Source organism: Odocoileus virginianus, chromosome 23 (assembly GCF_023699985.2).
Source record: "Odocoileus virginianus isolate 20LAN1187 ecotype Illinois chromosome 23, Ovbor_1.2, whole genome shotgun sequence".
In the NCBI taxonomy this organism is placed as follows: Eukaryota; Metazoa; Chordata; class Mammalia; order Artiodactyla; family Cervidae; genus Odocoileus; species Odocoileus virginianus.
The window spans coordinates 21,723,389-21,867,567 of NC_069696.1; the positions used below are offsets into that span (position 1 = coordinate 21,723,389).

Consider the following 144,179-nt stretch of genomic DNA (forward strand, 5'->3'; position numbering starts at 1 on the left):
CTCTAGTTGCTGCGAGGGGTGCTGCTCTTTGCTGTGGTACACAGCCTTCTCATTGCAGTGGCTTCTCTTGTTGCAGAGCATGAGCTCTAGGGTTCATGGACTTCAGTAGTTGTAGCAAGTGGGCTCAGTAGGTGTGGCATATGGGCTTAGTTGCTCCTTGGCGTGTGGAATCTTCCCAGACCAGGGACTGACCCTGTGTTCCCTGTGTGGGCAGGTGGATTCTTATCCACTGTACCACGAGGGAAGTCCTTTAAGCAAGACTTTAACTCAGTGGATCTATGGTAGGACCCAAGAATCTGCCATTTTAATAAGTACTACTGGTGATTCATCCTCGGACGGTTCTTTGGTCAAACTTTGAGAACCAATAGTAAGTGATACCTGAATCATCTGAATTCATAGGAAATTAGTCAGGATGCTATGAGGAAGCAAAGCTTTACTCTCTTCTTAGGGGGAGAGAAGTGATAAGAGGCAGAGAAACTGAAGGGGAAGTGAGGGACAAGGGAGAAATGAAGTTGACCAGGTGTTATAAGTGTTGATTGCTATGGCAATACATACTAGGAAAATGTATGAAGATCTTGTCTCACCATTATATAACTGCTTCCCATTGTCCACTTAGGACTGTGGACCACACATTGTTTGGAGGGCAGGGAGGCCAAAAACATGGACTCTGGGACTGGCCTACAATTAACTTTTGCTTCTGCCACTTATTAGCTGAGTGACTTTGGGAAAGCTACTTAAACTCTAAGTTTCCTTATCTGTAAAATGGAAATAATCATATGCCATGGAGTTGTTGTGAGGATGACATGAGCAAATATAAGTAAAAGTACTCTGAACATGCCTGGCCTTAATAAGTTAATGATAGCGATCGTGTTAGTCACTTAGTTGTGCCTGACCCTCTGCAACCTGATGGACTGTAGCCTGCTAGGCTCCTCTGTCCGCAGAATTCTCCAGGCAAAAATACTGGAGTTGGTAACCATTCCCTCCTGCAGTGGATCTTCCTGACCCAGGTATTGAACCTCGGTCTCCTGCATTGCAGGCAAATTCTTTACTGTCTGGGCCACCAGGAAGCCCCTAAGGTCTTTAGTAACTTATAGGTAAAAGTGAAAATCGATCAGGCATGTCTGACTCTTTGTGACTCCATGGACTGAGGCTGGCCGGACTCCTCTGCCCATTGGGTTTTCCAGGCAAGAATACTGGAGTGGGTAGCCATTCCCTCCTCCAAGGGATCTTCCTGAGCCAGGGATTGAACCTGTCTCCTGCACTGCAGGCAAATTCTTTACCATCTGAACCACCAAGGATGGTGGTTATAGGTGAAAGTCAGCTATTTCTACTCTTCTAAGTCCATGCTTGTCTGGGAAAGAAGGGGAGAGCTGGAAAAAAAGCAATGAGATGGGGCCACTCAGAATAGAAGGAAAAATGTAGAGCTTGTGAGTCCTTAAATTGTTTCAAGCCTTTTGTAAGGAGACTTTAATTATTTCAAGATATCTCTATCTTGTAAAACTTGTCAGTCTTTGAACGTCTACATTTTTAGTACTTTTCTTTTTGCTTGGCTTCTTGGGAAAGTCTTGTATGAAAAACTCCAGTGTAGATGTAAAGAAAAGGGTACCCTAGAGCATTAATTTTTTGGCTGGAGGGAGTTTTTGAAGTAAAATTTGACCATATGTACTTAAGTGTATTTGTGGATATGAGATGAAAGAGTTCCTTACTGGTTTCTGTGAGAGTACTGAGATGCCAAAAAGGTTAACAATCACCTTCTGAGAGCCAGCTTACCTGTGGCCTCTTCCTGACCCATTTCTATGACACTAGATAAGTAGTTTTCAACTCAGAGTAGTTTTACCCCCTTCTCCTCTGGGGGCATATGGCAATGTCTTGAGATATATTTTCTGTTGATGGGCGGGGCTGTGTTCACTCCCTGTTGTTTGACCTAAAACCAAACTATGGCGCAGGTAATGAAGATAATGGTGACCTCCTTCAAAAGGTCCCATGCATGCACTGCCACACTCAGCGCCCCCGTCCCTGCAACAAGCCACTGCCAACCCACGTCTCTGCTGGAGACTTCTGGACACTCACAGGCAAGTCTGGGTCAGTCTCTTGAGGGGTCACTGCTCCTTCCTCCTGGGTTCTGGTGAGCACAAGGTTTTGTTTGTGTCCTCCAAGAGTCTGTTTCCCCAGTCCTGGGGATCATAAGTAAGTTCTGGTGGATCATTTGTTGGGTTAATGGCGACCTCCTCCAAGAGGGCTTATGCCACACCCAGGTCTGCAGCAACCAGAGGCCCTGCCCCTGCGGCAGGCCACTGCTGACCCGTACCTCTGCAGGAGACACTCAAACACTCAAGGGCAGGTCTGGCTCAGCCTCTGTGGGGTCTCCTGGTGTGCACAAGGTTTTGTTTGAGCCCTCTGGGCATCTCTGGTGAGTATGGGATTTGATTCTAAACATGACTTCGCCCCTCCTACCATGGAAGAGCTGGAGAACATGGAACAACAGAATGGTTCCAAATCAGGAAAGGAGTATATCAAGGCTGTATATTGCCACTCTGCTTATTTAACTTTTATGCAGAGTACATCATGTGAAATGGTGGACTGGAGGAAGCACAAGCTGAAATCAAGATTTCTGGGAGAAATATCGATAACTTCAGATATGCAGATGACACCACCCTTATGGCAGAAAGTGAAGAGGAACTAAAGAGCCTCTTGATGAAAGTGAAAGAGGAGAGTAAAAAAGCTGGCTTAAAACTCAACGTTCAGAAAACTAAGATCATGGCATCTGGTCCCATCACTTCATGGCAAATAGATGGGGAAACAATGGAAACAGTGAGAGACTTTATTTTGGGAGCTCCAAAATCACTGCAGATGGTGACTGCAGCCATGAAATTAAAGGATGCTTACTCCTTAGAAGAAAAGCTATGATCAACCTGGACAGTGTATTAAAAAGCAGAGACATTACTCTGCCAACAAAGGTCTATCTAGTCAAAGCTATGGTTTTTCCAGTAGTCATGTATGGATGTGAGAGTTGGACTATAAAGAAAGCTGAGCACCGAAGAATTGATGTTTTGAACTGTGGTGTTGGAGAAGACTCTTGAGAGTTTCTTGGACTACAAGATCAAACCAGGCCATCGTAAAGCAAATCAGTCCTGAATATTCATTGGAAGGACTGATGCTGAAGCTGAAACTCCAATACTCTGGCCACCTAATGCGAAGAGCTGACTCATTTGAAAAGACCCTGGTGCTAGGAGGGATTGAAGGCAGGAGGAGAAGGGGATGACAGAGGATGAGATGGTTGGATGGTGTCACAGACTCGATGGATATGAGTTTGAGCAAGCTGCAGGAGCTGGTGATAGACAGGGAAGCCTGACGTGCTGCAGTCCATGGGGTCTCAAAGTGTCGGACATGACTGAGTGAATGAACTGAACTGAACTGAACTGAGATATATTTGGTATATAATCTCAGCTAGTGGGTTCTACTGGCGTCCAGTAAGGAGAGGCCAGGGATGCAGCAAAAGATCTTCCAATGCTCGGGGCAGCCACTTAGACCATTGTTGTTCAGTCACTAAGTCTCATCCTACTCTACGACCTCATGAACTGCAGCACACTAGGCTTCCCTGTCCATGGGATTCTCCTAGACAGTAATACTGGAGTGGGTTGCCATTTCCTTCTCCAGGGGATTTTCCCAACCCAGGGATCAAACCAACATCTCTTGCGTCTCCTGCACTGCAGGCAGATTCTTTACCACTAGCACCACTGGCAAGCCCCCAGGTGGGTATTAGGCACACTTGGAATTTGGAGCTTGATTGGAAGCAGGCAAATTTGAATTTCTTTTTCTGTAGTGTTGACTTTATCAAGGGAGACATTTCTTCACTTGGGTAATGCAGTCCCTATAATAATTAGCATTAATTGAAATCCAGGTAGGCAGCTTTACTGGAAAGGCTGACAACTAAATCACTCATGGTGGTGATGACCTAGGGGACTAGTCCAGTAGGTCCTTGTTTACTTGCCCGAATGAAAAAGAGGGAGGCAGGACTGAGTGAGGTTATTAATTTTTTCATGAAGTGTATTCATTATAAATAATCAGCAAATGATTTGGGCTAAATGCCGTGAACCAAACACACACACACACATACACACACACTTCTCTCAAGGTATATCTGATCTCTAATTGTGGACAGGGATCAGAGTCAGCAAGATTATTCTTTGAATAATATATAGATCCTGTCTAGTAACCTGGGGACAAGATCACATGTGTCCCAGTCGTGTCTCTAGAGTGTCTTTGTGTGACTCGGAACTTTTATTTTTCCATCGTTAAAGTGACCCAAGCCTTTACTGTTTTCTATTCTGTGAAAACTGTTTCTTACCTCTGGAGAACTAGATTTGGAGCTGAGGCCAACTTCAAAGACAGCAATGATATTTTAAAGAGATCTGAGTTCCTTAGCTTTCTAGAATTGTATCCTCATTTTAGGGGGAAATAGAGTGGGTGGGTGAGAGGCAAAATCATGTAGATGACAACATTCCTTTTAGATTGGTCACTGGTGAGAAAAAAATCATGGAAAAACTGGAAGAGTCAGGGTACCTGCCATGGAACACAAAATGGAAAATAAGATGTAAGACTCTGGCTTTGTCATATAGACCTTGGAAATAGATGCCAATTAAAGTTCACCAGACAGTTTCTCTCTAAGTTTGACAGTTTCTCTCTATTCTTTTTCATGAAAGTACAGAATAAGAAGTGGTCTGAATTATATGAGAGTATATTCTCTATGGAAAGAAAGAAAGAAAGTGAAGTCGCTCAATCATGTCTGACTCTTTGCAACCCCATGGACTGTAGCCTACCAGGCTCCTCTGTCCATGGGATTTTCCAGGCAAGGGTACTGGAGTGGGTTGCCATTTTCTTCTCCAGGGCATCTTCCCAACCCAGGGATTGAACCCGGTCTCCTACATTGCCGTCAGACGCCTTACCATCTGAGGCACCAGGGAAGCCCACATATTCTCCATAATCCAGGACAAACGTGGCAGATGCCAAAGCTTTAAGAGTGTCAGAAATCCTTCCCCTGTTGTCCCTGTGATTTTTCTGTGAGGGAAGAAAATAAAGAAATATCTGGATTCTAGTTCCAGCTTTGTCACTCACTAGTGAAAAAAAGAAGTTTCCTCAAATGCCAAAAAGAAGGAATTATACTAAATGATATCAAAATTCCCCCTCAGAGCTAAATTCCTATAAAATCTGTCTCTACGATGGGTCAAGAACACTACATTCAATTTCAAGCAACACTCTATCACAGAAGTTTCTATGAGAAACAGAGTAACATTTCTGTAAGCTGTACCCCCCAGAACTCCCCAGTTATGGACAAGTTGTCAGGCTCAGACTTTATCCTGACCAAAGTCATCATCAGACTGAATTTACTGCTTGTGAGTTCCACACTTGAGTTTAAGCTGCTGTCACTTCAGACAGCTGGGCACATTTACTCCTTTGGACAAAACCAAGACAGTGAGGTTACCCACCAGAAACCTGTTTACCCAAGAGACTTGTCAACTGTCTGTCAACTCTACTTGTCAACTCTGTCCAGGAAAGAAATTCTTAGAGAAGAGAGCTCCAGGCACCCAAGCTTGCTCTAACAACTACTAGTCTTGTAGCTGAAAGGGTTTAGAATATACAATGGTGTCTATTTCTTGCATCTGGCTGTTGCCACTAAGATGTTCACAAGACCTAAAGGTGCCTGGCTGCTCTGCTTTGCTATTTGTGTGAAAGAGTGGAGCTTTGAAGGGGAAAACCCTTTGGTAGGGGAAGTAAATGTGGCTTCATTAAATTGAGGGCTTCAACATATAGAGTCTAAGAGACTGTAGGAGAGCTACAGTGTCAGGAGCTGTTGAGATACCTATAAGCTCTGACAAGGATATATGGCAGTGGTGGTACCTGGGGGTCTCGGGCGTCCTGGAATGCAGAACCTTTGTGATTGGTAGCCTCATCATAGGGACACACTACAGCTGGGCCACTGCTATCCTTCTGAGTGACTTTTTAGGGAGTCTGTATGTGAGGGGAGGTGTGACAGCCGTGGCTACTTAACCACACGGGGTGGAGAAGGCTCTTCCAGGAGACCTTGTGAGCCCCTTGGGGTGAGATTTTGAGTATGGCAGAAGCTCCAACAATCTCAGGTCCATCTAAATGATCTCATTTAATTTTACTTACAACTTCAAAGACACTTTCCAAATACAGTCACATTCAAAGATACTAGGGGTTAGGGATTCAGCCTATACATTTGAGGTTATCCAAGTCAGTCTAAATTCAGCTAGTAACTAGATTTTCAATGGCATTAAGCCCATAAATTCCTGTTTTCTTTGAGTAATCTGGGCTTCCCTGGTGGCACAGCTGGTAAAGAATCTACCTGCAGTTGGAGACCTGTGTTTGGACCCTGCATTGAGAAGATCCCCTGGAGAAGGCAATGGCTACCCACTCCAGCATTCTGGCCTGGAGAATTCCATGGACGATTCCATGGGGTGGCAAAAAGTCAGACACAGCTAAGCGACTTTCACTTTCTTTTGTGTAATTGAGTCACTTAGAACTTAAAAATTTAAACAAGATGGCTTCCCGATGCAACGTCTCAGCCCCTACTCCTCAATAGTCTTCCTCTCCACTGACAAAATATTTTTAGTGCTCTAAGAAACTTAGAAATTTTTGAGACAAATAAAGTTGCCACGAAGTGCAATCAGATGCTTATGAAAATATACCTTCACACCTTGTCCATGAAGCCTGAGAATATTAGTGATATTGAAGATCAGGTGTCAGACCCTTCATGTTCACACATAAAAGGAGCTTGGGGAAGTCCAGTTAAACCCACATAGTTTGGGAGCAAATACATAGGCCTATCCTCTCTGCCTAGATCAGAGTTCTTTCTATCCTCCTCTTTAGTGTTTACTCCAGGTGTCCATAGTTCAGAGACAAAAAGCCTAAGTTTGATCCCTGAACTGACTCAACTGTGTGGTAAAAAGATTCACCTCCTACGTGATCTGTGACTGCAAACATTTTAAAACAAACTATTATTTCTATGAAATATGTACCACTACACCAAGGTCCCTGACTAAATTCAAACTGGCAAAATATATGTGATAGAAGACCATTTTCTCACTTGTAAATGAATTCTTTTATAGAAATAATGCAAATGAATGTACTTCTCATTCAGGAAAGATTCACAGGTGCTATAATCTAAACTGAGATCTTTGTAGATGTGACTTCAATTCCAGTATGTGAGAGGTAATCAATAATTATAGAAGGAAACTTCTCTAAGGCAATATTGGGCTTCAGAACCAGGACTGAGATTTGAAATTTAGAACACCCTCTACCTATCCCTGGAGTCAATTCCACATTCAGGGCGTAGGCTTTGGCCTCAGGAATGAACAGGGAGCAGAAAAACGCTAATTTATTGATACTTGCACAATTTTCTAAAGAGGAATCACGTTCAGGGTGGATGGATATTTTTTATTTATTGAATGTTCTCAGCATTTCTCATTGGTGTCTCTAAGCAGCAGAACTAAGATCAATAGGAAGGCATAAAGTTGCAAGATGGGAATGAAAAATGAGATGAGTAATGCTTGTAAAAATGCAAAGATACCTGTGTGAGAGACAGCAGAGGAAGCCTGACTCAGATTTGCACGAGCTTCCCCCTCTTCTTGTGTGGCAGCATTGATGCTGTGGCCCCTTTGAGAAAGCTCTTTCTAAAATGTTGAGAAATTTGAGCCTTGTGAGCTTGAGGCAGTGACAGAGAGTGTGGTATTTCAAGGGGAAAGACCATTCAGTCAAAGTTGAGTTTTTCATCACTGCTGTAAATACCCGGGACTATAATGAAGCATAGCTGTTTTCTGGGGGTTGGATCTTGTCTTCCACAAATATACTAATACATTCAAATGAATGTTTTCAGTGGAAAGAGTCACCTTGATAGAACATGTATTACAGCACAGTAACCATTGCTCAAAGCATTTTTGCCATTGCTTGGATTCAGAGCTAATAAACATGTATCTGTTGAAGTTTGAAAACTGACAGAAGACTGCAAGTGCCAAGATTGGGAAATAAAACCTTGATTTAACTGGATCTTTTTTTCTCTTTCTTTCTTTTACAATTGGTAATCAAACATGGAAAGTCAATATGAAGTAATGGAATTGATTTTCTTGTATGGTTTATAAAATGATGCTGAAGGCTTAAGAAAGGGTTGAACAATGACAATATCATAAATAGAACCTCCCAAGGTGGCTATTCTGAAGGGTCCAATGTTCAAGTGCATTTGGTTTGTGTGTAAACACACATGTACACACACACACACACACACACAGAGCTTGCATACAGGTTGCCATATTTTCAAGTGTCTTGGTTGTGTAAAAAATAAAACTTTATATAATTCAGCCAAATACACATTCAAAGACACTATTACTCTCTGGCTATAAACAATGTACTCTAAGTCAGTTCTGAGTTTTCCCTGTTTCTGGTTTAAATTCCATCAAGTCATGAAAGATGAAAATGAAAGTGTTAGTCACTTGGTCATGTCCAGCTCTTTGCAATCCCATGGCCTATAACCTGTCAGGCTTCTCTGTCCATGAAATTCTCCAAGCAAGAATACTGGAGTGGATTGCCATTTCCTCCTCCATGGGATCTTCCTGACCCAGGGACTGAACTTGGGTCTTCAGTGTTGCAGGCAGATTTTTTACTGTCTGAGTCACTAGAGAAGGCCTTAAGTCACAGTTTCTGCTTTTTCTGGATGCTAATACGAGCTCATAGCACAGTCTCATAACAATACTAATGAGACAGCACCTACTCCCTGGTCTTCACTTGTCCTGCACTGGTTTATCCTGAGATAGATAATTGTCCCATTTGGTCTGCCACTCTCTCCTCTCTTTCAGAGCTATAACTGCTGTATCCTGCCTGATGAGGGCAAGTGGGAATGCAGGAGACTTGGACATTCCTTGGGCTCTCTGCCCCAGGCATCCCATGAAGCCATTTCAGCTCTACCACTGCCTTGCTTTAGTGATATAAGCAACAACAAAAGCCCTATAAAGATATGCCTGGCACAGAACAAGGATACTATGAATGTTTGTTGATTGACTGACTGGAGTGAACACGGATGCTGTCTTCCTGACTTCCAGAAGAACTCGGAGTTCTTTTGGATTCCCCAAATCGTCCCAGGATTCTATTGCCTTCTCCACTTTCCTTGAAACTAATCCTAGAATGAGAGTGGAGAGAAGAACATGAGGCCCCTTCTAAGAGACTTTGTAAAAATAATTCTAGATCTCCAAGGACTTATTGTATGAACACAGTCACTTGAGGGCTGCCAAGTGTCCCCCTTGTTTGATTAAGTTATATTCATCTTTCAGCTTCCCTGATAGCTCAGTTGGTAAAGAATCCACCTGCAATGCTGGAGATGCTGGTTCAATTCCTGGGTCAGGAAGATCTGCTGGAGAAGGGATAGGCTACCCCATTCCAGTATTCTTGGGCTTCCCTTGTGGCTCAGCTGGTAAAGAATCCTGCAGTGTGGGAGACCTGGTTTTAATCCCTGGGTTGGGAAGATCCCCTGGAGGAGGAAAAGGCTACCCACTTCAGTATTCTGGCCTGGAGAATTCCATGGACTGTATAGTCCATGGGGTTGCAAACAGTCAGACACGACTGAGTGACTTTCATTTTACTACATGTCTTTCAGCATTTAGATGAAATCTACCTCTTGATTCTTCCCTAGACTGTTTGCCCTGTGAGGAATCTTCTCTGTCTTCCTCACCTTTGTATTACTAGGTACTATACAGGCAGAGCAGCAGTCAATACATATCTTTGAAATAATTAATGTGAGCATGAACAGTCGAACAATTTGAACCAGGCTATTTTGACATTTCAGAGGGTTGCTGGTGTTTTCTAGATTTTGCTAGTTGTTATCTCAGAAGAATTGAAGTATTCTTTTAGCCCTGGCTGCACTTTTGCAAATCTGGATATAGTGGGTTAAGAGGGAAATGTTACTGTTCTCAAGTAAGCATCCCTTACACAGCCCCAAATTTAAGGAAATAGTTGGCTTTTAAAATGTTATTTATCTAATTTTTCAGATAGTCAGTTAAACAAAAATTTTTTTAGCACATTCTTTAAGGTCTTATTAGAGTGCTTTGGGATAACGAGATCTGACAAAGTCAGTAATCACATGTAAATTTTGGTTATAAGACGAACAGTCCATTTCTTACCATTCAGACTCCTCAGTGACCATAAATGACTTTGAAAGGAAGAGTAATTCTCACCAACTAGTAGAGGGAAATCTCCCAAGGACACTTTGCATAGCGAAGATTAGGAATGGCTGGTAAATCTTTAATGGACAATTGGCTCCACTTTTCATGGGTTTATGAGAACAGCTGCACCAAACTTACTAAATTGAAATGTTCTGCACTCTGTGGAGAAGGGTCAACTTCTCTCTTCCTTCCTTCCTTCCTTCCTCCCTCTCCCTCCCCTTCCCCTTTCTCCTTATTTCATTTCATCCTTTCTTCCCTACCCCACCTCTTTCTACCTTCCTTATTTTCATTTTCCCCATTACATTTATAAGTACCATGTCTTTAGTTAACTAGTTCTGTGCAGAAGTAACTTATGATCGGCACATGCGAGTGAGAAGAGTGCGCCTTTCCACTTGTTTTTTTCTCATTCGTATCCAATTCAGCTGTACATAGGAGCTAAATTGTTTTTCGTGATGAATAATAAAGTCCAAGGAAGATACTAGCTGTCTGGGATTTTCTTTGGACATATGCCTTCTTATGTCAGATACCAAAGACAGAGAGTTATTATATACCCTCAAAGTCAAGACAAAAATTTAGCATGTCTGTGATATCTGATCTTTATTAACTTGGGTTCATCACAAGGAGTGGCACAGCCAATGGGAAGGTGGGAGTTAGAAGATGTTAGTCCTTTTCTTAAATTTAGGGCAAACTGTTTAACCATAGCTTTGAAATTTGAAATTTTAGATAGATTGCCTTTTCATTTTGTTATTCATTCCTTTGGTGTGCAGACACTTTTTAGTTTTATGTAGTCTTACTTGTATATTTGTGTGTTTGTTGCTTGTGCTTTTGACACTGTATCCATACAATTATTGCCAAGAGCAACGTCATGAAGCATTTTTTTTTTGTTTTATGCTAGGAATTTTACAGATTCAGGTCTTATGTTTAAAATGTTTAATCCATTTTGAGTTGATATTTGTGTATAGGGTAAGACAAGGGTCCAGCTTCATTCTTGTCTATGTGGAGATCTAGTTTTTCCAGCACTGTTTTCTGAACAGACTATCTTTTATCCATTGTGTGTTCTTGGCATCTTTATTGAGGATCAGTTAACCCAATATGTGTGAGTTTATTTCTGGGCCCTCTACTTCACTTCATTGGTCTCTTTGTCTTTATGTCAAAACCATACTATTTTGGATACTATAGCTTTGTAGTATATTTTGAAATCAGGAGATTTGATTCTGTCAGCTTTGCTCTTTCTCAAGATTGATTTGGCTATTCATGGTCTTTTGTGGTTTCAATGAATTTCAGGTTTTTAAAAATTTCTGTGAAAATTGCTGTTGGGATTTTGATGTGGATGACATTGAATCTGCAGATCACTTTGAGCAGGCAGTATGGATATTTAAAAAATATTAAATCTTTCTATTCATGAGCATGGGATGTCTTTTATTTGATTTTTTTCTAGTAAATGTTTTTGTCTATTTAGAAAAATTTCTTCCATCAATAATTTGTAGTTTTAAGTATGCAAATTTTTCACCTGTTTGGTTATTCCTAAGTATTTTATTATTTTCCATGAAAGACAGTAAATGGATTTTCCTAATTTTGGATAGTCCATTCTTTTTGTATAGAAATGCAGCTCATTTTTATATGCTGATTGTATATCCTGAAATTTAATGAATTTACTTATTAGTTCTAACATTAGAAAAAATGGAGTCATTGGGGTTTCCCATATACAAGATCATGCCATTTGCAAAGAAGGACAGTTTTACTTCTTTCTGATTGGGATGTCTTTTATTTTTTCTTATCATTTTGTTCTGGTGAGGATGTCCAATACCATGTTGAATAGAAGGGGTAAGACTGGACATCCTTGCTTTGTTCTGATCTTAGAGGAAAAGCTTTCAGTTTTTCACCATTGAGTTGATGTTATCTGTGGGCTTTTCATATATAGTCTAGGGCTTCACTGATAGCTCAGTTGGTAAAGAATCTGCCTGCAATGCAGGAGACCCTGGTTCAATTCCTGGGTCGGGAAGATCTGCTGCAGAATGATAAGCCACCCACTCCAGTATTCTTGGGTTTCCCTTATGGCTCAGCTGGTATAGAATCAGTATGCAATGCGGGAGACCTGGGTTTGATCCCTGGGTTAGGGAGATCCCTTGGAGGAGGGAAGGGCTACGTACTCCAGTATGCTGGCTTGGAGAATTCCATGGACTGTATAGTCCATGAACTTTTCAAATATAGTCTTAATTATATTAAAAAAGACTCTTCATATATAGTCTTAATTGTGTTGGGATGATTTCTTTCTATTCCTGCTTTGTTGAGAACTTTTATCATGATATAGTGTTGAATTCTGTCAAATACTTTTCCTGCATCTACTGAGACAATCACATGATTTTTTCATCATTTATTCCATAATGTGCTGTATCAAATTAACTCGTTTTCATTGTTGAATAATCCTTACATCCTAGGAGTAAATTTCATTTGGTTATGGTAATCCTTTTAATGTGCTGTTGGGTTTCAGTACATGTGTCAAACCTACAGTGAGTGTCTTATAGACAGCATATAGTTCGATTGTTTTGTTTTTAGTCCATTCAGCCACTCTATGTGTTCTGATTTGGGAATTCAAACCATTTACACTAAAAAAAATTACTGATTGGGAAGGATTTATTATTGCCACTTTTTTTTACCTGTTAGTATTATAGTTGCTTGGTCCCTCCTTTCTTTTCTTGCTGTCTTCTTTTGTATTCTGTTGGTTGGTATTTTTTTTTATTGATACCTGTCCTTTTCACAGTTCAAGTAGGAGACTTAAATGGGGTTTGGTGGAAATCACCAGACCTGCATCTTTCAAGCCCTTGATGGTGGTACTAACTTCTGTAATCTCTCGAGAAATATAGTATTGCTTTTCGTTTACTGTTTTCCTATGTAGAGGCTATTCTAATGTGTTCCAGTGACCTTTCCAACCATAATACAGTAAGTTCCCTACATATGAACAAGTTCCATTCTGAGAGTGCATTCATAAATCCAACAATGTTAACCTAGCTACTCAACACCATGGGCTATATAGTACAGTACCAGTTATATCACCACTGCTTTTATGCTTGCTTCCAGACATCCTGGGCTGGAATAAAGATACTCTACTACTGTACTCATTCAGTACCATAGAGTACTGTGAAGTACACGAAAGCTCAACCGCTTGTAGCGGATGCAAACATGTGACAATGTATGTCACATAGCTGAACCAACTTATGTGATTGGACATGTGAACATGCAGTCACATCTTTGAAAGTTCACAACTTGAAGGTTCATATGTAGGGGTCTTACTGTTACCCCTCAATCTACAAGGAGAGGGAGTCAGTGTGGAAATTGTGCCAGCTGCTAAGTATGTCTATTCCAATTACACATTCTGGAACTAGAGAAATAACCACAAGCTGGGTTTGGGAACATACTGGGCCCACTGTGAATTAGACTTAAGCTAAAATTCCACTGGTCATCTGGTCTTTATAAGCCCCTACTCTAACCTGTGTACCATAGTGATGTTCTGGGTCTCATGGAATCAGTGTCAGTTCAGAGCCTGAATCCAGTAATTCCCAAATGGTATGATCATTTCCTTATGCACAGTGTATAGGTACTCTAGTAAAAGGCAGGAGGTCCCTTTTGGGGAGGCCTGGGAGAAAAAATTGACAGTATATTTTTGCAGTTTATTGAGGTCTTTTCTCAAGGGGACCTGGTTCACTTTCATCCAGATTGTTCTGGGAAGAGGCTAAAAATTGATTAAGCAGCTGCAACTCTCTGTTTTTATGATCAGTTAAACTTGCCTTCATTTGTTCTAGAACTTTTTCTGCCAGTACAGATTAAATAAGAATTTAGCATCTTACTTCTGGGAACACCATGGTCAACTCGTCAGTGCTATAGGTCTGCATGAGTCAGGCTATTCTGCTTTGATTCTGCTGTCCAGTATAGTAAGAAGGCTCACTTTGCCTTTGGTGGTTGAGTGCTGCCATTGGCCTCTGCCACTCCGGGGTCCAATCACTCCCATTGCATTTAGGTTTCCCAATTCAGTGACTGCCATTCCCACTGTAAGGTCTGGCCTACAGAGAACCTACCAGCATCTCTGATGTATAGCAAAGAATACCAGCACTGAGAAGTATTCTCTGAGCAAAGGATTGAGTGGTCACATGAATTTAGAAAACACTGAATAGCAAATCCATTTCTTAGAAATTCCCAGTATATATAATAAAACTTCTGAGAAGTCCTGAAGACATCAAACTAAATTGCTTGTTAAATCCAGCATTTGATGATGGACACTTCTTCCCTAATAATTCTTTTGAGAATTTATATTCTACTGAGCCAGACTGAGTGTCAGAACTCTTGGAAGCTTTCACAATGAAATAGGGGTTTCTATATGAGCAAATTGCATCACCTCTCTGAGCCTAGATTTCTTCATTTATAAAATAAAAAACTTGATTATATGTTCCTTAAGGTCCTTTTTAAGTATAACTGCTTGATGATTCAGATTCACTTCTATGTGAACAAAATCCATTATGCCTTGTATAGATCACCAACAGGGTTTTAGAAATCTCCACTCAATTCCTTACAGTCAGTCAGTTCAGTCGCTCAGTTGTGTCCAACTCTTTGCCACCCCATAGACTACAGCACATCAGCCTTCTCTGTCCATCACCAATTCCTGGAGCTTGCTCAAACTCATGTCCACCCAATTGGTGATGCCATCCAAGCATCTCATCCTCTGTTGCCCCCTTCTCCTCCTGCCTTCAGTCTTGCCCAGTATCAGGGTCTTTTCCAGTGAGTCAGTTCTTTGCATCAGGTGGTCAAAGTACTGTAGCGTCAGCTTCAGCATCACTCCTTCCGATGAATATTCAGGATTGATTTCCTTTAGGACTGACTGGTTTGATCTCCTTGCATTCCAAGGGAATCTCAAGAGTCTTCTCCAACACCACAGTTCAAAAGCATCAATTCTTTGGCAGTCAGCCTTCTTTATGGTCCAACTCCCACATCTATTGACTAGACATTGACATTGACATGCATTGACTAGATGGACCTTTGTTGGCAAAGTAACCTCTCTGCTTTTTAATATGCTGTCTAGGTTGGTCAATTCCCTACAGATACCTCAAACTCATTTTGTACAAACATGTTTGCATCCTTTTCACTATCTTGGTCCCCCATCCTCCTGTATTTCTTTCTTTAGACGAGTGGCATTAACACTTTGTTGTTTGAATCAGAAACCTGGTGATGATCTTGAACTCTTTTTCCTTTGTCCCCACCACATCCGATTAGTATAGCTTAGTGATTAAATGTATGGGATTCCATGTTGGACTCTATGAATCCAAGTCCTAATTGTGCGGAAAATGGGCAAGCAGCCTGGCTTCTCTGTTTCAATTTCCTTATGTACAAAATAAAGACAAGAATAATTCCTAGATCATAGTGAGGTTGTGAGAGTTGCATAAGATTATTCAGTCCCAGTGGAAATCCAATAGTTTCTTCCTATTATTCTGCCTTTGAATCTCTGATATTCTTCCCGTCTCCCATCCACATCTTGCTACCCTAACCTCAGGTCTCTTTATCTTTTATAAAAAATTAACTTATTTATTTTTGACTGCTCTGAGTCTTCATTTCTGGGCATGAGTTTTCTCTAGTTGCAGTGAGCAGCGGTTGCATTTTGTTGCAGTTCCCTGGTTTCTCATTGCAGTGGCTTTTCTTGTTGTGGCTCCCAGACTCGAGGCTTGTGGACTCAGTAGTTGTGGCAGACAGGTTTCATTTGTCTGCAGCATGCTGGACCTTCCTGGACCAGGGATCGAACCTGTGTCCCCTGCATTGGCAGGTGGAGTCTTAACCACTGGACCACCAGGGAAGTCTGGATCTCATTATCTCTTACCAATATTCACTTACACATAATGACTATCCTGAGTTAACTTTTGTCTAGCCCCTACCAATTGATCCTCTACATTTTTGGACTGAGTGTTCTTTTTGAAGCACAAATCTGTCATGTTATTCTGCCCTCGAATCTTGTGCTCCAAACAACTGCTCTTGTCAAAAGTCCAAATGACTTGCAGTTTTCAGAATAAGCTGTGCTGTTTTGTACTTTTCCATGTTGCTTATGCTACTTCCCAACGTTACCTGAAATGCTCCTGCTTCTGCCCTTTGTCTAACAGATATCTGTTCCTCTGTAGACAAAAAAATGTCCATATTGACATTTGGGGTCCCATGTGCATTTCTAGAATCTTGCTACTTCTTATGAAGAGTTGGATCCAGTTTCCCCTCTTCACATCTAGACAGGGTTCTCTGATTACTTCAACAAACAGAAAGCAGTAAAAGTGAGGCTGTGTAGCCCCTGGCTAGGTCACAAAAGATGATACTATTTCTGCCTGGCTTTATTTCTTTCTGGGGATACTTGCTATAGGGCACCAGCCATCAGCTTTCAAAGAAGCCCAAAGGAGCCCCATGTAGAAAAACATGGAGAAGCCAACATGGAGAGGCATAGTAGCATCAGCTACCAACTGGAATGCTTCTTCTGTACATGGATGTAACTATATGTATTTCCATATAATTGCTCAGTTGTGTCCTACTCTTTGCAACTCCATAAACTATAGCCTGCCAGGCTCCTCTGTCCATGGGATTTCCCAGGCAAGAATACTGGGGTGGGTTGTCATTTCCTACTCCAGAGGATCTTCCCAACCTAGGGACTAAGCCCGCCTCTCCTGCTTAGCAGGCAGATTCTTTACCACTGAGCCACATGGGAAGCAAGTATATGTATATGTATGTGTATGTGTATATGTATATGTATGTGTGTAAGTATATGTATATGTATGTGTATGTGTATATGTATGTATGTGTATATGTGTGTATGTGTATATGTATGTGTATATGTGTGTATATGTATAAGTATATGTGTGTATATGTATAAGTATATATGTGTGTATATGTATAAGTATGTGTGTATGTGTGTGTATATGTATATGTGTGTGTATGTGTGTGTATGTGTATATGTGTGTATGTATGTGTATATGTATATGTGTGTATATGTATATGTGTGTATGTATGTGTATATGTGTATATGTGTGTGTATAAGTATATGTGTGTGTATAAGTATATGTGTGTGTGTATATGTGTGTGTATGTATATGTATATGTATAAGTATATGTGTGTGCATATGTATAAGTATATGTGTGTGTATAAGTATATGTGTGTGCATATGTATAAGTATATGTGTGTATATGTATATGTATAAGCATATGCATGTGTGCTCAGTCTCTTCACTGTGTCTGACTCTTTGTGACCCTATGGACCACAGCCCAGCGGGCTCCTCTGTCCCTGGGACTCTCCAGGCATGGATACTGGAGTGGGCTGCCATGCCCTCCTCTAGGGGATCTTCCTGACTCAAGGACTGAACCTGCGTCTCCTGTGGCTCCTGCACTGCAGGCAGATTCTTTATCACTGAGCCACCGGGGAAGCCCATATGAATATGTATATGTACATGTATAGGTGGAGATGCAGTTCTCCACAAACATTTCTGTTTCCATGGACCACATATTCTCTATAACCTTATGGCCACATGTAGAAAATAAAGATCTTGTAATAAAATAGGTATCTTCAATGAGGCAAATACCCTTTTAGCTAGACTAACTCATTAATGTGAAAAATCATTTATGATGTAGCATGGATTAGCAGAGAAAGCTGGAAGGAGAGAAGCCCTTGGATTTTTTGCACCTGCTCATCTAGCCAGTGAACTTCATGGACAGTTACGCACGTAAGCTCCTTGGTAATTTAAGCCTTCTCTTGTGTGCTGCATACGGTGATCTGGGCCGGCCGTCTGGGATGTGACTCCTGCTTTGAGAGTAATGATAACGTTTCTAGCACTCACTGTTGTTGTGGGAGGCAGACTGTCGTGGAAGTGTTATTATTAATGAGCATTACTACTGGACAGCTTGAATGAGGGGATAATTTATTCTCCGTGAACTTCTAATTGCAGTAAAACGGTTCATTCACTGCCACACTTGTCCATCTTGTTTGTTCCCGTCTTTCAGGCATGGTTGGCTGCAAAGACAGTAGGCAAAACTGTATAAGCTGCACGGAGACAGAAGCCTGCATTTCTGGAGAGACCGTAGAAACCAGTCAGGAAGGTTTAACCCATGTGAGTGAGGCGTGGGAACGCATTAAGAAGCATTCTGTTATGTTCAAGGGGGCCCTCATCAATTCAGGGAAATTGAGGCACTTACCCTGTGCAATGCATCTCACCCCAGAATGAAAGTTCAAGTTTTCCAGTAGTAATGCTCATTAATAATAACACTTCCATGACAGTCTGCCTCCCACAACAACAGTGAGTGCTAGAAACGTTATCATTACTCTCAAAGCAGGAGTCACATCCCAACGGCCAGCCCAGATTACCGTATGGAGCACACAGGAGAAGACTTAAATTACCAAGACGCTTACGTGCGTAACTGTCCATGAAGTTCACAGGCTAGATGAGCAGGTGCAAAAAATCCAAGGGCTTCTCTCCTTCCAGCTTTCTCTGCTAATCCATGCTACATCATAAATGATTTTTCACATTAATGAGTTAGTCTAGCTAAAAGGGTATTTGCCTCATTGAAGATACCTATTTTATTACACAGGGAAATCAGTGTTTTCAGATGATGTCTTACTGCTCTGGCTTCTAAAGCTCACCCTTTCTCTCCAGCATTTCTGACAGAGAGCTCTTTCTCTTCCTTAAAAATCCAGTATGGTCTCTTGACTCTCATTTTGTTTCCAGAGATGGCTTTGGGAAGATGAAAACTGTCCATGATGATGGCGCGTGTGCTTTCCTGATAGTTTCTTCGGTGTTCTGGTGACTTCCCCCTGCTTCTTGCCAAATTTCTGCCTCCCACTGATTCCATTTTTTTTTTTTTTGCCTTCTTTTATCCCTGTTAGCAGTGTTGTCTCGCTCTCGGCATCAGTGTCTTGAAATGTGCTTCCGACTTGCTGCTCCCATGGTAATAGACACTTGCCATCAGCTATTGACTTGTTACTCTGTTTAGACAAGGTTTGGTCACTTGTAGTTTAGCAGGCTTAAGTATTATAACAATGTGATTCCCAGCCAGTATGTGGATTCAAACCTGTCTAAGGCGGATGATAGATTAAAGTTTGGGTGCTGTTATGTTATTTAATAATTAGTAAGGTCTCTGAGTAGACTTGTGACAATGTATCACTTGGGGAGAAGATCTTGGCTGTCAAATAGCATCCATTCAACCATAGACAATGGATGCTAGACCACAGACCATAGTCCATCTCAGTTGAACACACAGCCAGAGACAGGGAGCAAGATAGATACAGAGAGAGAGAATGAGTGAGTGTGTGTGTGTGTGTGTGTGTGTGTGTGTGTGTGTGTGTGTGTATGAGAGAGAGATAGGCAGAGTGAGACAGAGACTGGGTCTTGTCATCACAGTGCTGGATTATCTTTGACACTTTTACTAAATTCACTGGAGGAATCCCGGGAATGCCCGTGTAGAGGCTAAGGAAGTGGAGATTAGTTGGCCTAAGGTTCCATCTTGATCTAACAATGACTGTCAATTGAGGAACCGACAGCTTATGTTATAAATCAAGGAACACCACAAAAGGACCCCTACAGCGATTGCCACAGAGCTCGAAATTCTGGCCTTAGAGTCAAACCTTTGGGTTTAAGTGGAAGAACAATAATTATTCACAAAAGAGAGGGAGGGGCAGTCCCTGGGGTTACTAAGAGTTGATATTGTTTGCATCCAACAATTACTGATGGAAGAAGTCCTGTTCTTTTGTGCTGGGACAGAGGATACTGATGTGCCTTGAGCCAAGGCACTGTCTTCCCTGGAATTGACCTTAGAATATATAAAAATCTACTGTAGGCAACAGCTCTACTGAGGGGCAGTTTCACATAAAGGGCTTGCCCCTGGAATTTGTAATCAGACTCTGTAGGTCCAGATTTCTACTCTGTCCATGCTGCTTGTCCAACCTCTGTAAAGTTATTAACTCCTCTGGTTCATGTTTTGTTTCTGTAAAATGGGATTTACTGTTGTACTTACAGAGGTAATTGTACTTATAGAGTATTTATTGTGATGACCAAATGCTTGTGCACATCCTCAGTTACTTCAGTCCTGTCTGATTCTTTGTGATCCTTTGGATGGAAGCCTTCCAGGCTTCTCTGTCCACAAGATTCTCCAGGCAGGAATAATGGAATGGGTTGCCATGCCCTCCTCCAGGGGATCTTCCCAACCTAGGGATCAAACCCACCTCTCTTATTTCTCCTGCATTGGCAGGTAGGTTCTTTACCACTAATCCTACCTGGGAAGCTGATGATTAAATGAGCTAATATTTTTAAAAAACACAACAGAGCCTTGTATTTAGCAGTACTACAGGAGTCTTCACCATTATTAATAATATTTTGGAGGGTAAATTTGCTTTCCTTAACCTGTTCTTTCCAAAGGCAGTTTGGAATTTACTATAGCACATCTGAGGGCATTTGGCTGCAAGGGGAAGGAAAGGATGCTTTTGAGCCCAAGACCCTCTTTCCCAACCCCAGGGTGGCCAGTCTGGGGGCGTCTTTTCAGTGCAGTGCTCCTGAAAGCCTAAGATCCGCACAAGGACAGTGGCTGGCTCCATAGAGGGAGCTGAAGGCTGGGGAAGAGATATTAGAACAATTCTGTTCTGGGTAACCATTCTGTCAGGGCCTCTAACCCCAGTGGGGATTTCCAGGTGGCTCCATGGTAAAGAATCTGTCTGCCCATACAGGAGACATGAGTTCAATCCCTGGGTCAGGGAGATCCCCTGGAGAAGGAAATGGCAACACAATCCAGTATTCCTGCCTGGAAAATGCCATAGATGGAGGAGTCTGGCGGGCTACAGTCTACGGGGTCACAAAAGAGTTGGACACGACTTAGCGACTAAACAACAGCAAACCCCCAGGTGGTCTTTCCTTTCATTCTTGTTCCCTTTGGGATGATGTGGAGAGTGTTTCACCCAAGTGGCTGGGAATCATCTGGTGTTGGTGACTATTTATGAGTGTCTTTTGTAGAAAGGGCTGGCACTTTAAAAACAGACAGACCAAATGAACGTCTTGAGACATCCACTATCTCTGGGACTCTCGATTATTCACTCTGTCTCAGAGATGCAATGTCTCCTGTACGAAATGGGCTTGCCAAAATGTGTCTACTTCCCAGGGTGGTGCCAACCAAATGTGATGATACATGTGACAGCAGCTTGTAAACTATCAAGGGTGACACAGATATGAGTTGTTGTTATGAGTGGTTCCTCTAATTTCCCTGCTCTCTACAAGCAGACCTGAATGTTAGCAGCACCTGCGTGCTGTCATCACTCAGCTGTGGATTTCATTTAAGGACCTTATTTATAAGTCTGTGGCTGGTGATTGTATGTCGGCTTTTCTAGCAGTGGTGATGGGCTATGCCCACCACCGGACTGGTTCAAGATGCTAAGGCTGAAGCTCTTTTGTCATACAACAAAGGGATCCTGTGGTTTTTAGTTGTCTCCCTCCTTCAATTTGTAAATCATGTAATATTAATAGGAAGCATTTTGGAATCATGAGCTGTTTTTTGGTGATACTGTTACTCTGATAGTCGATAAAACGCTTTCAAAAACCAAGAGAATTAGATTTTGGCCAGGGTGGAATGAATGTTATAAATCAAGATTACCTGAAAGGGATATGAGAAAGGATTAAGCTGAGCCCAAGAGATAATGAGGGGAGGGACTTCCCTGGTAGTCCAGTGGCTAAGACTTAGGGGGCCCAGGTTCAATCCCTGGCAGGGCAACTAGACTCCACATACCCCAGCTAAAAATCTGGCATGATGCAACTAAAAACATCACGGGTGAAGCAACTAATACCTGATTGATTAATTAATTAACAATTAATTAATAAAAAAGAGAGAGACAATGAGAGGAAATATCCAAGAAGCTTAAAAAATTTACCAGCTTCCAGGAGCAGATTTCTAAGTGTTATTTAAAAAGTCACTGAAGGGAACATATTCACTGGCAGATTTTCGCATCATGAGAACGTGGTTTTCTTAATTTCGTATATCATTCAATGCAGGGACTTTTGGCTGCAGTGGATTGAAGTGCTACAAGGAGAAAAGAAAGAGGAAAGAGATGTAGCTGTCAGCTGTGGACAGAGTCAGCTGGTGTCAGACGTGTGCTCCGCAGGTCACAGAAAACATTTTCAAGTACCTCACCTTTCAGGTCTCGGTCGTGGACAGAAATAGAGCACAGAAGGTGATTCTTAGGAAACACTTCATCTTCCCGATCTTTTACAACTGAAAAATGGAGCAAGCAAGTGCCTGGGTTCAGACTCTTGGCAACAAGTGACTGGGAGTCAATGCAACGCTGCAGGGACACAGAACTTTGCCTGCCACTGAGCGTATTACTGGAGAAATACTGTACCGAACCCAGCAGGCTTCTGCAAACAACACATCCCTTTAAGTTAATTGGTGTTATAGAGAAGCTGAAATGCTCTGCTTATTTACAAAGCTACAGATTTATGTAAAGCAAAACCAATTACACTTAATGCCTAAACTATTCCAGGTGCTCAGCGATAATGTTGCTAAGCACTAGACAAGAAACTAGTGTGTGAATGCCGCCTGTTTCCAATGCAAGTGTGTGTGGTCCCTGCAATTTAGCTAATCACGAGTGTCATCCTCAGTGTGAGAATTCTAAGCTCTTTTGGTGTTTGCTTGGGGTCATCTTTATAATTCTGTAGATCTTTTTTCATCTCTAATGATGAGTGAAAGCATAATGAGCACTTCTTCCTATCATGATGTAGAAATTAGGGAGACAAAGGCAAATTTGGAGGGGGGGTGGACAACAAAATAAAGCAGACCTTATTTCTAACAGTGAGAGGGACTGTTGGAGCTTCTGACTTGTTCTGAGATGAGGTGTGTTTAAAGGTTTTTTGATTTTTGGAGCATTGATTAAACCCAAATCACAAACTCAGCATTTAACCTTTTACAACAAAGAAAGATTCTAAGGCAGATCAGGGATCAGCCTCACTGCTTCATCAGAGAACAAATGCCAAAAAAATAGGATTCGAAAAAGTTACAGGGCAAGAATTTTTGTCTGTAAGGGTTTGTCTTTTCACTGTCCTCAGAACAAACAAATGAAAAATAGTTTGAGTAAGAGAAACACCTGGCACTTTACAGCTGCTCTTTTGCAATTAAAAATGCATATCACACCTCATCAAGATGTATAAATCTTTTATTCTGCAGATCTAAAATATTTTAGATATACACAAGGGAGGTGCTTTAATTGCAGAATCATTTCCAATCAACTGATAAAACCTACCTCTCCTATCCAGCTTGAACTGTCCCAGAAAAGAGTGGTGCTCAGATTTTAGAAAGCATAAGAATGGTTTGGGTGGGTTTGTTAGAACTGCCAATTCCTGGGAAAAGTTTTGCCTTAAAGCAGTCTGTGGTTGGGGCCAGAAAGATCTGCCTGAAACTGGGGGTCTTCAGCAAAACCTTGATAAGCACTATTACAAAGATTTGGGACCCTAGTTGTATTTGATTTTTTTTTTAAATGAATTTCTTCACTTTTATTTGCTTATACTGGTAAAACCTCTTTTGGAAAACAGTTTTCTGAATGCATCTGAACTGGTACCAGTGAAGACCAGGTTAGGGAATCTCTTTAAGCGTCTCTTTAATTTGAGCACTTGCCCTTCCCCCAACACTCATTTAACCTCCTTAAGTTTCTTCTTTCCTTTAATCTCAATAATTCCACCACTTATATTTATTTTACAATTTCTTCAGTATGTGAATATTCACTTTTGGGTTAAGGACCTCTATTTTAGTAATGCTGTTTTTTAAAAAAAATTTTTTTTAAAGATTTTTTTTAATGTGGATCATTTTTTTAAAGTCTTTATTAAATTTGTTACCATATTGCTTGTGTTTTAGCTTTTTGGCTGTGGCTGGGATCTTACTTATCTCCTCAACCAGGGATCAAACCTGCACCCCCTACAATGGAAGGCAAAGTCTTAATCACTGGACCCAGTAATGCTGCTGTTTAATTCAGACAAAATTTCCTTCACTCATAACTTGATAGTGTAATAGAAAGATGAAGTACAGTAAAACTATATAGGCTTATTACTTATGTATAAGATATAGGTTATTTGTGTTTAGGTTTATTAATTTGCTTTGACATAAACTGTGTATGATTATTATGCCTGGCATATAATAAGTGCTCAATAAATGTACTGAAAGGAAGAATACAGACATACTATTATTTCAATTCTAAGAACTTAAAACTATGACAACTAACAAGTGTCATATACACTGCTTTAAACGGCTGAATCATTAAAGTACACAGATGATGTTCATAAGGCCACTCTCATACTAATACATATTAGCTCTTAAACTAACAGGCATAGCATCCAGCTGAAGAAAACAGTGAATTCTCTGCTCATACGATGGGTTGAGTCGAACAGTTTCACAGGGCTGTTTCCCAAAGATCAATACTCGAAGAAAATTCCTGTGTACTGCCATAAAATTTCAGAGACTTTTCCTGGAGGGAAAGGGTTTCTTCGAGATTACTTCCACTGGTGTTCTGAGCATTAAAATGATTTAAATTACAATACCTAAAAAAGAAAGAAAGAAAGGTTTTTTTTAAGGCCAGATGTAGATGACTTGATAAATCATTTGCTTTCTCCCCGTGCTTGCCTCCCTTTTATTACAGTCCCATAGATACTGGCACAACGGTGATGATTATTTAAGAGCCCTGCTCCCCTGAAGAGTCTGGATAAAATGACAAAGGGAGTTTTAGGACATGTGAAGGTGTCTCACAAGGACCTTTAGATGGTGCTGTTTTACAGTCTGCCATGAGTCTGATGGTGAGAAACATTAAAGTCTGGAATTATCAACTTTGTAGATTTAATGGCGGCAGGACTGGAAAGATTTATCAGATGTACTGTGTGTGTTAAATCACTTCAGTCGTGTCCGACTCTCTGCAACCTTATGGTCTGTAGTCCGCTAGGCTCATCTGTTCATGAGATTTCTCAGGCAAGAATCCTGGAGTGGGTTTGCCATTTCCTTCTCCAGGGGATCTTCTTGACCCAGGGATCGAACTCATGTCTCTTATGTCTCCTGCATTGGCAGGTTGGTTCTTTACCACCAGCACCACTTTAGAGTGGTCAGATGCACTAGGGGTTTCTAGATTCAGTGCTGAGACTGTGTGTAAAACACCACTGTCAAAGAAGAAATCCACAAATGTGTTTCTAAAATGTGTCCCCTTATCCCCGACTTACGCAAAATCTGGATTCCCCATCTTCTAAATGCCAGACAGCAAGCCAGGGCCCAGTACTCACCCTAACTTACCGAATTCTCCCTACAACTTGGGGAGGATGGAACCATTCCCATTTCACAGGCAAAAAGGTTAATGTTTTAAGAGGTTGCATAACTTGCTTAGGTTCACATGAGTAATAGTTGACAGAGCTTGGGTTTGAAACCAGAACTCTCTGAGTCCTGATTGCTTCCCTCTATAGCATGCTGCCTTCAGAGACAAGTTGTTTCCTAAACATTTTGAAGATGCTCCAGGAGGAGAGGAATTTCAGGCTGTTTTATTCACTGCTGTATGCCTACTGCTTTGACTAGTGCCTGGTACATGTTGTTGTTTAGTCGCTAAGTCATGCTCGATCCTTTTGGGAATCCATGGACCGTAGCCAGCCAGGCTCCTGTCTATGGGATTTCCCAGGCAAGAATACTGGAGTGGGTTGCCATTTCCTTCTCTAGGGTACATAGCAGATGTCCAGTAAATATTGGTTGAATGAACAAATGAATAAGAACCGTAAGTTCAATTTTATCAAAGACACATAAGTCTCCGCAGTTAGGCGTTTTTTTTTTAATTTGCGAAGGTTTCTGATGTTAACTTTGCCTTTTTTCCCTTCTCAACATTGCTAAAAATACCTGTAAGAAAAGGATATGCTTTGAATAACTGGTCCTTTGTCTCTGATTTAGGTCTCTTTCGCTAATTGTTACAGGTTATGTACAAAAGATTACTGGCATCATTAACAAATTAAGCACAATGATATTAATGTCATGTGTTTTACAGTATTGGAGGGATGATGGTGTCAAGCTGTAGTAATATATACCCTTCTATTCTCCAACCGCTATAAACACACATGCTAAGTCGGTTCAGTCATGTCCAACTCTTCGACCCCATGGACTGTAGCCTGCCAGGCTCCTCTGTCCATGGGATTCTCCAGGCAAGAATACTGGAGTGGGTTACCATGCCCTCCTCCAGGGGATCTCCTCAACCCAGGGATTGAACCCATGTCTCTTATGTCTCCTGCATTGGCAGGGGAGTTCTTTACCACTAATGCCACCTGGGAAGCCCAGTAAACATCTATAATATCCTTTTATTAATATCTTAGCATCTGATGGAGGATGCATATTTGTATTAAGGTGTATAGAGATATTCGTAAAATACTTTCCAGCAAGGAAAAACATTTCATCCACCTACTTCCTTCATCCCCAACCTGGAGAGCCTCAGGTGCGTCATGTCACCAGGCCCTATTTCAGATATGATTGAGGAGGACTCTAACACAGACAGAAGGAGGGGACTGTCAGCTTTTGTTTCTTCTTAGAAATGGAATGTACACCTGGTCTGACATTCTGCTGCTGCTTCTGCTGCTAAGTCGCTTCAGTCGTGTCCAACTCTGTGCGACCCCATAGATGGAAGTCCACCAGGCTCCCCCGTCCCTGGGATTCTCCAGGCAAGAACAATGGAGTGGGTTGCCATTTCCTTGTCCAACACATGAAAGTGAAAAGTGAAAGGGAAGTCGCTCAGTCGTGTCCAACTCTTCACGACCCCATGGACTGCAGCCTACCAGGCTCCTCCGTCCATGGGATTTTCCAGGCAAGAGTACTGGAGTGGGTGCCATTGCCTTCTCTCTTGACATTCTGGAATATTCCTAACTATACTTAGCTAGGGCTTCCCTGGTGTCTCAGAAGTAAAGAATTTCCCTGCTATTGCAGAAGATACAAGTTCGATCTCCTTGGGTTGGGAAGATCCTCTGGAGAGGGAAATAGCAACCCACTCCAATATTCTTGCCTGGGAAATCGCACAGATGGAGGAGCCTGGTGGGTGACAGTCCATGGAATTGCAAAAGAGTTGGACACAACTTAGTGACTTAACAGCAACATACCCAGTTAAGTGATTTTCCACTGACCTCAGCAAGATTAGTTTGGTTCTAGGACTTACACCAGGGTTGTAGCACAGTAATATAAACTTGATGGTGGGGTGCCCTTGGATGCTAACACAGACCCAATTCCACTTGTATATTAGTGAGGGTACTATTTCATCATTAATCCACTGGCCTCAGGATCTTTAGGACAAGAATAACTTGGGACTCTCTTTGATACTTGTGACTGACATTGATAGATTTATCACCAGTATCTGGCTCTGAAAAGATATACCTTTGGGTTTGGTAAGAACTGGATTGTGTTTAGAAGGGTACTAAGATAAAACATCATCTGTCTCATAAATAATAACGTTTTAATAATGCTATCCCTGGGACATCTGTTTTTTCCTGTTTCCATCCTTATTGTTTGTTGTTGTTTAGTTGCTAAGTCGTGTCTGAACCATTTGCGACCCAATGAAGTCTAGCCCACCAGGCTCCTCTGTCCACAGGATTGTCCAGGCAAGAATATTAGAGTAGGTTGCCATTTCCTACTCCAAGGGATCTTCCTGACCCAGGGATTGAACCCTCGTCTCCTGTTTGGCAGGCAGGTTCTTTATTACCGAGCCACCAGGGAAGCCCTTTATTATTTGTCAGTGTTTGACAAAAGCAATCAGTATAGAAATAAGCTGGAATCCTGCACTTCTCACTGCAGACACTGATCTAATCACTTAGATTCCATGCAGTTTCTCACTTAATGGTTTTGGTTTGGCCTCTCCAATCCCAACTGGGAATAGATACCCAAGGCAGTGTGTTCCTTTGAACTACTGTAGTTGGTTCTAGCTATTTAATCTCTATGGGCAAATTTTTCAGACTCTCCTTTCTTCTGAAACGGGACAGACATTCTTTTCTTGTGGAGGCTGATCAACAGCTGGTGCCGAGTACAGTTACTTGAGCTGAAGGGATGGTTTCCATCCCTACAGAGTTAAGGGGTCATCAGAGCAGGAAGAGGGCTCCTCCATGGCCCTTAGAAGCAGCACAATTTACTCAACTAGGTTTTCACTTCAGTGTTCTCATGTATTCAGTTAGTTCAGTCACTCAGTCATGTCCGTAGACTGACACCCAGTCACTCTTTGTGACCCCATGGACTGCAGCACACCAGGCTTCCCTGTCCATCACCAACTCTCAGAGCTTGCTCAAACTTAGGTCCATCGAGTCAGTGATGCCATCCAACCATCTCATCCTCTGTTGTCCCCTTCTCCTCCTGCCTTTAATCTTTCCCAGCATCAGGATCTTTTCCAATGAGTCTCTTCTTCACATCAGTTGGCCAAAGTATTGGAGTTTCAGCTTTAGCATCAGTCCTTCCACTGAATATTCAGGGTTGATTTCATTTAGGATTGACTGGCTTGATCTTGCAGTCCAAGGGACTCTCAAGAGTCTTTTCCAGCACCACAGTTCTCATGTATAGAGTGATAAGATCAGAGAGGTGGACAAACATGCTGCTTAAGACAGAAATGCTCAACATACGGAAAATTAATTTCTTCTCACCCTGTTTTGTTCCATCCTCTCTGTTTCTTTCCCTCATAAAGGATGCAAGATGAAAGGAAGCATACAGGAGATGGAGAAGATTTTGTAAGGAGCCGATTTCTTTCTAAACAAGCCCTACATTGGGGCTTCCTCGATGGCTCAGCGGTAAAGACTCTACCTGCGGTGCAGGAGCCACAGGAGACATGCCTGGGTCGGGAAGATCCCCTGGAGGAGGGCATGGCAACCCACTCCAGTATTCTTGCTTGGAGAACCCCACGGACAGAGGAGCCGAGCGGGCTATAGGCCACAGTGTTGCAAAGAGTCAGACACGACTGAAGTGACTTAGCACACAGGCACAAGCCCTGCCTACATTATCTCTTAGTCCTTTTCATCCCTGGTTCCTCCAATCTCTGGTGCTTTGTATGTTTTTATTCCTGCCTCCTTCTCTGAACCCCGCTCTAGCATCTCTCACTTTATAGTAACTCACTTGTTCAACAATCACAGAAGAATAATCACACTTAAATATTCTGAGTGCTAGATACTAGCTCCATGTAGACCAGCACTTTGCTTTCTTCAGTTTTATTTTTCAAGAGCTTGGAACAATGCTTAACACATGGTTGAATGAATGGATGAATGAATAAATGTGTGAGTCAGTCCCAGAGCTAATAAATTTTTGGTTCCCGTGCTAGTGGTACCTGAATTTAGCCCACAATCATGGTCATCTTGGCCATAGCTCAGCATGAGTCTAGGTGAAAAATAAACAGGAGGACGAAGGGAGCATAAAGCAACACGCGAGGCCATTATTATTATTGCTAACATTTTTGAGTATTTACTTATCCTCCCAATAATCTTATGGCACAGTTACCATTCTTATGGTTTCCTTTTGACAAAGAAGAAACTGAAGCTTAGCAAGGTTAAGTAACTTGCTGAGGTTTGTGCAGCTAAGCTGTGGGCCTGGATTCAACTGGGCTGCCTCTAAAGATTGCTTTTTTTCCCAACTATAGACGTATATATATTTTTAATTAAGGTATAGTTGCTTTACAATGTTGCATTAGTTTCTGTGGTACAAAAAAGTGAATCAACTATATGTATATATATATATATATATATATGTCCCATCCCACCCCGCTAGGTCATCTCAGAGCACCGAGCTGAGCTCCCTGGGCTATCCAGTAGGTTCCCACTGGCTATCTATCTACACACGGTGGTGTATATATGTAAACTGCATTCTCCCAATTCAGCCTGCCCTTGCCTTCCTCACTGTGTGTCTACGCGTCCATTCCCTATGTCTGTCTCTATTCTTGTCCTGCAAATAGGTTCATCTCTACTGTTTTTCTAGATTCCACATTTATGTGTTAAGATACGATTTTGTTTCTCTTTCTGATTTCCTTCACTCTCTATGACAAACTCGAGGTCCGTGCACGTCTCGACAAATGACCCAAACTACTTTGAAACACAGGATCCAATCTTACAGTGGGAGAGTATGTGAAATTGAGAAACAACACAAGTTTGTGAGAATTAGCTAATGGGGGACACTCATGTGTTTGGAGGCAGTGGCCAGAGGGGAAAGAAGCCTTGCCTTCAGTTTTAGTTTTTATTGCCGACTCTGTTTTACTGCAAAGGTGGGGACATTGTTGTTGAATCCTTCTGCAAGAATCTGACTTTTTAATGTCGTGATCCATCTAAGAACCAGGCAGGCACTTTTAAGGAGATTTTACGGTATGGAGGGTCACTTTGATAACATACACTTTGAAAGGTAAGAAATTTTAAAAGTCAGGAAGCCCTTAAACTTCTAATTTTTTGTTTGCTTTTTGATTGTTGTCATTAATTCTGTCTCGCATGAGGTCTCAGTGCTTCTCTTATGCTGGACCATAGGCCCCATGATAGCGAGGGCATAGGTGGCACTGAACATTGACTGGTACTGATTTCATGTCCTTCTAATTTACCACATTTTATGACTGATGTTCCAAAAGAGATTTATTAGAGGAATAAAAGAATGATTCAGGCAAGGAATAAGTGGCACTAGATCAGAGACTAAATGACTTAATAGATAAATGAACGGAAAGAAGTGAATAAAATAAAGACATATTTAGTTCCTGCAACATGGCAGACATTGTGCTTGGTCTTTTATCAGAATTCATCTCCCCAAAAAGCCCACAAAAGGTTGGAATTATTGTCCTTATTTTACGTGTGTGAAGACAGAGGCTCAGAGAGGTGAGGCACTTTGATTAAAAGCACACAGCCATCCAAGAAGACATCACTGAGAGAGAGAGATGGGCTGGCAATGGATGGATGGTAGATGATACATATTAAGCCACTTGAATGGTCTCAGGTGACTGGCTAAATGATTTTGCACGGTTTGTTATTGACCTTGAAATGGTCACTGCTGATTTAAAGGCCTGAATGGAATCCAAATCTTAAGCCTCATTAGATTTCTAGCTATTTGTTTAATGATATTTGCTTTTAATGATAATGACTCATTCATTCTTATTATCGATATGGTTATTTCTAATTCTAAAATGGCACTGTATGTTGGAGGAAAAATATCTTGGTTTAGAATTGAGCGAAGAACTTTTTTATTATAAGGACTGATGGAAAAGTGAAGTCTAAATGGAAATTTCTTGCTCTGAATATCTGTTAAATTTCTCTAATATGCTAATTTGTCCAGTCATGGAATACAAGATTCCCATTGGCTCAGTGATGGCTCCCAGATCAATATTTCATGGACTCAGAAATTGTTCATCTTACCACACACTTACTTACCTTTGTGAAACACTCCAGAATCCCAGGACGTTCAACAATGTTAATGATGCCAAGAAGAAGAAGAAGTTTTCTAAATTGCCTTTGTTTAATGTGTTTGGAAACCAATTGCCTGTTTGGAACAAATGTAATTGTTATTCAACTGCAGAGTTGTAAGTTTCTGTGAATATTTTATCATTCCACAATTCATAGACTTTTATTCGCTTGAATAGTGTCTACAGAGCAAAAAAGCACATCTGAAACTCAGAGTTAAAATTCATTTAATTCTGTAATTAACAGTAAAATAATAAGCAAAGCACGCCAAATGTTTTTAAGGTCAAAAAACTTGATTTGGATAGCACAATATAGGTATCAGAAGAACCTGATTATGCTTCTAATTTGCAAGAATCACATTTTTTATTCATTCTTTTATGTTTAATATATAGAACAGTGCTTGGCACCCCCATAGGGATTGTTTGGTAAAGTACATTGAAAGTATGAAAAATATTTGTCATCACCAGATAGCCCATTGCATTTGCTAATTGTAAGGTTGTGAATGTGAAACTCACTCAGTTGTGTCTGACTCTGCGATCCCATGGACTGTAGCCTGCTCCTCTGCTGATGGACTTCTTCAGCCAAGAATACTGGAGGGGATAGCCATTCCCTTCTCCAGGGGATATTTCCAACCCAGGGATTGAACCCAGGTCTCCTGCATTGCTGGTGGATTCTTTACTGGCTGAGCCAGCAGAAAAACCCAAGAATACTGGAGTGAGTAGACTATCCCTTCTCCAGGGGATCTTCCCAACTTGGGGACCGAACTGGGATCTCCTGCATTGCAGGAAGATTCTTTACCAGCTAAGCTACCAGGGAAGCCCAGTGTAAGGTTAGTGAGATAATACATGCAGATGCCAGATGTTACTTTATTTTGATAACTGAGATAGGATAAATCCAGTATTACCTTATTATAATACCACAGACCATATCGCAGTCTGTGGTTCATGTGAAGATTTTCTTTTAACCTGATGAGAATTCCTCAAGTTAATACCCTTAAGTAAGGAGTCTTCACCTCCTTTTTGATGTCAACCTGAGTATGTGCTGTGCTGTGCTAAGTTGCTTCAGTCATGTTTGACTCTGTGTAACTCCATGGACAGAGAAGCCTGGCGGATTACAGTCCATGGGATCACAGAGTCAGGCTGTAGTCTGCCAGGCTCCTCTGTCCACGGAATTCTCCAGGCGAGAATACTGGAGTGGGTTGCCATTTCCTCCTCCAGGGGATCTTCCCGATGCAGGGAACAAACCCACATCTCTTATATCTCCTGCACTGGCAGGCGGGTTCTTTACCACTAGCATCATCTGGGAAGCCCCAAACTGAGTATAGAGGAAATTAATTAGGTTTCAAGGTCATTGCTTTTACTATGCTCTTAAGTTGTGATTTTTTGCTTTGGCTCTTTGCTAGCACTCTCTTTTCATACCTAAATCTATATGTCTATATCCATATTATCACTATGACTTACACACACACTCAGTTTTTCTTCAGTGGGTGTTGAAATTTAATATTGAATATATTCTATGAAATATGATGCATTCTATCATATACATTATACATGTAGCACTTATTTTTATGCACTACTTTTAAAAACAGCAGTAGGATCTTAGTATTAATAATATATCACAGATATATAGCATTATGGAAGTTTAAAAGATTACTTAAAAGGCAAAATCTATCTTCAGAGAGAGAATTTAAATTCAATTGCAGTTCTGAATGGGCAAAATAGTCTGTTCAGTTCAGTTCAGTCACTCAGTCACGTTCAACTATTTGTGACTCCACGGACTGCAGCACACCAGACTTCCCTGTCCATCACCAACTCCTGGAACTTGCTCAAACTCATGTCCATCGAGTCAGTGATGCCATCCAACCATCTCATGCTCTGTTGTCCCCTTCTCCTCCTGCCTTCAATCTTTCCCAGCATCAGGGTCTTTTCCAATGAGTCAGTTCTTCCCATCAGGTGGCCACCCCACAAAATGTTATGCATTATGAGAGCAGGAAGAGATGATCTCTGAATAGTCAGCTCCTACTTTGGGTTGTGAGCAATCTGTCTATGTTCCAGCTGACTTGATCTTTAGTGTCATCTCTGGCACATGGGTTATAGGTTGCTTCCTTAACTAGTGTATGGTTTTTGGCTTCTCTCTTGACAGTATATACTTTTAAATGGGGTTTGAATTAAATGCTTTGTTCAAGGTTGATAGTCAGCAAGTGCACAAGCATGACAGCTGTGAAGAATTGTGCCATTTCCCACTTAAAGCTGCTGCTCTTCTGCCATTTAACTTCCCAATGACTATTATTATGGATCAACCATGAAAATTATCTTGTGTCCATTATAGTCTAGGACCTATAATGAAATCTGGTATTGAGTTTTAAAGCTATTTTCTAAGTTCTACTTCCCCATTTTATTAATTTGTGTTCCATTACAATAGAAATTTATGGTTTTTATTGCTATATTGGCATGCTGCCTTTATCTGATATTTAGGAGAAATTTCACTGAATGTCTGTGTCTGTCTATTGGGTATTTTGTAACCCTCTTAATGTGTGTGTGTGTGTTTAGAAACTAAACATTTGACTACACCTGAATGGGGGAGTCAGGGTAGAGGTCAAGGTAAGTTGAGATAGCATCACACTTATTTTCAGGAAGAACAAAACCATCCTGCTAAGCCTATTCAAACAGTCCCATTTCTTTATTTCTCCTGAATTAATATCCCAATCATATTTCTGTCCTTTTCATTTCACATCAGCACTTTGCATGTCATGCGATTATACCATTTTATCACCGTGTTTCTCTGGCTACAGTAGGAGGAGTTTGCAGAGAGTAGGCAAAGCCTCAGAATTAACATGACATTAATTCTTGGAGCATGAATTTTACTCCATAATAAGTAATTGAAAAGACTATCTTTATTCCATAACAAAGTCAGATGAGGGAGAAGAATATAAATTTTGTAAGATCTTTAAAGGTAAAACATAATATTTCTAAGAAATTGTGCAATTACAGCAAATACCAAACTATCAGGGTTTCCTAGGCGGCGCTAATGGTAAAAAATCTGCCTGCCAATACAGGAGACACAAGAGACAGGGGTTTGATCCCTGGGTCAGGAAGATCCCCCGAGGAGGAAGGGCATGGGAACCCACTCCAGTATTCTTGCCTGGAGAACCCCATGGACAGAGAAGCCTGGCGGGCTATATATAGTTCATAAGGTCCCAAAGAGTTTGACACAACTGAGCGACCGAGCATGCACACACGCGCCCGGTGTGGGGTTATCATTGGGGGTGCTGGGGTGGGCACACAGGAGAAACGCTGTCCCCTGGGATCATGTGCATGGGGCTGACAGGAGGATGTAAGAAAAGTTAGAGAGAGGCAGTGGAAATTTACAAATAACACAAGATATTTTGTGACTGGAATTATTTTAAAAATGAAAGAGAACCATACCACCTAGTCAAACTCTTGATAACGCTCCTTTCTTCTTTATTTTAAAATTTGTATTGGGGTATAGTTGATTTACAACTACATGTTTCTTAGTTTCTGCTGAACAGGAAAGTGAATCAGTTATACATGTGCATATACCTACTCTGTTTTTAGAGTCTCTTCCCATGCAGGCCATGACAGAGTATTGAGTACAGTTCCCTGTGCTATAACGGTAGGTTTTTATTAGTTTTCTATTTTATATATAGGAGTATTCTTTCTAAAGTATGATTTTTAATGTTCATCTTTCTTCCTGATGCTGATCCCATTCTAGTTCCATAGTTTTGCCTTTCCTTCTTTAGGGGATCTTCCCAACTCAGGGATGGAACCCGGGTCTCCTGCATTGCAGGCAGATTCTTTACCATGAGAGCCACCAGGGGAGCCTTTGATTGTGTAGCTAATTTACGTGGTGAGCTTCATGGTCAAGAAAGCCATCACCTGAATTGATTACATGGAACAAACATTAGCATCAAGCTGGACAGAGAGATTCTTTGTGAAGCTTAAATTTGCTTTATATATGAGATTACATGTCTATGTATGCTCTTTAGAGCTAGCATTGCCTGTAGAAATATATATAAAAAAATATAGAAATAGCATTGCTGGAATCAGAGAGACTTTTGAAGTCTATTATTTAATGATTTGATTGTTGGGGATTTGCCCAAATGAATGGCTTCATCGTTGGTTTCTCTTCTCTAAAATGGTAGCAGTACCCCCTCTCACTGAGCTGTTATGAAAAGGAAAAGAGACAATAGATGTTGAGGGTTGGGCACAGAGGGGGTACCCCCCCATAAGCATTAAGCTATCCCTTCTTGCGCCCCACTTGAGAGGTGCTCATACAAACTCATGGAGCCTGAGCTTGATCTTGAGCCCATCTCCTGTCAGATATTTCTTCATGTTCTGTGTGCCATTTTTTTTTTTTTTATCATTATCCCAGGACTGGTTGTAAAATGTTCCATTTAACATTGTCAGTTGACTCAGCTCTTAGGTACTATAACTTTATTTTAGTAGCTTATAAACTTTTATTGTCGTAATTCACATTTGTGCCATTTTTCATCTGACATTTCTAGTAGCTGATTGAAATCAGGAGCATCCTTGCAAAAGGAGACAAAGTGAAGGCTTTAGGTCTCGAATGGGACTGATGAGACTTCTCTAGGTCTTAGCTGGGGTGGACAGGAAGGTTAACAACATGAGAAAAAAAAAGCCACATGAAGAGTCTGGGGAATGACAAAGTGCTATTTGTTAATGTGACAGTTAAGCCTTGGTGACGTATTTTGATATTGTAACCAGCTTGTTAGAAATGAGTGTTATACTACTGACTACTGGAATACTCACAAAATATTTGGCATTGTTCACCATCCACTCAAATCATCTATCACTCAGCTATATTTATTTGTTCATTTGAAAATCATTTAAGAAATTTTTATGTACCAGGAAATGGGCATTCCATTGCTTAAGCAAAGGAACTCATGGATTAGTAACATGAAACATACAAACAGGTACACCACATACCATGTTTTATTGCACTTCACAGATACTGCATTTTTTACAAACTGAAGGTTTGTGGCAACTCTTGTCAAGCAAGACTGCTGGTGCCATTTTTCCAACAGATTTTTTTTTTTCCCCACACTGTGTGGCATGTGGGATCTTAGATCCTCAACCAGGGGAACTACGGGCCTCTAGTAGTGGAAGTGTGGAGTCCTAACCAGTGGACTACCAGGAAACTTACCCCAAACAGAATCCTTTTTTAATTATGGTATGTACATTGTTTTTTTTTTTTAGACATATGTCATTGGACACTTAGTAGACTTACAGTGTAAACATGTTTTATGCATATACCATCTTAATAGACAATATAGTGTCTTCATATACAATGTCTTTTACACATACTGTCTTACTATACTGTATAGTGTAAACATCACTTTTATATACACAGGGAAACCAAAAAAATTCACGTGACTTGCTTTATTGCTGTATTTGCTTTATAAACCTATAGTCTCTCTGAGGTATGCTGGTAATTATTCTCGAACATTAGACTTTATAGGCAGTAAATAAATGTTTCTGTTTATCTTAAATTATCATGGTCATTTTAGAGATAAAAGGACCATAGTCTTATCTAAACTAGTTCTTTTATTATATTAACGAAAAGATGAAGGCACAGAGAGGTAAAGGAAAGCTTCACTCAGTAGAACCCCTCATTTTCTTTTTTATTTTTGGCTTTTTATTTCTATTTTTCTTAAATATTTATTTGTTTGACTGCATCAGTCTTAGTTGCTGCATGCGGGTTTAGTTCCCCTGCAGCCTGCGGGATCTAACTTCTCCAACTAGGGATCGAATCTGTGACCCCTGCATTGCAAGGCAGATTCTTAACCACTGGACCATGACGGAATTTCCAGAACCTTCATTTTCTACTCTTAAAAACTACACAACTACAGCTCCCTATTGGTGATAATATAACTGTTAATTATGATTTTCCTTAGCATCTTGTTAACAGACTAAAAACATCTGGACAGCAGTCTTTGAAATAGGTAACTCTAAGTAACATCCAAAATATCTAGGATGGTATCTCCACCTAAACCCTGGGATTGATATTCAACTTATTATGAGATTCAGAATAATTTACACTAAATTTAAGATTTTAGGAATGGGCTTGAGAAATACATATAGTGACCCACACATGCTATGATGCTGTAAATAGCACAAAACTGCTGATGTGAAAGAAAATACTTTATTCCTATTGCATCTTATGCCCTGTGATGTGAAGCCTAACATTTCATGTATTGCCTTTGTGTCTTGAGTGTCACAGAGCCCTAGAGGCCTGACCACACGTTTCCCTGCTTCATCAGATATGTTCCCCATCCAGGGGGATATTGTCCCCTCCAGCTAGTTCACTATCAGCCAGACCAGCTACACTCCAACTGGTCCTCAACAGATTTCACTTCTCACCAGTCCTTCACCATGATTCAGCCCAGCAGTAGCATCCTCCTATGGGAAGCAGAGATCACATCACTGTTTGTCGCTATAAATCTGTCGCTCGCATACCCTGCTTGCACGCTCTCTTCCTGGGTGCAGCCCCATAGGGCCGGGCACGGCATGCTCTGGTACCCTAATGTGAGCACAGGTGATGGATAAACTGCTGTCAGTCTCACCTGCCCACGTGTTCATCTTATGCTATTTAGGCAGGATCCCTCTGTCACCAACATGGTGAATAGGAGGTGACTGGGATATGTCTCCATCCCAGAAATCAAGGTCAGTCCTAGACAGAAAGATGGTATTTGTTAAGCTAACGCACTATCACTGTTTTTTTTTTTTTTTTTTTTTTTGATGATGGTGGGGGAAGCCCTTCCCTATACCCCTCTAGCCAGCACCCAGCACCACGTACCTCTGCTTCTGAACTGTTATATCAGGGAGTGGAACTTCCATAAACCATCAGACAAGAAGTAACGGGGGCACAGCACAGTCAGGGGACATTGCATCCCAGAAGTGTAGCCTTTAGAAGTATTATAGGTGAACATGAGGGAGTACCTGAAAGTCAAGTACGCTTGAGACTGAAGGTAATAATCATACTGTATGATCAGAGTGTTGAAGAACTAGAAAATGGGGGTAGGTAACGTTCTCAGGTCAGCCTGCTTATTGTCATAACTTGGGTTTTAATGGGGCTCTTTAACAAAAGACTTTGGCAAAAATATGGAATGTGACTGTCCTGTGTTCAGTTATTTCAGTTGTGTCCAACTCTTTGCAACACCATGGACTATAGCCAGCCAGGCTCCTCTGTTCATGGGATTCTCCAGGCAGGAATACTGCAGTAGGGTACCCATGCCATCCTCCAGAAGACCTTCCTGACCCAGGGATTGAACCTGCCTGTCCTTACGTCTCCTGCACTGGCAGGCAGGCTCTTTATCACTAGCACCTGGGAATGTGACTGGAGGTAAGGAAATCCATATACATTCTCAGTTAGTAGATACTGCCTCTCAGTAAATCTGTTCCTTGAACTTTCCTCAGTAAATCAGATAGTAAAGAATCTGCCTGTAATGCAGGAGACCCAGTTTCAATCCCTGGGTGGGGAAGATCCCCTGGAGAAGGAAATGGCAACCCACTCCAGTATTCTTGCCTGGAGAATGCCATGGACAGAGGAGCCTGGTGGGCTGCAGTCCATGGGTTCACAAAGAGCCGGACAGAACTGAGTGACTAACACACTTTCATTTTCACTGAAGATGAGTAAATAGAAAAAAATTCATATGAGGGAGGAAATGTGATGATACTGCATATTGTTACTGTTGTTACACCCCAACACAAAATGACAAAGGTTAAAATAATAATGATAAAATGAGAAATCCATACAGCAAATGTAAAAATAAAACAGCAGAAAAACTAGCTTCAGGAAAAACTGAATTCAAAGGAGAAACCAGGTCAAAGGGACATCGAGGATCTTTTTATATTGATGAAAAGCACAATTCAAATTGCAGATATGTCAATGAATATCTCTTAGGTAATGAAACATAACAAAATCTGTTGGAAATTCAGAGATAAAAAACAGATAAATAATTCTGCAGAATGATTACATCATAGTTTGATTCATGTTTTGATAGAATAGGCAAAAAGGAAAATAATGTAGAGAATTAGAATAATGTAATTGGCACTTTGCAGTACACCTGAAACTAATGCAATACTGTAAATCAGCTATACTTCAATAAAAGGAATAATATGATTGGTAAGAGTTTAATTAAGATCACAATATTGTTGAGTACAAAGAAAAATGTTAGAGGACTTATAGAAGTTTAGATAACATTGATGACAAACCAAATTCCTGTAAATTGAAGATTCTGCTCCTAAATAACTAGCTAGTCACAGAGGAAATGAAATTTACAATCACAATGTATTTAAAACATAAAGAAAATGAGAAAATTGCATTTACAAATTTAAGCATACAGATTTAAATCCTATTAAGAGACATTTAAAGGCACACTGTTTTCACTTTTAGAGTAAGAATAAGCATACATGAATTAAACACTGAACATGAGAAATCAGAAAATAAATAAAACAAATCTAAAGAAAGTAGGAGGAAGGAAATAGAATAGAAAGTCAATATCTTAAAGTATGTTAAACAGTTCTAAGAGCTGATTCATTGCAGGAAAATGTAAAAACAACAACAAAAAACTTGACAAATTCAATAAAAATATACAACAAAAGAATCAGAAGATAACAGTGTTAATGAGTATACTAGGTTAGTGTCAAAAAATCTTTTGGAAACAGGATGATTATCTAGGAAAATGTTATTTGCTAAAATAGAACCTAGAAGAAATGAAAAATCTTAATGGCAAGAAATAGCAGGGAAAGAAACATTGCAAACAATGATCCTCAAAGACATATTAGGTCTGAATGTACCTTTTCATTTTCATGGAAGAAGTGAGTCTTTCTTCCGGATCTTACAGAGCAAAAGATCATCAAGTATTGATGCTACTGAGGATTGTTTATCCCATGTAGTTAAGATGATTTAATATTGAAAAATCTATAAATTAAATATACCGTAATGTCAGGAGCAGTAAGAAAAATCAAAAGGTGATTTCAAGAACTTCTTAAGAAGCATTCAATAAAATTTAGCCTGCTTCATTTAAATCTCAGAGAACAAGAAACAGAAATGTTCTTATGATAACATCCTTTAAGATTCTCTTTATAAACGTATCTTGCTTGCTAAGTCACTTCAGTCGTGTCTGACTCTTTGCGACCCCATAGACGGCAGCCTACCAGGCTCTGCCGTCCCTGGTATTCTCCAAGCAAGAACACTGGCGTGGGTTGCCATTTCCTTCTCCATTATAAATGGATAAATATGCTTAATAGAAAATTAAGAAAAATTCCTATTAAGGTCATGAGGAAGATAAAATGTGGCTGTATTCTGGTATTAATATTGCCCTGAAGTTCTGCGTCCTGATGAGGCTGCAAAGCAGAGGAGTTAATATTAAAAATAAGGATGAAAATTATATTTATCTTAAGATTACAGAATTCAGCTGTAAACTTAAAAGGATCAACTAAAATGCCCTCATAAATTTACTAAGAAAGTTTAAGAAGTTAGATGCAAGATGAAGACATAAACATTAATAATCTCCCTATATAATAGTGATTATCTCAGTGAGTTGTAATGAGGGAAAATGATTCAGTTCATAATAGCAAAAAGAAAAAGAGCATAAAATGCAAACAGTAACTCTAAGAAATGTTCAGGATATATGCAAAGAAAAAATCTTACTGAACTGAATTTTTGAACACTAATAAATTTAAAATGTTGCACACTTAGATGGAACACTTATTATAAAAACTTTCCCCCCTAAAATTTGCTATTGAGTTCTACTTATTTTTTTAAATAATAGGATTTGGGTAAAACTAATAAAATGACTTCAAAATTCATATGGAGGTACAAAGCATAGGGAATATAATTTTTATATTTATTATATTTTTATAAATGAATCACCACAAGAAGTATGATTAGTAATATCTGATATGTGTTGCATGCATGCATGCTTAGTTGCTCAGTCGTGTCTGAATCTTTGCAACCCCATGGATTGTAGCCTGTTAGGCTCTTCTGTTCATGGGATTTTTTTCAAGCAAGAATACTGGAGTGGGTTGCCATTTCCTCCTCCAGGGGATCTGACCCAAGGATCGAACCCGCACCTCCTGTGTCTCCTACATTTGCAGGCGGGTTCTTTACCCATTGAGCCATTGGATGCATTATATATCATAAAACTGTATAATTAAAAAGAGGGTGATACTAAGCTAAAATCAAGAGGCACTGGAAAGGAACAAGACAGAAAGAAATCCTTAAAAGAATGCTAAGACCACCTGAGAACTAAGTCTATATTAAAGTACACATCACTAACTAATTGGTTTCATTTCATTTATCCTATAGTTGTGGAATATTTTTGGCTTTACCAACTTTTCTCAATATATATCAAATTATGTTGTGAAACTTGTTTATTTGAATCAAATAAGTGTTATCCTTACTTAATACAAAAATTAAGTCCACATGAATAAGTCTATTCTACTAGAATTCCGTAGGGCTTCCCTGGTAGCTCAGTGGTAAAGAATCTGCCTGCAATGCAGGAGACCCAGGTTGGGTTCACATCCCCTGGAGGAGGAAATGGCAACCCACTCCAGTATTCTTGCCTGGAAAATCTCATGGACAGAGGAGCCTGGTGGGCTACAGGCCATGGCGTCGCAAAGAGTTGGACACGACTGGAATGACTGAGCATGCAAAATTCCATAACCAAAGATAAATGTGATTAAGTTAATCACAATGAAAAAGGTTGATAGATTTGATTATTAATATATATCAACAAAACACATGTAAAACACTCATCTATAAAATTAAATGTTTAGTTAAAACTGGGAAAATAGCAATAAATGGCAATGATATAATAATAGCTCTAAAGTTTAAAGAACATGGAAAGCAATAAGAAAAAACACAGATAGACTAAAAGAAAAATGGGCAAAGAATATGATATGTCATTTTATGAAGAAAAAAAGCGATGTTTATCACATTAAAAATTTCAATTTCCTGTTCTTAAAAATACAAATTAAAGTAACAATGGAATATAATTTTTGGCTAATCAGATTGATGAAGATTAAAATAGTAATATGCTCAGGGCTGAAATTAATACATTGAGACAAGTATTATCCTACCACACTGGTGGCATAATTGATTAGCCTTTTAGAAAACAATTTGGCTTTACTTCTCAAGAGTCTTTAAAATATTTAACTTCATTGAAAGAGCAATCACATTTCCAAGATTCTATTCTAAGGGGACAATCCTTATCTGATGTACTTTAAGATTATATAAAATATGCACACCTTAGTAATATTTATAGCATTAGAAAATGGGGAAAATCTAAACATTCCTTAAGAAGGAAAAGGCAAATTCATATATACTATACATGTATATGATATATATTAAAATCAAATCAATGTATAGCCCCATCCATGCAATAAAATATATCAAGTAATTGTTAAAAGTAAGCTTTCCTTTTTTCTTTCAGAGAAGAATTTCAAATGATGTGGGACTATCAATATTTTTAAGGAAAGAACAAAAGGTAGGTACTTGATACAAATTTGTTTATTGAGCTTTCGGCAGGATTAATTCAGGCACTAATTTTGTTTAAAATAAATACCCAGAGGGCTTCCCTGGTGGCTCAGTGGTAAAGAATTTGCCTGCCAATTCAAGGGAAACGGGTTTGATCCCTGACCTGGGAAGATCCCACATGCTGCGGAGTAACAGAGTCTGTGGGCCACAACTCTTGAGCCTGTGCTCTAGAGCATGGGAACCACAACGACTGAGCCCGTGGGTCACAGCTTTTTCTCCATTCCTTTATACTTTGAATTTACTTCATCATATATGGCAGAATAATAACATTTTAAAACATATATGGGCACCTTTATGGGAGAAAAACATTTTAAACCACTTCATCAAACATACTTTTGAGGATACTTGACTTCTAAAAATCATTTCTGATTTATTATAAAAGACCAAAAATGGCTGGTTTTCCACTACAATCAACTCTTCTTCAGCAGTCAAAATCTGGATGACAGCCTTGATATTGTAAGTTGCAAGTTATGTGCTATTTATGAACCTGTCTTAAGATTTTATTTTGGAAATTATAATACCCCAAGTGACAATAACCAGTCGAGTCTGAACCCTTCAGTGACATTTCACTATATTCTGTATTGAAATCGTAGATTTACCCAATGCCTCAGGTATACATGACATTATTTTAAGTGCTAAAGCATATTGGATGTTTTTTTAATTTTATTTATTTTTTAATTGGTAGAAAATAGCCTTACAATTTTGTGTTGGTTTCTGCAGTACAAGACACACTACATATAATATATACATATATACATATACAATATGTAATTGCAAGCATATCATTTTTGATTCCAAGCATATTTCAATTATGACAAGCATATTGTTTTTGATTCAAGGCAGATTTCAACTATCTCTTTTTGGAGGAAGAGGTAGTATTTTCTCTTTTTACTAACATTTTATTCTGAATGTTATGGAGCTGTGAAAATATTTAAAATTTTTTATTGAAGTATAGTTGATTTACAATGTTGTGTTAATTACCGATGTACAGCAAAGTGATTCAGTTGTACATATAAATATACACTGTTTTTAAAATATTCTTTTTCACTATGATTTATCATAGGATATTGAACATAGTTCTCTGTGCCATACATCAGGACTTGCTGCTTACCCATTCCACATATAAAAGCCTGTATCTGCAAACCCCAATCTCCCACTCCGTCCCTCCCCTAACCCCTCTCCTCCTTGGCAACCAGAAGCCTGTTCTCTATGTCTGTGATTCTGTTTCTGTTTCATAGATTCATTTGTGCCATATTTCAGATTCCACATAAGTGATATTATATGGCATTTATCTTTCTTTCTGACTTACTTCACTTATAATGATAATCTCTATTTGCATCTAAGTTGTTGCAAATGGCATTATTTCATTCTTTTTTATGACTGAGTAATATTTCATTCTAACACACACAGATGTTCAGTAATTATTGCCAGCTTCCCTGGTGTCTGAGATGGTAAGAATCCACCTGCAATGCAGGAGACCTGGGTTCGACACCTGGGTCAGGAAGATCCCCTCCAGAAGGGAACGGCAAGGGAACCCACTCCAGTATTCTTGCCTGGAGAATTCCATGGATGGAGGAATCTGGCGGGCTACAGTCCATGTGGTCACAAAGAGTCAGACATGACTGAGTGACTCACACACACAATATTTCATTGTATATATATATACCACATCTTCTTTATCCATTCACCTGTCAATGAACATTTAGGTTGTTTCCATGTCTTGGCTATTGTGAATACTGCTGCTGTGAACATAGGGGCACATCCACCTTTTTGAATTACAGTTTTGTCTGGGTATGTAGCCAGGAGTGGGATCACTGGATCATGTGGCAATTTTATTTTTAGTTTTCTGAGGACCCTCCCCACTGTTTTCTATAGTGGCTGTACCAACTAACATTCCCATCAACGGTGCAGGAGGGTTCCCTTTTCTCTACCCTGCCTCCAGCATTTATTATTTGTGGACTTTTTAATGATGGCCATTCTGACTGGTGTGAGGTGGTACTTCATTATAGTTTTGATTTGTGTCTAACAATTAGCAGTGTTGAGCATCTTTTCAAGTAACTATTGGTCATCTGTATATCTTCTTTGGAGAAATGTCTATTTAGATCTCCTGCTCAATTATGGATAGGGTTGTTTATTTTGTTGTTGTTGAGTTGTATGAGCTGTTTATATATTTTGGAAATTAAGCCCTTCTTGATCATATCATTTGCTAATATTTTCTCCCATTTTATAGGTTATATTTTCATTTTGTTTAGGGTTTCCTCTGGGTGTGCAAAAGCTTGTAAGTTTGATTAGGTCCTATTTGTTTATTTTTGTCTTTATCTAAAAGTAAAAAACCTTAAAATGTGCCTTTTGAAATTTTTCAAGGACTTCAGTTGGGCACAGGGAGAAATTATTTCCTTCAAACTTTGTTAGATTTTTTTAAAAGTTATTTTATAATGGGAATGGTCTAGCAAACATCCAAAATGGTTGAGGCAAAACTGAAATGGGTTTTACACCTTACTTTATTTTAGTCACATGTATCACTTCACTGTGTGCTTTTGGCTTTGGAGCCAAGAACTAGGCAATTAAAAAGATGTAGCCATCATTCTCCAGGGTGTATGTGCTTCTGCATCTCGAGAAATAAACCCTATGCAGTAAAAGAGCTTTCCAATCAGGAATCCACCACTATAGGATTTGGGCAACTTGTGTAGCTTTCTGAGCTCATTTCCTTCTTATCCGTGATGGGGCTACAAATACCTACCCCCAAAGAATTGTTGTGAAGATTTAATGAAATAATATCCTTGTGAAATGCATGTAGCAAGGTCTGCATATAACTGACACTTAATAAATGTTAATTTCTTTCCTTCCTCCTTTCAGTAACCTGATTTAAATGCTTCATTTGAGATTCATAGCTCTCCTACCTGAGTTAATTTTTAAAACACATTAATTTTCATGATACCTGAAGGAAATAATACCTAACAACTATATTCTAACTTTGGCTTTTCTACCACTTTTTTCATATTTATCTAATAACTACTCAAATTATTATTACCCTCAATTTACAGACAAGGAAACAGGCACAGAGAGACTGAACTGTTTGCCTAAAGTCATGTAAAGGAGATAAAATAAGTATTTGTTGAATGAAGGGGTGGTTGGAGCTTGGGTCCTGAATCTACACATGCTCAAAACTTTATTCTCATAACAATGTCTGCATGGAGACTTAAATTTGCATTTCTATTTCTTGGGAATTGTGGATAAAAATGAAATCAGCTTGCTGTTTCCAGGAAGGGACACAATGTCTTTCAAAACTGTAGAGAAATCTCTATTCATTGTTCACTTGAACTGCAGGAGAACGGGGCCTGGGTACTATTTGGGATAACAAGCTTTCTTAGAAGGGTGAGTTCATTCTTTTGAAGAGCATTGGGAGGTAAAAACCCATCAAGATAGTGTGTTCTCATGATGATTTCAATGAATTATCATGGAAATGAGTTTTAGAAGAGAGGTAATGCTTTGTGATAATAGCCCGATAATGCCATTAGCTATGAACTGTAATTGTAACAGCATTAGTCAAATGAATATATCTGATATTAATTTGAGTGTCAAATATTTCTATAAGATTCTTCTTGTTAATTAAACATCAGCCTTGGTATTATTAATTCAGTATCTAGCCAGTACTTGCACATAGTAGGAACCTAATATGTTTTTGTGGACTGATTTAATAAATCCATCTCTAAGTGGAGCTGTTTCAAAGAGTGAAATATTGAATTTAAATAACATCATGGCTATAGCAGGAACTGATTTTTGTCCCAAATCCGCCTGTTTGTACAGTCTGTTCACTCATTTGCAGCTTCAATTAGCTAATGGTGCAGACATTAATTCCAGAATCTGAGAAGAAAGCTTTTCTCACTTTTTTCATATTTATAGGAAAATAGCCTATAAGATTTACCCCCAAATTACTTCAAGTCATGAATAGAATTTGTGCCTTGCTCCCTGTGTCTTGTGGTCCTTAGACCATTTTAAAATCTGCTGGACAGTTTCATGACTGCCTTGAGCACCTGAATATTACTGGGTAGAATTATGCTTTAGGTGGTTTGAAAACACCCTTCATGATCACCAGTGTCAACTACGCCTTCAACACAACTGCCCATCTTAACACTTTTCTTCTTTTTATTTATTTGTTTATTTTCGGCTGTGCTGAGTCTTCATTGATGCAAATGGGCTTTCTCTAGTGGTGGTGCATGGGCTTCTCATTGTGGTGGTGTCTCTTGTTGCAGAGCACAGGTTCTAGGCACATGGGCTCAGCAATTGTGGTGCATGGACTTAGGTGCCCTGTGGCATGTGGAATCTTCCCGGACCGGGGACTGAACCTGTGTCCCCTGCATTGGCGGGCAGATTCTTAACCACTGGACCACCAGGGAAGTCCAACACTTCTCTTCTAATTCATCTTTTCTAGCTCTCGAAATAACATTCTCCTATCCCCTGTTCTTCTTGTTCTTCATTCTCATCCTAATTCCTTTTTGCTCTCATGAATGGTTTGCTGCTTACTTTATGAAGAAAGTTAGAACCCTTGAAAGGAAGACTCCAGTATATTTCTAATATGAGAACTATACATCTGCTTGCACCTGCAAACCCATTCTCCTTTCTTTTGTTTCAGTAGAGGAAAGAAATATCCACCCTCTGTTAAAAAGTCAATCTCCTTTTTTTCTTGCATCCTTTTTTTTTCTCACTCACATAGATTTCTTTTTTTTTTTTTTAAAAAAAACTTTTTATTTTTTATTGGAGTATAGCCCATTGATAACGTTCTGATAATTTCAGGGGCACAGCAAAGTGACTCAGCCCTATGCATACGTGTATCCCTTCTCCACCATTCTCTTGCATTTTTAACTTCTCCACTTGTACCATATATTTTCATCAGTTAAACATGTTCAAGTAGCTTTCAAGATTTAAAAAAAGTATCTTGAACTCACATCTCAGTTTCCCAGATAAAACACAGGACCCACAGTTAAATCTGATTTTGAGAACAACTTAGAAATTTTTTTTAGAAGAAGCATGTCCTGAATATTGCACTGGTAACTTTATAAAGTATAAGTTATGCAAAGTACATCCATAATATTGCACGGGATATATTTATTCTAAAAAAAATTTAGTTTACTTGAAATTCAGATGTAACTGGGTGTCTTGTATTTTTTTCTGCTAAAGTTGGCAAATCTACCCACAGCTTCCTCCAGCCACCACTTTATTTTTTATATCTTCAGAGAAAGTTCTTCAAAAGAGTTGTTTCAAATGTGATGCCTTTATTTCCTCGCTTAGTAGATATTCTGACCTGCTCCAATCTGGTTTTCTTTCCCTTGCCACTGCTAAAATGACTCTTGCTATAGTTATCAGGGATCATAATGTTGCAAATCTAAGGATACTTTCTACCCTTCATTCTATTATTTGATCTCACAGTAGCATTTTTTTGTACATAAACATATATTGTTTATATAAAATATAGGGAATATAAGGGAAAGGACTGCTCATTATCAAATGATGTTAATGACTATTTTGCTGCTGTTAAATAGAAATGTGTTCTATACAGATATTTAATATCTGACTTCATTTACTTCATCATTGAGCAGCATTTCTGAAACTAAAAGATTGACAAATTTTCCGAGTTTTATATTTTCTATTTCTTATTTTTTGGACCATTCCTTACATTACTTGTTTGAGCTATTTCACCTTCAGAGCATCTTTAGAATTTTCTTTTTCATTTCTTACTGATCCTTGTTTTTTGTCAAACATTTTATTTTGTATTGGAGTGTAGCTGATTATCAATGTGGTGATAGTTTCAGATCTCACAGTAGCATTCAACACAATTTACCATTTCCCATTTTCAGTGAACACACACCACACAAACACACATGCACGCACATACATATACATGCATGAATGCATGTATTTCCCCCTACCTCTCTGGCTGTCCTCTTTCTTTTCTAGCCTGCCATTTCTTCTCCGCCCAACCTCTAATACTGAGGCTTTTCAGGTCTAGGTCCTTGTCTCCTTTTCTTCTCATTCTTAATATTCACACTAGATAATTTTGTTCACTTCCATGGGTTCAAATGCAATTTTTGTGCCACAGATGGTCATATTTATATATCTAACCCAGATCATTTTTCTGAGCTCCAGGTATTTCCCTTTGGATGTCTCATAGATAGGTCAAACTTAATGTGTTAAAAAATGAACAGGTGACAAGTTTTTCAACCTATCTGTCTTCTAATGTTCTCCATTTGGTAAATGGAATCTTTGCCCATCCAGTTGTCTTTTGGCAGAATTTGGAATACTTCCTTGACCCCACTTCTGTCTCCTGCATGCTACCACCTCCTGACTGTCAAAACCATCACTAAATACTATCCACCCTACTTCTAAAATCAAGCTTACATTCATCCATTTCTCTCCATCTGCCTACTTCGTCACTAGTTCATCACTACTAGACTTGCCTGAGGTTTACTTCATCTGAACCCATACTGCTTCTCCCAAGCCATTCTTCTTTCCCTTTCAAATTACACTGCATGCGCGGGGATCTTAAAACACAAATAGATGTGACTTGCTTAATGCCTTTATAATTTCTTATTGCATACAGATTTTTTTTTAAATCAGAGAGAAACTGTTTTACAATGTTGTGTTGGTTTCTGCTGTACAACGTGAATCAGCCAAAAGGATACACAGATCCCCTCCCTCTTAAGCCTGCCTCCCACCTGCCCCATCCCACCCCCGCCCCACCCCGTCCCACCTCGCCCCACCCCACCCCACCCCACCCCACCCCTGTAGGTCATCGCAGAGCACTGAGATGGGCTCCCTGTGCTGTACATCAGCTTCCCACTATCTATTTTACACATGGTAGTGTATATATGTCAATGCTACATTCTCAATTGGCCCCACCCTATCCTTCCCCCACTGTGTTCTTGAGACCATTTTCTAGGTCTCTGTCTATTTCTGCCCTGTAAATAGGTTCGTCGTTTTTCTAGATTCCATATATATTGCATACAGCTTTTTAAAAAATATCTGTAAGCCAAAGTTCCTGCATGATTTTACTCCTACTCTCTTGACCCGACTTCACATGATTCTCCCTGAATATTTTCAGGCTACTGATCTTGTCTGAGTTCCTCTGATGCACCAGGTGATGCCTTACTTCTAGGCTTTGGCATATGCCTACTTTCCTGGTGGCTCAGTGGTAAAGAATCCACCAATGCAAGAGATGTGGGTTCGATCCCTGGGTTGGGAAGATCCCTTGGAAAAAGGCATAGCTGCCCCACTCCAGTACTCTTGCCTGGAGAATTCCATGGACAGAGGAGCCTGGCAGGCTATTGTTCATGGGGTCAAGAGGAGTTGGACATGACTGAGTGACTAACACTTTCACTTGTTATATATTCTCTCTACCAGAAATTCTTCACCCTTATGCTTACCAAGGCAAATATCATTCAGCTTTCTAGAATCAACTTCAGCACTGTTTGCAGGCAGGAACACAGACGTGTGTCTAACTATCTAAATGTGTAAGTTTGCCATGCAAAGGGTGTACGACTAATGACATAGGTCCAGGAGGGCCAAGAAGAATCTCAGAATATAAGCTTTATTTCATCTCATCTCAATCCAGTCCTAGAATTGAAGCTGACTAGGACTGCCTAGAGAATCCCAGGGACAGGGGAGCCTGGTGGGCTGCCATCTATGGGGTCGCACAGAGTCGGACATGACTGAAGTGATTCAGCAGCAGCAGCAGGACACCTAAGCTCTGCATTTATGGAACATATCCTTCCCTGAAGAATTATAAAAGTGCCAAACTGGAACATCATATCCATGATAATCCTAGCCCACTTGGAAAATACTGAGATCTCACTCAAATTACAATAACAACCACCCCAACAACACAAATCATTATTTTTTGTGTGCCTTTACTGATCTGGTGTTTTATATCTACTTCCTCTGGTTGTCCTAGATATTTTGGAAGTTGTTAGTGACACGATTTAGAGAAGGAGAAATTGAGACTCAAAAAAGTTAAGTAATGTGCAGTCAGGGACGCAAAATCCTTCCTTCTTCCCCTCTTGGTTCTTCTGGCTGGTCTAAGAATGAAGCGGACCTGAGACAGATAGACAGGAGAAAATAAAATTGAATCTTGTACTTACAAGGAACCCCCCACACCACAGGTTCAAAGAGAGAAAGATACAATGAGGTATATATGCCATCATGATGTAAGAAATGGGATAGGGACCTGGAGCTTCCAAGAAAGGAGGGTCATTCACAGGATGATAAGAAAGACAGCAGATGTTTGATAACTAGATGTCTGGCCTGCCATATAGATAAATATAATAACGTAATAGTGTAAGAACCTTGTGGCTTCCTAGCTGGCTCAGTGGTAAAGAATCTGCCTGCCATTGTGGGAGATGTGGGTTTGATCCCTGGGTTAGGAAGATCCCCTGGAGAAGGGAATGGCTACCCTTGCCAGTATTTTTGCCTGAAGAATCCCATGGACAGAGAAGTCTGGTGGGCTGAAGTCTAGAGGGTTGCAAAAAGTTGACACAACTGACCGACTGAGCACATAGGCCTAGATAAATATAGACCTTTGGTAATTAGATGTTTGTCCTGCCATCTTAGATAAAATATATCTCTGATGAAAACTCTTTTTTTTTCTGGGGAAAAAATGTCCAATTTAAATTTTTTCTAGGAAGCTAAGGGAGAGGCAGTAGGGTCCCCACTGCCTTTAGCTCAAAATAATCCACATGCCAAAGGAACTCATCTTGGGAAGACCTGTTCTGAACCCCTAGAGCTAGAAACTTCACAGCTTATTAAGGGCGGAGTTGAGTTTGAACTCAAGTGCTGTGACTCCAAATTCTGCCCTTTCTACCCCTCATGAGCCAACAGCACTGGATACTTGCTGTCCGTGTTTGAAAGGTGTTTTGAGTTTTGACCTGATACTATTGTGAAAACTCAAGGTCTTCAGGCAACTCCAAGGGCCTCTGTGGAGCCAAATGTTGAGGATGTAGAATAAATTGTTTCTGGGACATATAATAATCCCATTGGATGAGGGGGCCTCTGCACCTGACTCTGACTGAGGAAGAAGAGCACTGGGAGCCTGCCATACTATCCATGGGAATGGTGGCAATGAACTACTTGACAATCAAATGTAGAATATGGCCTGGCTTCCCAGGTGGCACTAGTGGTAAAGAATCTGCCTGCCAATGCAGGAGATGCAAGGGGCACAGGTTTGATCCCTGGGTCAGGAAGGTCCCCTGAGAAGGAAATGACAGCCCACTCCAGTATTCTTACCTAGAACATCCCAGGGACAGAGGAGCCTGGCAGGTAACAGTCCATGGGGTCACAAAGGGTCAGACACGACTTAGCGACTGAATAACAACATAGGTGAATTACTGGATTGCAAGCCATTTTCCCCTCTGGGTCTGTCATTTCAAAACCCATATGAAGTTGGACCTTAGGCACTGACCTGAGTTTGAAGAAACCTATCTCTAAGAAAATAGGTGCAGACCTGTGAAATTCAGCTGAATAGCTTTCCAGATGCATAAATATTTTCTTCTTTCAAGTTTACTGCAACTGCAAATTCCCATTTCAAGAACAACTCAGTGATTCATGCCGACAAGGCTGTCAGTGGTCTCAATCATCAGAGAAATTTAAATGAGAATTTTAAAAGATCACAGTTTTATTTTAATATGGCTCTTGATGGGTGTTAAACTGCTACGTTCTCTGCCCCTTTGCTGAACTCTGAAGAGGAAGGACTAACAGGGACAGGAAGATGTATACCTTGACCTCTTGATTCTGCCCAATTATCCTTTTTTTCTCTGAGACATTCTGCTTTGGATCTTTCAATCACCTCCCCGTCCGTAACTAAGATGTCACTTTTCACTGAATTCCCATTTTGTTATTTTTGTCAGAAGGTAAGCTTGTGCTCACGCATGTGAGAAAATTGATCTGGTTGCTAATGGCACAGAGTCGAAATAAGCAGTTTGACTGACTTCTTCACTCCCTTTTTATTAGCATTGCTACTTTTAGATAAACTATTTCTGAAATGATTAGTGTAGGAGGATGGGTTTAGTCTTGTATCTACTCCTTTAAGGCACTTAGAGTTAGAGATCCCAGAAGCATCAGTTTTCTCACTTGTACTGAAAATGTCACTCTAACAGCTATCTGTCTGCACCGTCAAGTTTTGAGAAATCTTTTGAATTTACCGCATTCACACCATTCTCCATCATGGTGCTAAAAATGACTAATGCAGCTTGGAGACTGTGATAACTGATCATCTTTTCCAATCATACGCTAACACTCACACACACACACTCACATACACACACGCTCTGCTGACATGAATCCTTAAAGATTTAAAATATCCTATATGCTAAATGGAATGTGGAGGCTTGTGGGATGCTTAAACATAGAGCTATAGAGTTCTTTTTCATAATGTTCAGTTCTGTCAAAGAAATTGGTCTGGTTGTTTGATTAAACAGACTGATCTTATTTCTAACTGAATGGGCCACTATGGCTTTATTCTATATTTAAAATAATCTCTAATATTAAAATGCTCAAATACATTATTTAACTTTATCTTCTCATCATCTCTGAGAACAGTGAAGTGCAGCATTTCCTTTTTTTAAACATTCTTAATGAGATGGTGTCCTACCTGAAATCATGCAGATAGGCTAAGGATGACTCTCTTTTAGGGACCCTAATTAGTCACCATAAGTCAGTTTAGGGTCACTAAAATAAAATCTAAATGAACTTCATTGCCTTTCTTGATGAATGCTAATCTGATGGCTAAAGTGACTGTCACAAACTCAGATATATCTACCCCCAGAAAAAACCATGTGACAAAAGTCTCCTGTGATGTCATTCTGGGAATGATGGAGAAGCATGTGGGCTCAATGATAGTAACTAGGTGAAGAGGCAGCTAATTGTATCCAAAAGGGGAGGATTAGTTAATTACCATTAACTTACAGTGAGGTCTCTAGGAATTTTCCACAAGTCTCTGCTTTTGTTCCTGTCCAATTCAACAATTTTATCAATTACCTGAAAGAAGTCTAGGAACTTGCTTACTAAATTTGCCAGTGACACAAGCTGGTAAAGAAGTAAAGACCAGTAATTCACCAGATGACAGAATCAAGTTTTTAAACTGTTATTTAGAATGATGGGCTGACATTTTTAAAGGAGAAGAGATAAAGTCCTGCATTTAATTAGACAAAGAAATTGTGATAAGATGATTGGAACTGAACTGAGAGAAACTGCTAAAAATAAAAAAAGAAGCTTCAGGTTTTAATTGAACATAGGTGTGATGCAACTATTGAAAAAGTAACTACAATCTCTGTTGGCATGCTATTAAAAATGCCAACAGAGAGAGAGATTGAGAATGTTGATAAAAGTAACATATCTATCTTGGATGTACCCATTTTGAGCCTTGTGATTGAGTCTGGAAACTATATTTTAAGAACGATACTGACAAATTGATATCTATCCATTAAGACAGAGGGGTTTTGACAATGAAAAATCAGGGAATCATGTACTATGAAAAAAATTGAAGTGGTTTGTCTATATATTAGAAGGGAGTCAAAATAGCTATCTTTATTGAATATGTATTATGCATATTAATTACTTAATCCTCTCAGCAACATAATGAATTATTTATTATTGCTATTGACATGAAAACTGAGGACACACAACTAGAATACCTGGATTGGAATCCATAGAGTTTGGACCCTTCTCTTTTAACATTGTACATTATTGTCCCAAATATTTATTGAATGTTTTGAAGAGTTGCCATGTGGACAGAAAAACTAGGTTTATTCTGGGAAATATATTTATCAACAGATGGGTTACTTCTCAAAGTAGAGAACATTTCCTGGGCACTAGAAGAAGATTGTGCATCTTCTAGTTTTTGGTACAGTGTTAAATTAGATGACCTCCACAGTGACATCCAATTGCAAGATTCTAACTGATTAGGCTATGACTTGATGGAGCACAGTATTAGTATGAATAGAAAAATATTTTAAAGAAGTAAATTAAATCAATTAGCAGTAATTTAAATGATGTTCTTTTCAATATTAGTTTAGAGACTGCTCCTCCCCTCTGCGTCACATTGCATGATGCTAAGATGTCCTCACTATATGTTCTTGGTAGACCTCCTTTAACAGGCACCAAACTTTGCCAAAACTATATAAACTTTTGGGCTTTCATGGTGGCTCAGTGGTAAAGAATCAGCCTGCCAATGCAGGAAACGTGGGTTCCATACCTCATCCGGGAAGATCTCACATGCTGTCGAGCACCTAAGCCCATGTGCCACAACTATTGAGCCTGAGCTCTAGAGCCAGGAGCCACAGCTACTGAATCCATGTGCTGCAGCTACTGAAGCCCATGCACCCTAGAGCCCCTGCTCTGCAAGGAGAGAAGCCACTGCAATGAGAAGCCTGCCCACTGCAACTAGAGAGTAGCTGCTTTGTCAACTTTATGAGATTGTTGTAATAGACCCAGTAATGTTATATAACAGATCCTACCATACTATGCAGATTCTCAGTAAAAATAGATTTTCAGTAAAATATATTTGCAAGAAGAGTTGTATGTAATGAAATTGTCTGGCCTTTCTTCCTGGTTCCTGGGAGGTAAACTCTAAAATCTCTGAATTTCCCAAGTGACTGAAGGGTCTTTGTTATTTATGGTTGGCTTGTGAAGCCCCACCTGATGGTTTTGTTAATGGCGAGACTCAGAATGGGAGCTGGCAAGCCTAGAAGACCAACTATAGGGTTAGAGGGTTGGGATTTTGGGCCACAGGGTAGGTATCAGCCCAGTCTCTGGAGAGAGAAGAGAGGCTGGAGACTGAGTTGAACTACATGGCCAATGGTTCAGTCAATCCTGCCCACATAAGAGAGAAGTGTCAGTCAATCAGTCGTGTCTGACTCTTTGTGAACTGCAAGGACTGTAGCCCACCAAGCTCCTCTGTCCATGGGACTCTCCAGGCAAGAATACTGGAGTGGGTAGCCATTTCCTTCTCCAGGGGATCTTCTTGACCCAGGGATCGAACCTGGGTCTTCCTGCATTGCAAGCAGATTCTTTACAGTCTGAGACACCAGGGAAGACTACCTCAATAAAAACTGTGCACTGAAGTTCAGGTAAGCTTTCCTGGGTGGCAGTGCTCTGTGTATTATCACACACTGATGTGCCAGTTGGGTGCCACATCTCTGAGGATGAAACGAGCTTTGTTTCTGGAACCTTCCCAGACCTTGTTTCATGCATCTCTGCCTTTATCTCATTTTGATTTGTATTTTTTTGCTATAATAAAGCTGTAATCACAAGTATTGCACTTACTAGCAAATTATCAGTTCTGAGGGGGAGTCTGTGGGGAATCTCCACATTTATAGCCAGCTTATCAAAAGATGTTTAGGTAGAGGTATTGGTAAGATTTTTCCAAGCTATCTTATAAAATCCTAATACCAATGTTCTAGACTTTGTTTACATTTAAAGACTCTGATCATCAGAGATGTCAACAAATTCTGTTGTTCACACTTAGTTATGACAGTTTGAATGTGAGCTCTTAAGAACTGGAACCATGTCTCACATAATTCCATGTATTAATAACGTAGAGCCTGGCATATGGTAATTACTCATTACATACTTTGGCTTAACTTTCACAGTTAACTAAGAACAGGGTTTGATCTTAACTATCAAAGACTATAGATTTGTTCCTTGAACTCTACTATACCTATCATTTAATTTGTTACTCAATTTTATTGCTTCCCTACACCCCTGGAAATTTTGTGACAATCTGGAAGTTAATTTTTCTTGGCATGGTATCTCTAGTATCCAATATGGTACCTGGAACAGACTGGATCCTCCATAAATATTTTTTGAATGGATACCTAGTGTTAATAGGAGTTTCTCATTCATAGAATTTATTTTTTCCACAGTTGGAAAGTAGGTAAGTTAAATTTATTTGTAGAGAATATGAATATTTGTTTACATTTTTTAAATATATTGTATTTTTGAAAGGAGAGAACAATAAGCTTTCAGTATCTCTCATAAAATAAGCACAAGCAAATTTAATAAATTTTAAGGTGTATTAACATCTCAGAACAAATAAAGGAAAAAGTCTGTAGATTTAAAATATAGCCAAGGACATGTGTCATGACAGTTAATCTCTAATGTTATCCTGTTTGATTTTTCTACCAGCCCATGTAAGAATACTTTTTATGTAGCATGTGACTTTTTCAGATTGGTTGTTTCTTCTGACTAAAATAACTACTGGGAAATGTTTCCAATTCAACTCATAATTTCTCTTTGGTTGCACAGACTATATTTCTGCATAAAGGATCATCTAGATGCCCCCATCCTCCTATATTCGCACAGGACTTACCTTTTTGGAGGGTTATCTATGACCCTTGTTGAATACAGCCCTGTTGAGAAACCTAATAAGAATATAATGACCAGTTTGCGTTAAAGTACAATAAAGAAAGACAGCAGACAGGGTCTCATGAGAAGTGACATTCTGTAATTACCTCCTCCTATCAAAAGAAAAACAATTCCCAGAAATTAATGAATACAGCAAGAGTCTATTTCCTATCTTAATTCTATCTTAATTGCAAAAGTGGATCAATTAAAAAAAAAAAGACTACACTGGCAAAGCCTCTCTTAAGGTTTTGTCTCTCAATTCTCTAGTCATCAAATCAATATATATATAAGCGAACCATGGAACTATTTTTTACCTTCTGAGATGAGGGAGACCAACTCCAACAGCAGTGCCCCCATGAAACAGGCAAATCCACTGGTCAGTGTCAAGCAATTCATAAAGGTTCCTCTGATGGTACTTGGAACAAATCTGTATATTACAGAGACTGAGAAGACAAAAGTTCAGAATATAGAACATTATTTCTTTTTTTAAACTTTTTATTTTATATTGGAGTATAGCCAATTAGCAGTGTTGTGATAGCTTTAGATGAACAGCAAAGGGACTCAGCCATACATATACATGCATCCATTCTCCCCTAAATTCCCCTCCCGTTCAGGCTGCCACATAACATTGGGCCAAGTTCCCTGTGCTATACAGTAAGTCCTTGTGGTTTATCTATTTTAAATACAGGAGTGTGTATATATTGATCCCAAACTCCCTAACTATCCCTTCCCTCCATTCTTCCTCTTAGCAACCATAAGGTCATAGAAAATTCTCTCTAAAGTAAAAGTATAGATATTCTTCAAATCGGCATTGATCATACCTCAAAGAAAGTTTACTGATGCAGGTAAAATTTCTGTTGGGCCTTGTTAACACTGGGCTTCCCTTGTGGCTCAGCTGGTAAATAATCCACCTGCAATGCAGGAGACCTGGGTTTGATCCCTGGGTTGGGAAGATTCCCCGGAGAAGGGAAAGGCTACCCACTCTAGTATTCTGACCTGGAGAATTGCATGGACTGTACAGTCCATGGATTGCAAACAGTCAGACATGACTGAGTGACTTTCACTTGATTTTTGTTAACATTACTAGAGTAACATATATTATGATGTTAAAAAATGCTTGCTCCTTGGAAGAAAAACTATGACAAACCTACACAGTGTATTAAAAAGCAGAGATATTACTTTGCCGACAAAGGTCTGTATAGTCAAAGCTATGGTTTTTCCAGTAGTCATGTGTGGATGTGAGAGTTGGACCATAAAGAAAGCTGAGTGCCAAAGAACTGATGCTTTTGAATTGTGGTGTTGGAGAGACTCTTGAAAGTCCGCTGGACTGCAAGGAGATCCACTCAGTCAATCCTAAAGGAAATCAGTCCTGAATATTCATTGGAAGGACTGATGCTGAAGCTGAAACTCCAAAACTTTTGCCACCTGATGCGAAGAACTGACTCATTGGAAAACACTCTGATTCTGGAAAAGACTGAAGGCAGGAGGAGAAGGGGACAACAGAGGATGAGATGGTTGGATGGCATCACCGACTCAATGGATAGGAGTTTGAGCAAGCTTAGGGAGTTGGTAATGGACAGGGAAGCCTGGAGTTATGCAGTCCATGGTGTCACAAAGAGTCAGACATGACTTGAGTGACTGAACTGAACTGATAGTATGATGTTACAGTTTACAGATATCTACAAGGAATAAAATGTGGCAAAATACACTCCTATATAGCCATAAGGAAAATTTAATTGCTAGGTGGTTGAGTGTCCCAAATATTCACCAAAGTTATACGTCAGTTTGAATATTTCTTATGGATTTTGGATTGAGCTAAGGCTTGTACTGGAGAGTATCATGCATGCATGCTAAGTTGCTTCAGTTGTATTAGACCCTTTGTGACCCCATGGACTGAAGTCCACTAGGCTCCTCTGTCCATGGGATTCTCCAGATAATAATACTGGAGTGGGTTGCTGTGCCTGCCTCGAGAGGATCTTCCTGACCCAGGGATTGATCCATCCTGTGCCTCTTACATCTCCTGCATTGGCAGGTGGATTCTTTACCACCAGCACCACCTAGGAAGCCTTGTACTGGATAGTATCATGATGATATCAGTAAGTTCTATGATTCTGTTGTCCTATATACATTATTAGATTCCCCGTGGAAATCTCAATCTATCATAGAAAACTAGCATGGTGGAGAACAGCATGAGCTCTGGACTTAGATAAGCTTATGATAAAATGCTGGTTCAGATATTTATTACCTCTGTGATTTTAGGTTGTTGTTTAGTCACTAAGTCATGTCCAACTCTTTGCAACCCTGTGGACTATTGCCCGCCAGGCTCCTCTGTCCATGGCATTCTCCAGGCAAGAATACTGGAGTGGGTTGCCATTTCCTTCTCCAGGGGATCTTTCCCACCCAGGGATTAAACCCATGTCTCCTGCTTGGTAAGCAGATTCTTTACTTAAACTTCTCAAGCCTCAGTCTTCTCTATGAAGTGGTAGTCAGGTCATTCAGAATGCACTTGTTTGAGGTGTATGACTGTTATTTGCTATAATGTATACAAGAACTGAATAAGGTTAGCTATTTGTAACAATAGTAATTTTACCAAATCAAATATCCCCTATTTGTGCAAGACACTGTGCAAATCCTTTTATATGCATTACAAAATTTGTTTTTTGGCTGCACCTCATGGTTTGCAGGATCCTAGTTCCCCAACCAGGGATTGAACCCAGACCCTCATCAGTCAAAGTGTGGAGTCTAAACCACTGGACTGCCAGGGAATTCCCTTTTTATTTATTTTTATATGCATTTAAATATCCCATTTAAGGAGAGGCAGTAGCTTAAGCACTGGGTTTCCAGAATGGTTATCTTTTTCCTCCCAAGTCATTGTTGGAATAGTAGTAATGATGGTGGTAAGGGGTGAAAAGAAAATTATGGAGGAAAGTTTTTATTTTAAATTTCAGTTAAACATAATTTTTTGATATCAGAAATAAATGAAGTAAGCAAATATAATTGTATACATTCCACATCAACATAACTATGAATAGCCATCTTAGGGATACAAATTAAAATCTTTATAGTATTTATTATAATTTGATACCTGTTGTTTGCTTCATAATTATATCATGAAGAGGAAGACATTATGTGAATGAAGGTAGATATGAGACAGTTTGGGCCATGTGTAAAAAATTATTAGAGCTGGAATGTGAATACATGGGAGTTTATTGTACTAATCTCTCTCTTTTGTATATAAGTGGCAAAAAATTGTAAAGAAACACATTAAATAATATGAACGGTTTTAGCTCTGAGTGGCTGAATGATTGGATTTTTAATTTTTCTTCCTACTCTTTTGTACTTAGCAAATTTTTCTGCAATGAGAGAATGCAAATAAATATTGAAGCTCTTTTTAAAAAGAAAGGTGGTGATAGAAAACTGATATGCCATGAACACTAAACTTTTAGTTTCACTGTCTCTACAAAGAATGAAATTTAATTATCTTCCCCCTTCCCTTTCAGGAAGACTTCACTCCTAGTTTCCCAGTAAAACTCTGCATTTGTCCAGCACTTTTAAAAAATTTTAATTTACTTTTATTGTTGGCTGCCTGGGTCTTCATTGTGGCGAATGGACTTAGCCATCCCGAGGCGTGTAGGATCTTAGTCCCCAGACCAGGGATTGAACTTGCATCCCTGCATCGGAAGGCAAATTCTTATCTGCTGGACCACCAGGGAAGTCCCTTGACCAGCACTTTTAAATGAACTTACTAATACTTAATGTAAATGTATTACTATTCCTTCCTGTATTTATTTAATGTTTTCATTTTGCTTTCAATGTGTTCTCCACGTGTTTTTATTTATCATTCAATAAACATTTAAAGGAATCTCTGTGCTTCAGATGTGCTGAAGTACTAAGGCTGAGGGTGGGAGAAAGCATCAGTATATCTTTCCTGGATTTTAAACTCTGAAGGGCAGAGCGTAATACTAAGGGCAGCACTAACTAGGTGCTTAATATCCCAAATATTATTGGACATTAAGGTAATGATGATGATAAAATACTATGAAGAAAGGCTTCAAATATTGGCAGCAGGAGACGTTGGTTCCAGAGCTGTCTTGTGCCCTGCAAATTACCTGCAGGAGTTTGAGGCCAAGCTTGCAAGTTTTCTCTGGAAGATCCAAAGGAAAGGCAAGAGAGAAACGCTGAAGAGGCTTTGGGCAGGAAGGACTCAGTTACAAAAAGGATTTGGCTGATGAACTTTCCTCTTTCTAAATACGAGGAGACAAACAATGGGCAGGAAGATGAAGTAGGACGATTTCTTTCAGTGAGAAAAAGCGGAACGTTCGGGCCCATTATTACTTTGCTAGTTAATTATTAATCCCGCGCTTTTCTCTTGCTAGAACTTCTGGTGCAGTATATAATTCATGAGCACACTTTGCCAGCTCTCTGCCTGCTGGTTAATCTCTCTTTGGTGTCATTTTCCTCGTTTTGAAAACCTCTGGTCCCTTTTATAGGACTCCGCTTTTCAAGTCCTCCGATCTCCAATTTCAGGCATCTACTTGTGTGTGTTCTGATCTTTTTTGACTTTGGTGATCATCGACTTGATTTTTTTAGATTCCATGATATTTCTTTGAGCATACTGTAGTATAGATGTAATCAACAAGTCTGCCACTATTCTAAAATCCTCATTTTACTGTGAAAAGTGTTAGTCGCTCAGTCGTGTCTGACTCTTTGCTACCTCATGGACTTTGTAGCCCAACAGGCTCCTCTGTCCATGGAATTCTCCAGGCAAGAATAGTTGGAAAGGTAGCCATTCCCTTCTCCAGGGGATCTTCCAGATCCAGGGATCGAACCTGAGTCAGCAGCATTGCAGGCAGATTTTTTACTGCTTGAGCCACCAGGGAAGATCATTTTACTGAGAGGACACAGGAAAAAATATACAGTGTACGGGAAAACTGGTCTTGTTGCCAAAGAGCGAGTTGAAATGTGTCTCCAGGTGGAGACTGTAGTGTTTGCAGAGATGCCCCATCACAGTTTATGTGGAATCTACAAACTATAGAGCCGTAACTGCCTTCCTCAGGCAGCTGGTACTGGAGACTCATTCCTGGAAATTTCTTTTACTTCACTTGTTCTTAAACAGTTAAAATGTGTTTATTGCATTTGGTGAGGGGTTTGTGTTGAACATGTGGAGAAGTATGGCAGAACTATAAATTGGAACTTTATGCTACCACCATTTTCAGATCATTATTCCTCCCTGATCTCTACAAAATCTTCAACTTTGAATCTCATGTTACCTGGTTTGATCACCTAATATTTCTTTTCTTTGCTGTCAGCTGCCAATCTTTGTGACACTTTTTTGTATTTTTCAAACTCATCAGCTCCCCTGTCATGGTTACACTCTCTGGTTCCACTTCTGCCTTAATTCTTGGCAGTTTTTAAAAAATACATATATTTTTGATGCAGACTATTTCTGTTTTTATTGAATTTGTTATACAATATTGCTTCTGTTTTATTTTTATTTTTTAGCTTCAACACATGTGGGATTTTAGTCTTCCAATGAACTCAACCCTCCTGAATTGGAAAGTGAAGTCTTAACCACTGGACCTCCAGAGAAGTCCCCTGGCAATTTTAACACACACATACATATAGATCATCTTTCCAACTTTCCATTCTGTCATATCTTGGTTTTTCAGTTCCATGGCCCCCTTTCCAATGTCCTTGTCCCCCACTTGACCTTGGCCACTCACACCTATGGACACATGCTGAATCTTGTACCTCAGACCAGGGGTTGGTGAACTACGGTAAGGTAAGGGCCAGCTGCCACCTATTTATAAATACAGTTTTATTGGGACACAGCCCAATTCATTGTATGTCATCTCTGATGGCTTATATACCACAGTGACAGAGTTCAGCAGTTGCACCAGAAACGAGTGCAAAACTGAGCCACTTACTATCTGAAAATTTTAAGAAAAAGTTTGCCAACGCACGCCCCAGAGTAGTAACTGTCACTGATGCATAATCTCAACTTTGTGCACTGGCCTCTGGCGACCACCTTCCATTGTCCCAGCTTACTCTCGATGACTCAACCATCAGAACGCTTGTCCTCGTTCAGGGCCTCCAGTCCATCACTCCTGTCATTATTTTCACCTCTTTCATACCCTACATGTTCTCACTACTCTTTTTATCCAAGCTAAGTTCCACGGTCAACTATTAGAATCATATTCTTCCACGTTCCATTTCTTTGCCTCTCTCTTGCCTTCTGGAAATTGACTGGCAAGACAATTCACTATCTGCTCCTAGATTCACGCAGTCTGACGGAGCTAGAGAAAACCACATAACCCTGGTGACCAATTCATTTAAAAAAATTTTATTTATTTATTTGGCTGTGCCAGGTCTCATTGCAGCATGGTGGTGGTGGTTCAGTCTCTAAGCTGTGTCCGACTCTTTGCGACCCCATGGACTGTAGCCTGCCAGACTCATCTGTCCATGGGATTTCCCAGGCAAGAATACTGGAGTGGGCTGCCATTTCCTTCTTTTGTTGTGGCATGCAGGATTTTTTAGCTGTGGCATGTGAATTCTTAGTTGTGGCATGTGGGATCTAGTTTCCCAAACAAATGATCGAACCTGGGCCCCCCAGAGCAAAAATAAGTTTGACACCTTGACAGTTTATCTCTTCCTCACTCCTCCAACTGCATGAGACTCATTGCATTGTCTTGCCAGACACACTCCCACCTGTGAATTTACATACCGTTTTTCCAGCAGTGATGTTTATTAAAAATATTTTAAACAACTCACACCTAAGTCCACTATATCCCTGGAATATTAACTCTTTTCTTTTTTTTTTAAATAAGAAGTGTACATGGGGAAAAAAAGGAACTGGGATTAGAGACCAGGTGAATAGAAAAGGAGATGATGAGTCAGGACCAGATTTAAATTATATTTCAGAGTTAAGACTAAGACTTGCTGTTGGATTGGAGGTGAGAAGTAAGAAGAAAAAAGGGACTTTGAATGACTGGTAACAAAGACACGATACTGCTCCCACTATCAGATCTCCTGATGTTCAAGTTGTGGGAGGTGTGGTTTTCTACTATGACTTGTGAGCAAGCATCTGTGCTTGAGCCCTGAGTCTTGGACTATTAATTTACCTGAAGCATAGTAACAATAATAACAGCACACATGTGCTGTGCTATGCTTAGTCACTCAGTCGTGTCTGACTCTTTGCGACCTCATGGACTGTAGCCCACCAGGTGCCTCTGTCCTTGGGGATTCTCCAGGCAAGAAGACTGGAGTGGGTTGCCATGCCCTCCACCAGGGGATCTTCCCAACCCAAGGATCAAATCCAGACCTCCCCCATTGCAGGCAGATTCTTACCATCTGAGCCACCAGGGAAGCTATACAATTGTTAATGGTGAGTGCAGTCTATCCTATATATTGTCTATGTACACTCTGATTTTTCCTTTACATGAAATATTTCACTTAGTCCTTACAACATCCCTTCCTCATTTTACAGATGATGAGAAAGGCTCAGAAATGCAGAGTAATTTTGCCAAGGTCACACAACTAGTCAGTGGCTGAACTGGGTTTGAATTCAGTTCTGCCTGACTTTAAGATTCATGGATATTAACAACTATGCCATACTGCCTTCCAGAAGAATGATTCTTGATTTCATAGTTCAAAACACCCTCTCACATTTTATGTCATTTAATTCTCAGGAGTAGGTTTCATTCCCATTGACTGTTACACTGATGCTGTGATATGAGGAAGAATTATAAGTATTTCCATTTTAAAGGTCTAAAAGGTGAAGCTTAGTGGTTAAGTGGATTTTTAAGGTCACATGTGTAGTTAATAACAAGTCTGGAAATTAAAATGAAATCTTCTGCTCCCTGTCCCATGAGCTCTATAGAGGAAAAGTCAGTGGACTTAGTTGGACCTCAGTTTTCAGATGGGAAATCAGGGATGGATGGACTAAGCGCTTAATATGACATGATCTGCTTTTTTAACTCTCTGGTTAAAAGTACCTCTCTGGCTTTCAAATGTTGAACCACAATTGCTTAGCTGGCTGGGAATTTCCTGACTGTATTCACTCATCACCTTCATTGATTCCTTGATGACTCAAGCAGTAATGAGTTCACCTGCATTGCAGGAGACAGGAGATTTGGGTTTGATCCCTGGGTCAGGAAGATCCCCTGGAGGAGGAATAGCAACCCACTCAAGTATTCTTGCTTGGAAAACCCCATGGACAGAGGAACCTGGCAGGCTATAGTCCATTGGGTTGCAAAAGAGCTGGACCTGACTTAACAACTGAGCACATGAGCATTCACTCATCACCTTCATTCATTGCCTAGAAAATGTCAGCTGACTACTTCCAACAATTTTCTGGAAACATCAGGGAAGTCACAAACATCTGCGTGGTGACATTCTTTTCTCTTTTTTTTTCGTATTCTCTTTAGTGTCATACAGTGATAGCCACATCTTAGAATCTCATAAAATCATTTATTTCATGTGAATGAAATGAGTTAAAATTATAAAAAAGAAGTCTAATGTACACATATGGCTGTAATTACACAATTAATTTTATTTTGATTTTTTAAAAAGAATTATCTTGATGTCATGTATATGTATGTGTGCATATATATTAAATATATATATATGTATATTGCTTTGAGGAATTTAAGAATAATTGAAGATAATAGAATAATTGAAGATTTTAGACAAGAGAATTAGTTAGAATTGTCATCTATGAAAATTGCTCAAAAGGTTTAGTTGAGCAGATAGAATGGGAGAGACATTAGAGGCAGGAAGAGAGTCAGGAAGTTTTAAAAGTAATTTTGGTAAAGTATAATTGGCTTGCGTTACCATCAGGATTCTCTGTGTGGGGAACTTATAGGGAAGACAGAAACAAAAAATGCAGTAGATCACACTGGTAAGTATATACACACACACACACTCACACATACATATTGCAGTTTTGTAAGAAGTCACTGAAATACTTAGATGAATTTTGAAGTGGCTAGTTTAATTAATATCAGCATCTAGATGATACAGAAAACCCTTGATACTTAATAAAGTTATTTTGAACCTGTCTTATGAAACATTAGTGATCACACTTAATTTAGTATCATTTAATTTAAAGACACTGAGTTGTCTGGAAAACTGGCTTAAACTTATTTCATTTGCATGTTTATATACTCTCAACATACACTACACATGTCATTTTGGGAGGGAGTATATAAGTGAGTTTATCTATGAATGAGAGGGAGAGGGTGGGAAGAGGGAAGGGAACAGATCAGAGGAAAGGTTACATATCGGTCTTGTCTTCTAGGTTTTAGCAGAATTTTCTCCTGTTGTGTATCTGACCAAATGATTGCTACCTTTAACCAGATTAGTAAATCTTCCATTCCATCCTATCAACATTCAGATAGGATTAATCATTGTCTGTATGTGGCAAAGGAACAAAGAGAAATTGTAATTTCTTTTTAAATGAGGGCGAGGCATAAGCTTGTTCTGAAGCATTGTGGGAAATTTCTGGGGCACGATCAGATTTCCGACCACGTGAGGCGATGAACTCTGAGTGAAGACTCAATACGTTCCAACAGGAGGTGAAAAAAATTATCACTCACAGGCTGGGTTGACCAGGGTTTCAGCCACTCCAAGTAAAACATATTGAAGAACCAGGTGGGACCAGGGCATGGAGGAGACGGTGACAGCTTTGCCTGAAAGAGGTTGCTCCACTGGAGGGAAGCGCTTTCTGTGTGTTTCAAAGAAGCCAGCTACCAACACTGACAATACAGCAGAAAGATTGCCAGCGACTGAAGAAAAAGAATGCAAAGGAAAAAAACAAATTTTAAAAAGTCACTAAAATGGAGTATCTCCTGCCATATCTAATAAACAAGGATGTCACAGCCATCTATGACTCTGGCCCTCCAAATGGGAATTTCTCAACTCAGAGGGCCCCCAAAAGGAAGAACAATCCCTGTGAGATAGCTGCCGACACGACACTCCCTACAGACAAGAGTGAGGGGGTGGGCAGCTGGGGATGTGAAAACGCAGGGTTACTGGCCCCAGATAGCTGAGGTGCATATGAAAGGAATGAATTCAGTGAGTCCAGACGCTTGCATCTTCCCAGACAGGCACGTGTGCCTGCTAAGTCACATCAGTCGTGTCCGACTCTTTGCAACTCCATGGACTGTAGCCTGCCAAGGCTCCTCTGTCCACGGGATTCTCCAGGCATGAATACTGGAGTGGGCTGTCATGCCCTCTTCTCCCATACATAGAAGAGGGCTAAATTCCTTACCTTGAGATCTCTGGTTTTCCTTAATTATCAGTAATCTTCAATGTTCAGACTATCTGCTCCCTTCATTGCAAACTTTTATATAATCTGACCCCTCCCCTACCTTCTCAGAGCAGTTTCTCAGGGCTACTTGAGATGCTGCCTTCCTGGCTTGAAGTCCTAAAAATTCCCATCAAATGGAACAGCTCTCTACTTTCAGGTTGTGACTATATAATTTAAGTCAACACCCCCGATCAGTATAATAGGCCACAGTATTTTTACACACTGACACTAGAGGCTGTTTCCTCAAGATTTTGTTGTTATTCTGGGGATGTTCAGATGTCAGCTGACCGTGTTGTGTGATTTTCTTATATTTAGGCTTCGGTCTCTCAGAAATGGCTGCTTTAGTTCCCTGTTTCCTGATTGACTGTCCATATGGCCTTAGTTATCTAACCTTATTATTTTCTCTGCCTGTGTGTGTGTGTACTTAGTCGGTGAGTCGGGTCTGACTCTTTGCAGCCCTTGGACTATAGCCCACCAGACTCCTCTGTCCATGGGGATTCTCCAGGCAAGAATACTGGAGTTGGTTGCCATGCCCTCCTCTAGGGGATCCTCCCAACTCAGGACTGAACCCAGGTCTCCCACGTTGCAGACAGATTCTTTACCATCTGAGCCACCAGGGAAGGCCTTCCTTGGCTCTAAAAGGTGGTTACTTTGGAGGACGGCTATGAGATTTAAATAAGATCACATACAGGTAATACTGGGCTTCCTTGGTGGCTCAGAAGGAAAGAATACGCCTGCAATGCAGAAGACGCAGGAGACGTGGGTTCAATTCCTGGGTCAGGAAGATCCCCTAGAGAAGGGCATGGGAATCCGCTCCAGTATTCTTGCCTGGAGAATCCATGGACAGAGGAGCCCGGTGGGCTACAGTCCATGGGGTGGCAAAAAGTCGAACATGATTGAGGTGACTAAGCATGTGCACACGCACGTCCAGGTATTATTGTAACAGTGGTAGCAATCAGTAGCAATTACTGTTGAAGCTAAAGCAATGGTTTTGAAATTTTATCCTCAGATAAAATATATTATTCTGAAAAAATTTAAAATCTACATCTGAATAAAAATGATTTGGGAAAATTTAAAATAAATGATCTCTTGAAAAGATTGTAACTATTATTTTAAAAAAGGTTATGAAATAAACTGTAAGCATTATCAGTTCTTGGTTTTCTGACATTTCTCTAATCTTTGCAGAAAAAGTAAAGTAGCTATGATAGAATTAAAGATTAGGAACTTTTGCTTAGGAAAAAAATATTAAATGTAATTAAGCAGGTAGAGAATATAAATGGAAAGAATTATTCAGATAGCAGGTCAACTCTCCTCTTATTTTTAAGGAACTGCCTAGGAAATTTTGGTTGAAAATGAGAAGAGATTTTGTTACAGTTTATATCTACTGCAACCATTTCATTTCTCAATTTATCATTCATATTGCTGGACTTAATCCCATTGTTGGAGCAGAGGCAAATTTTAACTTGATGGAATTTACTTGAAATTTAGAGACAGTCACCTTTTGCTAACTTGCATAAAATTTCAGATAAGGCAAACTTTCAATTCAGAAAAATCAATCTAATGTTTAAATAGCTTAGTGTTTGTTTTAGTTGATAGAGAAACTGGTAGGTAAATTTTTTGATTGTATCTCAACATTTAAATGTATCCATAAAGTCTGCTCTTTCTGAGACCTCAAGAAACAGAAGATATAAAAAGGAGGAAATCTGAATAACAGAAAATTTAAGGAATTTTAAAACATATTATTACTTTAAATTAGATTCCATGAAGGCCCATTCATAATGAAGTAGAGATTTTGGTTCTGTTAATAGCTCAGATTGAAAAAAGGAATTTTAATATTACCTACCTTGAAGATGTGACTTTCCTGGTGGCTCAGAGGGTAAAGAATCTGCCTGTGATGCAGGAGACCTGGGTTTTATCCCTGGGTCAAGAAGATCCCCTGGAGAAGGGAATGGCACCCCACTCCAGTATTCTTGCCTGGAGAATCCCCATGGATGGAGGAGTTTGATGGGCTACAGTCCGTGGGGTTGCAGGGTTGGACACAACTGAGCGACTAACACGCACACACCTTGAAGATAAAATTCCTCACAGAATTTATCTATACTTAGCACACTAAAACTCACTAGAAAGAGACCTAAAATGTCCATTTGATTTCATATTTACCCTGTTACTGCTATACGTAAAGCTGTCCGTTAGGGCAGTTGGGGAGGTAAGATAAAAAAAAAATTGTTCTCAGTTTTTGTGGACTTATAATGCTATTCTAAAAGGAGAAGAATCTACTTCCAGCTGGAAAAGTGAGAGAAATCATTCTATGATTTAAAGAAAGAAGGACTGAACTTCCCTGGTGGTCCAGTGGTTAAGAATCCTCCTGCCAATTGAGGAGACATGGTTCAATCCCTGGTCAGGGAAAATCTCACATGCCTTGGAGCAACTAAGCCCATGAGCCACAACTACTGAACCCACATCATGGAGTCTGTGCTCTGCACCAAGAGAAAAGTGAAAGGGAAGTCGCTCAGTCATGTCTGACTCTTTGTGACCCCATGGACTGTAGCCTACCAGGCTCCTCCCTCCATGGGATTCTCCAGGCAAGAGTATTGGAGTGGGTTGCCATTTCCTTCTCCAGGGGATCTTCCCAACTCAGGGATCGAACTGGCGTCTCCTGCATTCCAGGCAGACGCTTTAACCTCTAAGCCACCAGGGAAGAAGCCACTACAATGAGAAGCCCTCACAGTGCAACCAGAGTAGCCCCTGCCTGCTGCAACTAGAAAAAGCCTTTATGCACCAATTAAGACCCAGTGCAGCCAATAAATAAATAAATACTAAGAAAGAAAGAAAGAAAGAAGGGTTTCAGTAGGAAGGGTGAGGGCAGCATGAATGACCTGAGCAAAAGCACAAAGTCATGAGAGTATCAGAAAAAATTTCAGAATGGTGAGAAACTCAAGTTATTTAGGTATCAGGGGAGAAGAGAGATTGAGGTCAGATCATAAGAGGCATTTAATAAATTTTTAAGGAATTTTCAAATTATTCTGAAGAAAATGGAATCACTGAAGGTGTCAGACACAAATGAAAAGATTAGAATTGGCATTTAGGATGATAACTCTAAGGACCAGGTGCTGGTTGATAGAATGGGAGTGATACTGAAGGTAGGGAGACAGGAAGTTAAAGGCTGAAGTATGGGCTTCCCAGGTGGTGCTGCTGCTGCTGCTGCTGCTAAGTCGCTTCAGTCGTGTCCGACTCTATGCGACCCCATAGACGGCTGCCCACCAGGCTCCCCCGTCCCTGGGATTCTCCAGGCAAGAACACTGGAGCGGGTTGCCATTTCCTTCTCCAATGCATGAAAGTGAAAAGTGAAAGCAAAGCCGCTCAGTCACGTCTGACTCGCAGCGACCCCATGGACTGCAGCCCACCAGTCTCCTCCGTCCATGGGATTTTCCAGGCAAGAGAACTGGAGTGGGTGCAATTGCCTTCTCTGCAGGTGGTGCTAGAGGTAAAGACTCCTCTGCTAAGGCAAGAGGCAGTCGTAGGTTTGATCTCTGGGTCAGGAGGATCCCCTGGAGAAGGAAATGGCACCCCACTCCAGTATTCTTGTCTGGAAAATTCCATGGACAGAGAAGCCTGATGGGCTACAGTCCATGGGGTCGCAAAGAGTTGGACACAACTGAGCAACTGTGCAGAAAACAACCTATTTATAGAAAAATAAATTATTTCAGAAAAATTATTTTTTTACAGAAAAATAAAGTATTTCTTTGGTTTTGCAATGACATACATATTATTATTGTTTAAAGGTTTTTTATAATCATATTATTCAACAATATTAGACAAATGACACCTAAAGATTTTTAAAAATGATCTGCCTCTGGGAATTATGACTGACTGGATGTAAAGAAAGCAGCAGCTGGAGACTGTTACTTACTGTTAAAAAACTTTCAGAACTATTTATTTTCTCACCTACCACGCTTTCCTGAATCTAAGATTAATTTAGCTATATGAGGAAACATTCTTTCACATCACTGAGAAAGGGAAAAAATGCTGCCAATCTAGCATAATATGCAACCCAATTTCATGCACACATACAATGGACTGAATTGTGTTCCTTCAAAATTCATACATTTGCAGCCATAACCTCCAAAGTTACTACTTGAAGACAGAGCTTTTAAAGAGGCGATGAAGGTTAAATGAGGTCATGAGAGTGGGACACTAATCTAATATGGTGCTCAGCTGCTTCAGTCACGTCCAACACTTGCAATACCATGGACTGTAGCCTGCCAGGCTGCCCTGTCCATGGGTTTTCCCAGGCAAGAATACTGGAGTGGGTTGTCGTTTCCTTCTCCAGGGAATCTTCCCAACCAAGCAATTGAACCTGCGTCTCCTACATTGGCAGGCAAATTCTTTACCGCCTGAGCCACCAGGGAAGCCCTATGTGACTGTTATCTTTCGTAAGAAGAAAAGACACTATGTCTACAGAGACACAGAGGAAAAGAAGGGTGAAGACAGCAAGAAGTTGGCCATCTACAATCCAAGGATAGAGGTCTTAGGGGAAATTAAGCCTGCCAACACCTTGATCTTGGATTTCTATCCTCCAGAAGTGTAAGAAATAAACTTGTGAAAGCCACCTAGTGTATGATATCTCGTTCTGGCAGCACTAGCCAACTGACTACAGGTATGTTCAGGTATTACGTGAAAATTAAGTTGTTTAAGAACCTCCCTGGCAGTTCAGTGGTTAAGACTCTGAGCTCCCCAATGCAGGGGGCATGGGTTAGATCTCTGGTCAGGGAACTAAGACACTTCATGCAAAAAATTAAATTGTTTAAATATTGTGCAACTAAATTGTAGGATACACCCACGAACCTTTAAAGAAAGGGTTGAGGTAGACAGAATAGATTTTCGAAATTTCTTGGCTTTCTTGTTTTAGAATTTGAATTCTCTATGTATCTTCTATGTCTCATTCTAACTAACTTAGTATAATTTAGATACAGATATCATATCCACTCCCTCCCACACCTTTTTGTTTTGTTATTACCTGTTTTATATAAAAAGGCATATATTATATTGTATCCAGGAAAGTTTATAGCTTTAGAAGCAATAGATTAGACAAGAGATGGGTGAATTTTTTTGTAAAAAACCAGTAGTAAGTATTTTTGGTTTTATGTGACAAAAGGCAACATTTTGAAGCTATGTAAGTATTATATAACAAGAAACAGAATACGTTTTCTACAAATTTTTTATTGATAAGATTCAAACTAATAATGCTTTCTTGGAGTGTGAGGTAATTTCACTTAATTGGTATTCAAAGTTACCATTTCTTATAAAATCAATTGCAAATGTTCATCAGTGAAAACAACTTTTAGCTTGCAGATAATGTAAAAGCAAATGGCAGGCCAGATCTGGCCCATGAGTGTAGTGGTTGGCCAAATCCTGGTTGACTTGTCAGCGTTTATTGCCTACTGCTGAATTTTAGCTCTGACCTGATGCAAAATTGTGGCATGTTTTAATCTAAGCATCTGCTGGCAGTACACAAGCATGAAATGTGAGAGAGCAGTCTCTTGGCTTTTTGCTCTGTCCTTGAAACTTAAGTCTAGTCTTTGATCAACAGCATAGGAATCACCTGGCAGCTTGCTAGACAGAATTTTAGGCTCCATCCTAGAGGGTTTGATCAGACCTACATTCAACCAGATCCAAGAAGCTCTGAGACCTGTTCTAGGAAAATCCAACGAAAAACAGTTCTCCAAACAATTTCAAGCAAAGCACAAATATTTAGTTCATCTACCTAGATATTTTAGGGCAAAGCATATTTTACCTGAAACATCAAACTAACTGCATTTGCTTTTTATTTGCTACTGCACTCTGGTGCAAAACAAAGCTGGAGTCCAACCTAAATTAAATCTGCTTCAATTTTATCCTTAACACCTATGAGATCATAACTTGTCCAAAGCAGAGTGTAGTTTATCAGAAAGTACATATTTTAAACCTCTAGCAGATCTGTATTTATAAGATAAAGCACATGGTTCCAAAAGAGATCTTATAATCAGATAAATAATATATGCTTTAATATTGGCTATGTGATTGCAGGGGCTTCACTGGTGGCTCAAATGGTAAAGAATCTGCCTACAATGTGGGAAACCTGGGTTTGACCCTGCGTTGGGAAGATCCCCTGGAGGAGGGAACAGTAACCCACCCCAGTATTCTTGCCTGGAGAATCCCATGGACAAAGGAGCCTGTGGGCTATAGCCCATAGGGTTGCAAAGATTTGGACGCGACTGAAGGGGCTGAACACACACATGGTTGCAGACGACTCTCTATAAGTCTTAAATCTCTTAGAGTTTATTCTATTATCCCACCATGTAATAATTTTTCAAATCAGACAACAATGAATTTTTTAAGCCAGAATTTATTTAAACATTTTGGTTGTACTTGCCATTTCCTGTTGAAGCAAAATCTAACACGACAATATAAATATGTAAAGATGTTTCCAACATTGGATAAATTTGCCTCACTGAGAAAACTATGGATTTTTTTTTTAAGTGTGTCATTTGATGTATGAGTCTCCGATATGTAACACAACTGAAAGGATGAAACTCTTAGCCCTTGAGAAATTGTCCTCAGATCCATGATTTTGGCAAATTCCAAGAACAGGAAACTGGCTAATGTAAGAACACACTGGTATCCATAAAACACTCTTATAGAGACAGCTATGATTTTATCATCATATATATTTCTGCCTTTGTGGAAGATCTTTCTCACCTGCTACTTGGCATATGGTTTTTGCTTAGTTTCTCTTGTTAGTGGTATGTTCCTGTGTTTGAATTGAGCTATCCATATTCTGTCTTTTGTTTCTCTTTAGACCACTAGAAACTCATTTCAGGAGATTCAGCCTCAGTTTGTGTTTTAACTTCTGAATCTGGAACAGATCATTCATTTGCATAGATCAGTTACACAAACATATCTGTAAGGCATAAAATATTGCTTCAGTTGACTTACTAGATGGTCTAATTTAGGGATCCCCAACCTCAGAGATCTAATGTCTGATGATCTGAGATGGAATTGATATAACAATAATAGAAATAAAATACATAATAAATGTAACACACTTGAATCATTCAGAAACCATCCCCTGCTCCAACCTATGGAAAAATTATTTTCCCTGAAAAAAACTATTTTCCTTCTGCTCTACTTTACCTCAAATTTAATTCCAGTGTTGACGTCAACTTTAAAAGTGGGAACCTAAGAACATCAATGTGCTTTTATTAAACAAATGAACAACTGAATGAACAAGTTATTCAGGCTAGATATTTGCATGTTTTTTTTTTAGTGTTTACAAAACTTCCTGCCAGGTATTTTGCAGAAGGTATACACCATGATGTTTCTTGGTGTCCCAGTTCTGAAAACTATACTAGAGAAAAAGGAGTTTTGATGAAATAATCCTACTTTCAATGAAGGTAACTGGATCCCTGGCTTGGATTTTAATTTATCAAGCACTTTGAATCCAACCAAAAAGAAACCCTGTCAATTATTAGAACTAGTAGAAGGTACTGGTTATATAAAAGGGACCAGCATCTTGGCTGTACCTGAATCGTAAAGAACTTTGAATTAGGATTTGAATTTTCAAGTTTTATTTTAAAGAGGAAGGTCTGGAAGATATTTGAATATATTTCATCTGCATTTCAACATCAATGTTACTTAAAAGCCAAGATAACAGCTGCCTACTGCGTTGTGCACTTCTGCTTTGCATAAGGCTTAATAACAATCTTAATTAGGCTAATTTTAGTCAGATTAATACTGGTGTGTGTCAGCACTAGCTGCTAAATGCCACATACTGGATTTTAACTAATGGTAGGAGAGGAAATACTCATGGTGTAAACATTTTTGAACTGAAAAAAGCTAAAACAAAGTATATCCAAGTATGACAGAGGATACATCATAACATCACTGATTCTAGACTTTTGGTGTATTAAAGCTGACTTTTAAATAGACACATCTGTCTCGTGTAATGTTAGGAAAATACAGTCTTGATGAAACACTCTGTGTGTATCAAACCTTTGTCTTCCAAGTTCTAAAAGATTCAGAGATTTTTTTTATCATTGGTACGGTCATATACTTGTTAATTTCTTTAGCTGATAAACTCAAGAATGTCCTATCTTCAATCAGAAACCCCTCTTTCCTTGCATTGTTATGAGCTAGATAAAGAAAAGCAACTCATTTTTTTTTTCCTTTGTTAAATTTCTACTTTGACCAACAAATGAGAGTTCTCTATCCTCACTCTTGGCCTGGGCTGTCATTATCCTTGTCAAACCCTAGGCATCGCAGCATCGGCACCAGCTGCCTCCTTAAACTTGGCAGTCCTTGGACAGGGAGTGACTGACTGTTAAGGGAGTTGGGGAACCTTAAAGACCAACTCATTGTGATGGCAGAAGGATTTTTCATTTACTTCATAGCCTTGATTAGAAATAGCAGTAAGGATTCCAAATTAACATTGATAATGTCTATAATTGAAATGTTCAAAACAGCACTATTTACAATAGCCAGGACATGGAAGCAACCTAGACAGCCATTGACTGATGAATGGATAAAGAACATATGATACATATATATAATGGAATATTACTCAACCATATAAAGGAACGAAATTGAGTCAGTTGTAGTGATGTGAATGAACCTAGAGCCTGTCATAAGGAGTAAAGTAAGTGTGAAAGAGAAAAACGAATATTGTGTATTAATGTATATATATGGAGTCTAGAAAAATGGTTCTGATTAATCAATTTGCAGGTCAGGAATAGGGGAATAGAGGAATGCAGGTACAGAAGTAGAAAACAGACTTTTGGACACAGGGGGGAAGGAAAAGGGGTGACGAATTGAGAGTAACATCGACATATATACACCACCATGTGTGAAACACGTAGCTAGTGGGCAGCTCCTGTATAGCACAGGGAACTCAGCTTGCTGCTCTGTGATGACCGACCTAGAGGGGTGGAATTGGGGTATGGGAGGGAAACTCGAGAGAGTATATATGTATATACATGACTGATTCACGTGGTCATAGAGCAGAAACTAACACAACATTGTAAAATAATTATACTCCAATAAAAAAGAACTATAGATAGCTAGTAAGTGGAATAATAATAATAATAATAAGTAATAAAACTACAGCCTTAGAATTAGAAGGTCTGAATTCAAATAAGACATTATCTTTGAGATCCTTGACTTAGTAAATGATGATTTATCATGAGATTAAGTGGGATATGCATAGGAAGGTGTCCAGGTTCAAATGAGGAATTCATAAATATTTGTTTGTTCATAATTTATTTACTTACATACTTCACTCACATTTTCAAGGCACTTAGGTTCAAAGCGAAAGTAAATTTTAATGTTAGATTAATTCAGTTATGTAAATTACTATCAAAAAGTACCCTAGGTTTATGCTTCTATGTCTTGATAAAAACTTATTAATCTTCCATAATCACAAGCAAGATATGGAAAACTTAAGCAAACATCTAGTTAAAAAGATGCATATCATCACACCTCTTTATTTCCCCAGAGCAAAGTATTATGCAAATAAGTGAGCAAGTATGTAAATGAACAAATAAATGGAGTCTGGCTTAGAAACAATTGAATTCAGTAATTTGTGCTCAGAAGGATATAGCTCAGGTTTTTTAGATGAATCTAGTTTTTTTCCTTTTCTTCCTGCCCACTAAGTCTGTTACCAACCCTCACAGGGAATATTTAGCTCATTAACATCAAATAATATATTCGATAACTCTATCTAACTTTTCTCTCTCCAGAAAAACACATACACTTCTTTAAGAATAGACATGCTTTCAAATATGTGGGACTGGAGAACTGTCCAAGGGAAAGTGGTCATATTTCAAGTGAATTTAAGATTTCTTATACTCAGGAAATCTGGTCCCATCACCTCATGGGAAATAGATGGGGGAGACAATGGAAAAAGTGTCAGACTTTATATTTTGGGGCTCCAAAATCACTGTGGATGGTGACTGCAGCCATGAAATTAAAAGATGCTTACTCCTTGGATGGAAAGTTATGAGCAACTTAGATAGCATATTAAAAAGCAGAGACATTACTTTGCCAACAAAGGTCCATCTAGTCAAGACTATGGTTTTTCCAGTGGTCATGTATGGATGTGAGAGTTGGACGGTGAAGAAAGCTGAGTGCCGAAAAATTGATGCTTTTGAACTGTGGTGTTGGAGAAGACTCTTGAGAGTCCCTAGGACTGCAAGGAGATCCAACCAGCCCATCCTAAAGGAGATCAGTCCTGGGTGTTCATTGGAAGGACTGATGCTGAAGCTTAAACTCCAATACTTTGGCCACCTCATGCGAAGAGTTGACTCATTGGAAAAGACCCTGATGCTGGGAGGGATTGGGGGCAGGAGGAGAAGGGGACGACAGAGGATGAGATGGCTGGATGGCATCACCGACTCGATGGGCATGAATTTGAGTAAACTCCGGTAGCTGGTGATGGACAGGGAGGCCTGGCGTGCTGCAATTCATGGGGTCGTAGAGTCAGACACAACTGAGCTTTCTGTTTATCCTCACCAAACAATTAGACCTGCCCTTGCAAATGATGACTCAGTATCAGCTAATATTTATAGAGCTTCCACTCTGTGCCCCAACTGTGCTCTAGGCACTATTATCACCTTGAATGATTTCAAACGTTTTACAGAACAAAGGGTTCCAACATTTATCACAGGTATGGCCCTCAGTTAAAAAAGTGAACTAGAAGACAAAATTAAGTGGCTTTCCCCAGTCACCCAGGAACAGCTCAGCAGCAGAGCAGAGGCTGAGACCCCAATCTCTGGTCATTAGATGAGCTTGGTTTTCCTGCTCCAATGCTTGTCCTCTTGTTCCAAGGTGATGCCTGGGGGACCACAGCGAGACAGAGGAGAACGTCACCAGAATGCTCCTCCTCTCCCTTTTCACTGGCAGAAATTTTACTTTATGCTCTATTTTTTACTTTAAGTGAAAAGTAATTTTACTTTACTCAGATTGTGTTCTGAGTAAGAAGTCCTATATATTTTTTTCACTTTAAAAAATGGAGAGTAGACCATATCAACAACAACAAAAAGGTAATAATATGAGGTCAGTGTTCAGTCATGTCCAACTCTTTGCTGCCCTATGAACTGTAGCCCACTAGGCTCCTTTGTCCACGGAATTTTCCAGGCAAGAATGCTGGAGTGGGTTGCCATTTCCTACTTCAGGGGATCTGCCTGATCCAGGGATGGGATCTGTGTAAGATGCCCTAAATTTTTTTCACTTTAAAAATTAAGAGGGGACAATAACAACAACAAGAAGAAGGCAATGGCACCCCACTCCAGTACTCTTGCCTGGAAAATCCCATGGATGGAGGAGCCTGGTAGGCTGCGGTCCCTGGAGTCGCTAAGAGTTGGACGTGACTGAACGACTTCACTTTCACTTTTCACTTCCATGCAATGGAGAAGGAAATGGCAACCCACTCCAGTGTTCTTGCCTGGAGAATCCCAGGGATGGCAGAGCCTGGTGGGCTGCCTGTCTATGGGGTCACACAGAGTTGGACATGACTGAAGTGACTTAGCAGCAGCAGCATAACAACAAAGTAGCAATTATATGAGGTCAAGGATGTGTTAACTAACCTTATTGTCATAAAATTTTGCAATATAGAATGGTATCAATTTATAACATTGTGTACCTTAAACTTACACATTTGATGCTTTTGAATTATGGTGTTGGAGAAGACTCTTGAGAGTCCCTTGGTCAGCCAGGAGATCAAACAAGTCAATCCTAAAGGAAATCAACCCTGAATATTCACTGGAAGGATTGATGCTGAAGCTGAAGCTCAATACTTTGGCCTCCTGATGTGAAGAGCCAACTCATTGGAAAAGACCCTGATGCTGGGAAAGACTGAGAGCAGGAGGAGAAGGGATGACAGAAGATGCAATGGTTGGATATCATGGCTGATTCAATGGACATGAGTTTGAGCAAACTCTGGGATATAATGAATGACAGGGAAACCTGGCGTGCTCCAGTCCATGGGCTTTCAAAGAGCTGGACACAACTGAACAACTGGATCTTTATTTTAAAAATGGGAGGATAATTCTTTAAGAATATGTAAATGGACACCCAAAGGAATAGAGAGAATATATGAACATAAGTTGACCTTATTTGTACATTAAATTTTATTTATTTATTTATTTATTTATTTATTTTTTTTGTACATTAAATTTTAGATCCATGAAGCTATTTATGATTTTTAAAAAGTTAAAATTTTAAATGAAGGACAGGTAAGCTTGGCGTGCTGCAGTCTGTGAAATCCCAAAGAGTCGGACATGACTTAGCAACTGGACAACAATGTCTATCTCAAGGTGGAAAAACTGTTTGAAAATTATTGTTGCACATCTTACTGTTGGAAGAAGTACTGTAGTGAAACTGAATCACAGTACTAACTTGTAATAATTTTTTTTTGCTGGTTCAGAAGTTAATTCCTCCCAAGTATTATTGCTTACCTGTGTTAATTTTTAAAAACATTCTCAGCATCAACTTAGGAGTAGAGACTGCTTCACGTGAAGAAGGAGAGGCCATTTGGTGGCACTGAAAATTTCACCGAGTTTTTTTATCAGGTGTGTCTTCTGAGAAGCATAAAAGGATAGGAAGAAAATGGAACGCTGATGTCCATGTAGAGACTTAAGAAACTGGACATCAGTACTCTTGAATGTACCTTCTTCCTAATTTGTCAAAATCAGACTCTACTCCAGAGCACATAGCTAACTTAGAGCCTTGTACAGGGTTTCTTATTTTAGTGTGGGATGGAGTGGTGGGACGAATTGAGTGAGTAGCATGGAAACATATACTTTCCCATACGTAAAACAGACAGCCAGTGGGAATTTGCCGTGCAACACAGGAAGTTCAACCCAGAGCTCTGTGCCCACATACAGTGGTGTGGAAGACGGCAGGGAGCATCAAGAGGGAGGGGACATATGTATACCTGTAGCTGATTCATGATGGTGTATGGCAGAAATCAGCACAATATTATAAAGTAATTGCCCTCCAATTAAAAAAAGTTGCAAACCACTGACTAGAAATGGTAAGTTGTACTTACGAATGCATGCTGACAGAAAAGAGCCATCTCTCTTAGAGGGAAGCAGGCCGGTGCTGAAATAGTCCATGAAAGGAGCCAGAATGAGTAGTGGTAGGATACTGACGACATTCATGACTGAAACTGGCAGAAGCGATCCACGCAGATTAAGATTGGGATTCACGGTCTGCAGATAATATCCTGAAGGAATCTGCTTTTCAACAGGGAAAGAGCCATGCATTAACACAGTGGTTTAAGACTTCCCTGGTGGTCCAGTGGCTAATGCTCTGAGCTTCCAATGCAGGGAGTGTCTGTGGGTTTGGTCTCTGGTTGGGGGACTAGGATCCCACATGCCCCATGGTGAGGCCAAAATAAATGAATAAATAAATGAAATGATTTTTAAAAAGAAAAAAAGACAGTGGTTTAACTTTAGAGGAAGATTCCTGTGGCAGATGCCTTGTCCCTGGCCTGTACTCTGTGATAGATAAGCTGGATGTTCCCCACGTCTTCGAGGTCATGATTATGAGCTGACAAAGGTCAGTAGGAGCTCTGTTTAGTCCATTGACAATGCTACTGATTCTTTATGATGAATCTTTTGTCATCTAGTCTTTCCTCTTAATTTTCCTTGGAAAAGTAACAGAGACCCTAATTTTGTACTTCAGATGACACATAAGAAATCAAGTAACAAATACTACATATAAGCAAGTGAAGTTTTTTGTTTTTCCCAACAATAAAGCAAAAGCCAGCAGAAAGTATTAAGACTTTCTTTTTACTCATAAACAATAGATTGTGGCTAGTATATCCTTTAAATAGCATTGAGTTTGGTAGCAAAATAAGTAAGAATGATTTTTCCCTAAGAAGAGGGGTCCAGTGTAGAAACCCATTACTTAATGTAGGCTATCTTTATAGGCTCCATGGATTGGTCTCATTTTTAATATGTCAAGTAAAATGAGAAAAAAAGAGAGAAAACAGACGTGTCTATATTCTCCTTTCAAACTAACTGTGAAGCACTAGAGAACCAAAAAGGGAACTCCACATAAAAAGTTGCACAATAAAGTAGAAGAAATTAAAAACAAACATACAAAAACCTACAACAACTAAGAATACCTCTGCCCCACTGCAAACCCTCAACATAGTGCCAGGATTTGATTTTTAAAATAAATTCTAATACTAACTAAAACGCTGACACTAACTTGGAGTCTCTTCAAGGGCTCCAAAACTTTTGTTAGGTTATAACTGTTAGGTCAGAACTAAAGCATCGTGTCACAGGAAAGGTGTATCTTCTCACTTTTATAGTTCATGAGCTTTGTTGCAACAATCACGTCTTTGTCATTGTCATTAGCAGCACAGAGTATTTCTTTAATTCCCAGTGGCACACAAAGCTACTAATTGGCTTGGCGAGAAAGTCAACCCAAGTTTTGTCCTTAAGAAATGGATTCTCCATTTTTTTTTCTTATAGTGTGTGAACTTCATTAGGATTCCTGCCTTACTCCCATCCTGGGAGAGCAACCTGGCTCAAACACCCAGATGATAACTTCTTGTTTGAAACCTTCACTATCTCCTCCTCTAATTATCAGTTGTGCAACTTGAGAAGCATAAGGAGAAGCAGAGTCATAAGTCAGTGCTGTTGCTAACAAGCCCACCGATTATAAAATGAGCCTATTGCTCTGTTAACTGCCTCCACCCAGGGACGGACTACATTTTCACTGAGATTTTTTTTTTGATCTATATAAAATACGTTCTGGTGATAATTTATCTTCCGATCTTGAATTTGACCCTTGGGATAGTAAACCGGATTGTTATAGTTGGGTAAAGACAGCAAGAGAGAAGGGAACATTAGCTAGTTCTGCCCTAGTTCCATCAAAATATTAAGTTCCTTCCTTAATCAGAGGAAAATGAATGATTTTTTTTAAAGAAAAAGTGCTGGCAGCAGAGCTCCTCTAAGACTGAGAGGCTCACAGCACAACTTGGAAGTTTCCGTTACTGATTTCAAACGAGAATTATTGTTAATAGGAATAAAGTTATTATCAGCATGAATCACAGACGCAGAAACCTGTTAACTTAATAATGTGGCAAATGTATGATTAATCTTTAGTGAAGCAATATTCATAGATTGCCTAATCTAAGAAAAGGCTCCGATGTCTTGAAAGCTTGAAATCATTTCTGCTTCTGCCTCAAGTTCTGAAATCATCTCCTTTTAAAATTTTAAATACTCTTATTTCATACAAGCCTCTGAGTATTCAGGAATAATTGCTGTCAATAGAGATTCATTTTCACCTCTGAATGGCCAGTAATGTCAAATGGCAACATCATCGGCCTTAATATCAACATATTTTAAATGTATGTCTTGGAACTGAAGGTCAATAATTGCTACTAAATTTAAAATATGGCATGCTATGATGTTTTATTCTTGGTGCTTTGATCTCCTTTATACTGGTGATTATTTCATCTGGAGGCAAAAATCTAACACCAGCCTATCCCAGTGGAAGTTTCATCTGCCTCCCTTGAGAAGTATATTCTAACCATTTTCTTTGGAGTTTCTGGTATAACATTACTGTATATGATTTTGGAACCTGTATAGTCTATATAGGGTTTTTTTTTTTTAAATTAATTTTTGGCTGCACTGCCTGGCATGCAGGATCTTAGTTCCTTGACCAGGGATCAAACCCATGACTCCTGTAGTTGAAGCACAGAGTCTTCACCACTGGATAGCCCAGGGAGTTCCGTGTACAGGGATTTAAAAAAATATAATTTTAACTATTTATTTATTATATTTTTGGCTGCTCTGGGTCTTTGTTGCTTCCTGGCTTTTCTCTAGCTGCCACGAGCAGGGGCTGCTCTCTAGTTGCGGTGCTCGGGCTCCTCATTGCAGTGGCTTCTCTTGTGGAGCACGGGCTCTAAGGCACCCAGGCTTCCGTAGTTGAGGCATGTGAGCTCAGTCACTGTGGCTCCCTGGCTCTAGAGAACAGGCTGAATAGTTGTGGTGCATGGGCTTAGTTGCCCTGAGGCATGTGGGATCTTCCCTGATCAGAGGTCGAATCCATGTCTCCTGTATTGGCAGGCAGATTCTTCACCAAACCCTGTATAAGGGTTTTTAACCCAGATGCTAGAGAGGCATAGTTGGTAACAGCAAAGTGTGGGCACGGATACCCGCCCTGGGTTGGGACAGCCATGCTGCCATATTGCTAGCAGGGCATCCAAGAGCAACTTGCAAGTCACTCAATGTCTCTGAGACTCAGATTTAGGATAACAAAATCAGTCCTGGGGAGTGCTGTAGGGGTTGACTTAAGACACTGTGAAGTCCTCCTTTAAAGGCTATGCCACCAGGTGGGATGCATGAGACAAGTGCTCGGGCCTGGTGCACTGGGAAGACCCAGAGGAATTGGGTGGAGAGGGAGGTGGGAGGGGGGATCGGGATGGGGAATACATGTAACTCCATGGCTGATTCATGTCAATGTATGACAAAACCCACTGCAATGCTGTGAATTAGCCTCCAACTAATAAAAATATATGAAAAAAATAAAAATAAAAAATAAAGGCTATGCCACATATAGGTGGTCAATGATATTAGTGTTTGTTCTTTGCAACAGAGTAGGCATCTAGATTTGGTGATATATAAAAATTAGTTTATCAAAATTTATTATAATTTATGCCAAATTTTAAAACATATGACAGTTTGCAGAGAAGGGCTGGATTTAGTCAAAAGAAACAGTAGGAGTCACTACATTATGAGGGTAAGAATCAAGAATTTTTGCTATTTACACAGAAGGTTCAAGGCTGTCCATGGGTCAGCTAGCAAGTTTGTACTCATGATTAATTTCTTCACTCTAAGATTTTTTTAATAATATTAATGCTCATATATAGAGGTGGTATTTTTGTATTTTTGCACCATCTACTATTGTGGAGTCAAGAGAGAGGTTGAATCTACTAAATCAGCCTAGTTTTCATGCATTGTTTAGAACAAGGGTCAGCAAACTTTTCTGTAAAAGGCCAGATAGACAATATTTCCACATGTGGATTCTGTTGTAACTACTCAACTCTGCTGCTTGCATACATAAACAGACATACTATTACAAACAAACATAAGACTGTGTTCCAATAAAACTGTATTTATGAACGCCTAACCAAAGAGAAATCCTATGCTTATTCTTTTCTAACAATTGTACTTTCTTTTTTTTTTTAATCAAAGTAAAGTTAATTTATAACGTTGTGCTACTTTCAGGTGGGGCTGTCTGATATGGGGGCTCTCTGATAGCTCAGTTGGTAAAGAATCTGCCTGCAATGCAGGAGACCTCAGTTTGATTCCTGGGTCAGGAAGATATGCTGGAGAAGGGACAGGCTACCCACTCCAGTATTCTTGGGCTTCTCTTGTGGCTCAGCAGGCAAAGAATCTGCCTGTAATGTGGGGGATCTGGGTTCGATCTCTGGGTTGGGAAGATCCCCTGGAGAAGGGAAAGGCTACTCATTCCAGTATTCTGGCCTGGAGGATTCCATGGACTGTATAGGCCATGGGGTTGCAAAGGGTCAGACATGACCGAGTGACTTTCACTTTACTTCATCCTCTCTCTCTCTCTATATATATATTGGATTGGCCAAAGTTCATTCAGGTTTTCCCATAAGATGTTATAAAGAACCCAAATGAACTTTTTGGCCAACCCAACACTTGTTCAGATTCTTTTCCCTTATAGGTTATTACAAAATACTGAATGTAGTTCCTTGCGTTAGGTAAGGCCTTGTTAGTTATCTATAGTATTGCATGCGTGCTAAGTCACTTCAGCAGTGTCCGACTCTGTGCGACCCTATGGACTATACCCTGCCTGGCTCCTCTGTCCATGGGATTTCCCAGGTAAGAATACTGGAGTGGGTTGCCATGCTGTCCTGTAGGGGATCTTCCCAAGCCAGGGATTGAACCCGCGTCTCTTACATCTCCTGCACTGGCAGGCAGGTTCTTTACCACTAGCACCACCCAGTAGAGTGTATATGTTAATCTCAAGCTCCTAATTTATCCTTACTGCCCTTTCCCTTTGGTAATCATAAATTTGTTTTGTTTTTTATGGACACCTCATTTTTAATTTCATACAATTTATAATTATAATTGTGCACCCAATTATAATTATAATGTGCTGCAAGATATTTTTTCTTAATTTTTAAAAATCACATGAAAATGCAAAAACCTTCTTACCTTACAGGATACGTGAAAAAGGCAGTAGGCTGGATTTGGTTTGCAGGCAGTAATTTGCTGACCCCTGGTTTAGAGGAACAAGCATTGTACTAAGCGTCAGAAGATAAGATTCTGCCTTTTCTTTCACTACTATTCACTGTTTGACCTACTTACCCCAAATCACTTAATTTTTTTCAAGCCTCAGTTTCCTCTTCAACAAATGAAGGAATTGAGTAAGTTAATCTCTAAGATTTTTTTCTAGATCTATAGATCATAGAATCTATTATTCTATGATTTAGCTCACTCATTAGCCATCTAATTCCAAGTTAGATGTTAGCAATGAAGAGTTTCAAATTTCTTCAAAGATTTTTATAATCATTTATATTTCTTCATAACTGAATCAGCCAATTTAGCTACTTGTTAATACCAATTTTTAAAGGCTTGATCAAAGAGGAAACCAAAGTTAATTTATCTCCATTTTTGTTGCTCAGACACTCAGTCATGTCTGACTCTTTGTGACCCCATGGCCTATAGCACACCAGGCTCCTCCGTCCATGGGATTCTCCAGGCAAGAATACTAGGGTGGGAGGCCATGTCCTTCTCCAGGCGAACTTCCTGACCCAGGGATCGAACTCTTTATCCCTTACATCTCTCACATTGGCAGGTGAATTCTTTACCACTAGCACCACCTGAGAAGCCCATAATTGCCCATAGATCTCATATTTTTCTGAGTCACTCACAGGCCTTGGACATTCTGTAAAGTACTGCCTGCTCTGTCCGCACCTACTGACAGACACTCGCAGTTCTACAGGAAAAATGCCGCCCTCAGATCCTCCTCTGGAGTGCTTATACCTGACGCCACTTAGTCCTTAAAAGCTAGAGCCTGTAATGATTAGAAGCATTTATAAGTTAACATCCTAACAAGGTATATGGGAAGCACTTGTTGGGCTGAAAAGAAATGTCTACTTGTAATGTTATCACGCAATCATTTTACTGTTTCTGTGGGTAGTCTTAATTATCTTTCCTCACCTGTATAATGCACGTTTTGTAGAGGAGATGAAAAATAAAGAGTGGCAGAAGGTTGAAGAAAAATTTTGTGTCTTCCACAAGGAGCTCACTGTAGCGACCGCCATTTTTTTCCTTGGCATGGCCCAACCAGCTTGTCACACCTCCGCCAAGGTGGCAATACTGCAGACAACATGTTTTCAGTGCATTAACAAACACCCTGAATGTTGTCAGGAGGGAGCAACCTGCAGATAATTGGAAGGACTATGTATTTAGTAAAGGAATATTTTTCAGTTTTCCAAAATATCTATCAGAAAGATGACAATGGTAAGGATGAAGGGCAGTGGTGAGAAGATTTTAGCACCCAAGGGGCTGAATTCAAAGGAACAAGCTTCTGACGAGGGTTCTGGCATCCTGGTGACCAGCCCAAGGTGGTGCCTGACAGCTGGTAAAAAATGAAAAAGGTAAGATCAATGGAAGCATATTAAAAAGGGAAGAAAGGTGACAAAATATAGCACCAAAGTAAAAGATTTCAGAATCTCTCAGAAGCCTCTAACTTTAACACATTAATGAATGAGACAACCTGAACTTTCTTTTACAGCCTTAACACAAAGAACTGGTACTATTTTTTTTTTAATATAAATTGCCATATAAATAATCCTCACTTTCCTTGTCAGGTAGAAGGTGGTTTCTTATTTTGACATGTAGATGAAAGGAAATATATTCTCTGCTTTGACTTTATCCTTGAATTTCAGACATAAGGTTAAACTTTGAACTCTTCAAATGACTTTATATATGTTGATAGTGTCACGAAAAGTTCAGATTAGATTAGCTGGCTTTTGACTTTTCCAGTAGTTTCCTCTGGGTTTATATGGCTGTCCCTTAGCATCAGAAGCATTTTATTGCTTTAGATATTTGCAATCACTTAACTGCTAGTGATTTGCAACCTCACTGTTGGTTCTTTTATGATCTTTCAAATTTCACCTTTTCATTGACTCAGTTAGGACTTCGTGATCCAAAGACAGATAAGAGATCCTGGTTTAGTTAGCAGTTCAGAGGTGCCATCATGATTGTTACAATGTTTCACAGCACTCCTTTGGACCAGATAAACCCTGCCTCAAATTACAAAGACATCAAATCATGGTGCAGGATAAACAGTGAAATAAACAGGAAAATGCTTGAGTTTCTCCAAAGAAGGCTGCTTTAGAAACTCAGAGTATATAGTTTGATCATCATTTTAAATAAATTCAAGTTTCCCATAGTAAAATTCTAGATGAAATGCATTGTAACCAAGTTCATTTAAATGCCACAGTGTTGGTTTTCAGATTTAAATAAAGAATATTAATTTCTTTTCATGGTTATAAAGTGATGATATTGATTGGATCTGGTCTTTTCTTGAACAGTTGTAATAGACCTATTATGTCAGTCTTTGATTAATTGAGGAAGCTGGGGGCCTGGTAATTGAATATGGAGCCTCTCACCTCTAAGTCACTGAATCAAATCCAACCCAAATTGGTAGTGACCAAGAATGATTAAAGCAGAGGCTCTTTGGCGGCCTCCGGGAAGTGTGTTGAGGTCAAGTGGAAGTATGTCGGGATAACTGATGACAGGAGACAGGCTCATATCTACTGCCACTCTTGTCTCGTAGTCACTGTGGCCAGACTTGGATGAAAGGCTCCCAGAACTGAGAAGTCCAAAGGAGACAGACATCCCTGTGAGTGGCCAAGGTTTGTGTCTCTTAACAACGGAATAATTGGGACATGTCTTTACTATTGGAGGAAGAACCGCTCTATTAGGAAACTTTCTCAGCTATTTCAATTAGTTTACTTAAGGTTAAGATGAGGACTGAAAATGTCTTGATGAACAATCTAGAGACTGAATTTGAACAGGTCTGGGTTTGGAGGCTTAGCTTCCTGACATTTCCTTCTGATCCTGCTTCAGTTGCTCATCAACCTGTTCTCTGCTCAACTCTTGTGAAACAGTACCGAGTAGTCAGAGGGTTATTACTGGTATTGATCCAACTTACTCTGTGCTTTCAAATAGGCTTTATTATTAAATGATGACTATTTGAAGGGTAAAAGATTATTTCCAGAGGCATTTCCCCTAATTTCCTTCCTATGTTTTAAATTCAGGATTTTATTGAATATAATGTTTTAAATTCACTATTTCTTCTTCACATAAACAAATCACTATGTCTCAAGGAAAACTGGGATCTACTTTTATGTGTGATAAATTGATATCTCCAATCTTATTAAATAGTTAATATTTGCTATCTTATTATTTCTAAAGAAAGGGAGTTTGAATTAGTGCTTCTGAAATTAGCTGTGTTAAAAGTTAAAAGTTTTTAAAGGGAACTATAAGCAAGGTGAAAAGACAGCCCTCAGAATGGGAGAAAATAATAGCAAACGAAGCAACAAAGGATTAATCTCAAAAATATACAAGCAGCTCCTGCAGCTCAATTAAAAATAAATGACCCAATCAAAAAATGGGCCAAAAAACTGAACAGACATTTCTCCAAAGAAGACATACAGATGGCTAACAAACACATGAAAAGATGCTCAACATCACTCATTATCAGAGAAATGCAAATCAAAACCACAACAAGGTACCATTACACACCAGTCAGGATGGCTGCTATCCAAAAGTCTACAAGCAATAATGCTGGAGAGGGTGTGGAGAAAAGGGAACCCTCTTACACTGTTGGTGGGAATGCAAACTAGTACAGCCGCTATGGAAAACAGTGAGGAGATTTCTTTAAAAACTGGAAATAGAACTGCCATATGACCCAGCAATCCCACTCCTGGGCATACACACCCAGGAAACCAGATCTGAAAGAGATACGTGCACCCCAATGTTTATCGCAGCACTGTTTATAATAGCCAGGAAGTGGAAGCAACCTAGATGCCTATCAGCAGATGAATGGATAAGGAAGCTATGGTACATATACACCATGGAATATTACTCAGCCATTAAAAATAATTCATTTGAATCAGTTCTAATGAGATGGATGAAACTGGAGCCCATTATACGAGTGAAGTAAGTCAGAAAGATAAAGACCAATACAGTATACTAACATATATATATGGGATTTTAAAAGATGGTAACGATAACCCAATATGCAAAACAGAAAAAGAGACACAGATGTACAGAACAGACTTTTGGACTCTGTGGGAGAAGGCGAGGGTGGGATGTTCTGAGAGAACAGCACTGAAACAAGTATTCTATCAAGGGTGAAACAGACCACCAGCCCAGGTTGGATGCATGAGACAAGTGCTTGGGGCTGGTGCACTGGGAAGACCCAGAGGGATGGGATGGGTAGGGAGATGGGAGAGGGGATCGGGATGGGGAACACATGTGAATCCATGGCTGATTCATGTCAATGTATGGCAAAAACCACTACATTATTGTAAAGTAATTAGCCTCCAACTAAAAAAAAAAAAGTTAAAAGTTTTTTAAAAAAAATTCTCAACTATAATAGTCAATACATTTGTGAAGTATGATAAAATGGAATACTTAAGAAATAACATAAAAACAAAGATACAAAATACAAAACCTGATCATGAGTATTAAATTCAACAGATATATGATGTAACTTTCAATAATGCTTGTACATATTTTCTCCCAGTGACTTTTTTTGTTTGTTTTTGTTTGTTTGTTTGTTTTTTCTTTGTTTCACACTAGTAACAATTTATGATAAGCATTGGTTGACAGGCCAAGTTTTGAGAAGCCTACCTTGAATACACACTTTGAAAAATGAATTTATTTAAATAAGTAAAATTGTATCTGATATGGTGATATGAAACAATAAAAACAAAATGATTAAGAACAAGAAATGATTAAGTATGAACGAAGTCTAAAATTTTAGCTAGCCCTTGAAGTGTGCATAAGTGATGCCAAACAGATGTGAATGCCAACATTCATTCATTCATTTAATATATTTATTACATACCTACTGTGTGCCAGTAACTTTTCTGGTCCTTAAGAATATAGTAGTGAAGAAAGATTTATAGGTCCCTGAGAAGACACTACACACCCTGGGAAATACTAGGTGAGTTCAATGGTGAAGACAAAGTGAAGTTATAAGATAGAGACTGGAGAAGAAAGGTGTGTATGTTCCTGCTCAGTCATGCCAGACTCTTCGTGATCCCATGGACTATAGCCCACCAGGCTCTTCCATTCATGGCATTTCCCAGGCAAGAATACTGGAGTGATTTGCCATTTCCTACTCCAGGGGATCTTCTCGACCCAAGAGTCAAACCTGCATCTCCTGTGTCTCTTGCATTGACAGGGGGATTCTATACCACTGATCTACCTGGGAAGCCTGGGGTTGGGTGTAGACGACACCTAAAGAGCTGAAATTTGAATTGAGAGTTGAATAGACTGGAAATAGGCAAAATGACCCAGAGGAAGCATATACCAAGCGTGTCATGAAGTAGAAATGAGCTGGGAGAGGCTCAGAAACAGTAAAGGTCAGTGATGCTGTAGCTCAGAATGTTGGAAGGAAATGAAGTTTAAGAGTTGGTCAGGGTCAGACTTTACAGGCCAAAGTAAGGAACCTGGAATTGATTTTTCATGTTATGAGAAACCATTAAGAAATTTTACACAGAGTAGACATAAGATATGATGTACGTTTTAAAAAAATTACTCTGGAACTCTGGTAGTTGCGTGCATAATGGATTTTAAGGAACAAGAGACAAAGATGGAAGACAGTTAACAGGTAGTGATGACTTGACCAGACAGCAGGAAGAAGAGAAGTGAACAGAACGGGATGTGCTTACAAGTCAATGACAAACCCCTAACTACCCACCCCCTCCAAATCCTTCCTCCCTGCTAACCATAAATTCACTCTCTAAGTTTGTTAGTCTGTTTCTGTTTTATAAATAAGTTCATTTGTATCTTTTTTTAGATTCATATAAGTGATATCATTATGATAATTGTCTTTCTTTTCTGATTTATTTCACTCAGTATATACTGACAATCACTAAGTCCATCCATGCTGCCATAAATGGCATTATTTCATTCTTCTTAATGGTTGAGTTTTCATCACATATAATGTACACACTGCTATATTTAAAATGGATAACCAACAAAGACCTACTGTATAGCACAGGGAACTTTACTCAATATTGTATAACTACCTAAACGGGAAAAGAATTTCAAAACGAATAGATACTTGTATAACTAAATCACTTCACTGTACATCTGTAATACAACATTGTTAATCACCTATCACCTAATCACCTATACTTCAATATAAAATAAAATATTAAAAAAAGAATGAGAAGTGTTGTTGAAGAATCAACAGGATATTTTGACATGGGGAGAGGTTGAAGAAATGAGATTTGAGGATGCTACTTCTATTCCCCTTACAGAAGATGGAAAAGAAAGCACATTTGCAGTTGGATGAATTAAGAGTTGAGGTTTGGTCAGCTTAAATTTGAGATGACCCCTAGATAACCAAATAAAAATGGTGAATAGGAAGTCAGAAATGTGAGTTTCAAGATGAGGAGAGAGGTTAAATGAAATGGAGTGTTTGGTGTGGGTCACTTAAGGAAAGAGGGCGAAGAGAGAAGAATGGGGTCCTGGAATAAATCCCAGGGCTCTGTTTCAATACTTTGGCCATCTGATGTAAAGAGCTGACTCAAGACCCTGATGCTGGGAAAGACTGAGGGCAGGAGGAGAAGAGGACGACAGAGGATGAGATGGTTGGATGGCATCAACGGACATTAAGTTTGAGCAAACTTTGCGAGATAGTAAAGGACAGGGAAACCTGGAATGCTGCAGTCCATGGGGTTGCAAAGAGTTGGACACTACTGAGTGACTGAACAACAACTGCATTCTCATAAGAATGAGAAAAGGTGGCCAAGGAGAAAGAGTGGACAATAAACTAGATGGACTGTTGGTCAGAGGAAAGAGGAAGTAATAAACCTAATTGATAAGGTGAACTGAGAGGAAGCCAGTAAGGAGGCAAGAACAAGAGCTATGCAATAATCTGTCTATGCAGAGGGAGCATCCATTATCCAGTCACACTGTAACTATCCCTACGTGTCAGGAGGGAAGTCCCACTGAAAACATCTGTATCTAAACATCATACCACATTCTTGGATTAATCTATTAGGCTTAATGGGAAACTCAAGCCTTCTGTACAAATAATATTGTGCGTCTTGTAGACTCAGCCTTTAAAAAAAAAAATCCATTGTCATTATAATCCTCAAATTGCTTTTCTACACCAGGAGCAGAAACTGGGAAGTTGAAAAAAAAAAAAAAAAAACCTGAAATGAAAATGCAACTGAGACTTCAAGCTCCAGTTTAAACGTGCGTGGCAAACACACCAGGTGTGCACATTTTCAAATTAAACAGACGAGCTATTTTAAATGCTTATTGCCAAACTTAAAAGATCGTAACCATTACTATTTTTTAAAAAAACTTTAGAAAGCAATTTTTTAATTCTTTGTACCCTTAAGTCCTTGGCTCTGATGGTCTGCTCCTCTGACCTTGATCTAATCATGAATATCTATGCTACTTAATTATAATAAAAAATCCTACATTGCACTCTAGATGGTAGATGCACTTTTTTTTCCCCCTTCTTTGGTCACCTGCCAGTTCTCAAAATTACAGCAGTGGGAAGAAATGCAAATGAAGACTGTGCTTGACAGCTAAACATAATGGAATGCATGGCCCACATTTGAAAAGTTACCTTAAAATAAAAGGTAGCATATAAAAAATCATTTCTTTAAGGTCACCTATGGCTTTGAATTACAGCTTTGAGGAAGTTCCAATTTAGTCATCAGAGAGGAAGAAGCCAAAATAAGGATGATATACTTTTCTAGAGGGAGGACAGAGTTTTACTTCACCATAGTTGGGTGATTGTATTACTTTGAAAAAGAAAACAAAACAAAGCAAAACAACTCAAAAATATTCATTTTATAGAGTACTGTGTAAAGTAAACTGCTGGTGAACAGTTTATAATTTTACCTGCAGCTAATACAATTTTTTTCTTGTAACTATCCAAAGAAAGGTTATTTTATCACATGTTAAAATATGTAGCATATGAACTACAGTAGTCTGGCAGTAAACAGTGCTGATCAAATAGATTTGTATGAAGAATTGTAGTTCTTTATTCAGATGAATATATACTTTCAAATAGGAGATTATGAAGCAAATGGTTGGATGCTGAATATTTAGAAAATCTGAATGTAAAAATTATGTATAAACTTCCCTGTTGACTTAGAAAGTAAAGAATCTGCCTACAATGCAGGAGACTCAGATTTCATCCCTGGCTTAGGAAGAAGCCCTGGACTAGGAAATGGCAACCTGCTCCAGTATTCTTGCCTGGAAAATCCCATGGACATAAGAGCATGTAGGCTGCAGTCCATGGGTTTGCAAACAGTCAGACATGACTGAGTGACTAACACATTCACAAAAGAAGAATTATGTGACAATTACATACTCCAGAATATGCCAAAGTGGTCTTTTGACAAAAGTTTATACTTCCTTTACATTTTCCTCTTTTTTGCCTTTTGGGGCTGACAGATAGGATCTCTCAGACATCTTTTTGCATGATGAACCCATTCCACAGGCTTCCAGGAGGCTGGGTACTGCCTAGCTATGACGGACAGAACACAGAACTTGGAGAAACAAGGCTGAGGCTTCCAGGGTGATGTTTTCCCTGTCTCACTGCCTCAGTATGTGGTGTAAAAAAAAAAAAAGCTCTAGCCTGAGAAAAGTAAGATCTGGGTTCTGGTTCCACATCAGCTACTGCCTGTGACGTCTTGGGCAACTCATTAAATTCAATTATGTCTCATCTTCTGCACTCAGTTTAACAATAGCAAACATTAAGCATTTACTATATTCCAAGTATGTATACGACTCAGGAATTTTCTTTTATAATTAAATTTATTTATTTTTAATTGGGGGCTTTCCTTGTGTCTCAGGTGGGAAAGAATCCGCCTGAAGTGCCGGAGACCTGGGTTTGATCCCTGGGTTGGGAAGATCCCCTGGAGAAGGTAAAGGCTACCCACTCCAGTATTCTAGCCTGGAGAATTCCATGGACTGTATAATCCATGGGGTCACAGAGTCAGACACGACTGAGCGATTTTCACTGATTTTTAATTGAAGGACAATTGCTTTACAGTATTGTGTTGATTTCTGCCTAACTGACACATGAATTTTTAACTGTATTCAGAAATAGATCATTTCAACACAACGTGCTAGGTGAAAAAGTAAAGCTCGGGATGGTACAAGAACAGAAACAAAGTCCATGGAGTATAGTCTGTAAAAGGGAACACTGTGCCTTTCTTGCCCACCTCACTGGTATGGGGTGAAATGAAGTACAAGTGGTGAATGTGCTTAATTTTAAAGAATATAACTTCTTGCATTGCTGTTAGTGGTAGCTGTATAGATAAGGGGTAGAAATAGTGGTAACAGTGAAGGTACTACTGAAAGTAAAATATGTTAGAAATTAAGATCAGAGTTTTTTTAAACAAGAGAGATAATATGAACAGGGTGACTGATCAAAGAAAGAGAATAGAAATTCCAGAAATGCAAGTGGTGGTATACAGGAAGGTGGCACCTCAAAGCAGTGGGAAAAATTACACTTTTTAATAAGAGGCTGGATAATAAACAGTCATATGGAAAAAGATAAAATTGAGTTCACTTTTTAAAACTTATTCTAATACAATTTCCAAATTGGTCACAGATATAAAAGTATATATATATATATATATATATATATATATATATATACACACACCAAAAGAAATATGAATGAATTCTTTTATAATCTGGGAGTGAGGAAAACTTTTTCACCATAATTCAAAATCTAGAAACATAAAGAAGATAGGTAAATTTGATTTCAAACATAAACTATGCAAAGACAAAGCAAATAGACAAAAGTCTTGTGCATGAAAGGGCTCTGCTAGTGGCTCAAGGGCAAAGAATCCACCTGCAATGCAGGAGGTGTGGGTTCAATCCCTGGGTCGGGAAGATCTCCTGGAGAAGGAAATGGCAACTCACTCTAGTATTCTTGCCTGGGAAATCCCATGGACAGAGGAGCCTGGTGGGCTACAGTCCACAGGGTCACAAAGAGTCAGACATGAATTAGCAACTCAAAAACAGTGACAACTTGTAGTGCTGTTCATCACAGCACTATTTACAGTAGTAGACCACGGAAGCAACCTAGATGTCCATTGACAGATTAATGGATGAAGAAATTGTAGTACATATATAAAATGGAATATTACCCAGCTATAAGAAGGAATGAATTTGAGTCAGTTCTAATGCAGGGGATGAACCTAAAGCCTATTATAAAGAGTGAAGTAAGACAGAAATATTGTATATTAATGCATATATATGGAATCTATGGGCTTCCCAGATGACACTAGTGGTAAAGAACCCACCTGCCAATGCAGGAGACATAAGATATGCGGGTTGAATTCCTGGGTTGGGAAGATCCCCTGGAGGAGGAAATAGTAACCCACTCCAGTATTCTTGCTGGCTGAATCCCATGGACAGAGAAGACTAGTGGGCTACAGCCCAGTCCACAGGGTCACTAAAAGATGACCTGTTAGTTGTTTTTAATAATAGGTTAAAAACAACTAATAGATCATCTTTGGAAGACACTGAAGTTCACCTCATTAATTTGAAAATCTGAAAATAGAGGGAAAGAATTAAGACACTTATAATCTTTTCCCTCAAGAAAATTGGAGATACCAAGGGAACATTTCATGCAAAGATGGGCTCAATAAAGGACAGAAATGGTAGAGACCTAACTGAAGCAGAAGATATTAAGAAGAGGTGGCAAGAATACACAGAAGAACTATACAAAAAAGATCTTCATGACCCAGATAATCATGATGGTGTGATCACTCACCTAGAGCCAGATATCCTGGAACGTGAAGTCAAGTGGGCCTTAGGGAGCATCACTACGACAAAGCTAGTGGAGGTGATGGAATTTCAGTTGAGCTATTTCAAATCCTGAAAGATGATGCTATGAAAGTGCTGCACTCAATATGCCAGCAAATTTGGAAAACTCAGCAGTGGCCACAGGACTGGAAAAGGTCAGTTTTCATTCCAATCCCAAAGAAAGGCAATGCCAAAGAAAGCTTAAACTACTGCACAATTGCACTCATCTCCCATACTAGTAAAGTGATGCTCAAAATTCTCCAAGCCAGGATTCAGCAATACGTGAACCGAGAACTTCCAGATGTTCAAGGTGGTTTTAGAAAAGGCAGAGGAACCAGAGATCAAATGCCAATATCTGCTGGATCATCAAAAAAGCAAGAGAGTTCCAGAAGAACATTTATTTCTGCTTTATTGATTATGCCAAAGCCTTTGACTGTGTGGATCACAATAACCTGTGGAAAATTCTTCAAGAGATGGGAATACCAGACCACCTGACCTGCCTCTTGAGAAACCTGTATGCAGGTCAGGAAGCAATAGTTAGAACTGCACATGGAACAACAGACTGGTTCCAAATAGGAAAAGGAGTATGTCAAGGTTGTATATTGTCACCCTGCTTATTTAACTTCTATGCAGAGTATATCATGAGAAACGCTGGGCCGGAAGAAACACAAGCTGGAATCAAGATTGCTGGGAGAAATATCAATAATCTCAAATATGCAGATGACACCACCCTTATGGCAGAATGTGAAGGAGAACTAAAGAGCCTCTTGATGAAAGTGAAAGAGGAGAGTGCAAAAGTTGGCTTAAAGCTCAACATTCAGAAAACTAAGATCATGGCATCTGGTCCCATCACTTAATGGGAAACAGATGGGGAAACAATGGAAACAGTGGCTGACTTTATTTTTCTGGGCTCCAAAATTACTGCAGATGGTGCCTGCAGTCATGAAATTAAGACACTTACTCCTTGGAAGAAAAGTTATGACCAACCTAGATAGCATATTAAAAAGCAGAGACATTACTTTGTCAACAAAGGTCCATCTAGTCAAGGCTGTGGTTCTTCCAGTAGTCATGTATATGTGAGAGTTGGACTATAAAGAAAGCTGAGCGCCAAAGAATTGATGCTTTTGAACTGTGGTGTTGGAGAAGACTCTTGAGAGTCCCTTGGACTGCAAGGAGATCCAACCAGTCCATCCTAAAGGAGATCAGTCCTGGGTGTTCATTGGTAGGACTGATGTTGAAGCTGAAACTCCAATACTTTGGCCACCTGATGTGAAGGGTTGACTCATTTGCAAACACCCTGATGCTGGGAAAGATTGAGGGCAGGAGGAGAAGGGGATGACAGAGGATGAGATGGTTGGATGGCATCACCAACTTGATGGACATGGGTTTGGGTGGACTCTGGGAGTTGGTGATGGACAGGGAGGCTGGTGTGCTACGGTTCATGGGGTCACAAAGAGTCGGACATGACTGAGCAACTGAACCAAAATGAACTGAACTTCTTTTCCTTACACAAACTGTACTTCTGTGCAATGAAATAGTTATTGAGAATATATTTCAGCTAATAAAATTTCTCTTTATAGAATTTCTTTATAGAATTATTTCAGTTAATAAAAGAGGAAGAAATATGGAATATCACCAACCTGCAACCCCCAATGGGATCTTAGATTTAGACAAAAATTATCAATTGGTACTGACCCTGCAAAAGCAGATAATGAGACAGTGTGAAGTACCTAACACCATCTGTGAAGGAATTCTGCCAAAAATGAAAAATATGAATCTGATCAAGGATCTATGTCTGTCAGGTATTTTAGGGGAAATAAAGAGGGAAAACCTTTGGGTGACATTAAATGGATGTAATCAGCAAAATTCAGATTATGTGAAATGTTCAGATTTCTTAAGGATAAAAGACTGAAAGGAGAGAAATAGAGATGAAGGGGAAATATATATGGTTTAAGGGACATAGCTGCCATTTGGAATATATGGGCCTTATTTGGATTTTATTTGAATAAATTATAAAAAAACAAAATAAACAAATTTTAAAAGGGAAACAGAGATTTTTTAACAGATACTTGATCATCTTCAGAAATTCTCTGTGTGCGTTAATGACATTGTGATTATATTTTTTAAGTATTGAGCATATATATAGCTTCTTTTTATACACACACATATGAAGCATTTAGTTCTTGCTTCAGAACTACCAGTAGGGATGGGGAAAAAGTGAGTAGAAATGAATTGAGAATCGTCAAAGCTGAGAGTTAGATAGAAGGGTTCATATATGATTTTTTTCTACTTTTGTTTATGCTTAAAATATTCCATTAGTAAAACTTTTAACAAGGGAAAAATAAGATAGAGATTATTGATATTCTTATACTCTGCTGCTCTCAAGTGAAGTGACAGACTCTACAGATTCTCTGAGTTGAAAGTGAAATTATAGGGAATCTAAGAGAAGAAGATGTATCAAGAAAACCATAAAAACAAAAACAAAAAAAAATGTAAAGTGAGATTTACTTACATTTTTCTGGCTGATAAATCAGGTTATAGTGCATCATATAAAGAGTTATCAGAGCCATAAGTGTGGACATAAAAGGAATAAGTAAAACCAGGGCCCAGGCCCCTGAGTGCTGGATATAAGATATTCCCAGAAAGACCACAGTTGCACTCAGGTTCATGATCCAATAAAACCTGGGAATCAGAAACAAAAATAAAATTGCCACTGTTCTTAATTCTTTTAATAAACATAAGCTCTAAAGTAGTAGTATATGAGCCAAACTAGATTTTGCAAATATTATTAGCTTTTTTTTCAAATTCCATCTTTAAAATTTTATAAAAATTTTCATTTCAAGGCTATTCTCCATTTATAGCTGTTACAAAACAGTGGCTCTACTCCCCATGTTGTACAAATACATCCTTGTAGGCTATCTTACATACAACAGTTTGTACCTCCCACTCCCCCAGCCTCTATATTCCCCTATCCCATAACCACTAGTTCATTCTCTCTATCTGTGAGTCTGTTTCTCTTTTGTCATATTCACTAGTTTGTTGCATTTTTTAGATTCTACATATAAGTGATATCAGACAGTATTTGTCTTTCTCTGACTTATTTCACTTAACAAAATACCCTCCAATTCCATCCTTGTTGCTGCAAATGGCAAAATTTCTTTCTTTTTTATGCCGAGTAGTATTCCATTGTATGTATATACCACATCTCCTTTATTCATTCATCTATTGATGGACACAGGCTGTTTCCATATGTTGGAAACTGTAAATAATGTTTCTATGAATATTGGGGTGCATGATTCTTTTCAAAATTAGTGGGTTTTTGTTTTGTTTTTTCAGATATATATACCCAGAAGTGGAATTGCTGGGTCATATGGTAGTTCTATTTTTGTTTTTTTGAGAAACCTCCATGCTGTTTTCCACAGTGGCTGTACCAATTTACATTCCCACCCCCAGTGCACAAGGGTTCCCTTTCTTCCACATCCCCACCAACATTTGTTATTTGTGTTCTGTTTGATGACAGATGTTCTGATGGGTGTGAAGTGATAGTAATATCTCATTGTAGTTTTGATTTGCATTTCCTTGATGATTAGACATGTTGAGCATCTTTTCATATGCCCGTTGGCCATCTGCATCTCTCTTTATTAGCTTTCTTTTTAAATACATACTTATTAAGTGGGGTCTGGTTGCTCACTGCTCAAAAGCCAATAAAGAGGCAAAGTTGGTAGGAAGGAAAAATTGGTTTGTTTTGGGTGCCAGCAACTAGGGCAGGGGGCTTCCCTGGTGGCTCAGTTGGTAAAGAATCCACTTGCAGTGCAGGAGACCCGGGTTTGATCCCTGGGTCAGGAAGATTACCTGGAGATGGAAATGGTAACCCACTCCAGTATTCTTGCCTGAGAAATCCCATAGACAGAGGAGCCTAGTGGGCTAAGTCCATGGGGTCACAATGAGTTGGACACGATAACCGGGGCAAGGGGAGAGCAGACTCCTGTCCAAAGGCTGACTCCCCTCCACTGACGATCAATGGGCAAGAGCTCTTATCAGCAGAGGAAGGGGGCTACATATAGAAACAGTACAGTGAGTCTGACGGCCATCTTGAAATTGGTCATATGGTGGTCTGACCAATGTCATCTTGTCAATTTAAGTTTTGAATATGTATGCACTCATGAAATGATCACCCCATTCAAAATCTTGAACATCTACTCTCCATAACTGACAGGAAAGTAATCAAATGTCAAGTACGGTCATGCCGAGTAAGCTGACTGACTATAAGCTACTAATAGTGATTTAGTTATCACCATGCAGGGGAGGTACAAAGTTAGAATCTTCTAGGACAATGGGATAGAGTCCCTTGGCTCTACCTCAGGGCATCTTTAATGCCTCTGCAAGCCGCACACTTGAACTGTGGCTGGTAGTAACAAAGAGAAGCTGGAGCTGCAAGCAATGTTATAGTCCTTTTTAATCTTTAAGAAACCCTGTTTCAAATGCTAAGTATTGCAGAGAAATCCAAGAGGACACCGTGAGACTCTTCAGTACACCACTGGGGAATGTAAACGGAATTACTCTAAAGAGGGTCAAGGAAAATTACAATTCTTCCAAGACTTACATCTTGTGAAATATAGTTATAAACCAAAGAATTATAGTGCTGAATATCTCTGTATAGGAAGAGATTTCACATAAAGTACTAAGTGTATTTTAACAAATGTCACCCGACCTATTTGATTGTGTAATTTTCTAAAAGAATTGCCTAGTACAATCACACTTTATATATGTCTTTGTTGATCCACGGACAGGACAAGCCATAGATAATTAAGGGTGAAATTATATATGTATCAACTGTAAAAAAAAAAATAAAAGAAATAAAAATCCACAGTCTTCAAATTCACCATTAAGACTCCTTTCATCTCATAGCTCACTAGCAAATTGAATATATAAAGCACCTCTCACACAGAAAGTCAGAGAGCAAAGCACTAAAGCAAAATAAATACCAGTGATTAAGGAAAATTGAAAGCAGCAGTAAAAATATGTTTCTTTAGTCCACTTTTAAACACAGACTGGGAACTGCAAATAATTGGGAGTATATATAAATGGTAATTTTTTTTTTTTTTTTTGGTCTTCATGATTCCACAGTGTTGAATACAAATAAAGGGGAAAAACCTTATTGCTGCAAAATTTAGCAAACCTTTTGGGATTAATAATTTTAAAATTCACCATAATTTATTTAGCAATAATTTTTAAAGTCACTCAAACGTTTTGTCATTTTTTAGAATGACCAATTTTGACATGCTTCAGACTTATTTTAAGTTATTATAAGAGACACAGTTTGAAATGGGCTTTCCATCCTACTTGAGAACATAATGAAAGAGGGGAGGAAAACTTCCAGGCATCCCAAGCCTTAGTGGACAATTTTAAGAGTTCAGAGAGAATATGTTATTCTTCATGGAATGATACTGAGATAATTCACCAGGATTATGGTGACTCTTCACCAGGATTTGTGGCTCTTCAGTGGGTTAAAATTGAACTGTTTAGAAGAGTCAGTGTAACACTGGGGCGCTGATTTCATGGTGGATGCGGTTGTCAGTCACTGCTCCTTCTAGCATAACCACTGGCCCATTCATTCAGTTCAGTTCAGTCGCTCAGTTGTGTCCAACTCTTTGCAACCCCATGAATCGCAGCACGCCAGGCCTCCCTGTCCATCACCAACTCCCGGAGTTTACCCAAACTCACGTCCATTGAGTCAGTGATGCCATCCTACCATCTCATCCTCTGTCGTCCCCTTCTCCTCCTGCCCTCAATCTTTCCCAGCATTAGGGTCTTTTCCAATGAGTCAGCTCTTTACATTTGGTGGCCAAAGTATTGGAGTTTCAGCTTCAACATCAGCCCTTTCAATGAATACCCAGGACTGATCTCCTTTAGGATGGACTGGTTGGATCTCCTTGCAGTCCAAGGGACTCTCAAGAGTCTTCTCCAACACCACAGCTCAAAAGCATCAATTCTTTGGCACTCAGCTTTCTTTATAGTCCAAAACTCTCACATCCATACATGACCACTGGAAAAACCATAGCCTTGACTAGATGGACCTTTGTTGGCAAAGTAACATCTCTGCTTTTTTTGAAGTACTTCAAATAATAATCTAGCTGACATGAACTTGGAGAAAGAGAGACCAGAGGAAGTTTTGCAGTTTCTACTTAAAATTATTGGATTATAATTGATTTATAGTGTTTGTGTTGGTTTCAAGTATACAGCATAGTGAATCAATTAAATAGTACATATATTCATTCTTTTTCAGATTCTTTTCCCACATGGTTATTACAGAATATTGAGCAGCATTCCTTGTGCTACACAATAGGTCCTTGTTGATTATCTATGATATAAATATAGTAGTGTGGGCTTCCCAGGTGGCTCAGTGTTAAAGGACCTGCCTGCCAATGCAGGATCCAGGTTCGAGCCTTGGTCAGGGAGATCCCTGGAGAAGGAAATGGCAAGCCACTCCAGTATTCTTGTTTGGGAAATGCCAAGGACAGAGGAGCCTGGAGAGTTACAGTACATGGGTTTGCAGAAGAGTAGGACATGACTGACCAGCTAAACAACAGTAATACAGTAGTATCTGTGTGTTCATCCCAAGTTCCTAATTTATCCCTCCCTGCTAAGTTTCCCCTCGTTAGCTGTAAATTTGTTTCCAAAATTAATGAGTCTGTTTTTGTTTTGTAAAGAAATTCATTTATATAATTTTTTTCTACTTTTCATCTGTAAGTATTTTTCAACAATGCTATTAAAGAAAAGACAGCTTAATAAAAGACGATCATTGATTTTGGTGGACAGGCAGCACGATTAAAGTAAAAGGTTTATTTTTAATCAAGAAATTCGGGGGAACGCTTCATCCTCTTTCTTTGCTGTCCCTGCCTCTCACTCTTCTAACTTGCTCTCATTCCCTTTCTGTCTTTATTTCCCTTTCTTCTCTCAACATCCCAATTTTAACAGTTGTTAATGTTGTTGAAGAGAAAACCAGGCCCAAAATAATATCACTTGGGCTAAAGTTCATGATATCAAACCTAGACTTAGATACATGACTTACTTGAAGTTTTGAGCCTCCCCAGAAATGTAATCAACCAGTCTGGAGTGTTCTGGTCAGCATCAGTAAAGTCATCTGTCTTGTGAACCTCTCCATCCCTCAGGAGAAAAAGCAGCAACCTATGTGGTATAACCCTTGCCATTCCCTTTCCAACACCCACCCAGAAGAAGATATACTGGCCCCAGAACAATGCTTTATTTTCTTTTGCTAATAGTTCTCTTGCCCCACCCTTCTTCCTACAAAAGCCTTCCATTTTGTACAATCCTTCAAAGTACTCTTTCGGTTGTTAGAAGAGATGCTCCCCAATTCATGAATGACCTAATAAATAAAGCCCACTATGTCTTCAAATTTACTCTGTTGCTTTCTTTTTTTTTTTTTTTAAAAAAAAAAAAGGTGTATCATTTTCTGAGTTCAAGATATTTGAACCACTGCATGTTTATTGATGACAATAAATCACTATTGATGCATCTACAGCTTAAAAGCCACCACACAGGCCTAAAGAAAAAGCAGGAAGCTGCAGTATCAGTAAGAAATGTAAGAGATTTCTTTCTTTTTTTTTCCTTTTCTCAATACTGTTTAGTTTGTCATTGCATGTTAGAGAGGAATTCTGAGTGTATTTTCTGAATGCTGACAATTTTGGCAAAGATAACAGAGGAGGTGCCTGTTGTTACTACGGTGAGTGGGCACATTTGTTAAACTTGGCTGGAGCCCAAGCAAATAGAATTTTGGAAGGTCTAGTGGTTTTTTAAAAAAACTGTTTACAAGCTATTCCTCACTATTCAACTTAGAAGATATTCTGAGTGCAAGCATGCCTTGAAGATATCAATATTATGGGTCTGGTTTCAGACCACTAAGATATAACAGGGGGCATGAAGTTTCTGGTGCAAAAACTTCTTGGTTTCCCAATGTATATAAAAGTTATGTTTACACTACGCATTAAACTATGCATTAAACATGCAATAGCATTATGCCTAAAAAAATAATGTGCTTACCTTAACTTAAAAATATTTTATTGTTAAATAATACTAACCATCATCTGAGCCTTGAGTGCACGGTGGTAGTAACATCAAGGGTCACTGATCACAGATCACCATAATAAATAAAATAATAATAATGAAGTTTACATACTGTGAGAATTATCAGATGCTTCAGAGACACAAAGTCAGCAAAGGCTGTTGGAAAAAATGGCACCAATAGACTTACTACACACAAGGTTGCATTAACTTGCAATTTGTAAATTTTATAAAATTTACAATTCATAAAAATTTATACATTTTTGAACTTAAAAATTCTATTCCCTGTGAAGCACAATAAAGCAAAGCAATAAAAAGAGTTATGTCCATGTTAATGAGTACTAATAAGAAATGAGTTCTAATAAGACTATGCCAAGAGCTGTTTTGATTTTGTTAGCTGAAATGGATCTTGTAAATTATGAATGACCTAATAAAGGTCATTTTACCATTGCAAAATTGTGTAATTTCATATTTTGTTTTTCTCCTCAAGGATTAGGTAGGATTTCTCAATCAGGTAGATTTCTGGAGTGGTAAAGAAAAACTGTTATGAATCATCAAAATTTTCTGAAGCATCTTGGTACAATATAAGTGCTTCCATCAGTGTTTAGCTCCATTTCTTTTCAAGAATCCAGACCACGCGTGAAGTTCTCTTTTCTTAAGTCTCTGGAACTGTTTTCAAAATTCTCAAGCACTTGGTAAAAATGCACATTCCCCAGCTACGCTCCCAGGAAATTCTGATCTGAGAAGTTGGAGGTAGGGACATGGGCAATGTTTTTTGTTTGTTTGTTTTGTTTTTTAATTAATTCTTATTGGCATATAGTTACTTTACAATGTTGTGTTAATTACTACTGTACGGCAAAATGAATCAACCATACACATACATGTACCCTCTCCCTTTTGAATTTCCTTCCCATTGAAGTCATCACACTGCATTAAGCAGAGTTATGGGAAACATTTTTTAACAAAATCCTCAAGTGGTTCTTAAAATCAGGCAACACTGCTTGAGAGCAGTGGTTCTCAAACCTAACTACTTAGGCAGCTTAAAAAAAAAAGCTTCGTCTCTGGTTCCCACCTCAAATTAACACAATCAGAATTTCTGGTGGCAGGGTCCAGGCATCAGTATTTTTAAGCTTTCCTGGACATCTAGGTTTGAGAATCACTTCTCTCAGACAATACTCTAATACTCCCTGGTGGCTTGGCTGGTAAAGAATACACCTGAAATGCAGGAGACCCAGGTTTGATCCCTGGGTTGGGAAGATGCCCTGGAGAAGGGAATGGCAACCCACTCCAGTATTCTTGCCTGGAGAATCCCATGGACAGTGGAGTCTGGTGGGCTACAGTCCATGGGGTTACAAAGAGTCAGACACAACTAAGTGACTAACTTTCACTTTCTGTCAGACAATATTTTAGTAAAATATTACAACAGGTTTGAAAAAAAGGCTGTGGGATAATAATTTTTTACCTCTAGTGTTTTCCTAAGATAAAAAATATTAAATCTGAGTAAGTATTTTAAATCAGAACACTTTAGTAGTAGACATATATTATGTAGAGTCAAACTGAGTACCAGATAATCAGAATTTCAGGGATGGAATAATTCAGTCTCTAGGCTTTTACAAGAAACTTACCAATATACTATTTGAACCTTTACAGCATGTAGAATTCACTCTGGTAACTGGTTCACAATAGCCTATGATATGCAGACGGGATGCAAATTATCAGGTGAAGTAAGTAGAGATATGAGTGAGTGAATGTTAGTCGCTCAATCATGTCTGACTGTTTGCGATCTCATAAACTGTAGCCCACCAGGCTTGTCTGTCCATGGAATTCTCCAGGCAAGAATACTGGAGTGGGTTGTTATTCTTCTCTAGGGATCTTCCAAACCCAGAGATCGAACCTGGGTCTCCTGCATTGTGGACAGATTCTTTATCATCTGAGCCACCAGGGAAACCCAAAGTAGAGATGTGAGGGAGCAAGATTTAAGTTTAACTGTGGTAGGATTTAAAATTACAGTCATGAACAGACTTATTATCCACCATTCAGTTTGCTTCCAGAAAAGATTCTGCACAGGTGTATTTATTTATATGACCTCCAGCATGGTAACTCTTAATTGTACACCTCAGAGTTTGGAAAATGCTGAAAGAGCCAGGTTCAGTTCTGGATGATGGCACAAGGAGAAGTTGGCAGATTATTATGCCTCTTGATTTCAGGGAGCTTAGCTTTATTCTTTCAATGAGGTACATATTTGAGGATGATCCAGTACCAGATGGTGATGTTGGCTGGGAGAGGTTTTCTCACCTACATTTGGCAGCTCCACTCGGAAGTGGTGCTTTCAATGTCTGAGACTTCCAGTCTCCACTATTTTCACATGATCATTGGGAAGCGTTAGGTGGTAGAGATGCAATGACACATCTCATTAAGGGTCCCGTAACTATGAACATCTGACATCTGTGCTGAAACCGGAACTGGATGCAACCTTCAAGTGGTTATGGATTCAAGTGGTATGTTGCTTTTTCAAAAGCCACTACTGAAATTCATTATATTAACCAGGCTTGTAATTTCTAGGGGCATTTCTGATTTGAAGAAATAAATGATAAATCAATAGACTGCTCATTTTAAAGATGACCTTCTCCTAAATAGCCTTCCTCTTTCCCAGAAGTTGGAAGATGACTTTAGCTGATTTGTCATTGAATAACACTGGTCCTAGCTACACTGATTTGAATACCTATAATGTGCCTTGGTACTTTGCGTAAAAACTCCACAACAGCCCTCCAAGGCATCCACATTCTGTGGTTGAGGGACCTGGGGCTTTGAGAGGTGAAGAAACTTGCCGAAAACCGTAAGATACCTAAGTGACACAGCCAGGTTCCTGCCAGCTGTCTGGCTGCCCAGCAAGGGTTCTATCCATCTTGCCACCAACCCCTGCAGTACGTACAAGAATAGAATGAACATTCATTTCTATAAACTGCAACAAGCAGCTGTTCATAAAAGTTTCCCCATAGTTTAGTATTTGAACTGAGAAAGAAAAAACAACCATCTTCAGCCTTCGAGGAGCTTATTATTTCTACAGTCTTTCATCATGTTAAAGAATAACACTCTATGATTCTTTATATCCCTTTCTCAGCGCCCTTAATTTTAAAAAATGTATGCATGATCCCTTTATCGGAGATTTTAATGAAATCAGAAAATAATAAGTAACCCAATCTAAAGGTGTTCATCTTAAATATGGCCTGGCTGCAGAAATTCATTTTCACCCCATCCCTCATCCCCCTTTCCAATGTCCTAAAGCACAAACCCATTGGGTGTCCCCTCCATTTCCCCGAGGAAATATTTCATTCATATAATGTCTCCTTTGTAATCAACGCTGAGAAATGTCACTTTGATTAAACACAACTCTGAATGACTAAGACCACAGTACAATAAATTCTCCAGAGCTATCTTTCAGAACAACTGATTGCTCTCTAGTCTTAATCCTCCAGAGTCTTATTTAATCAAAATGATGTTGCTAATTAAGGATTAAAACCTCCGAATAGAATAAAAAGAAAGATTTTTCTTTCTCCTTTGGGCAGGTCAAGGAGGCAGAATTTGCTGTAAGGAAGTAAAGAGTTCCTTCCACCTTTGGTAAAATAGCATTATTCTCTTTCATCTGGACTTAATCCAAAATAGGCCTGAGTGCTTTGTAATATTAATATAATATGGCAGGAGGGTGGGGAGAAGGAAAGGAAGGAAGAAAGAAAGACAGAAAGAAAAAAATGAACTGTCTCAGATAGCCACATGTAATAATACCTAAATAATATTTTTATAATTTTTTCATTTAATGCTTTAAATATGAGTTCTCTTTAGACATTTTGTCTGATGTTATTTCTGCTTTCCTTTTATCTATTGCTAACACTGGTGGAAAAGGCAATATTTTAGAAAAGTGTTGCTAGCTCATTTCACAGAGAAGAGGAAGAAAGACAACATATCTCAGATGTATCTGATATCCACTGATGAATGACAGTAACAACGAAGTTCTCTACTAAGTGTTGAACTACTTTTTCTTAAGATCAAAATTTCAATTTTTTCTTGAATTTGCATTTGATAATTAAAATTGGTTCTTTAGAAATCCATAACACTGTAAAAGAACTCACAGGGAGAGAAAGACTCATAGAAATGTGGTTTGATTTCTAGGGACTAGAAATTCTGTCAGGTGCTGGGGGTGAAGTAAATGTAAAATAGAGATGTTGGTTGATGCTTTAATGGATATTTAAGAAGTAAAATTCTTCTTCCATCCTTCTCATCTTCTTGCTGAATTTATAATCCCAGCTGAATTAGTCTATTACAATGTAGACATAACTAAGAAAAACAACATATTGATTACTTATTGATTAGTACTATGTGCCATGTTCTCTGCCAGCAATATACATATTATTACCTCTAAGAAAATCCAAGGAGAGGTATTATGATAACCCTTCAGAAATGGTTAAACTCATAAAGAATAAATGGCATGACTAAGATCAGGCAATTGTGTAGAGCTGAGATTTCCACCAAGGCCTGTTTGGCTCCAAAACCATCTTCTATTCAATATGACACACCATCTCACACTTGTTTATGTGGAGGACAAATTCATCAATGTGTTTCAAAAAGGTGCCGGTAAGCTGTATTGGTCTATACCTGACTCATAGGCCCCCAGGACTACTGGCTTAATCACTGTCACAGGTATCTCACTGTCACCCAGCCCAATCAATGGCAAAGACTGAATGACTGCCATCAAAAGGGAACCAGAGAGCAAACAGTGAGAAATGCACAAAGGGAAAAGGATGTCATAAGCCTGTTTTCTCTCCTAGCTAGCGCTACTTACCAGTTAAAAAGGGATGTTCGTTTCTGGGATCCACACTCCTGAAGGCTGTAAGCACCCAATGGATAGACTATAGCTCTGATTCCTCCTGTGCCGAAACAGACAGCCAACAGTGCTACGTGAAATAGCCTCCTGTGCTCTTTTCTGGGTACGTTGTTAATCAGATGGTGAGTGCCTATGTAGAAATCCTCCAAGGGAAAGGCAGCCACAGATAATAAAGCAGAGCCTGTAAATGGAGAAAAAGATAAATAAATATGCATAGACCACTGACTCACCAAAGCACACCAGAAATAAAGTTTTTCTGCTGAATGTAGCCTCGTCTTGTGACAATCTTGTTAAAATATTAATCATGGCAATTCTGGAGGTAATATAATTTTCCTAAAAGTAAATATTTCCCTCAATATGTGTTTTTAATGAATCCAGAGTCCTAGTTTATTTTTCCCTCAAACTCAAACCACCTCTAAGAATGCATAAACAAATCATGTCCATTTTGGAGGAATTTTTTATTTTGTATTGGGGTATAACCGATTAACAATGTTGTGATAATTTTAGGTGAATAGCAAAGGGACTCAGCCATACATATACACACACTGCTATGTTTAAAATAGATAATCAACAAAGACCTGTTGTACAGCACATGGAACTCTGTTCAGGGTTATGTGGCAGCCTGGATGGGAGAAAGATTTTTGGGAGAACAAATCAAGTCCATTTTAACAAAATTAAAACAATTCAGAAACACTTGATGTGAGATACTAAAGATGTCTGCACTCCCACCCCTCAAAGAAAACCACCTTTCACAAGGGTTATTTGTTCTTAGTCAATAGAGAAAACACTATGATCTTGGGCAACTCAGAAGCCTGTTGAAGAAAACTTTTTTGGGTTTTTTATTTTTTAGCATGAATTGCTTATATTTTTCTTTTTAAAATTTTTTATTGGAGTATAGTTACTTTACAATATTGTGTTAGTTTCCACTGTATAGCAAAGTGAATCAGCTCTATGTATACATATACATATATTTCATGTTTTTTGGATTTCCAAATGTCCATCAACAGAGGAACAGATAAAGAACATGTGGTACATATATACAATGGAGTATTACTCAGCCATAAAAAGGAATGAAATTGGGTCATTTGTAGAGGCATGTATGAACCCAGAGACTATCATACAGGGTGAAGTAAGTCAGAAAGAGAAAAACAAATAACACATATCAACACATATATGTGGAATCTAGAAAAATGATATAGATGATCTTATCTGCAAAGGTGATTGGCACTGATGTATGTGTACACTACTATGTAGTCTGTTACCAAGTAAAAAAGAGTAAATCATGCTTAAATGCCTCCTCATCAGAAAATAGTCCCTGATACAGAAGAGCAGCCTTGTCACTATCTAGTCTGTCCTGTCCACTTCCCCAGCTTTATTTTTCATCATTGTACATTGCTGCTGCTGTTGCTTCTACTGAGTCACTTCAGTCCTGTCTGACTCTGTGCGACCCCACAGACGGCAGCCCATCAGGCTCCCTCATCCCTGGCATTCTCCAGGCAAGAACACTGGAGTGGGTCCACTGTACATTACCACCCAACAAAATAGCTATTTCTTGATTTTCTCATGTCCCATTTGAGAAAGTTAGCTTCATAAGCAGAGACTGCCTTCTTCTCTGTTACATTCCAAAACCTGGAACGATGCCTAGTAGTCAACGAGAAACATTTGTGGAATGGTGAATGAATATTTGCCATGCAGTGACTTAGTTCATGTTTCACAGAACTGAAGCAGTTTCCAAGTTTGAATCACACTCTGATTGATTCAGTGACTGGTACTTGACCATCTGATGGAAATGTGCACAGGCTGAATACCTGCTACCCATCACTTCCTCATCATCTTCCCCATCGCCCAAAACTGCATTTCTGCTGCACTGGTTGGTTTTGATGAACTACCTTCCTAAGTTCCTCAACTCAGAACCTGGAGTTAATTTCTGTCCTTCCATCATATTTGTGCCCTTATTTTGTTAATGAGTTTTTTTTTAATGGTTTTATGTTCTTTCCTGGATTGATACTTCTCCATCACCTAGACCAGTGTCCTGAGATTTTCTGTTCTCTCTCTAACCTCTCACTGTGATTGCTTATTGAAAGATTTCCCAAATGTGTTCATCTCATCTTCAGTAACTTCTTTGTGTCTAGAAAACCACCTTGAACTTCACAGTCTAAATTTCTAGACTGTTCACCAACTTGGTCTCTATACCTTATCAAACAAACTTGACATTTTCCCAACATTGCTTGCAATCACTTCGCTTCCCAAATTTTAAGGATATATTTCTTTCTTTGCTATGTAAAGTAGCACAGGTAGTGTTAAATTCACTCATTTTTTTAGCAGGTAACCATAGCTCATAACATGGAAATCATGTATTCTAATGCAATCTTAATTACTATATGACTAATTAAAAGACCTTTTTCATGAAAATGTTTCTCAGTTATTCTACATGAACTTCAAAACACCTTTTTAGCACATTTCATTTTAATTGTGAAGCAAATGAACGTCACATTTCACATAGAATTTGTCACAAATTTGGGCTTGTGATAGAAAGGGGGAAAAAGAGGGCATTCTACAGAAGACAGACATTTGAAGAGATAATTAATATAAAATATAATCACTGCAATGATAAAGGTATCAAAGCAACTTCTAACACACACATAGAGACACACACACACATACATACATCCTTACGAGTATCTCTCAAATTATACAGAGAATAAAATAAATTGAAACAACATTCTAGGCTCATTTATTACACTTTATGCTAAAAACAAGGTAGGAATAACATAAATCGAACATTCGAATAAAAATCCACTAAAATAAGTTGTAAAACAATCCAGTCAGAAGTGGACACTCACCTAGAAAATGCAGAAATAAGCAAATATGGACCAGTTTGTTTCTTCCTAGGCAGACATCAGCAAGCCAACCTGCAAACACCCGGGTAAGGATTGACGCTCCAATAAAACACAGGTTCAAAATGGCGGCCTGGTAATTGCGATTACCAAGCTTGACAATACAGAAGGGAATCATATTGCAGACGACTTCGAAGAAAACGAACCTCTCACACAGCTCTGCTAGAAGCAAACAGATTCCAACCTGAATTTTTTGCACAGAGTATGAGGAGAACAAATAACCAATATGTCTTATGGTTTTCTCCTTCTCGATGCTGTGATTTAAGGGTACCCTCTCATCGGTGTTTTTAAAGCCTGTAACAGACATGACTACCCTCCTTGAATACTATTTACCTTAGTGGTTTGAACTTGGTGATTTTTGCCCCCATCCCTCTAATGAAAAAATAAATAAGATCTTTGCTTTGAATTTCACAACTCCAAGTTGTGAAAGTTTCCTAAGGCTTTTTTTTGCACGTTAATGTTCATTTTGATGATCCAAGAGAACATGAAAAGAGACATGAGTAGTTAAACCATGGTGCTCAGTGTGGCCAAATCTGATTTGTTTGTCTAATTACTTAGGGGCTAAATTAGGCTTTTCCTCCAAAATTTATATTGAATTACATGAATCCAGTTGCAAACACGTGGAAACTCATCTGCCTCAGGCTGATAAAGGTTTAAATACGGAGGCAGAAGGAGCAGTTTTTCAGGAGAATTTGAGCACTAGATCAAGAAATAATTTGAGCCTAATAATTTCTGATACTTTAATTAAAACAAGCCAGAACAGTACCTAGAGATAAAGCGCGAAAGGAAATCTGTTTGGAGGGGGCAGGATACCTTATCATTATTACATTTCTTGTTATTTTTGGTTGGAATTCTGATAAGAAAGCTAATTAGGTAACAAAAGTGCTAGTACATTTAGGTAACAAGCAGAGTTTGCAAGAAAGTAATTTAAGTGCACTAATGAAAGGAGAAATTTTTACACAAAAACCCTGTTTCTTTAAGTTGACCCCATGCTTGTAGAACAGCCTCTTAGAGGAAATCAGAATGAAAAGGTGCTATTTGATTCATTATTAGTCAGCAAGAGGGGTATGGCAGCTATTCTACACGTGCTTTGGGGAATGTCGACTCTGGTATCACCCTGACCCTCCAGCTGGGTGAATGGATGTTAACATTCTATTTTGGAAAGCAGAAGAGCACAAATTAAGCTAAAAAAGCAGCAGTGAAAAGAGAACATTTTAACAGTTAGGAGTTAGTTTAGCAGGAGGACATAGGAAGACAAGGGAATAGAATTATTGGGTCAAAGTCATAATAATTCAAAACATAGGGGGTGAGTACAGGAATGTTATTTTCATGTTGGAGTCGAAAGCAGAAGACTGACAAAGACTTTTGACAGTGATTCTTTGACCTGAGAGATTGGGTGCAAAACACTTTGTGTTGACCTCCTCTAAGAGTCTCATTGGAATGGTGGGCACCAGCTCAGCACTACTTTCCCCACTTTGGTTAACAATGCCCTGTTTTTCCTTTGTGTGGAGTGATCATGCAATTTCTTATCCAAACTTACACATGTTTGTGAGCAAAATTGATGCTATTTATAGTTATTCCTGGAAAACAGGTACACATTGGGATTGTCTAGGGCAAACGCCAATGTGTGGTTCTCCTATCTTTGAGGAATGACTTCTTTCTATTCCACGAGATCCTGGTGGGACTTTCTTCTGGCCAAGGGACATCAGCACATGGTCTAAGATGGTCCTTTAGCTGTTTCTCCACAGGGAATTTTAGTCATAAGTGAACTGATAAGATTAGACCTGGTGGAAGCGGAGTCTGATAGTACTACCCAATAGGGATTGTCCATATGCCCCTGATGGAGAGTTCTGGTTCATATTCTTCAGGAGGACATGGTTAGTTTTTCCTTCTGTAAAGGACTCAATTTCTTTTCTTAAGAAAAATCTTTATTGAATTGTTATGATACTGCTTCTGTTTTATGCCTTGGTTCTTTGGAATGCCATGTGGGGTATTAGCACCCTGACCAGGACTTGAATCCACACCCCCTGCACTGAAGGCAAAGTCTTAACCACTGGACCACCAGGGAAGTCCCAGGACTCAATTTACAATCAATTTTGGTTTAAATTAGCCTCTTTTGATTTCTGTGGCTTAAAAAGAACCCTCAGTGATACTGTTGTCTTTTTTTTTTTTCCCATCCCAAATGGAAGGGAAAGATGGTCCCCAGCCACTGGTTGATATATTAATATTTAGCCAGTACCTGACAAAGAACTCCTGCAGTGTGATTTCACAAGCAGGGTAGCACCGCCTCTTACCGGGGCCTGGTGATGATTGTGTTTGAATTCTTTGGCTCCTCTTGCCAGAGAATTGCATTCTTTGCCCATTCTTTGTCCTTGCATTCTTGCCCAAGGACATGACTCAGGTGGTGGGAACCTGTCACCAGGGGATGGTTACCAGGCAGTGTGCAGTGTGTGCTCTGTCGCTAAGTCATGTGTGACTCTTGGCGACCCCATGGACGGTAGCCCACCAGACTCCTCAGTCCATGGGATTCTCCAGGTAAGAACCCTGGAGGTGGTTGCCATTACTTCTCCAGAGGATCTTCCTAACCCAAGGATTGAATCCTTGTCTCCTGCATTGGCAGGTGGATTATTTACCATGGAACCACCTGGGCTTCCTCAAATCAACAGTATTTGCTGAGTAGGGTTGAAACAATAGGAAAGCACTTCTCAATACTGAGCTCAGAATGAACTTAAAGGACAAGTCCCAACTCCACTTGAGAATAACACTTGGCGGGAAATACTGAATACTATTGTTATGAGTACACTTGAGTCCTTAAGTGGGAACTTACGCATACTTTAGCTTTATACACCCTCTCCTAACACCAACACTCTCAGGCTTGTTTTCTGTCCTTCTCCTTCCATGCCACCCTTAACAAAGTGACATTTTCCCCCATTATAGAGATAGGTATGAACATTAGATACAATTTGGAAAATGTCTAAAAATAGAAGAAAAAAAAAGTGAATCTTTTTGAAGCATTTCCTTTGATGTTGTCCCCTCATGGCTAGTTTTTATTAGCAAGCTTTAAATATTTCAATTGTATAATTGTATACAATTACTGTATAATATGTTTTCTACTCCTTTTGTAGGTAATGTTATAAGCAGTTTAACATGCCATTGTGAACTCCTTGTAAACATGAATTTTTATGGTTGCGTTAATAGACAGATACATGACTCACTTAACTATTCCTCCATTTTGGGTTAGTTACATTTGTCTCAGGTCAGTTACATCAATCTTTCTTTAACTTTGGACCATGAACCCACATTTAAAAGAAAAAGCACGTTTATTAGCAAAAATTTAATGAATATTTGTGCATAAAAGTTCTCATTCCTTGATTACAACCTTAGGCTAATTTCTCAGAAATAACACCACTGGGTTATTAAAGTGTGGGAAAGATTTTAGGCATCTTAATACTTAATGTCAAATTATAATACAAGCCAGACATGTTTTACAATTAAGGAACCTGTATCATTTTTGGAATGTAAAAATTTACTTATCATATTTAATAGAGGAAATTTATTATAATACACACTTATTATAGATATTTATATTATATATTTATAATATACATTCTACATATAATACATATTTAATATATCTTATCTCATAGAGGAAATTAGTCAAAGGCCTATTTGATAACCTAATGACTACCCATGATTTTTACTGAGCACCCAGAGCCTGAGTGTATCAGATTCCACAAGGGTTTCATTGGAAATGTACCAGAAATGTAGGCCCTACTTTTAAAGAGAATATTTTTAACAATGCAGGGTTAAAAAGCATTTCTATAAAATATCCCCAAGTTTTGATTATAAATTCTGAGAAAGCTGTACTGTCTTTCAAAATGATTTTACAGTATGTTGGTGTAATAATTTCAAATTTGATATGTACTTATGGAATAATTTTTCATAAGTCCTCTCTAAGCATTTAAACTTTTTTTAATTGAAGGATAATTGCTTTACAGTGTTGTGTTAGAATAAGCATTTTTAAGGGAATGGTGGGAATGTAAATTGGTACAACCATTATGGAGGACAGTACAAAGTTGGGTTTAAAAAACTAAGAATAAACCTATCACATGACTCACCGATCCTACTACTGGGTATATACCCTGAGAAAACCATAATTCAAAAAGACACATGTACCCCCAATGTTCATAGAAGTACTATTTACAGTAACCAAGACATGGAAGCAAACTAAATGTTCATTGACAGATGAATAAATAAAGCTGTGATATATATATGCATGTGTGGGTGCTAAGTTGCTTCTGTCATGTCTAACTTTTTGAGACTCTATGGACTATAGCCCACCAGGCTCCTCTGTCCAGGGGAATCTCCAGGCAAGAATACTGGAGTGGGTTGCCATGCCCTCCTCCAAGGGATCTTCCTGGTCCAGGAATGGGACCCAAGTCTCTTGTATCTCCTGCATTGGCAGATCGGTTGTTTATCAACAGTGCCACCTGGAAAGCCACATATATATCTATTTTGTATATATAAAATACACACACACACACACAGTGAAATACTACTTGGCCATAAAAAACAAAAATAATGCCTTTTGAAGCCATATGAATGCAACCAGAGATTATCATACTAAGTGAAGTAAGTCTGAGAGAAGGACAAATACCATATGATATCTCTCATATGTGGAATCTAAAATATGATACAAATGAACTTATTTATAAGACAGAAACAGATTCATAGACATAAAAAACAATTTATGGTTGCCAAAGGGCAAAGAAAGAGGGGTAAATTAGGTGTTTTGGATTAGCAAATACAAACTGCTGCTGCTGCTGAGTCACTTCAGTCGTGTCCGACTCTGTGCGACCCCATAGACAACAGCCCACCAGGCTTCTCTGTCCCTGGGATTCTCTAGGCAAGAACACTGGAGTGGGTTGCCATTTCCTTCTCCAATGCATGAAAGTGAAAAGTGAAAGTGAAGTCGCTCAGTCGTGTCTGACTCTTAGCAACCCCATGGACCGCAGCCTACCAGGCTCCTCCATCCATGGGATTTTCCAGGCAAGAGTACTGGAGTGGGGTGCCATTGCTTTCTCCAGAAGATACAAACTACTATATATAAAATAAATAAACAACAAGGTCCTACTGCATAGCACAAGGAACTATATTTAATATTCTTTAATAAACCATAACAGAAAAGAATAAGAAAAAGAGTATATATATAAAGGTATAACTGAATCACTTTGCTGTACACCAGAAATGGATACAGCGTTGCGAATCACCTATGCTTCAATAAAAAATACTCCTTTGATTCTCAAAGATAGTTTTCTCTGTGTTCTTAAGACACTGTGCACATCTGTCTTAAAAAATAGTTTTTAATTAGTTTGCATTTTCTTCACTGACCATGTGTTGAGAATAGGGGCAGTTTCATGTTTATCTTTATACCTCACTGCCTAGAACAGTGCATGGAATGTTATTTCACTTTGTGTCTAGTGGCTAAGAGTGAGTGTGACATCGCAGACAGAAATAGCATTTACTCATGTGGAGTTCTACAAGAAGTGCTGCTTATTTATTTGTTTTTTAAAATCTGCTACCAGAGCTTGACTCCAGTAATTGGGCAGAATCCACTTGATGTCTATATATGAATCCATGACTAGTTGACTTCCTGAGTGAATAAATGAAAAAACAGTGTAAGATGAGATATTCTTAAGATGTTTTGAAGAAAACAAAGGCATTGTTATGCACCTAGTGAACCCTATCTGACCACTACCAATATTTATTAAGCACCGAGTAGCTACCAGGCCCTGGGGAGCCCGTGATGACAAAATAGCAAACTTGGCTGGATAGGGATAACCATACAGTGAGGAATATCAACAACTAAGCAAGAACTACACTCCAGAGAGTTATGTGTTGTGGTGGAGGAAGAAGAGAGTGCAGTAGAGCTTATAGCAGCGCTAGCTGTCGGGGAGCAGGGTGGCGGTATATATATACATATGGTTGATTCACTTTTCTCTACAGCAGAAACTAACAACATTGTAAAGCAATTACACTCCAAAAAAAAACAAAGTCCACAGAAAAATTTCCATGGAAGTGATCCCTATGCTTGAATCCCCTGTGTGCATGCTCTGTCACTTCAGTTGGGTCCAACTCTTTATGACTCTCTGTACTGTAGCCTGCCAGGCTCCTCTGTCCATGGGATTCTCCAGGCAAGAATACTGGAGTGGATTGCTATTTCCTCCTCCAGGGGATCATCCCAATTCAGGGATCCAACCCGTGTCTCCTGTGTCTCTTGCCTTGTGGGTGAATTCTTTACCACTACCACCATCTGGGAAGTCCTTGAATCCCTTAGAAGGATACAATTCACCCTTGGGAAAATGTATAAGATGAGGCTGGTTCCTAACAGAGGGCATGCTCTCCATAATACAGATCACTTTACTTTTTTTAAAATTAATTTTTACTGGAGTATAGTTGATTTATAAGGTTGTGTTACTTTTAGCTGTGCAGCAAAGTGAATCAGTTGTACCTGTGTATGTATATATTCACTCTTCTTTAGATTCTTTTCCCATACAGGTCATTACAAAGCATTGAGTAGAGTTCCTTGTGCTACACAGTAGGTCCTTGTTAGTTATATATTTTATATTTATTAATAGTAGTTTGTATATGTCAATCACAATCTCCCCATTTTCTTCACTGACCATGTGTTGAGAATAGGGGCAGTTTCAGGTTTATCTTTATACCTTTTTTCCTAGAACAGTGCCTGGAATATTATTTCAGTTTGTGTCTAGTGGCTGAGAGTGGAAAAAGAGTCCCCTCTCCCTTTTTCCCCTTGGTAATCTAAGTTTGCTTTTTACATATGTGACTCTATTTTTGTTTTGTAAATAAGTTTATTTGTACTATTTTTTTAGATTCCACATATGTGATACATGATATTTATCTTTCCCTGTCTGACTTACCTCACTCAGTATGACAATCTCTGGGTCCATTTTTGATGCTGCAAATGGCATTATTTCATTCTTATTTTATGACTGAGGAATATTCCATTGTATATATGTACCACATCTTCTTTATCCATTCATTCATTGATGGACATTTAGGTTGCTTCCATGTCTTGGCTATTGTAAATAGTGCTGCAGTGAACATCGGGGTGCATGTATCTTTTTGAATTATGGTTTTCTCAAGGTATATGCCCAGGAGTGGGATTGCTGGATCATAGAATAGCTCTGTTTTTAGTTTTTTAAGGATTCAAAAGGCTTAGATTGGGGAGCTCCAAGGTCGGGGAGAAAAGAGTCAGGAAGCTAAGAGATAAGAAAAAAATGAGATCATAAATGGTTTTATAATATTGAATTTGAACTGGGTCTTGAAGTCATCCCTCTTTTATATGTTGAACCCATTGAATAGAACAAATTTCTACAATAAAGCAGGATACAAAAGACGAAAATCTTTCATACCAAATCATTTTTTTCCCACTCACGATCAGAAGTATGGACCCCAGTTAAGAGGTATTGACAAAACTCAGTAATTCTAACTACTTCTTTTTCTACTACCACTGCCTAGAATACTAGCATAGTAATCTAGGCAAGAATGAATGAAAAAAAGAAGTGCCAGGATTTGCTAGAAAATTGAAGGTAAAATCTTTAGTACTAATTGGATATGTGTCATGATGAAGTAAGAGTGTCAAGAATGATGAGTCCATTACACTGCAGACATTGATGTGGATAGCGGTATTGTTCAACATTAAGGAACAGAAAGAAAGTGAAGTGAAATAGAAAGTGGCTCAGGCATGTCCGACTCTTTGCAGCCTCATGGACTATATAGTCCGTGGAATTCTCCAGGCCAGAATACTGGTGTGGATAGCCTTTCCCTTCTCCAGGGGATCTTCCCAACCCAGGGATGGGACCAGGTCTCCCGCATTGCAGGCAGATTCTTTACCAGCTGAGCCACAAGGGAAGCCCAAGAATACTGGAGCCTATCCCTTCTTCAGCGGGTCTTCCTGACACGGGAATCGAACCAGGGTCTCCTGCATTGCAGGCAAATTCTTTGCCAACTGAGCTATCAGGGAAGGCCACTAAGGAACAGAGCTGGAGTCAAACTATCTTTACCATTTAACATATTGGGGCACCTGCAGAGTATCCAATCGATGATGACAGAGGGAAATGGAGTTCCCTTTGTGTGTATGTGGGAAGAGTTACTTCCTGCTTTGAGTGGAAGTGAAACATAACCCCAATGACATTTTCTGTAATGACGCTAAATATTCCAAGGCAAATTATTTCAGAACATTGTTGTTTAATCACCTCTACTGAATAATACGTGTATTTCATGGGAATTTATGGAGCAGCATGTCATACCTTTGAAAAGCACCTAAAGAAGACTATAGGAGACTATAGCCTCTGCAAAACATATGTCAGGATGATAACCTTAAGAAAAAGTTAACATTTTTATTCAAGGAAGAAAATGGATTTGTTTTAGTTGGTTTGAAATTCATCACAAGATGTAATCTATTTTAAAATTTTAATTTTTTGAGTCACTATTTTTAAAATTTTGCCAAGTCTACTAAACAATTTGTTATTTTTAATACTAGATTATATCTTCACTGAAAGAGAATTGTAAGCAGTTGAATCATGTACTGTGTTAATCAGTATGAAGGTAAAACTAATGTCTTGTCATTCACCTCAGATTTGGGTTTTGCCAATTTTAGAGAAGATTTGTAAGTGGAAATTATTACTCTCTATGGTACTGACCTTGAAACCTTAAAATGTTGATGAATGTTAAAGCCCCCTCTTAAAAAATATTTTCTTTGGCCATGCCGCAAGTCATGTGGAATCTTAGTTTCCCAACCGGAGATTGAACCTATGCCTCCTACAGTGGAAGTGCAGAGTCTTAACCACTGAACCGCCAGGGAAGTCCCAGCCCCTAGTTTTAATCCAATCATTTGCTTAGAATATGGATTTGGTCTTAAGGTAATAGACGTGTTTTGAAACAATGGTGCCTTGCTTAAGGAAAGCATCTTACGCTAGGGGGAGGAAGGATTAGAAATATAGATACAGGAGTAGGACTGGTGGCATCTGGTTTTTAAAATTTATAATTTTAGATAGACTGGCACCTAACATCAAAATTATGCAGTCTTAAATCTGGAAGAGGGTATTTGTGCCCAGTGGACAGAAGAGCCTGGTGGGTTACAGTCCACGGGGAAGCAAGCGTCAGACACGACTTAGTGGCTAAACCACCATCATCACCTTGTTTTACAACTGAAGGTCTGGGAGGTGAAGTGATTTGTCTAAGCTTACTTAACTAATTGATAGCTTGTCCTGTGATAAAATTCATGCCACTTTTTTGCCAATCCAATTTTATTTCTATAGCATTGTAGTTGGGTAAAATAATCCGTCTTAGAGCTCTGAAGGTTGAGTATCTTGAAAATTAGAAATTGACCCAGACCAATAAAGTTTATAGTTAATCAAGTTCATAACATTGTAGAAATGCTTTTAGACCCAGTTCTCTTGTTATCTACACACATTTGGACAATAAACTTAACTTCTCAGGACCTCGGTTTCCTTTCATGGTGACTAATGCCCTTAGATTACATGATATTTAAAGCCCTTCCTAGTTTTCAGATTCTAATTTCCCTTGCTAAAGACCCTGGAAATTTACAAGAAATACATCCTTTTCATAGTAGTAATAGAGTTGCCTTTCTATAAATTTTGCTTTTCATATATGTAAACTTTGAACAGGGCATAAGTAAGATTTAACTATTTTAAAAGATGCAATTACCATGGTTATAGCTAGATTTCTATCTTTGTAGTACTGTCCCTGTGGATCCAATTTGAGAGGTGAGAAGGTAAAAAGCAAAGGAAGAGCTCCTCATCTCTCTCTCACTCCCTGGACCCCAGAGTTAGAAAAGCGTCCCGGTCCTTTCAAAATTTATGCAGGAGAAAAAACAGAAAATTTAAAAATATATAGTTATAAATAGCACTTTGATACTGATTTCATTGTTTCTTCAAACTCTGCAAATTTTATTCTCAGGACTTTATTCAAACACATGTAATTACCTAAGCTAAGCAGTTTTTCATACCTTCAAAGCTCTTGCGTTATTGCACCTGTACGACGGCTTTATAATTCGGTAGTAATTGAACAGCAATTATTTTTCATGATGCATGTACATTTTTATATCAGATTGTTGGCAGATATTCTTTATGATGATGTCGTTTTCACTAATGAGGAAATTAGAGCGAGTTATCTCATAGAGTGAGATGTCTTTTTCTGACTCATTTCCTAGCTCTTAACATGGATTTTAGAAAGTTGTATTGTGAAGCTACATATACAAATGGGAACAATGTTATTTCTGAACCCACAGAATCCAGGGGCAGTGGTGAGCTGTTATATAAGTCTGGTGAGATCCTTCCTATCTTGTCCATGTGATAGACTCTGATATTAAACTTACATATGTGTTTACCTATATATTTAGATTGTAAAAATTCCAAGAGAACAAAAATCAAACCTTCTAGGTTTTCACAGTGCTCTGCTCAAAGTGTGTGCTGTGTGCGTGTGTGCTCAGTGGTGTCTGACTCTTTGCAACCCCATGGACTGTAGCCTCCCAGGCGCTTCTTCCATGGCCTTCTCCAGACAAGAACACTGGAGTGGGTTGCTGTGCCCTCCTTCAGGGGATCTTCCAGATCTAGAATCGAACCCATATCTCTTAATTCTCCTGCATTGGCAGGCAGGGTCTTTACCACTAGTGCCACCTGGAAACCTCATTTTGATAATTCTAGAGCACAGTATGAAGAGAAGGAGTGAGAGATGAGCAAGATGGGGCAAGATTGTGGAGGGTCTTGTTTGATGATACAGAGCTTAGATTTTATGCTGAACTCATGAGAAAGCCATGAAGTTTTCTAGTTGTAGGTTGATGGAGTCAGAACTATATTTCTAAAGAGCCAGAAGGAGTATCCTTCCAGCATCAATGGGAAGAATGGCTAGGAGGCCATAGAAACTGGCTAGCGAAGACAAAACCTCGGAGATAAGTGATCACAGCCTATTTGTGGGTGTTTTAATGAGGGTGGAAGGCAGGGGTTAGTGATTCATGAAGGAGGAAAACATGACAAAAATTTCCGACTGATTTAAATACAGATGATAGGGAAGGGGAAATCAATCTTGACTCCCAGGTTTCTGACTAGAGAGACTTCATAGCACTATTTGCTGAGACACAGATGGGTGGGAGAGTTTTGAAGTAGGAGTATATGTGGGGATGAGGAACATCATGGACTCGATTTTGATATGTTGCTTTTGAGAAGCCTGAGGAACATACTGAAATAGATGTCCAGAATATCTGTATCCGAAGTTGAGGAGACAACATGGACCAGAAATACAAATTGAGTCACGTGCTTACTGACGCTCAGTAGAACCATAAGAGTGGTTGAAGCTATTCAAAGAGGGTGAGGAGAGTAAAACAAAGGCGAAACAAGGCCTGGTGGAGGATTTCAATATTTAAGTCAGAAAAAGCGTTGTGTTTGTGGGAATGCAGGATAGAAAAGGAGTGGTAGCCGGGGTGGGATTGCCCGGTAGATTTTGGAAGAACTGAATAGTCAAATAAAATGTATCTAAATAATTTAATAATAAATAAAGTATTGATATCTTTGGGCTTCCCAGGTGGTTCAGTGGTAAAGAATCCACCTGCCAATGCCGGAGACGCAGTTTCAATCCCTTGGTCAGGAAGATCCCTTGAAAGAGGAAATGGCAACCCACCCCAGTGTTCTAGCCTGGAAAATTCCATGGACAGAGGAGCCTGGAAGGCTACAGTCCATGGGGTCACAAAGAGTCAGACACGACTGAGCGACTGAGCACACACAAACACATTGATGTCTTTGATGAGGGATCAATTTCACTGTCACACTAAATGCTGTACTGAACGTGTTTTCAAAGCGCTCAGAGCATGCTCCTGGATTCTTATGTAAGATGCCTGTATAAAAGGGGAGGATTAATCCCCCTGAGTTGAGGAGACTATCAGATAATATTTGAACTGACCATGAAGAAAATGGGAATCTGCCTTATGGAAAGGGTAAAAAAAGTGAATTCTATTTAGGGCAACAGTATGAACAAAATCCTGCAGCCTGGTAAACATAGAATATTTGGGTCCCTGTGTGACTGGGTCCCTGTGTGACTGGGTCCTGATGGTCCCTCTTCTCCAGACCTCCAAGTTTCCACGTGTGCACACCCCCGACCTATTGATCAAAATGACATAGAATCCAACTGGTAAGAGAGCTTCAGAAACAGTTTTCAGAGGTCAATCTCCAGTGATACAGAACAAAGTAAGCAAAAGGCCCAGAATGAACCTGAGAAAAAATAATGCTGGAAATGGAGGTAAAAGGCAAAAGTAAAAGGGAATAAAGGAGTCTTAGGTATTTATGCCTATGGGCTTCCGCAGTGACTCAGCAGGTAAAAGACTCCTTGCAATGCAGGAGACACAGGTTCAGTCCCTGGAGCGGGAAGCCACCCTGGAGGAGGAAATGGCAATCCTTTCCAGTATTCTTGCCTGAAAAATCCCATGGAGAGAGGAGGAGCCCCGAGGCCTACAGTCCATGGGGTTGCAGAGTCAGACACAACTGAGCATAGATTGATGCCTAAGTGTACTCATTGTATGGAATGGGTCAGGGATACAGGACCCAGAGAGATTATGGAAGTCGACTGCATCCCCGCCTGACCCGGGTCCCCATACACATTTGGGTGAATGAATGACATTTAACTGGAGTGGAAGATGCAGAAGAAAAAGCTTGTTTAGCTTGAATTTAGGTGTATGGTTGAAGTTCCCAAGAAATGTAAGGATATTCAGATATAGAAATTTGGACCTGGGACACAAGAATGTGAGCCATAATGAAGTTGACCTGGGAATCATCAATGTATAGATAATCATTAGAGCCAATAAAATAGATGAGCTCATAAAGGGTGTATAGCAAGATGAGAAGGCCACCAAGGAAGGACTTAGTCCTGAGGACTTGACAGTTCTGGATTAGATTTGATAATATTTGTTTTTTTCACTCATCCTCCTAGATTCTGATGTCATTCTCTCCACAGGTATCTATGGTAAGTAGGTAAGTAAAATGGAAAATTGAGGTTATTCTAAATATTAGTAAGTATTTCAATATTTCTTTTTAAAAGAACATCTACCACTCAGAGGAAAAAAAGAATCTGGATTGTTTCACTCTTTATTTGCCTGCATTTTTACTCTTTTCAACAACACCATAAAAAAGCCACACTGGTGATTTGGGTTGACTCATTTCTTTTTATCTTTTAATTTTCAAATTCCTTCTTTTTGGGATTTTCCTTATAGTCATACCCAATTAATCTGCTTTAAAAAAAAAAATCTACTTTGTGCCTTACTCTGGCCACCTCTACTGAGAGAAATCAGCAACTATTTCCTGAATCTCTCTGTGCTGTGCTGATGGTCTTCATTTAACACCCAGAGAGCACAGAACATTTAGCTGTTGCCTTCCCTTACATTTGCAATTCATACTGTGTCAATTCATGTGGTTGATATTATAAAAATCATTTTAAACCTAGTTTAACTTTTCTTTTTTAACGTTTGGCTTATTCATAATTTTATGAGCTATAAATTTTATTGCATTGTGAATTGCCTTTCCCATCTGCAGATAACTCTGAGGAAGTCCTTGGAGAAATTGCTTAGGATGTGGTAAAAAAATGAAAAGAAAGGGACTTCTGTTGTGATGTGGTGTTAGGCCAAAATGTATCCTTGAGTAGAAAATGACCTGGGGGGAAGGGTTTGGGCTCTTTCTGTAAATTCAGTTTTATTTGAATGGTTCACTCTACCTGAACAAGTAAATTCTGCCCACAACATGCAAAATGAACATGAAATTGGTTGCAATTGCATGGTTTCCTGAAACAATAGTTCTAATGAATCCATATAAAGTCCTTCTGAGCAAAAATGTTCTTCAGTGTGATTATTCAGATACGCTGTCAATAAGAATGAAAATAAGGAGAACATGCAAATTACTATTTTTCTTGTGAAATGCAGATGTAGTCTTGGTATGGATTAAATCTGGGATTATTATGGTCATACCAAAAGGAGAAGGGAGTGGCAGAGGATGAGATGGTTGGATAGCATCACCAACTCAATGGATATGAAGTTGAGCAAACTTCGGGAGATAGTGGAGGACAGGGAAGCCTGGCATGCCGCAGTCCATGGGGTCACAAAGAGTCAGACATGACTTAGCAGCTAAACAACAATGACAACAACCAAATATTTATTGAATGTTTTAGTATTCCCACAACCACGTTTTATTATTAAGGCAAAGCTGAAATATGCAGAAGAAAAATTATTATGTTGATTATTTTCATGTTGGGTTTATTTATATTGACAAACACTAAACGACTGTAAGGATATTAAAGAACAGCTATAACGAATTGGGGGTTCAAGTTCTTCTTGTTTGTTGATTCAGCACAAATATAGTTTTATTATTCAGTAGCTATTTAAAACTAGTATGTTTTTATTTCCAATAATATGAAATATTTTCCTAGAGAGTTTGGAGAGGTGCACTATCAAAGAGTTAAGAAGTAGAAGATACTGCATTTGAGTACTGTTTGTTAGAATTAAACTTCACTTTTAAAATTTTGCTGTCTGGAATACATATTTTTACTATATCCATGTATACCAAACATGTCCTCATAGAAGGGCCTTTTCCTCAGCCCTTTCCTCTGTCTAAATAGAATGCTTTTATGCCAGATAACCACATATCCATCTTCCTCACCTCCATCAAGACTTTCCTCAGTTACCATTTTCTCAGTTAGGCCTACACTGAGCTTCCTCTTTAAAATTGCTCGCTGACCCCTCACTGGACAGGTTTCCCTGGTGGCTCAGTGGCAAAGAGTCTGCCTGCTAATGCAGGAGATGCAGCAGGTTGGATCCCTGAGTTGGGAAGATCCCCTGCAGGAGGACATGGCAACCCACTCCAGTATTCTTGCCTGGAGAATCCCATGCACAGAGGAGCCTGGTGGGCTACAGTCCACAGGGTCTCAAAGAGTCAGACACAACTGAGCACACACTCTACACTCTGGGGACCAGCTTGTCCTGCTTCGCCTGAAACTTCCCTTGTTTCAACACTGCAAGTCCCGCATCCCCAACACCTCCTCCTCTGGTACTCCTTACTCTGTCCAAGTTGTTAATTTATGTGTATATGTATGTATGTATCCATCCATCTTCATATACACCACACACACACGTATACACACACACACTTATTTGAATGTTTGCCTATAGAAGAATTGTTTTACAACAGCAGGACTTTTCACTGTTCCCCCCCCCCCCATCCCCACAGAAACATCCAAAGGCCTCAAAGTAGCACCCAATAAATACTCATTAAACAAATGAAAAAAATTTATATGTCAAGGTAGATTAGTAAAAATTAGAATAGAAAAGCCATGCTGATGTCCCACCTATCAAATTGGTGTTTTGGTTTTTATTATTTTTCTCACTCATGCTGCTGCTGCTGCTAAGTCACTTCAGTCATGCCTGACTCTGTGTGACCCCATAGAAGGCAGCCCACCAGGTTCCTCTGTCCCTGGGATTCTCCAGGCAAGAATACTGGAGTGGGTTGCCATTTCCTTCTCCTTTCTCACTCATAAATGCTGCATGACTCAGATATTGCAAATGGCAGGAAAGATGATGCCTTATACTGGTCATCTGGGCTTCCCTGGTGTCTCAGAGGTTAAAGCGTCTGCCTGCAACATGGGAGACCTGGGTTCGATCCCTGGGTTGGGAAGATCCCCTGGAGAAGGAAATAGCAACCCACTCCAGTATTCTTGCCTGGAGAATCCCATGGACGGAGGAGCCTGGTAGGCTACCGTCCACGGGGTCACAAAGAGTCAGACACGACTGAGCAACTTCACTCACTCACTCACTGGTCATTTGGATGGGAAATCGAGATTTAAGTAATGAAGATGTTTATTCATATCAGAATTGTGCTGCTGGATGATAAGGTTGGATAGTAACTGTCAGCTGTGCCCGTTAGAGACACTGATAGAAAATAAAGAGGAGGCAATGGTGGGCCTTGGAAGAGCATTCTAGAACTAACTTGGCATCTTTTTTTTGAAAGAAGGCAAGGGTACAGGCAGATTTAGATTCAAATTCAGTCTACCAAAATGTGCGTGGGTGCTTTTACATGTTCTATATAGATACATGTATCTAATGGGAAAAAAATCCCAAACCAAAGCCAAATGTAATAGACTTGGTGCAGTGCTTAGTCACTCAGTCATGTCCAGCTCTTTGTGCCCCCATGGACTGTGGCCCACCAGGCTCCTCCGTGCATGGGATTTCCCAGGCAAGAATACTGGAGTGTGTTGCCATTTCCTTCTCCAAGGGATCTTCCCCACCCAGGAATGGAACTGGGGTCTCCTGCATTGCAGGTGGATTCTTTACCAGCTGAGCTACCAGGGAAGCCCATAATAGACCTGGATGTGCTATTAAATGACATTAAACCAATATCTCAAATAGAAATGAGGATATTAGCCCAGGAAAATGGCACTGTTCACCAGAATCACTCAGGTACTCAGGATGAGTCCCTACAAGTCTTTATAATGGTTTCTTTCAGTCTATGCCCTGACTGATGGCTAAGTCTTGTTACCTTCCATTATCCCTCCTTCTTCTTTTCCATTTAAGCTTCTGAGTTTGGAGATTTCTCTCCTCTTTCCAGCTTTGCATCCAATCAAACAACTGCACTTGTTTTATTTTCAGATACTTTTCAGCTTCTCTCCTCTTTCTACCCTTAGTGTCCCTTATTTGCTGTTCCCTCATGATCCGTTGCCATAATTATTGTAAAAGGCTCTCTCCACTTTAGTGATATTGCAATTCCTTCTCTATCCAGCTGCCATAATCCTCTATCTACTGTGTCACTCTCCCGAATAAAGCACTTGCTCCTCGGGAAGACGTGGTGCTCACCATCCTCTGACCTCTGTTTTTCATTCTTCAGCAGCTCTTTCTACTTCGTCAACACCAAACTACCTACGCGTGTATGCTCAGTTGCTTCACTCATGTCTGACTCTGCAGCCCCATGGACTGTAGCCCACCCAGCTGCTCTGTCCATGGGAGTCTCCAGGCAAGAATACTGGAGTGGGTTGCCATGCCCTCCTGCAGGGGAGTCTTCCCTATGTGGGGATCAAACCCTCAAACTCTCTCTCAAGTCTCTTGCATAGGCAAGCAGGTTCTTTACCACTAGTACTACCTGGGAAACCCACCAATATTTCTCACCACAACTCTGGCCTTAGTTTCTTTTGGCCCATGCTGTCTCTTCTTTCATGAATACTATCCCCTCTAGTTGGCTAAGTTTTATTCGTATTTCAAGATTTATGTCAGATTTCCTGTCCTCTCAGAAGCTGTACCCACATTTCAGTCCATGGAAGGTGACATGTCCTGTCTCTGAGCTGCTCCAACTTTGTGCTTCAAAATATCACATTACCATTATCTATATTTAATCTCTTTTCCCCATTTTGTCCTTCCATCTCACAGATATGGATGAAGTCTTATTCCTTTTCAGATTGACAGCATTCAGCAAAGTACTTGGTGATGAAAAACTGCTTGTTGAAAGAGTGAATAAACGAATGAATGAATGCTTATATGACTTCACTGTTACCAGCACTGAATCGATGTTCACACTCAAGTCATTTACTGGTCAGCGAAGGACTTCCTTTCAACTCTTTTTCCAAGGTATCTCTTTTGTTTCTCTCATGGAGAATACTCTTTTCCTTCAACACCTGACAAATGAGTCACACCTCAGCTGTAATGAAATTTTCCTTCCACTGCCAATTCTCCGTTCCTGATGGAAGGATCCATGTTAAAACTTTTTATTTTATTCCCTTCAGACTATTGTAATGGTCTTTTGGCTGGTGTCCCAGCACTTATAATTAACAGACTTCAGTTGGTATGAAATGTTGCTGCTGGAATCCAACCCAACACTGGATCAAATAAGCACATAACTGGTTTCCGTGTTGTCAAAATTAGAGATGGAAAATTATTATTAGTTCCACATAGACTCTGATCCTCTGGGGAGTTATGGCAAAATTGCTCCCCTCTGGTGTTTTGTCCACTGAGTTTAAGTGAATCAAGCAACAGGTTTTCTGCTATTTCCCTTGGGAGATTCTTTCACTGTCAAATAGAAGTGATTAAAAAAAAAAAAAGAAGGGGAAAAAGAGAAGGAAAAAAAACCTCTTCAACTTATATTAGGTTTTCTTGACTTTTTTTTCTAGCCTTTGCTCAGTGGAATTCCGAAGCATCTATACCTGATGGAGTGTTATCCTTTTGGCCGAGAGGTTTATTTTCTTCTGCGATGCTAGTTGAAGGCATTGCCTTTATAATGACCCATTTAATCCCAGTCACTTGGAAATGAGTTAAATACTACCTCCTTCACACAATCTAAATTGGTTTAACATCTTTCAGTGCAAGTTATTTGTGTAATTTCCTGCCCATGCTAATGTATACATCTCAATCTGACTACAAAGACTTCAGGTCTAAACAAATGATGTCAGGGGCCCAGGAGCGAATTACTGTATTGATCTATTAAATAGACCTAAAATGCTTGTTTGGATTTGGAAGTCACTTGCAATCAGTAGCATTTTAGTGAAAAGCTTAGACTGTGAATGACTTAGGAGGAGGAGGCAAAGCCACATTGTCTAACTACCCTAGGGACTGGTATTCCAACAAGTTTTCCCAAAGGCTTTCACTACTGACAGCCTTTGCTATGAGACATGATGTCAGTTTCTCCATTAAATGCATCCTTTTTATTAGATGATGGTATGAGGGAGGAAGAAAATTTCCTCCACCCTTCTCGGTTCTTCTAATTGGTCTAAGAATTAAATTGACATGAGACAGATTAACAGGAGAAAATCTGTCAAAAATTGAATAACATTTATACCTAAGAGGAACTTCCCAGGTGGCTCCGTGGTAAGGAATCTTCCTGCCAAACTGGAGATCTGTGGGTTTGATCTGTGGGTTGGGAAGATCCCCTGGGGAAGGAAATGGCAACCCACTCCAGTATTCTTGTCTGAAAAATCCCATGGATAGAGGAGCCTGGAAGTCCAAAGGGTTGCTAACGGACACAACTTAGCGACTAGAAAACAACAAACAGCAGCAATACCTGAGAAAGGCTCAAGAAAACTGAGTAACTCATCAAAGAGGCAGAAGTGCTGAGTCACTCAGTCCTGTCCGACTCTTTGTAATCCTTTGGACTGCAGCCTGTAGGTTCCTCTCTGTCACTGGGATTTTTCAGAAAAGAATGTTGGAGTGGATTGCCATTTTTCTCTTCCAGGGGATCTTCCCGACTCAGGAATCAAACCCGTGTCTCCTGCACAGCAAGCAGATTCTTTACCCCAAACCTTCACCATAAATACTATCTTCAGTTAAAGACAAACGAAGATGTTGGGAGTAATGGGATTTCAAAGGGAAGGAAGGCAATTGACATGGATATGGAAAAGTCAGCATTTGATAAACAAATGTTCCATGGGCCACTCAGAGGCTGTGGGACACAGAGAGGAGTTTTAACAGACTTTGCTAGGTTCCTCCCTGTCTCCACACCAAGTTCATATTTTAGTGATCTAAGTGGATAGTCCTTTCCTGGAACGTGTCCTTTGCATTCTTTTAGGCACCTGGGGGGAAGGTCAACAGTTCTTGAGTCTTTTGGGTCTTAAAAATAATCAAATTAAAATTACACTTGATGCCAGAGCTATGCAATTTGGGGTGGCAAATTTTGCTCCCCTATAGTGAGTGGACATAGGGGAGATTTCTCTCATTCTACCTCTTCACAAATACATACTGCATTCATTATGAAGGATTTTAATAGGGGAAGAAAGCTTGCTGGGATCCGAAGCCAGATGGACTTCCATTCAAATGCTGATTCTTCTACCTTCTAGCTGTGAAATGTTTAAGAAGTTGTTTGCCTTTCTAAATCTCTGATTTCTCATTTATAAATTAAGAATAGGAATATGATACTCATATAATTGCTGTGGGGATGAAATGAAATAATGTATGTAATATATGTTGGCATACGGTAGACAGTAAAATTCCCCTTCTCTTTTTCTAGGAAGACTATTCTACTACACAAATTAATGAGGGTGTGTTGGGAAAATGTAGGTAAATATCTGATATGAATTTAATGTGCATTTTGTGGAGATAGGAAATCAAGGTGTACTTTATGTTTAGTTATTAATAAAATGCCACAAAACATTGAATAATAAGTTCCATATAAGTTCAAGATACTACTGCCACTGCTAATATTTTTATCCACTTAGTGATAGGTCATATCCCTTAATAGCTCTTTCTTGACCTATAAAACACTTTAAACTTTTTTTTTCCAAAGCATCTTTCTATATCCTCAAATATTATTTGGGACACCTCAGTCTTGCCTATTTGTGTCAATAGTAAGTAAATGTATCATACTAAAAAGTTCTTTCTTTCTTTTTTTGAAGATTTATTTCTTTACTTGTGGCTGGGCTGGGTCTTCATTGCTCTATATAGGCTTTCTCTAGTTGCCATAAATGGGGTCAACTCTCTAGTTGTGGTGTGTGGGCTTCTCATTGCGGTATCTTCTTTTGCTGCGAAGCACAGGTTCTAGGTAAGCAGGCTCAGTAGTTGTGATATGTGGGCTTAGTTGTTCCACAGTATGTGGGATATTTCCAGACCAGGGATCAAACACGTGTCCCCTCCATTGGCAGGTAGATTCTTAACCACTGGGACCACCAGGTAAATCCCAAAATTAATTCATATTCTGGAAACCTTTTTTCTCCCTCTTGTTTACAATCAATTGATTAATAATATTAATGAACTTCTTAGAGCAAGCAAAGTATGATGTGTGTATTTGTGTGTATGTTGGGGGTGGGCAGGAGTGTTGAGCAAAAACTGAAAGAAGCTTTGTGTCATTTGAATAGAGCCAGTCTCCCAAGCTTCCATCTTCTTCCAGGCTAACTTTTGAGGTCCCAAACCTTTATCATTTGTCTTGTGTTACTATACATCTTCCTTTGTTGTCTGTGTATCAATAACAAAGGCTGTAGAGTCTTTGGATGTAGATGTGATATGAGGGTTGAGCAGGAGGGTGCCTGCCTCACACCACCAGCTGGATTTTTTGCTAGTCCTGGTTAAACCTGTGGGGAAGCTGGGGGAAGACTGAGTGCTGCATGGCTTGCAGTCTTGAGCAGATTAGCTGTAAAAAGGTTGGTGTTGAAAAGTGTTTCTAGATAGTGTTTCAAGCTATGGTTTGATTCAGTAAAAATAATCTATTTTTTGTTCTCTGATATTTTAAAATTCTTTGTCATCTTAGCATTTAAGTTGTTGTGTTAAAAACTAAAAAATTAGTAATTTCTGTGGATACACACATAGGAATGGGAGTGATAAAGAGTAAATTCACAACAGAGGTTATCTCTAGGGAGAGAGTGAAGAGAATAGAATTAGGTAGACGTTGATATGGGGGGCTACACCTCTATCTGCAATATTACATTACTTCCTTTCTTTACCGTTGGAATAGAACTTTCACCTGAGTTTAAAAGGGCACATGGTTGTCTAGCTAGAGATTATGTTTTCCAGTCTTGCAGCGGTTGTATAGTCATGTGACTAAATTCTTGCCAAGGTTCAGTTCAGTTCAGTTCAGTTCATTCGCTCAGTCATGTCTGACTCTTTGCGACCCCATGAACCACAGCATGCCAAGCCTCCCTGTCCATCACCAACTCCCAGAGTCCACCCAAACCCATGTCCACCAAGTCGGTGATGCCGTGCAACCATCTCATCCTCTGTTACCCCCTTCTCCTTCCCTCAATATTTCCCAGCATCAGGGTCTTTTCCAGTGAGTCAGCTCTTCTCATAAGGTGGCCAAAGTTTCGCACTTTCAGCTTCAACATCAGTCCTTCCAGTGAACACCCAGGACTGATCTCCTCTAGGATGGACTGGTTGGATCTGCTTGGAACTGACTCTCAAGAGTCTTTTCCAACACCACAGTTCAAAAGCATCAATTCTTCAGTGTTCAGCTTTCTTTAGTGTGACTAGAATTGATGTGTATTTTTTGTCACTTCCTTAGAGGATATTGCTGGTTTTTTCCTCTTCTCCTTTTCTGCATGCTGGAGTATGGTGCAATATCTGCTAATCTAGTCTAAACTGGAGGACATGTATGGTACTCGGGGCAGGTGTCATGGGCCTTGGGCCAGTGGTCTCGTGTGATGTATATAATAGTAATTCATAACTTTCACACCTATGTCTTATTCTGTAAATACAAAATGGTTCATCCATGGTCTTATTGATGGACATTAAGCTCACTTCTTTTTGGGGGCTGTAAAGAATATTATTATACAATTTTCCTTACCTTACAGGTTAGAGTTTCTCTATGGTATTTTCTGTCTTAGTCTGTTTCAGCCACTATAACAACAAAAACAAAAATACAATAAACTGATTGGCTTGTAAATAAACATTTATTTCTCACCGTTCTAAGGCCCAAGATCAAGGCAGCAACAGAGGACTGATAAAGTGGCATATGAAGACCCACTCCTCGATGGCTGTGTTTTCTCTATGTTCTTACATGGCAGACGGGATAAGGGAAAGAAGCATGCGAAGGCTGTATATTGTCACCCTGCTTATCTAACTTATATGCAGAGTACATAATGCAAAATGCCGGACTGGATGAAGCACAAGCTGGAATCAAGATTGCCGGGAGAAATATCAATAACCTCAGATACGCAGATGACACCACCCTTATGGCAGAAAGCTAAGAAGAACGAAAGAGCCTTTTGATGAAAGTGAAAGAAGAGAGTGAAAAAGCTGGCTTAAAACTCAACATTCAGAAAACTAAGATCATAGCATCTGGTCCCAACAGTTCATGGCAAATAGATGGGGAAACAATGGACACAGTGAGAGATTTTATTTTGGGGGACTCCAAAATCACTGCAGATGGTGATTGCAGCCATGAAATTAAAAGACGCTTACTCCTTGGAAGAAAAGCTATGACAAACCTAGACAGCGTATTAAAAAGCAGAGACATCACTTTACCAACAAAGGTCCGTCTAGTCAAAGCTATGGTTTTTCCAGTAGTCATGTATGGATGTGAGAGTTGGACTATAAAGAAAGCTGAGCACAGAAGAATTGATGCTTTTCAACTGTGGTGTTGAAGAAGACTCTTGAGAGTCCCTTGGACTGCAAGGAGATCCAACCAGTCCATCCTAAAGGAGATCAGTCCTGGGTGTTCATTCAAAGGACTGATGTTGAAGCTGAAACTCCAATACTTTGGCCACCTGATGCAAAGAGCTGACTCATTGGAAAAGACCCTGATGCTGGGAAAGATTGAGGGCAGGAGGAGAAGGGGACGACAGAGGATGAGAAGGTTAGATGGCATCACGGACTTGATGGACATGAGTTTCAGCAAGCCTCGGGAGCTTGTGATGGACAGGGAAGCATGGTGCGCTACAGTCCATGGGGTCGCAAAGAATCGAACACGACTGAGAGATTGAATTGAACTGAACTGAATCCCCAAGGGCTCCACTCTCATGACTTGAATCACCTCTCAAAGACCCCCAACTCCTAATCTTAGGGGTTGGGCTTCATCACATACATTTTGGGAGGGGGGACAAAAACATTCAGTCCGCAGCATAGAAATGAAATTGCTGAATCAGAGGATATCTCTATGTTCTATTTTCCTTAGTACAATCTGCATAAACTTCTTTCTAAATGGCTGTAACAAGTTAAACCTGCAATATGTTAGAGTTTCACCTTGTTTTGATTGAATTTTAAGTAAAAAAATTTAAATATCATTGTTCTAATTTTTTACAATATTAATTAATCATTTCTCACTGTGACTTTTATTTGTATTTTCTTGATTACCAATAAGAACAGGCATCTTCTCAGATGCTTAGGGCTATTTGTGTTGCCTTGGCTGAAAAATGCCCATTTACATTTTTGCTCATTTCTCTGTTGTGTTATCTTTTTCTTACTGATTCTACATACAAATTCTTTGTTAAGAATATAGCAAAAGTCTCCCACTTTGTGGTCTTTCAATGAATGGAAGTTTTTAGTTTCAATGTAGTGATGTACCTATCTTTAACTGTATGGTGTGCCAGTTTTATTCTAGTTAAAGAAATTCTCTGCTCTCAGACTGTAAAGATATTATATACATTATTCCATAATATCTATAGTTTTCACTTTTCATATTTAAAAATTCTACAACTAGTAACTGATTTCTGGATATGATCTAGGTTAAAAAGCAAACATTCAATTTCCTTGTAGATAAACAATTTTTCTAGACCCATTGATTGAATAATTATTACTCAGCTTACTGACCTCAAATTTCTGCTCAGTATTATTTGGGTGAGACTATTTTAGGGCTCTTTGCTCTTTTTCATTATTCTGCTTACCTAGTCCAATTCACATGCCACATTGTCTTATTAGAACTTCAATAAAAATGTTGGACAAATCTCCCACTCCTCCTTGCTTTTTTTATCCAAGATTATCTTGGGGAGTTCTATTTTTTTGGTTGATAGATCTTAACTTCAGAAAAATGTCATGTTTTTCCATTGTGTTTGTGCATTTTCTTGCTTTTATCAATTAATCTAGGAGAGAATTTTGGCTTTAGTTCTTTATTTGTATTTCAGTTGACTTAAACAATTCTTTTATGTAAGTTTCCCATAAGCTTAACTTTTAAGCTTTCTTATTTTCTATCTTGAGTTGCCCTTCTGGTTCAAAATTAAACAAGGAAAGAAAAGAGGTCCTCGATAAAGAATTGTTTAAAAAAGAAACGAAAAGAGTTTTTTTTGTGGCTCATAGGAAAAATGCATACATTCAGAAAAAATACCTTAGATGGGAACAATGAAAGTGAAAGTCATAAAGGATAGGCATGAGAACAAACCTTGTACCTGAACTTGAAGAATGAAGTGGGGTAAGTGGAGGCCAGGCTCGCTACCAGCTGGCCCAGGCTGGCCTAGGATGACTCAGCTGCTTTCTGGAGCATTCCCTGAGGGAAACCGCAGAGGATCCAGAGGTAAATATTGAGGGTGGGAAAGAATGAGTTCATTATGTAAATAATAGTTTCGAGCCAGATGTTCAGAACTAGTATACCTTCCTTGCCTCAGGCGGTTGTACAATGCATTTTGAGAGAGTTTTCATATCCTCAGAGGCCTTGCTATTAAATTCCAAAATTACTCCCTCTCCTCAGACAGCTTCCTTCACAACTGCTGAAAAAAAAAGAAACTATTAGAAAGGTCTCACGTTGAGGAAATTTCAGTAAAGTGTGTTACATGCAAACAGGAAGGGAGCAAGAATTAAACAATTCGGATAATTACTGTCCTGAATGCTGGCTTGTGTAGAAAAGAAGAGATTCTGCTTTTCAGTGTTTATACTGAAGTACATAAAGTGAAAAAAAAAAAAAAAAGAATTTCATGGAGCTAATTAAAAAAAGAAATCAAAACAAAAAACAAAGCAGGCTTTTAGCTGCTCAGATCCTATAAAAATCAAAAGGACGGATATGACTTAAACTTGCTTTACTGAAGCAAATTTTCACAAGCTGACATTTCAATTGAGCTATGGGGTACCAAAATAATCCCACAGGTATATAAAATCAGATACTATATCTGCATGTAAGTATTCTGCTCGGGGATTTGGAGTTCCCAACTGACAACCTGGGAAAACCACATTACTTACACTTGCTCAAATAGTCCCTAATTATCCCTTCTGACCCTCTTGTAAATGGCCCATTATAGAATGTTAAAATGGAATTCTTTCCATTAAAAATGATTTCCTTGCTAGTGAACATGATCTAGGTTTAATGGACGATGTTGGTTACCACCAGGTTGTCCTAATGCACAGTGGATGCTTTCCAGACCAATAGGATGGGAATGGGCATTAGGCTGTCTGGTTCAGTCAGCGAGCTGAGAGAGGCAGGAATCTTCCTACAGTGGTCCAAATATTGCTTATGTGCTTAGTTTGTTCTGGGTCTATGCCTTTTTGATCTGAAGAGCTGAAAACTCCAATGCAAAATTGTGTAATGAGCCTTGAAAATGATCAGTCAAAAGAGATGTTTAGATCACCTCTCAGGTCAGTTTCTGTGTTTTATTTGGTTAGTGGGACAAACAGGCTGATGTGGTGGGAACTTCTTCTGAGATTCTGGCATACTCCATCCTCAGTTCCTTGGACATCCAGACAGTGCCTCACATAGTAGGTGTCCAATGACTGTTAGATCAATGCTGTACAATGCTTCTGAGAGGCCTATAATTAGGCACATTTTCTAAAATGTGCATTTAAGAAATCAATAAACACATATTTATTGGTTAACTATGTGTGCTCAGTATTGTGTCTGGCCAGCTCTAAGGAAAATTTAAAAGATGCATTAGAAATAGAGATACAGATGTAGAGAACAAATGTTGGGAAGCCAAGGGGGAAGGAGAGGTGGGCAGGATGAATTGAGAAGATTGGGATTTACATACAAACACGCTATTGATACTATGTATAAAATAGTAACTAACAGAGAATTTACTGTATAAGGGAACTCTACTTAGTTTTCTACAGTGACCTAAATGGGAAGGAAATCCAAAAAAGAGGGCATATATGTATGTGTATATGCTAAGCTGCTTCAGTCATGTCCATCTCTCTGCAACTCCATGGACTGTAGCCCTCCAAACTCCTCTATCCATAGGATTTTCCAGGCAAGAATACTGGAGTAGGTTTCCACATACATAGCTAATTCACTTTACTGTACAGCAGAAATTAATACAACATCGTAAAGTAACTATATACCAATAAAAGTTAATAAAAAATAAAAGACACATTAAATGTTCTTCTAGGAGACAGATCATAAGGGAAACATTAAATAATGTCTCTGAAATCTTCATATTTACTCCAATCCACACCAGGAGGAAGTATCCTTTTTTGCTCAGCTGGTTTTGGAGAGGAATATTGGGTAAGCTGAGAGTGACTGAGTTACTTTACTTAAGAAGAGGGACAGGAAAGTGCCATGGAATTTGTTCTGGTCTCTAGGATGTATCCAAGAGGATTCCAAGCCTTGTGAAAATTGCTCTGCTTTCTAGAGGGTGGAATGTGACCCTGCAACTTCAGAAGCACAATCATTTAATAATTTTTACAAAAGCATCCTGTCTACCCACAACAGGCTTTCCTGGTGGCTCAGTCAGTAAAGAATCCACCTGCAATGGAGGAGACTTGGGGTTGATCCCTGGAGGAAAATCCCCTGGAGAAGGAAGTGGCAACCCACTCCAGTATTCTTGCCCAGAGAATTCCATGGACAGACAAGCCTGGTGGGCTACAGTCCATGAGGTCGCAAGAATTGGGCATAAGTTAATGACTAAACCACCACCACCTACCCACAATAGAGACATCAATAGGTTCCAGGAATGAAATACATCTCTTTATAATCTAGAGCATGTTCAGTTTTTGGAAACCATGTTTTGATGGTTTCCTTAATACCTTTCTTGTGTGGAGTTCCTTCTCCCAAATTTTAGCTTCTCTTTGGGCAGACTTCAGGGGGATGGTTAGGGACAGGGAAGCCTTGCTTACTGCAGTTTGTGGGGTCTCAAAGAGTCGGACACAACGGAGCGAGTGAAGAATAACAGCAAGCAGTGAAGAGAGGTGGACGCACTCTGTGAGCTGTTTCTTTCTCGAGACAGACTCACCGGGAACACCCGCAGGTCCTGTGTCTGTCTGTGTGGTGTCCTCAGCGCTCCAGCCACACAGATGGGTTCATGAAGCAATCGAATTACAAAATACTAATTTTTTTTTCAAAATTTAATGTTCTCCATAACATCTGTTGGCAAAACCCCTTCTCCCTTCCCATCTAAATTCTTTAATTTTTACTTGTTTTTTTCCTTTGGAATTTTTTCCCCTTCATATCCAGAAAACAGCACAGATACATTCTGATATTGAGTAAAATAGCACATTACAATAGGTGATACTGTCCCTCGGATTCCTGTTAGTGAGTTTTAAAAGAGGGTATGAAGACAGTGAACTACTTCAGTTCACTTTGGCTATGACTGAATGATAATCCACGTCTGACAGGGAATAACGTCATGTCCAAGGTCATGCGTGTTGGTGTGCCCCTCCCCCTTCAGTGTTGGCTCCAAACCTCCCTTGCTTTTTAAATTCGGGGGGCAGGGGCATCCCATCAGTAGCAATCATCAACCCACCAATGGGATCTGTGTGTGTGTGTGCGTTAGTTGCTCAGTCATGCCCAACTCTTTGTGATCCTGTGGACTATAACCCACCAGGCTCCTCTGTCCATGGGATTCTCCAGGCAACTGGAGTGGGTTGCCATTTCCTTCTCCAGGGTATTTTCCTGACCCAGGGATTGAACCAGGGTCTTACATATTGCAGGTAGAGTCTTTACCATCTTGGCACTAGGAAAGCTCCCCAGTGGGATCTACTTGGTGGTAAATGGATCAGCAGTTTAAGTGTTAAGGGTCACAGGCTTGACCACACCACAGCATGGCCACTTGGGTTCCTGCAGAGATGGCCTCAGTTTCCACTTTTGTCCCAAATGTTTACTTCTTGCCTGACTGAGGAGGAGAGTCTCAAGACCTTGGACTGGAAGTCACTGAGCTCTCACTCTGCCTCACCATGTAGGTAGATGATGGAAGTGGTGGGACTTTCCTGGTGGTCCAGTGGTTATTACCCCTTGATTCTACTGTAGGGGGCACAGGTTCAATTCCTGGTCAAGAAGCTAAGAGCCCTCTTGCTATAGGGCAAAAAAAAAGAAAAGAAAGAAAGAAAGAAGAAGAAGTGGGGGTCGGGGGGGCCAATGGGCTCTTAATGTCATTCGGAGATACTTGGCTCTCGTAGAGCCAAGCTTAATGTTTTTCTGACATCCTAGTGATAACATAGACTGTGCAAAGTGGCTATCAGAGTTAATACTGTGAGGAGACAAAGTAATGAGAAAAATTTTACCAAAGATAATGGAATATTGCATAATGTCTGGATTTTACCATTGATTTGAGTGCATCCTTAGAAAACTGAATGTAACAAAAACCCAGGACATTTTTGGAAGTGGCATGCTCTCTAGCAATTTTGTGTGAATTTTTATACAAGCACTGTTTTATGAGTTATATAAAATGATGTAAAAATAGGGAAAAAATAAGAGGGGAAAACTGTAGGAAAAGTTTCTAAACACAGGGTAGGAGGCTGAGAAAAATGGCCTGAGAATGGAGTGAGAAAACCCAGAATGACTGAGTCTTGTATGAGAAGGTTGAGGGTGGGGTAGAAAAGAGAGAAGTTGCTTTAAGGGGTGGATCTTTGGGTTCAAAAAGTTTTTCAGAAACTCCTGCTCTGTAATATGTAAAGTAACAAATCTTGTTTTTCAAGCAAACTTTCAGTAAAATTATCTCTCATCAAAGTTTTGGAGTCAAATTTGTTGGGAGATTTGCAAACAAGGCTTAGACTGGTCTTAGGATCTAGAACTGGTTGCATTCACATTTCAAGAATGTTGAAAGAAACATGCCAGTAGATATCTAAGTTCTTATTTATATAGAATAAATATAGTACTTGTTTTTGACACCAAAGTAGGACATATGATTTGAAAAATATGATTGACTTATTTAGTTGATTGATAATTAAAATTTCTGAAATGTTTCAGAATTTTGGGCACCTATGTGTGACCAAAATTGCACTTGATAAACCCTAAGGAAAATTGAGAAAAATGCATTAAATATGGCTCTCTGAAATGATATCATAGGCATTAAATTATTTCAGAAAATTATACCAACTATCTTGGTTTGGGGATATCCCAGAAAACCCAGGTTATAGGCTCGGAAACTCTTGGCATGCTATTCAGAATGTTAAGTTGTAGGTTATGAAAAATTTTAATATAGCAACCACTTTCCCCCTAAGTTGAACTGGTAGGAATTTTATTTATGGAATTATATTTATGGGGCAGCTGGTGTATGCCAGGTGCCCGGCTAAGCCCTAGGCACATGCATAAAGCATTAGCATTGCCCTTCAGAAGAGCATGGTCAAATGGGAAAGAGAGAGACTTGCAAACATGTACGATGGTAGAATGGAATAAGCATCGTTGTAGCGGTAACTGCAAGTTTAGACAGATGGACCCTATCTTCCTGCTGAGCTGGGCTTTGTATAATCAGATGGAGAGGCAAGAATCCTCATGGCTGGACAGGGACAGAAGGTGGGGCCAAAGGATTTGGAGAGGATATTGACTAAATAAGAATGTACAGGAGATAGAAAAAAGATGCAGGAAAAAGGAGATATTTGTTGAATGGCATGAAGTCTGGTGGAGGTTTGAGGACTTAGCTGGTACCCACCATTGTGAGAGCTTCCCAGCTCTTCTTCCTAGTCTCAACTTGAGCTCAAATTATCAAGGAAATCTTCTATAAAACAGTGCACATTTCTGCTTTCCTCTTAAGGATCTCCCAATGTTTGAGAAAAGAGACTCCTCATTCTGACTTTCAGAATTTTCCACATACAATTTTGACTCCTAAAAACAGCATTTTAACATTTCAGCCACATAACTCTCCCTAATCCACAAACACACTCAACTTAATCAAGCTTGGTTCCTTTACTGTTTTAGTATCTTTTCTAAAAACATTGCTCATTGCTAAAAGCCCTTTTCAAACACTGCTCCTCTGTGACTCTGCCTGGTCCTCCTTCACTCTTATCTACAGTAGGATTTTGTTTTCCCTCATCTGAATACACATCAACATTTATTTCTACAGTGTCTTCTGTCTTAGGAATTATTAATGTATGTGTGTGTGTGCTAAGTCACTTCAGTCGTGTCCAACTCTGTGCAACCCAATGGACTTTAGCCCACCAGGCTCCTCTGTCCATGGAATTTTCACAGGCAAGAATACCAAGTGGGAAATTCTGGTGCCATTTACTCCTTCAAGAGATTTTCCTGACCCAGGAGTCAAACCTGCATCCCTTATGTCTCCTGAATTGGTAGTCAGGTTACTTAGCACTGGCACCACCTGGGAAGCTGCATTGATGTACATATATGTTTTCAATCACTTTGCTTATAAGAGATTCAAGAAATTCTTATCGTATTCAACTTCAGGTCTTTCCTCTCACTCCTCTTACATCAACTAGCATAAAGTAAGCCCATAAACAATGATTACAAAGAACAAAATTGAGTGTTTCATGGAGTTGATAGTGAGAGACTTGAGAACGCAAGGTGGAAGTGAAGTGTGGAGAGATGTTGAGTTGTGATCCTCCGGAGGACTGTTGGAAGAATCTCTTTCTTATTCTCTTTGACGCGCGTGCGTGCGTGTGTGTGCATGTGTGTGTGTGTGTGCACATCCATCTGAGG

At 39.4% G+C, this 144,179-nt stretch overlaps 1 protein-coding gene across 1 annotated transcript; it reads right to left on the reverse strand.

Annotated features, from left to right (window-relative positions):
• Positions 1-24,547: 24,547 nt before the first annotated feature.
• Positions 24,548-113,227, reverse strand: SLC15A5 (solute carrier family 15 member 5). The gene is made up of 9 exons (XM_070454179.1): positions 112,867-113,227; positions 109,982-110,204; positions 99,575-99,744; positions 87,184-87,404; positions 81,018-81,204; positions 67,224-67,412; positions 57,942-58,070; positions 31,624-31,732; positions 24,548-24,795 (listed from the first exon to the last, which is right to left on the reverse strand). Exons 1-9 carry the CDS (start codon positions 113,225-113,227, stop codon positions 24,648-24,650), a joined length of 1,737 nt encoding a protein of 578 aa, XP_070310280.1. The 3' UTR covers positions 24,548-24,647.
• Between the last annotated feature and the right edge of the window lie 30,952 nt (positions 113,228-144,179).

Coding starts and splice junctions, on each gene's coding strand:
- SLC15A5 (XM_070454179.1), bottom strand. CDS start 113,227: ATGTCTGTTACAGGCTTTAAAAACACCGATGAGAGGGTACCCTTAAAT. Junction 99,745..109,981: donor CGAACATCCCTTTTTAACTG/GTAAGTAGCGCT, acceptor TCTGATTCCCAG/GTTTTATTGGATCATGAACC. Junction 67,413..81,017: donor TTTTCTGTCAGCATGCATTC/GTAAGTACAACT, acceptor CTTTTTCTTCAG/TCGCTGGCAATCTTTCTGCT.